Source organism: Crocodylus siamensis, chromosome 10 (genome assembly GCF_052110815.1).
Source record: "Crocodylus siamensis isolate JL-2025a chromosome 10, ASM5211081v1, whole genome shotgun sequence".
NCBI lineage: Eukaryota > Metazoa > Chordata > Crocodylia > Crocodylidae > Crocodylus > Crocodylus siamensis.
In genome coordinates, this window is record NC_143404.1 from 57,391,105 (window position 1) to 57,533,638 (window position 142,534).

General features: G+C 46.5%; 4 protein-coding genes and 1 long non-coding RNA gene across 9 annotated transcripts; 2 read left to right on the plus strand and 3 right to left on the minus strand.

The window, feature by feature from the left end:
* The first annotated feature begins 1,310 nt into the window (after positions 1–1,310).
* On the plus strand, positions 1,311–12,710 carry SERINC3 (serine incorporator 3). Its single transcript, XM_090065213.1, has 10 exons — positions 1,311–1,453; positions 2,095–2,256; positions 4,571–4,764; positions 5,382–5,461; positions 6,244–6,381; positions 7,072–7,241; positions 8,679–8,769; positions 9,122–9,299; positions 9,988–10,212; positions 11,644–12,710. The coding sequence occupies exons 1-10, from the start codon at positions 1,415–1,417 to the stop codon at positions 11,780–11,782; spliced, it is 1,416 nt and encodes a 471-aa protein (XP_089921339.1). The 5' UTR covers positions 1,311–1,414; the 3' UTR covers positions 11,783–12,710.
* A 4,894-nt stretch (positions 12,711–17,604) lies between these two features.
* On the minus strand, positions 17,605–23,933 carry TTPAL (alpha tocopherol transfer protein like). Of its 4 annotated transcripts, none has more exons than XM_090020479.1 (6): positions 23,801–23,933; positions 22,092–22,545; positions 21,173–21,366; positions 20,962–21,072; positions 19,686–19,929; positions 17,605–17,944 (listed from the first exon to the last, which is right to left on the minus strand). In XM_090020479.1, exons 2-6 carry the CDS (start codon positions 22,528–22,530, stop codon positions 17,868–17,870), a joined length of 1,065 nt encoding a protein of 354 aa, XP_089876605.1. In that variant the 5' UTR covers positions 22,531–22,545; positions 23,801–23,933; the 3' UTR covers positions 17,605–17,867. The 4 variants fall into 4 exon arrangements, with proteins under 4 accessions (XP_089876605.1, XP_089876608.1, XP_089876606.1 ...); XM_090020482.1 differs by having other exon boundaries at positions 22,448–22,545; positions 23,801–23,836; XM_090020480.1 differs by lacking the exon at positions 23,801–23,933 and adding an exon at positions 23,416–23,730.
* A 13,188-nt stretch (positions 23,934–37,121) lies between these two features.
* On the minus strand, positions 37,122–65,674 carry HNF4A (hepatocyte nuclear factor 4 alpha). The gene is made up of 10 exons (XM_090065284.1): positions 65,453–65,674; positions 57,969–58,143; positions 56,078–56,172; positions 53,913–54,019; positions 47,863–48,018; positions 43,910–43,997; positions 42,694–42,849; positions 42,118–42,354; positions 41,193–41,318; positions 37,122–39,719 (listed from the first exon to the last, which is right to left on the minus strand). Exons 1-10 carry the CDS (start codon positions 65,571–65,573, stop codon positions 39,577–39,579), a joined length of 1,404 nt encoding a protein of 467 aa, XP_089921410.1. The 5' UTR covers positions 65,574–65,674; the 3' UTR covers positions 37,122–39,576.
* Positions 65,675–72,243: 6,569 nt separating this feature from the next.
* On the plus strand, positions 72,244–94,086 carry LOC149856639 (uncharacterized). Of its 2 annotated transcripts, none has more exons than XR_016444490.1 (4): positions 72,244–72,432; positions 90,737–90,920; positions 92,132–92,244; positions 92,998–94,086. It is a non-coding gene; the product is annotated as an uncharacterized LOC149856639 (long non-coding RNA). The 2 variants fall into 2 exon arrangements; XR_016444489.1 differs by having other exon boundaries at positions 92,168–92,244.
* A 10,784-nt stretch (positions 94,087–104,870) lies between these two features.
* R3HDML (R3H domain containing like) lies at positions 104,871–117,708 on the minus strand. Its single transcript, XM_090064891.1, has 6 exons — positions 117,584–117,708; positions 116,971–117,334; positions 112,353–112,471; positions 110,032–110,164; positions 107,724–107,839; positions 104,871–105,648 (listed from the first exon to the last, which is right to left on the minus strand). Exons 2-6 carry the CDS (start codon positions 117,229–117,231, stop codon positions 105,516–105,518), a joined length of 762 nt encoding a protein of 253 aa, XP_089921017.1. The 5' UTR covers positions 117,232–117,334; positions 117,584–117,708; the 3' UTR covers positions 104,871–105,515.
* Positions 117,709–142,534: the final 24,826 nt, after the last annotated feature.

A 142,534-nucleotide genomic window follows, 5' to 3' on the forward strand; every position in this document is an offset into this window, starting at 1 on the left:
GGCCTTAGACTATTTACTCGCAGAGGAAGGCGGAGTCTGCGGAAAGTTCACCCTTTCTAATTGTTGTCTCCAAATAGATGATAACGGAAAAGCAGTCTTAGAGATTGCCAAAGAGATTAGGAAAATAGCCCATGTACCAATACAAACATGGGAAAACACATGGGACAAAGACTGGTGGTCTAATCTACTTGGAGGACCCTGGTGGAAGAAAGTAGGGTTTGTATTTTTGTGTGCTCTGACTGGTTTGATTTTTATTCCTTGCCTTACTCCCTGTCTCACTAGATTGATAACCACCACAGTTGAAGGGATGCAAGTTGCAGCAGTTCCCCTCAAAGCGCAGACTGTAGCAAAAGTCATGGTACTCAGAAAAATTCCTCGTAATTATCTTGATCTGCCTAAGTGAGAATGGGGAGCAGAAAGCATCTTGAGGGGGGGAATATTGTTAGAAATGGAGTATTGTTAGAAATGCACAGCTTGCATCTTGCACCTGATAAGCAAGAAACACTGCCAAGGACTTTTTTCTTTGCCCAGCCTTGCCACAACTCTTCTCATACTCTCCCCCAGCTTCTCCCTAGCCTTTCTCATGCAGATTACAGAAGCTGGAATTCAACTGACTGTGTCCTTGAAGGGGGGGGGGGGGGCTTAAACTCTTGGTGACCTATAGTATTCTCTGAGCATGCTCAATTAGCTGATGCATATTTACCTCCGCCCTGCATACTTAAGTAGTTAATTATAATATACATGCGATGGATGTAGTGATGTAACCACATATATGTTTGTATGAAACAGAAATGAGCTGTAAGAGTTCCTGTTTCTGCACACGTGCCCAGGAGGAAAAAGATAAATACAGCCTGCAAAAATTCCTTGGGGGGTTCAGAGTAATCTGAGTTTTTGACTCTGCTCTGACCCTATTTGCAAATACACCTCTTGTGCTGCTAAATGACTGTGTCTGAGATTCTTTGCGAGCCTCCAAGAAACAAACCGCAATCTTTTGCATCAACATCATGCCTGGCGACTCCCCCCAGGGCACTACGGCTGAGGACTCGGGGCTTGGGCACCTCCAGAGGCCGCCCCGCTGCCTCCACACCAGCACCCCGGCAGCCGCAGGGTGGATACCACCCACTGAGGGCTCTGAGCCAATGAGAGCCTCCTGCTTTGTGACGTCGCCGCGCAAGATTCTAGCAGACAGAATTCAGTCTCGAAAACAACAGGACCTTCTCCCCGCCCCCGGGCGGCTCCCGGCCTCTTCATTGGCCATCGCCCGCACCGAGCATTCCTCCGGGTGTGCGTCACATCCTGGAGACGGCCAATGAGCGCGGGGCGGAGCGGAGCCGTGATCACGGGCGGGGGCTGAAGCTGGAAGCGGAGGGCGGCGGCGGCTGTTAGGGCTCGGCGGGGCAGTTGCGGCGTTGCCATGGGGGCCGTGCTGGGGGTCTGCTCGCTGGCCAGCTGGGTGAGCGGGGAGCGCGGCGCCGGGGCGCGGGCGGGGCTGGCCCGACGGGCCGCTGCGCCGGGGCGGCGCCTGCCGGGGAATGCCATCGCTCCCGCGCTGCGCTCAGAAGCAGCTCCTAGCGCTCCGTCGTGCCGGCGGTGAGGCCCGCCGCGGCCCTGGTCAGGCCTGGCCTCGGGCACGTGATGAGTTGTGTCTTACAGAGAAAAGGGAAGGCTGCAGGACCGCGTGTCCGAGCTTGTCCACTGTTGTTTCAGTTCCTGTCAGTGGGTTTTGTATTCTGCAAGACCTGTGTCGTAAGGTGCCTGGTGGTTGATGGTGTAAAAGGCCCTGGTGTAACCACAGGTGGTGTGCCACTGCTATATTTCTGTTTCATTTGTAAACAGAGATGTGCTTGGCTGGTACATTTTTATGACCTGTAGTCCCTGTATAAAGCTGGAGGCCTCATGACACATTTAAAAGAAGAGCCCCGTGACTACACTTCCTGCTTTATCCTGGTTCAAAGCAGGAAGGACCCCATGCGCTGGCTGTTTCTGGATATCCAGCTGGATTGTGGGCTGTTTGCTGCTTGGCGTGTTCAGCTCTCTCTCAAGAGGGGTAATGTATGGGGAAATGTCCTCACAGTTCCCCTGCTTCTCCTTCAGATTCCCTGCCTGTGCAGCGGTGCCTCGTGTTTGCTGTGCCGATGCTGTCCGAACAGCAAGAATTCGACAGTGACACGTCTTATCTATGCCTTCCTCCTGTTCCTCAGCACCCTCGTGGCCTGCATTATGCTGGCACCAGGAATGGAATTGCAGCTGAAAAAGGTGTGGAAAAGCCTCTTGTGATCTATGTGTGACAAAGCTACAATTCATTTTGGAGGACGCCAGTTCTGTTTATTAAGCGTGGGTTACGGTGGACATGAAAACTTCCATGTCTCATAGAATCCTAGAAAACTAGGGTTGGAAGGGACCTCAGGAGGTCATCTAGTCCAGTCCCTGGTCAAAGTAGGACTATTGTCAACTAGATCATATCAGCCAAGGCTTTGTCAAGCCGGGCCTTAAAAGTCTCCAAGGATGGAGAGTCTACCACCTCTCTTAAGTAACCTGGTCTAGTGCTTCACCACCTTGCTAGTGAGTTTTCTTCTTACTATCCAACCTAAACCTCCTTTACTGCAACTTGAGACCATTGCTCCTTGTTCTGTCATCTCTCACTGCTGAGAACAGTTTAGTTCAGGGGCAGGCAGAAGTCTTACTCTTGTATGTTGGGGTGCAGGGGGATTTGGGGGTGTGCGTAGATGTGGGTGGGTATGTGGGGAGGGGTGGCTGGGGGTGTGTGCATGTAGCAGTGAGCGGGGCTCCCCTGAGAGGTGGGGGGATGGGTGGTTGTGGGGCTTGTGGAGGAGGGTTTGAGGATATGGTGGGGTGTGCATGAGAGCTGTCTGCATGTTGCCCCCCCCCTCCCCCCCCGAGCCAGTCAGCACCTGCCCTTGCCCTGCACCAATCCGGAGCCTGTACTGCCCGGCCCTGGCATGTCCTGCTGCCCCCTGGGCACAGTGAGGCTGGGGTGGCTCCTTTCAGTTGGTGCTGGTGGGGACCTGTACGCGCAACTCCAGCCTGGTGCTCCACGCCAGCTCCCAAGTCGCCCATCCAAGCTCAGCAGCGGCGGTTACTGAGCAGAAACTGTTGCTTGGCGTGAGGGAGAAAGCAGTCCCTTCCTCTAACCTGCTGGCAGGCAGTTCTCGGTGCAGCCCAGTGTGGTGCGGGCTCTGGGCTGCTGTACCAAGAACTTCCCAGCAGCAGCAAAATGGGGGGTTGCGCTGCTTTTCCCCAACAGTTCTGCCTAGCAGCTGTCGCTGCTGAGCCTGCACAGGAGAGTCTGGAGCAGGTGCAAGGCGGACCAGGTTGGGGCTCTGCATGTAGGTCCCTGCTGGTACTGCAGGGCTGAGGCCAGCAGCAGCCACAGCCAGAATGTCACTGCTGCCTAGAAAGTTAGTCTAGCCATGGAGCCGCCTCAGCTCCACTGCATGCCCAAGGGGTCGTGGAACACACCACAGCCAGGCAGGACCAAGGGACCCACTGCGGGCCGGACAAAGCGCCTCTGCAGGCTGTATCCAGCACACGGTCTGTATTTTGCCCACTCCTGGTCTAGCTCCATCTTTGGAGCTACCCTGCAGGTGGTTAAAGGCTTCTATCAAATCCCCTCTGTTGTTTTTTTTTTTTTTTGTTTTTGTCTTTTTTCCTCCTCCAGTTCCCCCAGCCTTTCCTCATAAATCATGTGTCCCAGCCACCAAACCAATTTCTTTGCTCAGCTTTCTTTCAGATGCATAGGGGGCCCCACCTGAGAGAGAGAATTATCTGATTTATTTATTTTTATATTTATATAATGGTTTATTATGATCTTACACATGTACCTCACTGAAATGTAGGTGGACGCAGTGCTTGCTTTTCTTCTAAGTTTACATTTTCTTTAGTAGTAGAGTCTGAAGCATGTGTTGCTGTGTTGCAGATCCTCTTTCCATAAGCCAGTTCACTTTGATTTTATGCTTCTGAAGAAGTGACTTAAACTAAATAATTAATTCTGTCTTCATCTCTTCCTGCCCTTTTGATTAATTCCTCAAACAGGTAAACACATCTCAACTAGAGGGAGAGTTAGGGTGGTGACCCTCTAGCATGTGGAACAACAAAAGGTATTCATGGAACAGTGTTACTAGGGTCCTGCCTAAAAATCCAGCTATCTGCCTGTGGCCAGAGTTGGGTGCCATGAGGGCTTACAGACAGGAGTAGGCAAAGGTATTTAATAGACTGAAGTGTGCTAAGTGGATTCCCGTTTGGTATTTTCCCTTAAAAAAAAAAAAAAAGGTGCATGTTTTGAAGACTGTCTCTAGTCTGGAGAATTCCATGGTTAATCTGAATGGCACATCTTGCTTGCATAGAGATGTTATGTGGGGGGAAAGATGACATAAGACTCTTTGTTTGGCCAGATGGGAAGTCCTTTCTTATCAGTTGTGGGATAGAAGTTGGCTGAGAACCTTGCATTATTTACATATTCCACGTGTTTGTGACTATGGTCTGTGAAGTGCAACTTATAAGTTTTTTGTTTTTGTTTTGTTTTGTTTTGTTTTTTTGTTTTCTTACTCAGGTGCCTGGATTTTGTGATGAGGAACTTCATACCCGGCTACCACACCTGAATGGCTTTGTTAATTGCGAGGTGCTGGTGGGCTACAGAGCAGTGTATCGCATCAGCTTTGCTATGGCAGTGTTTTTTTTTATCTTCTCTTTGCTTATGATACAAGTGAAGACTAGTAATGATCCAAGAGCCTCGGTGCACAATGGGTATGTGTTCATTCAGCTGACTTGCTGCTTACCTTATTGCCATCTCTCTCTTCCTGCCTTCTTCCCCAAACAAAGTGACCTTTTTAGTTTATATGCATTTATAGCTCTAACTTAGTCATTAGTATCTTGCTGATTTGCCTAAAGAGCAGAGTCTCTAAATTGGTGAGTGCCTTCTCATTGTACCACATTTCTAACTTACAGACAGCTGAAAGTCAGTGGGTAACTTTGGAATTGGCTAAAAATCATGTATTCTCTTATTTTTTAGGGAAAAAAAATGTTTATTTTGAAGTCTGCCTTAGTTTAAAACTGCCATCCTCAGCTTTTAGTAGGAAAGTAAAATAAATAAATAAAAATTAAAAAAAAAAAAAATTCCCTACCAGGAACCCATTTCTATTAATGGATCACCCTTCCTGCCTGTGTAGTTTTCATTGTTTATGAACCAACAACCACCTAGCCTAGGAAGTCTACTCCCTAAAGTATCCCTAAATATGCTACATATGTCTGCTCTATCTTTATTAGGAGACTCTCTCTTCAGCAACCACTTTCATTGTTCACTTGTGACATGTTGTAGACTGTGGGACCAGTGTTTTCCAACAGATCTTTGTCTCTGTCTCAAGGTTCTGGTTCTTCAAAATAGCAGCCATCGTTGGTATCATGGTTGGAGCATTCTATATTCCTGAAGGGCCTTTCACAAGAGGTACGGCTTATGCATACAGTCATGGAATGTTTTCTTGGAAATGCAAACCATTTTTGCAAGTTGGGATGTGGGTGTAGTCAGCATATTCCACGTTATGTTTGCAGCACAGCCCCTTCTTTACAATCTTATATGACTGTCAAATGTTCCAGTAACTTGGCAAGTTAGTGGAGTAAGCAATTTATCCCTTGAGGCGTAGCAGCCATGGCTCAAATGGGACCAAGCTGCATATTTATAATGCAGAACTCTATCCTTTAGTCCCAAGGGTCAAGTTGACTAAGGAATGACTTTATGCCTGTTCTATTACTGTTTATATTAGTGGAAGCTTCAAAACATTCCCCCCCCCCCCATGTTGTAGGGATCTCTTTTGGAGAGCTTTTGTGTGGATGATATCAGTCAGTGATTCTAAGGGAGTGTACATTTACAATTAGTTCTAATATCTATCTGGTTTAGGGGACTGAGGGGGGTGGTTAAGTTTATCACCAAAGACATGTACAATGATGGGGAAATTACATAAAAATTCTTCTGTGTGTATTTGACTAGGTTCATATGGGCATTTCCATTGGAGTAATTGAAACTACTTACATGCTCTAGAATTAAGTGCAAATGTAATATTGCAGGAAGTCATGGTGTCTGAGTTTCCAAGTGGGTAGTTCTAGGCTGTGCTTTCACCATTTGTATATAAGCCATCTCATGTTCAGCATTATTATCCCAGGATAATTTCTCTCCATACTAAATACACAGATTATGAGAGAGAACTTCATACTCTGCATTTTCCTTTCTAGCATGGTTTGGCATTGGCACTGCTGGAGCCTTCTGCTTCATCCTCATCCAGCTGGTGCTGCTTGTGGATTTTGCTCATTCTTGGAATGAGTCCTGGGTGGAGAGAATGGAGGAAGGAAACTCCAGGTGCTGGTATGCCGGTAGGTTCTTCAGCTAGGAAGTGCAAAATATCAACTGGAAGAGACTAACAGAATGCTACCTGCATGACTTACACATGAAAGCAAGATGTAGCCTTGCTAAAACATGGTCTGTGTCACATACTTAAAACTGAATGGGTACATGAGGCGCTCATAGCCGCCATGCTGTCCTGTTATATCTATATCTGTATATTGGTCTTGTCCTTGTACAATAAGAAGCAGGCCCTGTTTGTCACAGACTGGTGTAATGGTCATATAAGCATCACTAAAGGTTCTTGTCTAGTTATGAGAGATCTGATCTGAATGTAGGGGCAAACAGATAGGAACTTCCAAATTCTACTTCTCAGTTTGCCATGAACTCCTTTCAATCCATGGACAAGTCGGCTAAACCCTTTTCCCTGAGGTATACTATAGGCTTGATGATGGTAATGCTGTAGGTTAACGTAATAGGACAGATCTTCAAAAAAACAAACAAACCACATTAACACTGAATTGTTGTACAAGTTTAGGTAAACGTGCATTGTAACTTTTCTTTGAGGTGCTTATATTGGGAGGAAGAGTAGGGTAGAGATTGCCCCAACCAGGCTGGGTGAGGGGAATGGTTTCAGCTGATCAGTCTCCTTCCTGGGGCACTTAAGAAGCATGTGTTTCTACACTGATTGTGAGAGCTAACATTTTGTCTTTTCTCTTTAGCTTTACTATCCTGTACAGGCCTCTTCTACATCGTATCAGTCACTGGCTTTGTGCTTTTCTACATATTCTACACAAAACCTGATGGCTGCACTGAGAACAAGTTCTTCATAAGTATTAATTTGATCCTGTGCATTGCTGTTTCCATCATCTCTATCCTCCCAAAAGTTCAGGTACTAAATATTTTTGTGGGCTTTTAAGTTCAGTTCTTCAGCAGATAGATAATCTGCAAAAAAATCTTGCTTGTAACAGGAAGCAGTGAAAATATACTTATCTGTTCCATCTGATGCATCTGACCAGGTCTTTACTACAGCACTTTGTCAGCGTAGCTGCATGGACAAAATTGCCACCCTTGCTGCATTCTCGCTAGTGTGCTTTTGTTGACTTGGATGCATGGGCAAGGAATATCCATTGTCCAGAAAAACTTATCAGTCTACATTTCTACTCTCCACTAGGTGGCTCTGTCAGCATAGCAATAGCGGAGGCTTTGTAGCCCAGACAAGCTTCCTCTACTCTGTGCTTTCTGCTTATTTCTAAACGGTGTAATGCTGTGGTTACTAAACTGCGGACAATGGACAACTTCCTGGCATCTTTAGAGAGTCAGTTTGTCACAAGATACTGTTCATGTTTCAAGCATTACAGTAAAGACAGCTGAAGTACTGTGCACCCAGTTACTAATTATGCTTTTCTACGCAACTTTTTTTTTTTTATGGTTGTCTTGGCTGTTGTGCTGTCATGCATCTGAAATCTATGACCTCTCCAGTTCATCTGAAATATACATCAGTAAGACTTAGGTTGTCAAATTACTTCGGTGTTTCTAAAATGTTACTCTTTTGTTCCTCACCATGAAAAGAAAACACATGAACCTTTGCCCTAATCGAAAGCAGTTGCCAGACAAACTGATATCAAGTTTTTATTGCATTAATCATTTATGTTGCTGCCACAAATTCTAATTTTGCCTTTTGGTCTTCCTGAGGTTTTTCATGTACAAATTGAGCATAGAAATTAGCTCAGTGCCATTCTAAATAGGCATATTCCTTTGACTTGTTGGCATCTGTAGTAGAACTAATCTTTCTGCCTGTATATCAAATGGAACATCACCACGTTTAGTGCTGCTATTCAGACACCTTTTGCAGACTATTGGATATACACGTAGATCTCACGTTTGGATGTTCCAGTGCTTCCCCCAAGCCTGTTTTGAATCACTTTATTAATCTACAGCAGGGTATTGCTGGATATCACTCATACATTTGTTTGAACCGTAGATTTGTTTGTAGACCTGCTACAGTTAGAGTCTGCATTAGAGACTGACTAAAAACTGATGATCAAGATGCTGTGAACTTCTGCATGCTTGGGTCAGAAGGAATAAACATGTGCCTTCAGCTGCTCTTTCTGTCTAAGTGGAGAACACTGGTCATTACCTACCAGTTTACAGTCCTTGCCCTGTGGCCCGGCCCCTGCATTGTCTGCTGTCATACGTAGTCTTAATTTCAAAGTCTGAAGGATTTTCTGCTGATCATTAAACGTTAGTCAAATCTGTAGGAATTAAGATTTCTATGTGTGAAATTCTTCCTTTTTGACTGTAAGGAGGGCATTTTGTCTTTAAACAGGAAAACCAGCCACGCTCTGGCCTTCTGCAGTCTTCTGTTATCACTCTATACACCGTGTATCTCACTTGGTCAGCCATGTCTAATGAACCAGGTAAGCATCCACTTGTCTTGGTTATTCCATTCTTAAAACAAACAGTCTGTTGGTGGGTTTCACATTTGTAATAAGTGATTGTGTTATTACTAGTCATTTGTCAAGTCCAGAATTCAGGCTGTTTCTGATGGCCTCGGTGTTTCCAAAACTGAGCAGTGGGAAGCCTTGCAAAACTGTAAATGCTTTATGAAATATTTTTGCCCAGTCTCATCAAGTAAAGGGATGAAAGACCTTCCTGGTACTTAGGCTTTTGGGGAATTCCAGAGTAGGTCAGAGGGAACTTGGCTGATGAAAGATGAGACAAATTGATATCAAAGTTTGTCTTTCTGTTGGTGTCTCGAACCTTTTTCAGATCGAAGCTGTAACCCGAGTTTGTTAAACATCATCACACAGATAACTACATCCACAATAGCTCCACCTAACACAACTGTCATACCTGCCACTCCAGCTCCACCAAAGTCCTTGCAGTGGTGGGATGCACAGAGCATTTTGGGCCTTATTATCTTTGTCGTTTGTCTCTTATATTCTAGGTAAGACCTGAATCGCTTTAAATGTCTTGCCTACTTGTTGTCGAGGTTTGGTTTGTGAATGAAATTTACCTGTATTGCAGATTCTGTTGACTTTGTGAGCAAATGAAACAAAAAATGGATTACTACCATTACATTCTATATCCTGGGAAGATACAGGCTGCATCAGCCCCAGTTCCTGTAATTCATTAAAGGGAAAAAGGTGGAAGCTTAAATAGGCTGTAAGATAATGAAGGGTTAGAGGATGAAAAAATGCTGCATAGTCATTTAAACGAATAGTAGAAAAGCTGTGTCTGAACAGACATATCCAAACCACACTAAAAAACCCAGATATATGTAGGGGAAGGTATTTTCCTCACCTGATGGGTTACACAGCACAGCACAGTGTTTCCACCCATGCTAGCTGGGATCTGAATGAATTGCCTGATCCTGTAGCAGCTGGAGCCACTGGTGCTTTTTACTACACTAGATGACCAAGAAGGGTGTCAGGTCCCATGTGTTATGTCTTCAAAGAGTAGGTCATTGTTCTGAAGCATGGATGGAAATAGATTGTTGGCTTTTCCAAAGGAACAAACAATATCACTAGAATTTGCAACATGTCTTGCTTAGGCATTGTGTTCTCTAACAACTTTTAAATGCCATGATCTTTAAATGCAGATTTTTAATAGTTTTCTCTTTGGGTCACTTGCAGCATCCGCTCTTCCAGTAACAGCCAGGTGAGCAAGCTGATTCTGTCTGGAAGTGATAGTGCCATCCTGGAAGATGGTGTGGGGGCAAGTGGTGGAGCTGGAGAAGAAGCAGTCCGTCGTGTTGCAGACAATGAGACGGAAGGCGTTCAGTATAGCTATGCTTTCTTTCACTTCATGCTGTTCCTTGCCGCTCTGTATATCATGATGACTCTTACTAACTGGTACAGGTAAGAACATAGGCTGGAATATGCTCAGTACTAGGTGGCAGGAGACATGCACAGTTGTGGACAGAGACCTCTTGTGGTTGCTTTAGGTGATCACTTACAACAGCGGTTCCCATCCACCAGGCCATGGCCTGGTACCAGGCTGCAAAAGGGTTGGCTGCTAGGCTGTGGCACTAGTCCTGCTCCTGTAGACCCCTGCAGTGAGGGGGGGAGTGGGACTGCTGGGGCCGGAGCAGGCATGGAGCGCAGCTTGTCTGGGAGGTCTGGGCAGCTGCCACCATTGCACACACCCTGGAAGGGCATGGGGGGAGTGCGTGGTCCCAGATTTGTGCGGGTTGGGCTGGGGCCAGGACAGCGCTGGGCTGTTTCTGGGTAGAGCGCAGGACAGAGCTGTGGCTCATTCGGGATGTGCAGGCAGCTTCCACTGCTGCGCACCCCTTGTCCAGCCCATCCCTATGGCAGCCCCCATTGCTTGTGTGGAAGGGCACGGGGGAGGCGTATGCCCCCATATCTGTGTGTGGTGGAGTGAGCTGGGTTTGGGCTGCACTCTGGGCAGGCAGTGACAGCACTGGGAGCAGGGGCTACAGTGAATTTTTGGGTGGCTGCAGCCTCCTGATCGCCCTTGCTCCCAGCACCGCCACTGCCTGCCAGGAGTGCAGCCTGGTGCAGCCCTTACTGTGTCCAGCTTTTAAGTATGGTGTGGTGTGATTGGGAGGGAGGCCACAGTTCATCTGGGGCAGCGTGGATGGCTTCTGCCGCGGCATGCACCCTGAGAGGGCATGGCAGGGAGTGCATGCCCCCAGATCTGCACGAGGCAGGGTGGGCTGGGGCAAGCAGCTTGGCAGCACCTGCTTTGTGCAGGGGCCCAGCAGCAAATACCTGCAGGGCTGTACAGTGCAGCCTGAGAGCGGCTTTGCATGGTGTGGGGTGGGGAATTCAGTGCTGGAGGAAGAAGCTGTCCTGGTGGTGTGCAAGCCTGGGCTGCAGCTGCTGAGGAGGGAGGAAACCCTTGCAAGGAGCCTGGGAACTTTCAGTCTGGTGCCCCGTCACAGCTGGGCAGTCCTTGCCCCAGCCTCACTCCCTCCCCCACCATTGGGACCTGTATCTATGCCCCCTCATGCCCTGTCCCCCACAACAGACTTACCAGGCAGACCCAGCTTCTCTTGCTACCCCCGCAATGTACAAAAAATAATTTAAATATGTAAATGATACTGTTTTTGTACCTGGTCCACCAGAATTCTTTGAGTGAGTTTGCAGCCCTCAGTATAAAAAGGTTGGGAACCCCTGCCTTACAAGAGTAAGAGTGTAAGGTAGAGTGTTTAGAATGTCCTAAATGTGTTGCACCTTAAAAGTCGGAAGCTTAGAGAGGGAGGTGAGAACAGGTGTTTGCCTATATCCATTGGTCACTAATCAACTCTCTTTTTTCCATTGTAGCCCTGATGCAGACTTTAAAACTATGACAAGCAAGTGGCCGGCTGTGTGGGTGAAGATAACTTCAAGCTGGGTCTGCCTCCTCCTTTATGCCTGGACATTAATGGCTCCTCTTGTCCTTACAAATCGAGACTTCAGTTAAATGTTTTGGGTTTGTCCAAGATTGTGGAAGTGTGTGAGCCTCCTTTGAAAGCCAAAAGGTTGCGCAACTGCTTCAGTTATTTTGTGAAACTAAGGCATATAGTACCTTTGTTCTCCCCCACCCCATACTGAAACTACCTGCAGGTGGTTAGAAACCTGATTGATCACATAATGCTTGATGCATGATCTAAGCTATATTAATGTTGATATGTTTTTATTTAACCTGCTGCCTAAGTAAAATTTGCTTACTACCACATTTTTAAAAACGTATAACAGCTGTGCTGTTAAAGCATGGAAGAAAAAAAACTCTACTAACCAATAGCCCCAGAAGAAAATATTGAGGAAGAATAATGTTTGCTAAACCCAAAGTAATATATTTTAAAGAACAAGTTCTATTCACCGCACTGCACTGGTGTACTAATGGTCCACATGGAAGCATGAGCCATACTGCACAGTTGTTTCTACATTCCACTGCAAATGTTTGTCTGTTTTTCTGTTTCTGGGTAGAAGCTTATGCATTCACTGCAAGGAAAACAAAGTGTTGACGCTGGGTAGCTATTTAATTGCAGGTCCTGTTTATTCCAGAAGAAACTTCTAGATTGCTTGTTTGTAAGAGGCAAATTTTATGGACACTGCTTCTTGATTTAGTAAGTTTGCCAAATATTCTCTGTTGCCGATGGGCATATGTGATTGTCTGTAAAAAACAAAAAACAAAACAAAACAAACAAACAAACAAAAAAAAAACCACAACCCCCCCCCCCAAAAACAGAAACCTTAAAATGAAGATCATGCTGTGAAAATAACAAAGCTTGTTTCTTCTGCTTATTTGTATGGCATGCTTATAAGTAGTAGTACACAGCTATCAATTTTGGCATCTAAGACATTTGCACTGTAAACTTATTTGAATAAAATACTGATTTTTAATTGTATAGAGCTTTTCTTGAACTCTGTTCCTGGCAAATGCAAGAAGCAAAGAAAATTTGTGTGATTCAAAATGCCACAGGAGGTAAAAGGATGGTTAATAACAACAGCAGCTGGGGTGGTTCCTCAGATCCAAGAGGATGTGTATGTGCTTAAAAGTATGTTAATTGATAAATCAGTGTGTCATGCAGTTTAAAAGACGGTCTGGTCTGACATGCTAATACATATTCATTCTAATCCTCTTTGAGTCATATTGCAGCATTTCATGAAATTAACTTGTATGTTGAATCAGAGACCAGCAAAGTAAGCTGAGTTACTTCACCTTGTAGATTTTTATACTCCTCCACTAACAATTTCATAGCATGAGGTTTGAGGTAACATAGTGGTGAAATGTGAAATATTTGGACTTTCATCTTAAATTCTTGCTATTCTTATAGCTGTTAGTTTGAATTCTCACTTGAACATGGCTCTAGTCCTGCTATCACGTCCTTAAGGTTTTTCTTAACATTTGCGTTTCTTCTTAAGGTCATGAATTGGCCTTCCTAGTTATGATCTCAAACAGAGAGTTATCTTGCACATGTATGATTCTTTGTTAGTGCTGTTGGTGAGGAAAGAGAGTCAATAGGAAAAGCTGACATCAAGAGACCTTGTTGAGTGGATGGGTACTTAAGTCATGTCTGCAAAGCTTCACATCTGCTCAGGAAAAAGCCATTTGTGGCCTCTGACTGTCAGAGATTGTGTAAGCTGGTTAGTGAGGGTGACACAGGGATCAGACAAGTAATTTCCTTGCTATACCTGCTGCAGAGCCACTTCTAAGAACAACGTGATAGCACTATGCAATCCCTGGTGTGTCACGTCTGCTCTAGAAAATCACCATCTCTGAGGCATCAGGGTGGAGAACTATTAAGAAAGCAATATTACTAAGCCCTTCATGCAAAATTGGAACAGGTTTCTCCTCCTCAGAGACCAAGAAAGCCCAGGGAACAGCAGGTGAAAAAGTGAGAAATAGTGGCTGAAACGGCACCAAAGACTTCCTGTGCTTGAAGAAGGGTGACTGCATGTGAAAGTTTGCTAAGAACTTTTTTCCAACTACTTAGTTGGTCTAATAAATGATATCAGATCTACTCAAAGAACCTTGCCTGGCTGAAATAGCAGCCTTTGAGCACAGTCATCCCCAGGCTGCAGTGCTACAACACAAGGAAGAACCACCCTGCATAGCAGCAAGGGGGAAGAATGTTACTTTGGCACGAGCTAAATGACTTTTGAATGACTTGTGCAGCCCCTTCTAACCAACTAACTGCTGCATTTAGGTTGGGGGTTGGAGAATGACATGAAATTTGCTTTTTTCACTCATTTCTTTCCTTGGTTTCTTTCTAATGAGAGAACACCACCATGTTCTGTGTTCAGAGACTCTTCATAAATCTCCCAGCTGTTCTGACTGGGTTGTGTAGAAATCTCAGGGCATGAAAGTGGAGTAAGTGAGGGGGAGGTATCTGGTTCCTGTGGGGACTTCGGAGTGATTCTGGGTCATCTGTGTATACATTATGGTAGTCCAGTGACTTGCTGGAATGTAGCTTGTGAGGCTGGGTGGCTGGCCTGTTGTTCATCACATGTGCTGAAAGGGACAGTGAACGGCTCTTAATCTGCCCTGGCTCTAGCTGGTGTCCTCCCCTCCAGCTTGGATGGACGACTAGTAGGGCCTTCAGCATAGCTCCCAAGATTACTGAGCACACAGGGCTCCCTTGTTCCCCTCACCCCCTGCCAATGAAAGAGCAAAATGTGGATAAAGCCATTTCAGATATTGACCATAAATACTGATGGACTCTTCACAGCTTCTTCAGGAGGAGGATCAGGGACAGAGGAAGAGCAGGAGCTGTTCAAAGTGGTTTTGGGTACTTTACACTAACATCCATATTTGCATTGTGTGGAGCTGGAAGCTAACATGAGGTAGCAGCATTATAAGTCCTAGTTCCCAATTAACAGACAGGTTAAGAAAGACCCTTTCTCCTGGGCCCAAAAGCTCAGGAGTAAGATAAGCCCCAAGTTGGGGCTGTTTCAGTTGCTGTTGAAAGAACTGTTCCCTCTGCTCTTTCACATAGATATAAAGATGCTTCTAGACTTGTCTTGCCCACTCCAGTGCTGCAACTACCTCATGCCACTGCACTCTTGACTTCATATATAACTGCTAACTCTCCAGAATAGGCACTGGATAAGGTAGCAGAGCCTGTATCTGATCATGCAAGGGAGGTAGAAAACCAGTCCAGTGGTGGGGAATCTGACACACAGCTCCTGAAGTCCCCACCATCACATCTGGATGTCCCAGTTAGAGCCACAATCCTGAATTCAACAAATTAAGAAGTCATACTTTCTGTGATGGTGGAAAGCCACATCCAGATGTGCCACAATACCACTGCGCTTTCAGATAAGGCATCACTCTAGGGCACAGAGGACAATCTCCCACCACTCACTTATCATGCCATCTTTCCCTGAAGAAAAATTACTTGGAAATTTTTCAAAGTGGAGATGAGGGCACAGGCCATGTGGGGCTGGTATCCGCTGATTCAGTTTTTAGTCTGTGAAAAGGAAATTGCGATTTTGAGCATTCCACACTGATTGGGGGTGAAAAAACACAAACCTGATGACTTTTTTCCCTAAAATGGAAATAATTGTTTTTCACCAGTTCCATGTAGCACAAAACTACACAGATTCCAGCAAAACCCGTGCGTCTCTCCAGTGTCTTTTGATACTCTCTCCTGCATTCGAGAGTGTTTGTGTAGGAACTGCACTGATCTCTTCTCCTGTGGATTCCAGGTCCTCTTCCCTAAGCTGTCTCTATCTTAGGTTTCTTTTCCAAATTTCAAAGTCTTCGCACTGTGACAGTGGATTTGGAATTTCAGAACTTCCATTTTCAACATTCCACTGAGGAAGAGTCTAGAAATTAATAGCAGCTCACACTGATTTACACAACTTAAAATGTAAAGCTTACATTAGAAAATTTGAAAAGGATTCTGAAACAAATGAGTTTCTGGTGGCACCTTAAGAAGTATGTCTGTGATATTTATTAAAACTAATCTGAAAAGAGGTGTGGCAAATACACACAAGATATATCAAACTAGAAGTTGTTACAGTAGAATTTTTAATATCCAGCCATGCATAATAAAATTACACATTTAACTACTCCATTTTATAAAATGCAATATAAAAATAAACTTTTTTTTTTCAATTAACAGATGTACACCTAGCCCAACACCTTTAGGCCTGCTTACAACAAAAGGCAAAATAATTATTAGCTTGACCAATCTTGTAGATGACAAACCTGCCAAGAAACTGATGAAAGAATTTAACAGAAGACACATACCCCCAGCCGTTCCCTGAAGACCTCGGGGTTCATAACTCCCATTTGCAAGAGTATAACTTCACGTAGTTTTATTTACAGTATACAATTAACCTTTGTCTTAATGCCACATGAGATAGTTAAGGTTGCCCATGGTAGTTCAAACACCTTTCTCCAAGTTATTTGCCCAAACTGGATTAAAACTGCTTGTGTAATGCAAGGTTTTCATCAACTGGCCTTCCACAGAATTCAAGTTCTAATTAAACAATGTAAGATTAATTTTAATACTGCAAAAGAGGTTCTTCAGTACTCTTGCTCCCTATCTCCATTACAGATGGAGACATGAGAGACGAAGTGCAGATTTGTTGTCAAATAACATCCAGCTTTTTGCTTTTTGGTACCATCACCTCTGGCAAAAGGGCTACTGGCCTGCTAGCTCCATCTTTTGCTTCCTACACGAGAAATAGGTCTCAGGACTATCTCATACAGCTTTGTATACTCTCGCAGATATACTTTCTATAGGAAAGCAGGTAAAGTACCTACCACAGAGAGAGAATTAGGAAAGATGAGAGATGATGGTAATGAAGGAAGTATTATGTCTCATCTGAAGTGATAGCAAACCCATAATTTGAATCTTAAAAGATACATTTAGGGAAAAACCAATTCCTATATCCAGTGCATCTCTCTAGATCAGTCCAAAGCAGCCAGTTCTAGGAACAAAAGTTCCTTAGATAGGAAACAGGCAAGTGAGGTGACCACAAGTATTTTAACTAAGAGGGATAAAGCCAAAACAAAACAGTCTATTTATTTTTCTCCCAGCAGGAAGGCTCTGTTTGATGAAGCCACAACTAAAATACAGTCTTGTTACCATTTACAAGGCATGAAAAAAGAGGGCATAAGCATGGGTTCCTCATGGGTGGTTGGGTTGCCTGGTTTCCTTATAGGTGGCTTTTCACCAAACTAACCCATCGTTTTTAAGAAAGGATTCGAGTTTCTCATGCAGAGCTTCTTTCCTCACTGGCCTGAGGCCTAAGTGGTGCTAAAGACCTCCTCTAGAAAGGGAAATCTGTCAAAAAAACATCATGAACAAGGAACAGAACTTGTCACAGGTCCAATTCAAGGACAAATGCTGTACACCCTGGAATTTTTTTTTGAGTGGTGGATCGGGCGAATGAAAGGCACTCAAATCATGCAAATTCCTCATTCCATTTTCTGGCAGTTTAACAGCTAAGATTTAAAGCACCAATATTTCATTCTGATATTTTGCCGAGTTGGAGAGCTGCACTAACCTCTACAACAAGCCCAAGCAGCTTGTATGTAGGGCAGAATGCAGAAGTCAAATACTACACTGCAGATTTGAGAAGAAAATGCTGCTCAGAAATGGAGGCAGATACTAGCTCACATGGCATTTCTGCCTGTTTTTCAAGAGTTGCAGGCTTGCAAGATTAAGGCTGATGACAGGAATAAACTTTTCCCACCTAACAAGATTATCTGCTTCATGATATTTTCCCAAAAGGAAAGGTATGGGCGGTGATGGAAGGCAGAAGAAAAATCTCATACTTAAAACATGAAAGGAAGAAAGAAGAGCTTTATTTCTTTCACCACAGATTCTAAACAACTCCCAGGCTCCCACATGATGATAGAGGTGGCCTGGTAATGCTTCTGCTGAGGTGGAAGGATGCCAAATTCATGGTCCCACCAAAGCTGCAAGATACCAGCTGGAAAACACCGTCTATTTTGTTCCCTCCAAAATCTAGTTCCTATCTCATATTGCTTTAGAAAGAGAGCTGGCATTTCCTTCAGCTCTATAATAAACTCTGCTTGTGCCAGGTCAGGGTGCCATGACACCCTTCATCCATTCCTTCCCCCAAAACATTCTGGCAACACAAAGCCATGTTGTGCTGCAACCTGGGAAAAAAAGACAGACAATCAAAAAAGCATAGTTTGGCACACTGAGAAAAAGACGTCCCAACGCTATGAGACCTCATACTTCACATTTACAACAAGACAACTGATCCCTTTTTCACCCTTGGCACTAGGTAAAATCCCCCTCCCTTCCTTCCCACTCCCTCCCACCGAAATATTCCAGCCATTAAAAAGTGCAATGAAAATGAGGTGTTCAGTTACAATCAATGCTCTTGTCCACTGAAATACCCTTTAAATGGCTGGGTGTGCTTTCCATATCCTGTGAGGTTTCACTTGTGCACTATTTTGACTGTGCACAACATACCATGTGCAAAAAGAATGTACTCCAAAGTTAATTTACAATTCAATACAATGACAAAGAAGGAGCAAGAGCAGTCAGAAATAGCATACTCAGACAGGACACCTTGACCTCATTCAACAGGCCCAACTTCAGTGTAAGAATCTAAAGCACAGGACCACAAAGCTTATGGTTAAGGATCACAAAATTGATCTCATAAGAACCTGCTAGCCAAAAAGAAATAGGGCTGAAATCAAAATGGCAATGCAATTATTCAAACTAGGACAAACAAAGCCACACAGAGAACAAAACCATACTTTACAATAAAGCTGAGAATGTGCTTTTAAGATATGCTGTCTGCATTTGGTTTGCAAAGATTTGGATTTAAAAATTCTACCCAGAGTAACGTATCTAAAGCAGCACCTTGCTTTCTCATTCTTAATATTGCCTTCTATACATTAATGTTGACTGCTACAAAATCTTCCCACAGGTTTTACTGAAGAACAACTTTGGATGTCCTTTTAGAGGTAAGGCAGGGGATTAACACAATTAGCTGAAGGAAACAGCAACTGTGTGACACATGCTTAATGCAAGTGAGTGATCTCAGTCCCTCTCATTTGGTCCTATATTGCTGTCAATATTCAAAGTTGCATCCTCTTGAAAACAATGCTATTTGATATAAGATCTGAAAGGCTCTTGGTTCTCTGTAAGTGGAATTTGCGTGTGACTATAGTCTACTTCAGAACAAGTTACCACATTTTTCTGAAGTCAGAGTAAAATTCTCCTTTCAAATCCACTGGGCAGAACTTGGTACAGCTAGGAAAACCTGCACATGCAGTATTGAAGAGAAGCACCAACACTGTGGAGTCCACAGTTCTGAGAGAAGAACCTTATTCTAACATCTAAAAAGAAGCACTGATACATCTGCTTGATCCTGATGTGCTAGCACACAGACAGGATCAAGCATTTGACATTTCTGACAACCTCCACTGGCAGAGCTACACTTTGCAGAGAGCAAAGGCAAAGCTATAGTTTTTGGTGCCAAACTGGCAAATATTTTCTGCCCTTTTACCCCCATGAGAGAGAAGTTATTAGGTTCACACAAGCATGAGTTATTTGTGTCTTGTTATTAGGAGGAATGCACCAGATTGTGTCACTCACACTGGGGTTAACAAATCTACAACACTTCAGATAGCTTGGGAATGATGTGCCCTGTTGCTTAGATTCTCAGTAAAGTCTGCCTTGCCCCTATTTACCCATGGCTGCTTGCTTTGGTTCCAGTGTAAAGTGCCTCTGCAGCTTATTCATGAACTACAGGTTTAGGAATCAGGCAGAATTCATAACTACTATTTTTTCTCAGAACATGAGAGGGTATGTAGCTTTTGACAGTTCTAGGAAGCTTCCTTCAGCTGTGTCAGTAACAGTAATAGAGCTGAGGTTTCATACCTCGCAGAGAGTCATCACATTGTTTCTCATCAGCATCCCCGCTCACCAATGTCTCACAGGGTAAGCTGTCACCTGGGAGAACCAGCTGAGAGAAATCATGCAGCAAATCCTCTTCTGAAGCCAGCAGCAACTCATTCCAGGCAGAAATGTCCAATTTCCCTGAAGTGCCGCCATACTCTTCAGGAAGGATCATTTGGGGAATGTTTTGATGTAAAGAGTTCAAGTCAGAGCCATGGAGAAAGAACTGAGGAAGATATTTAAAAACTAGATGTGAATTGCACAATTTTTCAGCTTGTTAATGATGCCCTTTTTAAGCTGCAGTTAGCTCAGTAGGGAAAACAGCAAAAACCCATTCCCCTATTTACCACAAAGAAAATCTTGAAATTAGACCTCTGCTTATAGGATTCCTGCTAATTTCACTGACCATAAATGGGATACAGCACTGTGCAAACAAGGTTAGAAATCAGTTCGATCCCCTTTGCAAGTCTGGCCTTATGGAGGATGAACTCAGCCTGGTCACAATAATTAGGCTTCCAGTTTTGTTATCCTGCTGGGCTGCAAGGTCAGTTTGACCCTACAATCATTCACAAGGCTGGGAGGACAGAATCAACAGCTCTCAACTCACTCTGCAAATAAAGCACAGGAATCAACCAACTCTAGGTGAATTCTTGCTACTTGTCTGGTGAGAAGGTTGCCACCATAACATTTTGAAAAGGAAAGGAAAAATAAGGGGCGAGGGGGGAAAAGGATGACTCAGATGTCCTGTTCCAAAGAAATAGTTAACAAATGGAATGTTGTTAGCTGAATAACGCCAGCTCAGAGGGCACTACCTAACAGAGCCACCTTAAACGGACCCCGAGTCCATGCAAACAAGCACACTCAAAATAGACAGCTTAAGATTAGTGCTGAGCACATGCTCAGAGCTATTCTAGGGCAGCTGCACTGTCGTATTTCTAGGATTTGGTGGACAGGGAATGAGAGCGAGGGGATAGAGTGCACTAATGGGAGCAAGCACTAACACAAAGACATCTCCCTACTGCCTTCAGGACATAGCACGGGTACGTAACAAAGAAAGCCCTTCTCCCACATTCTCTTTCAGTGCTGCAAGGAATCCTACTGAGTAATCTCTCTAATACTGAGCTAGTTTAAAATAAAAAGCATGACACCATTGACAGGCAATGAGTGATGACACCAGTTCAATCTTTTTCAACGTTTTTTTACATTCAGTAGCCACAAAGAGCTTAAGTTCAACAGTGAGAGACACATGTACACTTACCCTGTTTGCTATCTTTTCCTTCAGAAAGGGCTTGATGATAGCAAAAATGCCTTTGAATATGCGAGGTTCATTGATGATATTGACAGCTTTTATTCTAATTGGAAAACCATCCTTAGGGGCAGAGAAGATTTTTTACAACACAGTTTAGAGATATTTGGTTGTACAGTGCACAAGACTTCCTGTCCACCCCAGCCACCAGTTCAGGCCTTACCTGAAGAATTCCAATCACTTTCTTGGCTACAAAAGGACCAAAATGGGATGCTTTAGATAAGCTGACTCCTTTGTAGTCTGCAAGGATTACAATTCCATTCACTTGGGTCTCTTCAGACTGGATGAGTTTTTCTAATGTTAAGTATATGGCACGAATGTTCTCAGTAATTGGATAATGACTGGGTATCCATCTGTCTAAGGTTACAAGACACTGATGGTGAGTTGGAAAGTAAATGTAAACCACAACACATTTAAAAAATAATTTGTATACATTTCCAGGTCTCTTAAAACAGTTTTCCAACAACCACTGTGCTAGTTTAAAACAGCCTCTCTCAAGTCAGCTGACAGACAGGCAATTCAAGTTTACTTCAAGGAGCAAAGCCAATAATCTTAAGAACCCCCTACTTCACCCCTACTTTCTCTTCTGTACTGGAAGAGAAATAGGACAAAAACAAGTTCACAGCAAACCTTGCAACACCAGGAACATATTCATGATGGTTAGACTGGAGTAAAAGTTCCAGGCTCCTCTCTCCACTTACAACTCCCAACTTGTTGTTACAGGTAGTGATACATGTTAAGGTGGAGAAAAGGAGGACTATCACTGTCTCAGCCTGACTGACTATATGTTCATATTCCTTCCTGAGCCACAAAGTATTTGCATTCATCCACCTCACTGTATTATTTGGTTTAACTCAACTGCCGCTGTTGCTAAAACAGGAAAATAAATTATGCAAGCAGGAAATGAAAACAAATGTCCCTTTTCAGAAATTAACATTTCAAATGTTGTAAGGAAACAAAGTTGTGCAATCTGTAAGGAAAACTGCTGTCCACAAGCATGACAGTGATGCTAATGCATTCGAAAACATTTCAAAGACACACAAAATCTTAATTCTAACTAGTTGATTCATGCACTTCAATACCTGGACGAATGCAGACAATATGGCGTCCCTCAGGATCTAAGTGAGGCAGTACAGTGACAAAGCCAGATTCTAGAACAGCCTTTATCGCAGATGGCTTCAAGTTAGTGAAAACCTCAGGCCAACTCCTCCTACAGGTGTGGTAGTTCACCAGAAGCTGAAGAGCTCGATCGTAATCAAATTTCCTGGCTCTAAGGAATCTTAGCAAGAAAGCATCGTCCAGACAGGTGCCCAGTGTTGGATAGTCCTTACACACCATGTCTCGGAGGGCTTGTACATCACGGAGCCTCCATTCAGGTTTCTCTTGGAGCTCTTCCCGAGCCTTGGCAACAAGGTCAGGAGACAGCATGCATACATACCGAGGCCGATCTGGCAGAAACTCATTATCTGATGGAGACCCCACAGATGGGCTTGTTTTGGTACAATCACTGTCCCCTGACATTAGTTAGCAGGAGGTCTGTCAAAAAACAAAATGCCGCATATGACAAGCCATCCCACACACCCGATTATAAATGTAGCATTATTGTAATACAAAACGTGAAGGAACTAGGACACAGAGAAGGTAAATTGCTTAACAACACCCACAGGACTTGGTGGCAAGGGGACAGGAACTCTTGGATCTTAATTCTGGCTCTTTCAGACTTAGACTTATAGATTATTTATTTACGCTAGTTTGGGGTGGAAACCAATCTTCTCAGAAGAATCATAGAGAAGTGGGGCTGGAAGGGACCTCCAGAAGTCATCTAGTCCAGTGGTTCTCAAACTTTTTTGTACTGGGACCCATTTGTAAACATTGAGTGCTCCTCACTCCCAACCCACTCCCCCCTGCAGCCCTTCACAGACTGGAGCTCTGCCAGCCTGCAAGGGAAAAGCCATGGTTTCCCATGTTTGTCTCCTTTAAAGGAGAATCCATTTTTAAAGTTTGTTTGCAACCCTTTCATATATTCTTGTGACCCAATTTTAGGTTGCGAACCATGGGTTGAAAAACACTGCTCAAGTCCAACCCCCTGCCAGAGAGGGAACCATCCCTATCCAAACACTACATAAGACGACTCCTGCCTAACACCATAACCTGCCACAGGTAAAGCAGGGGAACCACGGCAGCTTTTGCTGATAAGGAAGTTTAGGATGGAACAATGTGAGGCGGGCTTTATTAATTTTCTGATTTTTAGTGGGCACGGAAATGAGTTTGCATCAGAACTTGGCGGCTGAAACCCTTAGGGCCTCTCGCAACACAGCTGAAGTCTAAACGAAGAATTGATCACGCTTCAAACACCTCCCTACAAAATTCTAGCGGGGGCTGGCTGCAGGTTTCAATCACTCCCACCCTTCGATCCAGCAACTGTTTCGGGACCCGCCACGCTCCGAAAGTCGCCGCTTCAAGAGGCTGCGAGCTCCCGCGGCGCAGGCTGAAGCCGCGAGGCAGATGCAGGAAAGGAAAATGCTTCCCGCAAGAAGCAGGGACCCAGGTGCTGCCCGTCCCGGGCACCTCCAAAGCGTCCCGCGGGAAGCAGGGCCTGGCAGGCCCCTCGCTGACGGGCAAGGAGAAGACCCGGCGCAGAGCCTGCTCCTTGACTGGGAGCAGAGCCCGGGATGCGGGTCAGGCCAGTCACACGGAGGCCGCGGGGGCTCGGCCGCTTCGCCCGCGGAAGCCCAACTTGCCACCGGCTCTGCGCTACCCCCGGGAGCCCCTCGCCCCGCCCCCCGCTCACCGGAACGCCGGGCGCAGCCGTTTCCAGGGAGCGAACACCTCACCCCGGAAACACACTGCCACTCAACAGGAAGTCACGAAACGGCGTCCAGGCGTCAGAGCCGCCCGGCCTAGAACGGCACGTTCCATAGAAGAGGGGAGAGAAGGAAGGATAGATTCCCCCGCGTCAGTGGTACCTTCCTGCGGGGGAGGGGTGTGGTGCGCCCCGCCCCCCGGCGCTGCCCGCTCGGCGGTTGCTGCGGCGGGGCTGAGTGGGGCGGAGTGTTAGATCCGTGGTATCGATGTGTTTAAATAGTTTGTTCTCAATTGATAATGTTGCCAGTGCCGGATTTGCGCAATATTAACACTTATTTTTGCCATTGTAATTTTTTTTTTATTTTCAGGCCCCCTTTCTGCCTGGGCCCTAAGCAGCCACCCGGTTTGCCCATGCTGCAATGGATATGTTATTCTAGCACCGATCTCACACGTGCTTGCTACAGAGATAAAATCTCCCTGGTTATATCCCTCAGGAGTGTGCTGGCCCCTTGGTGCCGCAGCATCACACTGGGAGTTCATGTTAAGTTGCTTGTCCAAAAGGATCCCTAGATCCTTCCTAAAGGCCACAGATGCATTAATACTGGAGGAGTAGTTTGTATTGGATGTTACGCCTCTGTAAATTATCCTGGTCCCCTGCAGGCAGAAGCGGTTCCAGTGGGGGGACAGGGACGCTCCTCCACCCCCTTTGATTCCTGTTCCACCCAGATTTGAAAACCAACTAACTGCGTGGCGGTGACAGCAGCATTTCAAGTCAGGCAGTGCTGAGGGAGTGCCTTGACTTCATGCCTCATTGTCATCTACCTGATCTCATCTAAACTCCTCATCCTACAGGTGTTAATGACCCTCTCTCCTTTGCAGTGGTCTTGATGTTCTACCAGTCAAGCTAGCCTTTGTTCTGCAGTCTATTAGCTGCCCCTGGTAAGGAAGCTCCTATTTCACAGCCTTACAGATAGTTGTAAAATCATTCCAATGAAAATTTTTTTGCTTCAATCTTAAACTGAATAATCCAGTTCTTGGCCCCTAGCATATTAGTAAAGCTTCTAGTTCATTTTTAACTGGATAAAAATATGTTGTTTTATATATGATGATGCATCTCACCATCTGTACCCTCCTTTCCAAAATTTGGTATCTGCCCATGCATGCAATTTATACTGGTTTAAACCTCTCTTCTCTGAGGTAAATACACTGGTGAAAAATACCAGTATGCATTTGTAAAGACTGAATAGATTGGGAAATGCCATACCATCACCTCGGGCCTGTGAGAGACTTTCTGAAAAAAGCCAACAGCAAAGCGAGCTGAGGCCAGGAGCTGTAGTTGAATTCTCCAATCAGAAGCAAAGGTTTCTGTACAATAAAATGATCTTAAAGGATTATTGCACATTTCAGAGAAGTTTTCATGCCTTATGTGAATGACAGATGGAATCCAAGACACATAGTCAGTTTGTAATCATCTTTTGACCTTTTCTAGGGTCTCTCAATTTCAGGAGCCACATATGTGTTATAGATATTAGCCAAGCATAACTCACAACCTCAGTAAAACAGGAAAGGGAGATAATGCTAGAAGTTGCAGGAAAAAACCAGGCCAGCTCTCTTCAGTAATATAAAATAGATTTTGGCCTGGTGTCTGAATTAATAAACCTTTCATTTTACCAAACAACATCACACAATCATCCATGACCATATTCATGGCTCATCTAAAATGTGGCATGTTTAGTAGCCCAGCACTCCTTTGTACTTTGCTGGACATATTGGTTCAACTTGACTTGGTCAGAAGAGCCCCACTATTGAGTCTACACCCTCAAGCTCTATCTCAGGAAGATATGGTCTCCCTTCTGCGGAATGACTCATCCAGCGAATTATGGACACCATACATGCTGAAAGGCTGTATAGAAATGTCAGGTGTTATAAGAGGAGGTGCGCATAGTGGATATGACTGAACACAGTTTTGAGACCAGATGTAACAATTTGCTTACTGCATAACCCAGGAAGTAGTCAATTACTTACTTAGAAGTAGTTTATGGTTTGGGTCTTTCTTCTGAGGAAGGACAGCCTGTTTTTCCCCTGAAGGTAAAGGAGCCTTCCCTGTATATAAAAGGCTACAGTATTTTCCAACAAGATTCCCACAGCTCCTAACACGGGCACAGCATGGTGTGGGACTTACAGGTGGTTTGATTTATTCCTTTGGATTGTTTTGAATCATCAGAAAGTGTCACTAAAGTTGTCCTTATTCCTATTGGATCATGGCTCATTTCAGTTTTTGAATATTTCTCATTGTCTACATGGGGGGGGGCAACCTGCCATATGAGTGCCACAGTTAGTACACGCAGCCTGTGTGTGTGGCATGTAGCAGATCCTGAAGGGGTTAGGCAGCACAGTGCCAGAGAGGGCAGAAAGAAAGCAGAGCAGTATATCAGGCAGGAGAAGGGGACTGGAGTGGCACTTGGGGAAGATACAGGGCTAATTTGTGGCACACCTGCCAAAAAAGATTGGCCCCACTGACCTAGATGATAAGCTCTTTGGAGCACGGATGGCTTGTTACTTAGCACTTTGTACAGGACCGAGCACAGTGGGGCCCTGATTGCAGGTCAGAGGCTCCGCTACAATACAGTTGCATATATCATTCTAACATTACTCTGTGCTCAGTCTCCAGATTTGCCAGATTTTGAAAGCGATCAGTAGGAACATTTGGGGAGAAAAGAGGCAGATCATACTACTTCACTGCAAGTCATTGCAAAAGAGAGCTCTCAAAAGGGATGAAGTAAAAAATACTGAATGCTCAAAAAACACAATCTTCATCAAAGAGAGCCTCAACTAAGGGGATTTGTGCTACTTTTGCTGTATATCCTTGGTGCAATTCAGCCCTGCAAGCAACAGAGGGAGACAGAGACAGTTTGACAAGCAGAAAAAAGCCAGGCAAACAGACCTATTTGCCTCAAAATCATTTTCTCTGGTTTAGTCCAGATGCACTTCGGTGTCAAGGTTTTATCATCCAAGGGTAACTGGCATGCAAGTAGAACGACCCACATGCCGCAGCCTAACTGCAGCTTTCCTATCTCCTAGATGTTTACCAGAAAAGACTCCTTTTTTAGAAAACTGGGTAATAATCACAGTGCTCAGCAAACAGGTACACTGTTTCTCTCAGCTAATGACCCTCTCTCCCTTTGCAAATGGCTTCCTGCTGTGGACTCTTCTGAAGTGTTGGCATTTTGTGTAGATTTCCATCGTCTCCTCTGTCTTTACAGTACTTGCTATATTGGTTCTTGGCAGACTTTCCCTGAGACACATCAACATTTGGAAATACTGATGGGCTGTTCGGGCCCAATCCATCTCCTGCCAGTGGAAAGGCTCATAGTCTGGAATCGGAGCTGGATCTGGACCTTCTTTTAGTCTTATTAACAACTGAGAAAACCTTTGCTTTAATGGCAATTGGAAAAAAAGAGTCCAAAGAACCATCTGTCTGTGTATCTGCAACTTCATGGAGGGAATTAAGAGGTCTCAGCAAATGCCACCCTCTGTGGCTAACTAGACTCAGTTGTGTTCAGAATATTCCATTAGGCTCTAGAAGAAGGTTTGTAACTAGCAGAACAAGGAGGTGTTGAAACAGCCTCCCAGTAGAAACAAGGGGGCAAAAACATAACTACTTCCAGAGTTATATGAAGTGGTTCCTATGATAGCAGGACTGAGGACATCTCTTCTAGTCCTTTATTTGTATATTCTTAAATGAATATTGGGACAGTTAGCAGAGTACTGGATACCAGCAGTTAGAGGTAGAGACCCCCTGGGAAAGCTTTCAAGATGTTTCCAGAGAGAAATGCAAAGGAGAATGTTTTTCCAGTCATATAATGACTTGTTAATCTTCTGAGTCAGCTATATGTTCATGTCTGGGTGGTACCCTTATATTGCTACAACATGGCTTTGCAAACCAGACAGGAATCCATAGCCTTCCAAAACACAGCAGCAGCTCACTGCAGTTCAGACCCATTTAATGACCACAAAGATAATAAAAAAACACCAGAGAGGATCCAGAGCCTGCTTCCATAACAAACTCCCTTCTTCTAAGTAGCACTAAACTTGCCAGAGACTGTTGCATTTTCACAGGTTTACAGCTGCTCAGATAATTAGGATCTTTGCTGAGTTGTAAGAGAAGATTGTCTCTTGCTCCCTCCTAAAAGGCACATTTTAGGACCAAAGTTAGCTTTTAAAAGTGACTTGAAAGACTTTTCTAAATACCTTTTAGCTGTGAGACCATGGCTCTTTTGTATTTGTACACCATGACCATAAGCTACTCTCTGTCAATAATAACTATAAAACACAGTTCCAAATCAGCAACCAAAAAATCTAGAGTACTGAAAATCTTATGAATAGAAATGTTTTTTAAAGAAGTTAATGTCAGCTCCCCCTCTCATTGGCCAGCACCCCAGTTCAGCATTCAGTCTTCCCTCAGCAAGGGGTGATGGCATCTTAAACAGCTCAAGGAGTTGCTCCATATTTAGGGCCACTATGGAGATGGGTCAATTTATGGCCGCTGGAGATCTGTTCCTACTTATCCAAAATGTGCACCAGAAGCTCCAAACTAGGGACATGACAAATGTGTGAGATGCTCACATTGTTACTGCCTGAGTTGTGGTTGCTGTGAATCTCAGCCTCCAGAGCTGTCAGGCCAGCAGTAAACATACACTTGCTGATTAATTGGGAAAAGCAACTTCGAATTAAGTAAAAATAAGCCTGAAAAGCTTTTTTTTTTTTTGTAGCCATGAGCTGATATGGAAAAACAGTAAGTGTACAGCTGCTGAGCTTGAGCCTACACACAGGGGCATTAATGTGTCTTAGTCACTGGGTCCTTTGGATGGATTTACAGGAGATCTCGTTCCAAGTCCTGCCAGTCTTTCGATACTTTCACTTCTATCGTGAAGTTTTTTGTGGAAAGAATGATGTCAATAGGATGTAAGTGCCTAATTCCTCATTGGTGGTATCATTCTGTCAGTACTAATGCAGCGTTTCAAAGTTAATTGGTTAGTGAAAAAAGATTTGCAGCCCTCTGCAATGCTATCTATGTGGCACTAACCGTTTGGGACCCAGATAGATTTGTTTCAGTCCAGCATCTGAGCTGCTTGAAATGGTTTTGGAAAATGGCATCACAAGAAAACCACGTTATTATTGCAAACCGAATGCACAAGGTATCTTGTACACTGCTGCTTCTGAAAAGCCACTTTAACAACTGTCATTCTAGGAAATCTTCACAAACGAGTGAAATACAATTCCGGGAATTCCAGCATAGGAAAACACATATTTTAGCAACAAACTGCTCTTGCCAGACACATTTCACTGAAAGCAACTATTGCAGGTTGAAGGGATGTGCTGCCATTTGGAAAAGAGGGACAAAGTTAAGCTGACTGCAGTAAAATCTGAGAGAAGGAGCTCAGCTTCCGAACCTTGCGGATTTTCTGAGGAGGCCTTGGGGTGCTCCAGGACAGTGCAATTTTCTGCATTGTCTGTTGTGGGCTGTTTCACTGAATGTACAGTACGTCATGTTCTCATATACCAGAGTAACTGGCCATTAAACTTCAAATAAATAAATAAATGTCTGGATATTTCTTCCTATGTGGTTTGTGGATTAGGTTTGCCTAACAGAACCAGCTAAACTCATAGATTTTTTCAAAGAAATGGTCAGGACTTGGATCCAGTTAAATTCAAAGCACTACATTTTTAGGCATGTATGACTTGTTCTTGAACTGAACAAGCTTCTTCTTGTTCTAGGTCACACCTCAACTTGAAAGGGGGGATTTTCTAGTTCTACTTTAGATAGAGCAGAGAACCATGATGGTATTTGGCTGATGAAGTATCTCAAGGATTAGCTAAACGTGTGAGATTCCTATCATTCAAGACAGCAGGCATCTGGCAAGAACTGCTCCTGAGAGGCAGGTGTTCTTGAATAAGAACTCAAACTCAGTGTCTGGATTAGCCTTTCTCTTGATTCCCATATCCAGGCTAAATCTAATTAGAATCTGAAGACTGTTGTCACCCAACTCTGATTTGGAAATATACCAGTAGTATTTAAATGTATTCTCTTCTGGTTTTGAATATGGAGTATGGGTTGGGGGGATATGCTCAAGTAACTTCTCACTCCTCTTACAGATCCTAGTTACAATGGCACTATATTTGCAAATCAGGATGAGAGGAAAAGCAGTATTGTCAGTTCTAGGCATGCACAAATCACGAGAAAAGCCACACAAGAAAAATAGCCCAACTTTTTTTTTTAATTTCCTGGTCTCTGAGTTTCCACTTGACCTTAGACTGAGTCTCTAGATGTTTTACAATGGGCAAAAATGTTTGAGAAGTGTAACAAGCACATTTCCAGGCACTTTGGCCTTCCTGGTTTCCTCTTGTTGTGTATTATTTATGTCACCATAGCAGGCAGGGAAAGGCCTTAGGCAGGTTGGAGCCCCATTGTGGTCTTGTTTGGAGACCTGAGGAGACCAAGGTGTTTCTTGCCTATGATATTTCCAGAATTAATTTAAAGAGGAAGTAGTGGAAATGTCTCAAGGAGACCTGTTTTCCTGAGGTTTCCAATCTGATATCTAACCTGAAGAGGCACACGTTTTTAGAATAGATTCATGCCAGCTGGGAGATGCAAGCTGCATTCGAATAATGGAGAGGGAATCGCTTCTGTTCTAATCCTCCCGCAGCACCAGCAGAAGTCCTGCAAACCCTCCCTGGAGGACTCCGGGTGGGTCCTGTTTGAAGAAGCTGCTGGGGGAAGTGTACCCTCTTTTCTGCCTATCTTATCCACCCCCAGGCCTGTACAGAGAGAGATTTGGGTCTGTTTTCTTCTGCCCAAACCTGCCCCTGCAGAATATCCAGTGCTAGGTGCCCTGTGTTCTTCTCATAAACCATGCAACATAATGACGAACCAAACTCTGAGAGAAGCTAATCTAGAGGTGGGATCTAGGGCAACCTGTGATTTGCAATCTGCAACTTGCTTGGAGCTTAGATGCCACATCTGATTTGCATATTAATTTGCATTAGCACTTTCTTTGAACGTGCCCAAGTAACATTGCTTCCCTCTAGGTGGGTGAGAACGGTTTGCTGTCCCAGTTCACAACCACTGCAGTCCTGCGGCTAAATAGTTTTGTTCTTGCCCTGACATGCATTGGGAGCTTTGCCATTCTTGTTTTACCCTGACATGCCTGTATCATAGGCATCATGTTCTTCTCAGTCCTTCTGCCCTGAGCTCTTCCCGGGTCTTGTGACTTTAGCTGCCATTAAGCTATGAACAAATGACTGTTGGGATGAGTTGATATTTAATGGGTTTCATGTAAAGCTCTTCACTCATTTACTTATTCAAACAATCGGAATACCCAGCCTGGGAAAGTTATCTTGGCTTCTCTATGCTTTGCCATCATTAGCAATAAACCTTTTACAGTCCTGGTGGGACGTGCAATTTGTACGAAGACGAAAACAGCGCGACTTCAAACAGCATCGTTAGAAGAGAGAGATTTGAACTGATATTTAATCACTAAACTGAGCAAACATAACAGTCTAGTAATAAAGATAATCTTCCTGCAGCGTATAGTACAGGAGAGACTCACATACGTTCTCAAGGTTTGCAGCCTGAAGCCCTAGACCCCTAGAAGTTATACAAGCCCCATGGGCTTGCTTTGCCTCTCAGTGAGCAGTCATTTTGACAGGATTTCCTGGCTGCACCAGTTCGGGCAGGGAGCCCCTGCATCTCAGCATCATGGCCCTGATTCTTAAGTCCTGTTGTATCACTTTGGCAGTGGAAAGGGGTGAAAATAGCCCTTCATAATAGGGGGCAGAAGGCTTCCCAGGTCTGGGTAAATCTGCTCTGGTGAAAGCCCTGGTAAATGGGTTTCATCAAGGCATTACTGAAGTCCTTCTCTCTCTCCACATCTGCCAGAGCACAGAGCATAAGTCAGAGAGCCCTGCAGGTGCTCTGCTTTATGGAGAAGGCCTGGCAGGACCATGTGCAGGAAGCACAAAGGTAGCTGAAAGCTTCAAGGTACGTTTGTTGCAAACACACCTGTGTGTGTTTTTTGGTCAGAAGAAGCAAATACAAAGATGACAACTTTAGCTTTGAGAGGCCTTGTAAACTTAGCCGTTAACCTACACAAACATGCAAACTTATGCAAACTGTGGTATGGTGCACTAATACCGCCACAATTCAACCTTGGAAACATGTACAGTCAAGCAAATACATACAGTACAGTACGAATTCATACTGCTCCATATAAATATGCGAACATCTGTAAATGAACAAATCTGAAAACTTATGCAAGGAGACAGTTGCGTGCACACACGCAGAGCTGCTCTCTCTCTCTCTCTCTCTCTGTCTCACACCCCGCCACATGCAAATAGACAACTATAAATAAGCATGCAGTCAAACGGACAATGCAGCATATGCATACAAACACACAAATGGTGGTTTGTGATAGGACAAGGATCATTTCCTCCTTAACATGAACAGCGCGTGCCCTCGGCGACTGTGGGGGCACAGTGGCGGCAGGAGCCTGGCAGGGGTAGCAAGCGCTGACCATGGGTCGGCAACCACCCGCAGGCGCCGCCAGCAGTGTCAGCGGCAGCCAGGGGCAATCAGGGACCCCCTTTGTGCAGAGGGTGCACCACCATGCGCAGGGGGTGCATGTGCACCTGTGTGCACCTCCAACGTGTTGCCCCTGCCCCTTAATATTACCTTCTATTTCTGATTTTTTTTTTTCTTTTGAGAAATCTGCTGTTGAGGAATCTGCTTCTTGCCAGTACCTTGATGAGCAGTTTAAGTAAAGAGGCCAAGGATGTTACAAAAAGAGTGTCTGCTGTGTTTAGGGTCCCTGGAGGGTTAAGGGAGACTTTCAGGGACAGAGCAAGTTCTCGTGCTGTACCTGTTGCCCTGAGTTGTGAGGGAAAAAGTGACATTTCATACAGGAAATAATAGAACTGAAATGCAAACATCGAGCCTGAAAAACTGCAACCATTTTCTCTCTCCTCATGCCTCTGGGAATGCAGTGGAAGATGTCTCCAAGGAACTGTCCCTGTATATAAATCCTGACTTACCATAAATCAGTCAAAAAATATTTCCTAAATGATGACTTGGGGTGACTTAAGTGGAGAACAGAATTGAACTGGGGATCTCAAGGATTTATTTTGATATCTGTCTATAACCACCCAGCACATAAAAAGCTTTGTCAAATGGTAAGAGCAGGGGGACTCTGCATTAAATATCAAGGATTCTCTTTCTGACTCTTTCCAACTTGTATTGTTCTTGGGACACAGCTGCAGTGCATACATCTCTTACTGATAACCCTCAAAACAAGGACCTCCAGAGCTGAAAGGATACACTGCTACAACTCAGACTAAAAGACTAAGACCATTTGGCTGGGGCTGTAATTTGACTCATGAACTCTGCAGATTAGCACAGAGCAGGACATATAACACACGCTGACCAGTGGCTTATACATGTATATTTTAAATGGGGATACAATATTACTACTGCTACTGCTGCTACTAAAAGGATTTGCACAAAAGTTTCTGAGATGAGTATAAAGCATGACATCACAAAAATGGGAATACGGTGCATGGGGCACTCTGCTAGAAGTGTGAACTAAAAGGTGAAAAGGAGCATGTCCAGACAAAGCTGCAGAGAATTAAGTATATAAAACACATTAAGGGATTTTTCATTCATTCCTCTTCATGAAGTGCATGCTGTGAGACTAGATATGGCAGCTACTGAAAAGGAGGGGAGAGAGCACTTCCTTGTGGCTTTTTCCTTTCCATTTATGAGTCTTCAACTGAAAATACAAGGAAGCACTGATAAACACGATGTGTTATGGTAGGAATTAAAGAAAATCTAGGGCATTAAAAGCATAATCATAATACCAGTTACTGTCCAGCTCATTATGTTCCCTTACTAAGAATGATCTCCAAGCAGACGTGTTGCCTTAACAGCACTAGTAATGTGTACAAGCATCCCAGCTCAATGGACTGCTGGGGGCTAGAAGGATTTTTGACTTTGACTCTCTTGGTTGCAGTTAAGTAGTTTTAGATCCTCCCCTAATTCCTTCATGGCAAGTTCTGCTCCTCAATAGAACAGAAATAGTGAGGCCAATGGCATAACAAATGCCACTTGCAAACTCAGGAAGTTTAGTTCTCACATCACCTTCATTTCCCAAACTAGGTCTTTCCAGGTCTATCCTGGCATAAAACTAGTGTAGCTCTCTTAGTATCAGGAGACCTAGGTTTCTTTATGTCAGCTGAGGATCTGGTCCTGCTGAGTGAAACAAAGTGAATACAAAGCCTGACAAAGCTGCACTCTTCTTTACTCCGTGTGTCAGCTGACAATTTATTGCTGTTTTATTGGCTTGGATGGTAATTTATGGCTCTTGCTGTGCTTACTATTGATAGGATCTTACTTCTGTAAGCAGCTTAATTAGGAACCGTGAGCAGGATTTTAAATGAATGCTCGATCATGCCCTCCCCTCCACTTCTCTGGGGGGAAAGGGACTTCATTGCATGTGGCAGTGTCCCCAAAATGAACTGTGATATGTGGAATCAGCCTTGAAGGACCTGCACAGCCTGGCACTTGGAAATGCCTGCCTCAGCAGTGCCACGTTGCTGAGCTGTCCCTCAGCCTCCTGCTTTTATGGCTATCTGTGCTTTGTGTGTACTTGCGAGTTTAATAGCAGCAATAGTTGCTTTTGTCAGGGATGATATACAGGCTATAAAACTCAGTTACCACTTCTATTTTCCATTGAGATATGAAAGCACTTGGAAGAGGGGAAAAATTCCAGGGCCTATGAGCTATTTCAGAGCAGCGTTACATAAGAAACAAAAGAAGAATGGATTTTACAGTAGCCAGGACACCAAAATACCACTTCCTTACACCTCAGCTTGGAGTGAGGTGTAAGGAAGTGGTATATTGTTTCGACTGTCTAGGGAAAAACCCCAAATCTAGAAAGTAGGGTCAGAAAAGAAGAGTACAAATGAACATGCTCATAAGCAGCATCCAACACCCACCTCACAGTGTGCATTTGCACCACCAAAGACTCTCCTAGGGAGAGCCCTAGAGATGTATGTGCTGCTCACTAAAAAGATATAATGTGGGTGCCTCAGTGGGGTGCTGGGTACATCCCCTAAGCTCTGTCTTTGACATGCTTATTGGTGTGTGCTGAGTACTTTACTAAGCTGTTATACCCACTTTGGTGTGTTGGGTCCCTGGAGCTGGCTTGTCACACTTCATTGTAGCACTCCCGAGGATGGTCTTTTGATGGTGAAAGCAAAGTCAGCCATGGTCCTGGGAGTCATCTCCCCAGGGCTGGGAAGGAGACCCAATAGTATAAAGCACTGTCCTACTGTGGACTCTCCAAAACTTCTGAAGCTATTCCTGAGCAGGGAAAAAGTCAATGAAATATTACAACAGAGGATGAGATTAGGGCTGGAATTGTGTTTGAAACAGTTGTGAGGTTCTTTTCCAACCCAAGTTGAACTAGCAAAGAGAATTCCTGTGTAGGTCGGACACTGATTTAAGATTAACTAGGCAAAGGGTAACCTCGATAGAGCAATTCATGGGAAGGACTCCAGAAGATTTTATTGCTTCAAAGATTTGATACTGTACCTGGAGTTATTAAACACATACCCAGGTAAAACCAACGGCAGAGTTGCACTGTTGCTGGGCCACACTGAGGGAGTCATTGTCTTTGTTGCACATTGTTAGAGGCAAGAAGCTAACCTGTTTCCTTGTACTGAGGCCAGCTGAACAGCAGGTGCTTGTGTGTGCGTGATGGTGGCAGAGGAAGAAGATTGCCTGCTCCTTTCTTTGCTGAATGGCATTTCTAATTACACAGTGTAGTTCAGGTTCCTGGACTGTCAATTTGCCAGCTAGAGATGGGGTTGTAAGCCTTGAAGACATGATGATGTAGACCTAGATCAAGTCTGGGCTCTGGTTTTTTGATGGGGCAAAGTAGAAGCCTGGGGTATGAACAGCCCCAAATTTGGGGGAAGCCCTGCACAGACTTTGTGTCTTGGTCTCACTTTTACTTAAAAGTTTTACCGGCCTTTAATCCTTCTAAAGAGAATCAACTGTACAGCCTTAGGAGTCAAGCAGGTCCAGAGACGAGGTATGTGATCATCTCCCACTAGAAAACAGACACCAACCAGTTTCACATGAGCCCCGGAGCAGCTACCTGACCCTGATAGGCAAAGCTGACCTGAGCAGGGTGCAGGGCCCGGGGCAAATCAGCCCATGCGCAGCCTTGCCCCTGCTCCAATCCCACGGGCCCTGGACCCGAAGAAGCTGCCATCAGCAGCAGCAGCAGCCTGGGGTAATGAGAGGCTGGACTCGGAGATCCCGCTCCACGCAGCCCCACCCTGCTCTGCGGGGCCCCCCAAAGTGCCCCGGTTTGCCCCCTGCCCCCAGGGACGGCCCTGCTGATAGGAGTGCTTTGCTATGACTGACTGTCCCCTGGGGACTAGAACTGAAAAGCTCAGTGTCTCCCCCCCAGTGTTTGCCTTCCTTACCCCAAATCTGTAATCACCACAGAAATCTTGGCCCCACTATCTTGCTGTGCATGTCACAGCAGGCCTGATTGGGTTCTTGTAATCAGGAGAGCAGGTCCTTAACTGCCCTCCTTAATCTTTAGTGCCTTGCTTCACTTTTACAACCGGTAACAAATTAACTTTCACTTTATCACCTTTTTGTGCCTCCCACGCTCAATTCTGTCTTCAGTGATACCCACTGGCGTCCCTGGGTTTGTTCAGTGTCACTGCAGCAGAACCGTCATCTCCACATGCTCCAAAACCATGTGTCTGCCCATGCTCTGACACTGGGAGATTGACTTAAAAGTTATGGTATTAAAATAATATTGATAAACTGGCTTCTTTTACTTTGCTTTCTGGATTGTGAGCTTTTAGATTGGAGCTGCTTTATGTTTTCAAGACTTTCCTCTGGAAGTGTTAGGGCAAGAAGCTGACAATTTATTTAAATAAAGGCTGAGAATCTCATGCAATCTTCTCATTCCAGCACCTGGAGCTTTTAAGACTCATTCCAAATATCTTGAGGCTTGCAATAAAAAGGTGGCATTTGGCCAGGCTGCAGACGGCCCATTTGTTTTTCGGTTGTTTTCTTTTTTGGGGGTGGGGGAGTGCGGGGGAGGCAAATTCAGCTCTGGTGTAACCGGAAACAAAGAAGCATTCCTGCTTTATGCCAGGAATGAGCTGGGTCCCCTGGCTTTAAATTCATCCTCACAGAAGAAAGAAATCCATCTGTCCGGGAAAAGTTAGAAAATATTTTTGCATTTATTTCTGGGGTTTTTTTATTAATACAAACTCTAGTGAAGAAATAGTTCTCTGTTTCCATTGGAAGGCAGTAACCAGCAAAAATTAATGTACCGTATTGGGGATGTCTGGCACAAATGAAATAGACGCCAAAAAAATCTTCCCCACCAACTACCTCTACTGACAGAAAAAGTGGCTGCAATTGGAAAAGACAGTCTCGTTATTAAGTTGTTCACAGTTAATTTCCTGATTATAAAAAATCAACATGATTTACAGAATAATTTATAGAAAATGATTGGCTTCATCATTGCAATAAATTACTCAGCGGAATGACACCAGGCTGGAGGTACAACACAATACTTTGACACCCGCACTGCAGGGGTGAGTTGCTTCTTTTTGCATTGGCAGTCGAGGAACCAGGTCTGCAGCTGGGCTTAACTGGGTGATGGACACCAGCTGGGGATCAGTCCCAAGAGTTTTTGGCAGTTGTGACTCCACCACTTCTTCATGTTCTTGCAAGGCTAAGACTCCAGAGAGATGCAGCAGGGGTGGAGGGGGCGGTCAGCAAGCACTAGGGTTTCCCCGGAAGATGATTGCAGTTCTGATGTAGAGAGCAATGGCTAGCATATCTTCAGGAGTTTCTGGGGAACAGATGCAGTACATGTACTATCCAGTCTTTTCTCATGGAAGTTCTCCATTCCAAGTGTCCCTTTCCCCTCAGTCATAGTGCTGCCAAACAGGAGGGTGCAGGCTTCAGAGCAGAGCTCTACCCAGAAGCCAGAGCTCTGGCAGACCTCTGTCAGTCACAGCCCTGCAGCCAACTCCCAGAAGAGGGAAATGCTCTGAAGATGAAGTCCTTTTCCACTTTCTGCCTTAAAACCAGCACATGGCTTTCCCTCCCATGGGGGATAGGAATCAGTGTGGTATCAGCACCAACAGGCTTCAGTGAGCAAAAAGATAATGTAGGAATAGGTAAAGTGGGGGAGCTTCCATAGGAAGGTGCAGGCTCAGAGCTAGGAGGAGCATTTGCAAGATAAAACATCTCTCTCTGGCCACTTGAGAACTTTGCTGAAAAATTTGAGGTTCCATGGTTTCATTTCTGCCCTCATGTGTCTGTGGTCTGTATCTTTGGGCTGTCGTGAAAAATCTGTCACCTTGGCCCTTAGCATATGAATTCTGCTGGACATTTAATCATTTAGGATTGAAGACAAGCTTGAACTAAAGCCCTGGATTTCAAACACTGGGGAAACAGCTCTGATCGTCTTCCTGGCTGGGGCCCTTCTCTCCTTACTCTTCCCCACTTCTCTTCATGCCTCTTTGCTCCATATCCGCCCAAGTACAGGTTCTACTTCACCCCTGTGAAGAAGTTTCTGTTTAATGCTAACCACGTAAGTGGCAGTAGAGGCCTAGCAATGCCGGGGATTGGCACTGCTCCCTGCCAGTCATCTCACTGAGGTCTGTGCAGGCCTTTCAGGGTGATGAGTAAATACTGTCCTTCATCTCCGTCTTCCCTGAGACATTTCCTAATATCTGCTGAGCCCCCATGTCCCCACCATCATTCCAGTCCATTTAGCAACAATACTGGCATAACATAATGGCAGACTTGGTGACATTTGTCCCCTTCAGTCAGTATTGTGGGAAGGAAATCATAGTGCTGGGATCATGAACTACAGCATCCCTCCAAGAGATGAAACATCTAAACTGGCAGTGACTCCTAATGGGCCAATGATGTCCCAGCCCACATCAGTCACTATGTGGACCAGGCTTTGTGTAATCATTAGTCATGGGGGTTCATTTTACCAACATTTAAGGCAGAACGTTATACCACAGGATTTTGTCATCCCTGAAAATAGCTTCTAATGACCCCTTAGCCCTGACCCAAGTCAGTAGATGTGGACAAGGCAGTAAGGCGCTGGTTATTTCAGTAGTGACTGATGCAAAGCGCAGTCCTCTTCTCCTGGGACTGTGCTTTCCAGGGAATTTTTAGCTCCATTAACTTTGGCTGTGGCTTGGAACTATTTTGGGCAGCTTTAAAGACAGCAGGCATCTCCTTTCATGCAGACGCAATGGGTTTATCTGGAGACTCATTTTTAATGTAGTCGGGTTTGCTTTGAAACAACTCCAAGGCAGTAGAGAAATGGCCAGGTGCAACTTCATAGCCAGTCAATGCAGATCTTGAGACAACCGTCAGCAGGCTTGAGGTTGGAATCCAGGCTGTCTTATTAGCAATAAGAATTTCACTGAGGCTTTAACTTGCAGTTATGTAACTCTCAGCTGGCTCCTGGCACAGGCTTCGTGTAGCCCCATGAAGACAGCTTTTTGCTGTTCCAATAAACAAGTCTGTGTGCTTGTGCCCAGGAATCTATGGGTGGTTCCTTTTTTCATAGTGACAGAGTCATTTGGGGGCTCTCTCCAACACAGTCTCTCTAAAACAGACTGATTTCCTTTTGCTTGATGCTAGATGACTTCTTGTTTCGTGATGGTGGGTTGAGGGATTGAGGTCGGCTGTTTTGCCACGGTAGCGATGGCCCCAGGAAGTAGCTTGTACTGCTCAGACCCTGAGCCTGCAGGTGGGGAAGGCTGGGGAGTTTCTGGTGTTGCTGAAAAAAGAAAAACTGTGTTAGAAAGAAAAAGGGAGCAGGACTCTGCCAACTCAAGGCACAACATTCAGATCCAGTGGACCAGGTTCCATACCCTCCAAGTCCTGAGTGTGGTGTTGGGTCTGGGGTTTTATATTAGGTCTCTCTATCATTGACACAAGAAACATGCTCTGCAGTGGGAAATGGCTTTTCAAGGCTTTGGGTGCTTGCCATGGCTTGACCTGCACAGCAGGTTAGCACTGGCAGCCACAAGTAAATGCTGTCAGACTCATGGGGGAATCTGCAATAAAAAACTCAGGACCAGGGGGGCTGTCTGGTTTTTGCGGTGCTCTGAACATTCACATTGTTGAGTTTAGATGTTATTTGCACATGTAAGTGTTATGCTTCATAGGTCAAAACCAATGGTCCTAACCCAGCAATATGACATTTTGGGGGCATTTGGGGATAAGAAGAGGAGAGGGAGGTCAAGGCAGAGACAACATTCAAAGAAAGTCTGCTGGTTTTTCACAGAAGCTGTGAGGCCAAATCTATTGGGGCAAAATGTGACACTGGTCAGGCCGCAGCTAGAGTACTGTGTCCAGTTCTGGGTGCCGCACTTCAAGAGGGATGTGGACGTGGACAACATGGAGAGGGTCCAGAGGAGGCCACTCGCATGATCAGGGGGCAGCACGGCAGGCCCTACAAGGACAGGCTACGGGACCTGAACCTGTTCAGCCTCCACAAGAGAAGGCTGAGGCGGGGGGGTCTAGTGGCCTGTTATAAACTAGTCAGGGGGGACCAGCAGGCACTGGGAGAGTCCCTGTTCCCCCGAGCACTACCAGGAGTGACTAGAAATAACCGTCACAAGCTGGCAGAGGGTAGATTCAGAGTAGATATCAGGAGGCGCTACTTCACTGTCAGGGCAGCTAGGATCTGGAACCAACTTCCAAGCAAGTGGTGCTGGCTCCTACCTTGGGGTCTTTAAGACAAGGCTAGACAATCACCTTGCTGGGGTCGTTTGACGCCAATACAATTTCCTGACACGGCAGGGGGTCGGACTTGATGATCTGCTCAGGTCCCTTTCGACCCTACTAACTAACTTATGCCACCATCACTCAAGTTCTTGGGAGTCTTTCTACTGATTGCAGTCATTACTGACTTGGAACCTCAGTTCCCAAATTAAATTAGAGCTGTTGTAAAACAGTTGCAGTCTGCTTGGGGAAGTCTTTATTGAAACAGTTACTCAACCTATTGTAATCAAGCCTATCCATCCTTTACATGCCTGTCTGCCATTTCTACGCAGAAAGATCTAGCACACCCATTGACAGTGTGCCTATCTTGGACTAATGTCTCTTCACAAGCTGAGAACACCATCATGATGGGTGAACTGTTTAAATCCACAAAGTCCCTAGAATGTCTGTATACTTTTTTACTGTTCCCAATCATCCCATTTCAATTTATTCCGAACAAGTGAGGTCTCCTGGGGATACTCACACATCTGCCCATTATGCATCTGGTGAGCAGGCATCGTGTTGGCTACTATGACGTTCGTCCCCAGATTCTCCTGGATCAGGTGAGGGTGCAAAGGGTGATGAGGATGAGGTGCTTCATTTGTTGAGCCTGAAACCATTTCCATGTCAGTGACTGCCACCAGGACAGAGAAGGAAAGCACTTGCCCATCCCAAAGGGGAAAGACCCCCTAGCGTCAGATTTTCCCAGCCTGGCCAGTTCTTCCACGGACACCATGCTGCTCTGCATTCTGCTCTGCCTTTTATCATGCTCAATGTCCTCCCAGGCCACAGGGGAAGAATTACATGCAGGAGCAGCTGTGGGGCAACTGTCTGCTCCAATATGTCCCAATAAATCATTACGTTATTTCTCAACATCTAGTAGTAAATCTGGACCATGTTCTTAACCAACCATGCTGGTTTCCCTTGCTCCCATGACTCTCAGAAGAAGGAGAAGAGGCACAAGTTAAAAAGCTGGCCTGCATCTCTAATACTTTGAATGTGCAGAGGTCAGAGAGGTAGCTTGTTATTCCTTTAGCAACTGTTTCCTCTGGAAAGCAACACCTTTGCTGTGGAGTTGTTTCCATGGGGGACAGATTGCAGGGAAAAGGAGTGCGGAGGTGGCAGGAGGAAGTCAGTCTGGGTGCACAGGACTAAGTTCAGGGGTGGCTCTGTAAACAGCTGCATAAATAAAAAGCCAATTTGGTTTCAGAAGAATGGAGCACTCGCCTATTATTATCAAGCATATGGCATGTTAAAAAGCTGTAAATGCTCAGCTCACTCCAGCTCAGGGCTCTGAATGAGGACAGATGACCCGGTGGATCTGAGCACAGGTCTGGGAGCCAGTCTGGAGGCTGACTGACAGTGACCATTTGCAAACTACCTAGTAGAAGCTGAGGGCTGATACTCACCCCCCAGCAGCATCTCCTGCAGCAGGTTGTCGATTTTGGCCATGCCGAAGAGCTTGACAAACTGGATCTGCTCTATCATCTGCCAGGTGATGCTCTGAAGGGTGGGAAGTAGGAGAAGCAGCTCGCCGAAGCGGCCCCGCGAGTCGTACTGCCGGTCATTGATGTAATCCTCCAAGCTGACCTGCACCTGATACCGCATCCTCTTGATCTTAGCTGGGTCGCTCAGCCCTTTGGCATCTACAACAAACCATGAAACAAGAAGCTGCATGCTGTTTTGTAGGAATTCTGGGAAATGGTCCCTGGGCTCAACTTGGCCTCTGACTCCATGCACCCTGACATGGTAGACCTATGGTTCTTCTCCAGGGCTCATCTCTCCCAGCATCTATGCTTCACATAGCTTGGGGGAGGAAAGCACTTATATTTCTATTATTCCATATCCCTGCATCAAGTAGAGCAGCCTTGGAGCTGCTGGCTTATGTGAGTGAGGACAGAAACTGGCTGCCCTTGCCTGGTTGTTGCAAGATTTGGAAAGAGCAGGCTGTTTCTGATGGCTAATCCTTGAAGGCTTGTTCATACCTGGGTCAAAGAAGATGATGGCTTTCAAGCAGGCGTATTCATTGTCATCAATCTGCAGCTCCTGGAATGGCAGAACCAGTTCATCAAGGATGCGGATGGCCACACGACTCACCTCCACCAGCTCTGGGCAATTCCTTGGGATGATATGGTCATTTCCTTTAGAAAAACAGAATATGTCAATGGCCTTCTCTGCTCATATGCAAACTAGCAGTAAAAGGGATATGTGCTCCTCAGATGCTACATTCATCAAGATTTATAAAGTTTACCATGGCTTCACATATTGATATCCAAACACCAGTACTAAGCTTGGGGTTAAATGTGTGTAAGTGGAGATGCATCATTATGGCCTCTGGAATTAAGAGGCCAATTAAGACCTCAAGAACCCTGAGTCTGCTGCTAGCATGTCAAAGTTGATAACATTTTCCCACCCAGCTTTTATTTGTATGCTTTCTGCTGGCATTGAGACATCAGAAAACTTCTAATAAACTTTCCAGGAATATCCTCTGATTGCTAGCATTGCTGAAGCCCACATCTGCACTGATCTTCTCATTCTGGCTACCTAGACTGAAGGTACAACATGCCACAGTTGTATCTCTGTTTAAACAAGAAGATAGACTCTAAGGCATTTTTGTACCATTCTGGAAGTGTCAAGGGGCCTTAATTTGTTCCTTAATGATGTGGGCCTTTTAACACTGCAAGGTGGTATCACAAATATGAATGTGAACCAGGACCCTGGACTCTAAGGGTATATCCACAATCCAGTCTGTCCGAGCTCTCACTCCCATGCACGGACACCAACTGGAACATACAGCAGTGAGGTCACTCTGGGAATGTCCATCCCAGCTCTCCTGAGACTGTCATCTCTGATGTATTTGAGAGTGGCCATTGGGGATTCTTTCAGAGTGGCTTTTCCACTGCATTCCCAGATCTGGTGCCTCTAAGCAGGAGTGGTAGGCAGGGAATGCTCAGATGCATCCCCCCTAGGACCCACTGGGTATGCAGTTTACACACATTGTCAAGAACTGACTGAACACCTGGACTGTGTTGGGCTCTCTGAAATGTAAGATAATTCCGATCCAATAGGCCATTCACCGAAAATATGACAGGGCAAAATAAAGCACCCTCCCTCTTCTAAACCAGAAGCAGAAAACTCATGGATCAGTGAATGTGCTTCATTGTGGGAATCATCAGTGTTACAGCAGAGAGGAGCATTTACCTAATAACAAGACATCTTTAAAGACCATCGACCTCTTGGCGGCTCCCAGGAGTAGGTGTTCTCCTGCATGTGCCCGCAGCAATGCCACCTGGAAGGACATTTGGGTATTAGTGGGAGAACATGGATGGAGCAAATACTTTCATTCATAAGCAGAGTATAAAGAAAGCAGCCCCACTTCTGTACCGCATGGTTATATCTGGGGTGGGAGTTGGATTCTTTCTCCTGCTAGTGCTGGGGTTTAAAAGAGGGAGGTCTAAAATGTATCTCGGCAATTCCAACTCTGTGCAAGTGTCCAAAGCATAAAATCTGAAAGGCATTTGACCTGAAAGCACCAGAAATCCCAATACACAAAGCACTGGGAAGTACTAGAAATGTCAAAACAGCAACAAGCCAGACTGTCCCCTATCCCAGTCCAGAACATTGCAGCAGCCAACCAGTAATCTCAATGCACTGACAGTGGCCAAAGTAAAGCAGACTCTTACCAAGTGCAGAAACAGTGTCCAGTGCTTACAGGTGGAAAATGGGAGAGGTACAATGCCCTGTTTAAACCCAGAGGAGCAACTGTGCATCTAGTGTAACCAAGCAAAGGCAGAGACAGAGGCACTGCCTATTCCACTGTCCCAAGGGCAAGATGATGGTCAGGACTTATCACAATGTTTCATTAGAATGTGATCAGGAGAAACTGTGACTGACTTGGGTGACAGGAGAAAGACTGGGGCTTCCTCAGTCAGTTGGGCTCCAAGGGAAAGTGCTGACAAACAAGGACACCAGGGTCGAGTGCCCAAAGAGCAAGTAACCCAGCCTGGGTAGGTCAACCCTGTTTCTTAAGAGTTTCTCAAGGGCTCTCTTTCTTTCTTACACTCAGCAACCCTTATTCAGGTGTCTTGCCACCACAATCACGTTGAACGGAATGGAATCAAAAACGTATGTAGAAGCAGCAGCCAGCGTATTCATGCAAGGGGAAAGGGCCATTTCCATTGCCCATGCTTCCTCACAAAAAAGGAGGATAATTTCTGTGTCAGGTCCTAAGTCCCACCACCAGGTGGGGATCAGACTTCTATCACTTGCTCCCCTTGTTGCAATGGACATTTGGGACCAATGAAGGCAAAGGGATGTTTTTCTGCCCTGCCGTTAATGATTGAAGTATTTCATTTTAACCCTTCAGTGATTCTGGGGAATGTTCTGAATCTTTTGCTCTACTTCTGTTAAAAATTTCAAAGATTTTTGTGGAAACAAAGGTTAAAGATTGGACAATGTGACATGGCTGCTTCTTAATGGGCAGCCAGGAACCTCCACCGAAGAAAACAACCATTAAACATTAACGGAGATATTTGGAAGAGTGTGTCCTGATGGGGATGATCCAACCACTATGTGCAGAACAAACAGATGGAGAAAAAGGGGCTGTAGAGATTGAACCCAAGCAGGAGGGACATATCACCATTTTTCAACATGCTATCTCTCTCAGCATCAGGCAAATCCAAGACAAGTCTTGCCCTACCATAAATGTCAAGAGGATGCAAGCTGGGTAGAACAAAGCTCTGATTAGCAAAGATGCTGACACTTGAGGGATGGATTTGCAAAGCAGAGCTGGTAGAAGGGCCTTGTGCAAATACATGGAACAGAGGCTCCTGTTAAAAGGCTGTGCGTGCTCATGGTACCGAGCAGCCTTTGGTTCGACAGCAGAGAGCAACTGAGGGCAAAAGCACCTAGTTGGTGTGTGAAATTGCAGCTCTCAGCAGCTGCTAGTGCTGCTTGGAAACTGGAATTTCTGGTCTGCTGCAAATTCCAAAATTAAAAAAGAAACATTATTCCCTAATTGGAACCAAATGTCAGAATTTTGAAATGTCCTGCTCACCACAAATTTAACATTATTCACTTCAGAATTCTTGATATGTTTCATTTGTATAATATCCAAGTGTGTCATTAATGGAAAAACATGTTGTTTTAATATCACAAAAATATTTTCGTTTGGGCTTTTGTATTTTAAAAATACGCAATAGATACCAATGGGAATTAAGATTAATATTACAAATGCATCTTCATATACTACAAAAGTTGACACGGACAGAATGAATCAGTGTGATGATGGCAAAACACAATGCCTTTGCCTTACAAAAATAAAGGTACTTTAACATGATCAAGATAAAAAAATCAAAGTATTTGTGGATTTTTCTTGCTGTGAAAAGTGTCAGTGAAATGGACACCTTCCCAGAAAGGGTTTTGATTTCCACAAAACTGCTTTTCCCAATAAGGAACTGTTCCAATGCAAATTGTTTCACCAGCTCTTGAGAATCCTCTGTAATTGGCTCGCATGCATTTTTGCCCATTCATGCTCCTGGCCTCACTGGCATGTCTGCACACAGGCTCACACACACTCTTCAGCTTGTGGACTCTGACACAGTAGCCTGACTTCTTTTTTCCTTGTGACAAGGTATTTAGGAGAATCCATAGATTTATTGGGATCTGAAAGGCTGCGCCATAATGCGCTGCTGCTGTTGCCTCAAACTTGCAACCTCTGGGCTGTCAACCATGCACCTTAGCACCCGCACCACCCCAGAAGGGATGACTGGGGTAGGGAGCATGACAGAGGAGCCAGGGAGCAGTTACTAACATGAGGGGTCTTGTCAGCAACGATCCAGGGATCATGACCCTTGCTGTGAATACAGTAGACAGACAAGCTGGCTCTTGCTTGCTTCTTCTCCAAAGAATTCCCACTGGCAAGCTTGTAATAAGGACACACTGCTATAGATTCTGCAGCACACAGAGTGGGCCCTGCAGTAGGCTTTCCAAGTGACAAGGAAAGACTTGATGAATTCAGTAGTGCATCCAGCCCTCTCTATGGTGCAGCCTGTTTGCTGCATAAATCTAATCTGCCACGGGAGTCCGTTTTGTTTACTGTAATTTCTAAATGTATTTGTTTTAGGAGCTTAGCAAACTGCTTATTACTGTCAGCAGTTCAAAGCTTCTATGCAAATGGCCAGAGGTGGGTAAATTCCTAAAGGCTATAAAACATGTTGACTTCCCAGTGAGCTGCAGCTTGGGTGGGGTTTTTTTTGAGTAGCTGGACACTCTGACCTTCCATGTATCCTATTCTCTCAATACGATACAAGCTCTCTCCAGACCTGGAAGTCACTAGACTGGACACCAATCTTGGCTGAAAATCGTCCTTTATAGACTTGTGAACAAAAAGTAATTGAATGTGAAACCATGTCCCCCACAGTGCAGGCACCCTGCAAAACCTAACCTTCATGGGCATGTAGTTTGAGAGTATACATACATAATGGGGTATGTGTGCACACAGCTTTGCCATGTTTGCAATGGTTTCTTGCATCACTGAGGCTGCTTTAGATTTCAGAGCTAACAGAGGAAATTAAAAGTACTCTGTAAGTAAGGGCAGAGGCAAATGCCACTCTAAAATTCTCTTTATAATGCAAATATGGTATATTTGTAATTTTTAACCCTACACAGAGATAATGTTATTAGTCTGGGAACTTAAGTCCTTTTGTATTATGATTAATTTCCTATCAATAAAATGAGCATAGATGCCAAGAAACCATTGGGGTGAGATCCCGAGAGAGGTTTTTTAACTTAAGCAATAATAAGTCTAATTATCCTAAGCGTGTGTGTGTGTATAAGATTTCAAGTGTTTGAAATACTGCAGTAATATTAACTAATTAATAAATAATTGATTCATGCCAATGCAAAATGTATACATTAATGTGTCTCATTTGATTTCACTGTTATCACTTCTGTGCACTCAGGCTGATTAACTGTCTCAGCAAGTAGTCAGCCCTAGTATTGTATGTATGCAGCCCCTCAATCTGCTTCTGCAGTCATGATAACTGAGTGAACAATGTGCACTCTCTCTGAAGACCTGGGTTATTCTTCTCTCCTTCTGGCTTTAGACTGACCGTGACAAAAAGATCTAGGAGAGGTCAAAAGGCAGCACCAACCTGGTCATCCAGGGGCAGCTCACAGAAAGCTGGGATGTATTTGGCCCACTCCACCAGCACCAACAGCTGCTGCTTCATCGATTCGCAGACATCTGCGATGTTAGCAACCTTCTTCCCTCGGATATCTCCGCTGATCACAGAAACTGGTGATGATATCTGCAAGGATGAGAGAGGACTTACAGAGGACCTTCATATTTCAGAGCTGAAGGGGCCAGAGATAAGGAAGTCCAAGAACCTAGGAAGGCTCATGAAAGGTGGGATCAGGAGATATAATGTTGATGAGATGGGCATCTTTCACCTACAACACCCAAAAGCCAAAAGCACTGATTCATTATATATATCAACTCTGTTTGCTTACAGACCTGCAAAAATTAGTGCTGGTTAAACCTGAAAAGTTTCAGAGCTTTTCTTCAGAGAAGCCCCCACATACTCATCTGTTGATCTCCATGTTGGAGGGAATTGAATGTGCACTTGAAACTGGACTGAATGTCACTAAGCTTCTAGGCTAGGGACAGAAATTACACATACACCAGTATAAGTGATCAGAAACCAGTTCAAACCCGTAACACAACAGAAGTTCAGTGTGTATGTATAACCCACTTTCAAAATGGCCAAAACTAGTTTAAAATAAATCTGGATGGGATGTAGTATCAGATTTAACTGATTTAGGTTCAATCAGTTTATTGAACTTCTGTCCCAGATCTCCTCCAGGTTCAAGTTAACTCATAGTCCCCCAGCATCCCAGGATGCTTTGCACCACCCCTGCAAACCCCGCACCCCCTTGCAGGGTTGGGTGAGCTAGCCTTGGCCCAAACTGTCTGTTCCAGATGAGCGGGGAGCAATGCTCTAACACTCCACAGCTTCCGGCCTGGGGCACTGCAGGCATGTGGCTACATTTCTGGAATCAAAAGTGAATATCTGTTCATTTGCTTATCAGCTCAATCTACACAGCTCAGACTAACCTGGGAAGATTGAATCAACTCAGCCTTGGGCTTTTTGTACTTAGGCCTAATGCCTGCATGTTTTACTTTTCATGATCCTGCCTGTAGAAAAAGCCACAGAAGATATATGGGGTAGAGTAGGATGGGTAGTAGAATAGGGAGAAACATTAATGAACTAAAGGGAAAAATAAAACTGAAAGTTATTTCAATTTTTCCAACTTTTAAACTAACTTGGTCACTAGGTTTTGGGGGTGGTGAGGGGAGAGGAGGCTATTTGTAATGTGTCACAAATGTTTTGGTCAGTTTTTTTAATTGAAAACAGTATTGGATCACTTTTTAACATTGTTCTCGATTTTTTAGTGTCTGTCTACTGAAGAACTGAGCTTTTACTAGATCAAGGTTTTAGGTGCTGGTTTGAATAGTAAGTGTAAGTAAAATGGGACTGGAGAACTACCCTGCCACACCTATGTTCCCAGTAACCGTGGCTGTCACTCTTCTGCCTCTGCCTGGCTTTTGTCTCTGATGTGTGTAATACTGAAGAGACTCACTGTTTCTTCCTCATGCTGGCATAAGTCAGGGGTCTCTTCACTGGAGTCTGCTCCCCCCAGTTTCAAGTCAGAAGCATTTTAGGCCCTGTTTTGTAAGACTAAATGGGCGCCAGTGTGCCCACAAGAGTGGTCTGTTGCCTAACTTGCATGTGCAACCATTGTGACTGCCAAGGCAAACCAGACCATTTCACTTGCAAAATGGCAGGCCGGTCCAGCCTGCGTGTGTAGTGACTGGATTGTCGCCCAAAGCCTCAATCCATATCCATATAACTGAGGTGTAGGCCTGCATGCATATTTTATATACAGAGCTGCACGCCCAGCTAATTTGAAAATCTGCCCTTAATCACCAGTTTATCCTTATGCTTCTGTGAGCGATTAACCAACCTTATCACTCCCCTCCTTCTGCCCTCTCTCGCCCCATTCAGCATTGGTGATTTCCATCCCGTTCTTCCCAGCACTTTCACCTCAGGCCCTGTCTCCCTCGTTCACAGAGTTGCCGCACTGAGGAAATGTAGTTCAAAAGCCACCAGCAGGGGTTTTTTTGTTTTTTTTTAAAAAACTATTCCCCCCCAGCCCATTTTCTGGAACCTCTCCAGATCTGGAACTGTTATTGAATAAATAAGATTGTAAAAATCTCCCTGTGTATTACCCTAATCAGGGAGGCCGGAAGGCTTAGCAAATAAATACAGACCTCTGGTGAGTGACCTGAGATCTCAGAGAAAAGGGCTCCTCAGCAGTACCTTAGTCTAATTAGCCAGGAACATAGAAATTACCAATTAGTAGGCTGGATCATTTAACAAGCCTACATGTACTCTGCCAGAGTGGATTTCTTGGCAGCCGCTGGTGGCTGACTCAACAGTTGTATATCATGCTCTTGCAGAACACACAGTCTTACATAAAAACTAGCCAGCTGCCTATCAGGAATGACAGCGGGGTGGGGAGAGCATGCAGGGATGGAGCCCTGTGCCCCCGCCCCCTCCCCCCCCAATCTGGGCCCACTCCCCTTTACCTCCTGCTGCTTGGGGTCTGGGCCTGCTTCTCACTGCAGTGGTGGGAGGAGGAGAGGACTGGGCCCAGGCCTGATATGGGGGAGGACTGGGCCTGAGGGTGGGGAGAAGCTGGCCCGCCACAGCAGGGGAATGGGAGGAGTGGGCTCAGAGCTGACAGGGGGAGGAGGCCTGAGCTCAAGCTGGGGGAGAAGCTGGCCCATTTCGGTGGTGGAGAGCAGTCGGCCCAGCCCGATGAGGCAGCAGCTGGGGCAGGGGAGGAGCGAGCCTCCTCCCCGCTCGGGCTCGGGGCCAGGCCTTCTCCTCCCCCACCCCGCCTCCTCCCCCAGGCCACTCCGAGCCCTCTCCTCCCGTTCCCCTGCTGCCACCGGGTTGGTCCAGGCCTGCTGTTCCCCCTGCCACAGTGGGCTGGATTCTCCCCTGGCTCTGGCTCGGTTCTCCTCCTGCCCCCCCGCATGGGACCTGGGCCCACTCCTCCCCTCCCCCCCACTGCCACGGCATGCCCACTATTCCCCCAACCCATGTTGGGCCCACTCCTCCCCCACCCGCACTGCGTCCTGTGGTGACGATGGCAGTTGGGCCAGCTGAGGCCAGAGCTGTGGCCTCGTCCCCTCCCCATGGCATCCCAACCCCACTTGCCCCCCTGCCACAGCCGCCATCACCTGCAAGGAGTAAGGGGGGGGGGGCGGGAGGCCAGTGTTGCTGGCCTCGCCCCCCCGTTCCATCTTCTCCGTTGCCCCCGCCTCCAAGGAGGAGGGTGGGGGACATGCAGGCCTCGCCCTCCCCCCCATGCCCTGTGTCCCCACCATCATGGCGGTGCTCCACCATGCTTCAAATGCTTGTTTGCACTCTGATTGGCTGACAAGCAGCCAATCAGAGCATGAATAAAATGTTACGGACAAACAGACAACCAGTCAGACTTAGGCTTTTATAATACTAGAATGCTGCTCCCTTGCAAGCCTGGTGACCAGAGGACCCACTGTCTTGCTTTGTAGTAAGGAGCACAATCATTAGTTTTATAGAGGCCATAAATGTGCTACGAGCCTTGCAGAAAAAGACATGGGCCAAGATTTTTCAACAGTCATTCCTTGGTAGAGATTCCCCTCTGGATACTGCCCAGGCTGCTATCTTTTGGTCTCACCATAGGGAGTTTGTCTGATCTTAAACTTCCCTTGAACTAAACAGGCTGCTGCACAGGCTCTTTCCTGGGCTTGTTTTACACAGACTCTCTGGGCGTGTCTACACCTGCCCCTGACCGCACAGTCGGTACTATGCGGCCATTTAGTACTTGCCTTACCCACCGGTACTGCACGGTCCCAGCGGCTCACAGGTGGTTTTTGATTCTACTGTTCATTAGCAACGAGCTACTGTGCAGTAGTGGCAGCATCATAGTTAGTGCCTGCTAATGCTATGTCACCATAGCGATGCGCTATGACGCTGTAGCACATTGCTACAGCGATGTGTCATCTCATGTAGATGCACCTTTATCCCTTCATGGCATTTCCCCATAAGATGTCTCTTATCCCTTCATGGCATTTAAGTCTCATGGTCCAGACACCCAAAAATTGAAGAACACATTTCCCCAGCACTCCAGCCTCAGGCACTCTGGGTTTTCAATTTGCTCGTCCAGGGACGTGTGATGGTTGGAGCAAAATGAAACACAGACCTAGCGAGGAGTCCAAAAGCCAAACCCTCTTCACTTTAGCAAGGACTGTACAGGCATACAGGCCCAGGGGCAAGATAATAACCACTGGCACACATTTCCCTGCCTTGGTTCCCTCAAGTCAGATTCTCTGAGGATTCTCCCTCCTTGAGTCTCTCCTGTGAAGCATTTTTCCGTGTTCCTTAGCCAGTCACATAATTAAAACAGGCCACACAGCTGGGAATGAATGACCCCTTTTCTTTTCTCCAGTCCAAACTTCCCATATCCTAATGAGTGTCTCTGAGTTTCCCATCCCTCAGACGTTGGGGTTTTGAAGACCTGGAGTTAACATTTGCTTTTTTTCTTCTGTTTCTGGGGAAATTCCAGTGCTTCCACTCCTTTCCCTGCAGAGGAGCTTGGTTGGATTGATTTCTCTGGGCTTCAGCCATCCCACTGTCCTAACTTGCTCCCACCTGGAATAGGAGCCATCAAAGTTTAATGACCTTCCATTGCTCCTGGCCTGAGAGACACATGACACAGGCCCAACAGGATGTGGCTCGCTGAGGCATGCAGCGATGCAGCAATTTCAGAGCCTCAGCCAGAATTTTTAAGCTTTATATATCAAGTCCCCAAATTTTCACACCCAGGATTTGGGGAGTCACATTTTTTGTCTGAGCACCCAAGCCTTGGAAATCAGCTGTCTCCGAAAACAGAGACCCCCCAAATTGCTAGCCACAACATGAACTCAGGCCTGCAATATTCTGAGTGCCCTGGCCTCAGTAGAGTGCCTTCCACTCCATCTGATGTCAGCAAAGCCCAGTAGTCAGCACCTACAGCTTGGACAGGCCTTAATGACCTCATTAGGTTTTTTCTTTTTCTCACCTTTACTCCTTTGCAAGGGTTTTGACAGTTGTCACCTTCCAGGAGGGCTTTGAATGACGTGAGGAAGGTGGTTTGATATGCAGTTTTAGAAAGAGCATTCCTTGAATAAGAAGCACCAAGGAATGAGATGCCATGATGCCTATCAGAGGAAAGAGGCGGGGGGGAACAGGCTGGCACCGTTGGTAGAGCAGAGAGAGGAAAGTTGGTGGTGAGGTCTGAGATGGGCTTCATGATGCATGGTCTTGAACAAAGACTTCCCTTGTATTCCACTACTGGTGAATTGAAGGACTATCTTAGATTATACCATTGGATGTAGGGCCATGTGGATAGATATTGCCAATGCTTTAGGCCCAGGCTGCCTCGGTTAGAGATGAGACTGGATGGGAAACTCTCTGAGCTGAAAGCCTGATAGAGCCACCCCAAGTGTTTGCCTGTCTTGGAAGCCTTGGTTTCAGTTCTTCCCAAACAATGTCAGTTTTTAAGCTGTGCATATTTGTTCAAATTCTTAAACAAATTTGCTTCCTTTTTTTTTTGGGTCCCTTTCTGCAAATATTTCTGTATATCACTTTCCTGGCAGGATGTTTGTGGAAGCAGAGGAATTTTAAAACCCTGGAAAGAATATTTGCATAAAGCAAAACCTTTAAATTCATAGTTATCCCAGGTAGAACCAGCATCAGAAACCTGAATCTGAGAGTTATTCTTGTCCAGTCAGGAAGTGGAAATACCACATGTGACCTGAGGACCAGCTCCTCATCTGTCATAAATTGACACAGCTCATTTGACTTCAGTGAAGCTCTACCAGTTCGCTTCAACAAAGGTCCTGCCTTTATGTGTCCGATGAAAGCAGCTGAAATTTCAAGCACTGCAAGGGAAGATTTAAAATAAAAAATGCTTTTGAAAAAATGGTGTTTAGTTTGCAAATCTGTCATCAAAAGAGGAAAAAAAAGGGAAAAAACCACAGAATCAATGAATCTACTGAGCACTTTGCCGCAGAAGCATTCTCCGTAGTCAGATGGGAAAGAGGTATTACCTGTTGTGCAAGGACTTCTGCCTGCAGTAGGACATTGATGGAAGGCAGGCTGCTGTCTTCATAACTGGACCTCCGGGTGCTGATTCGATCACGTTCATTTTGCACAGCTGCAAGAAAGTATTTTGGCTCAACCGCTACTCATGAATGGACATATGCACCAAATACACTCACACCCATTTGGTATTCCCTCTACACAATAAATGATCAACTTTCATATGCCACGGTTTTGCTGCTATACAGTGCAGTGTGGGAAGAAAGCTAGGATGCAGTTGTATCTGGTTTTAGACATTAAACGTAAGGAGCTTGACTTGCCTAAATTTGGTGCCTGATTCAACATTTGGGATCTTCTGAGTGCCCTAATACAGCAAAGGCTGCAGTTGGAGCAATAATGCTGATGAGGTGAATTCAAGTGCCTGCTAAGCAGCACTTGTGCTGTTTATAACCCACAGTAGTCAACCCAGGGTGGGCAACGTACAGTCATCCAAACTATCTGCTCTACGAGGTTATCGATCCACTCCAGAGCCAATTGCAACAATCTCCCCATGAAACTGGTGGCTCCTTGGATTTGTATTTTCTGAAGATATAATACAGCTTGATAAAAAGCAATAACTAGCCAGCGCTAAAAAAAAAGCTCTGCAGTCAGCGGCTGTAAATAGGAGTTCTCAAGGTTACGCTGTTCGTTATCAGTGGCAGGGGCCCCAGGTTCAGTCACGCCATGATGTTTTCCAAATGTTTGTTCAGTATTAGCTGGTCATGGACCTAATGTAACTTCTATTGAATATTAACAGACACCAGCAGAGCTTTAAATACAAGATGAGTAGGTCTGAAAGAGAGAGGATTCCTCTGATCTTCAGGAAAACTTAAGCCAAGTTTTTCAGGAAAAAAAACTAAAGTTTTTAGTCATGCCTGGTTCCCGTTGTATGGGGAGAAATATTCACCAGGTAAGGGAGGCTAGAGGTCTTCTAGAAGGGCTGACTTCCTACTGCAATGGTGTGAGATGTTGTGTGTCATTTACTTTCAAATGTATGGAAGGTTTTTTATCCTAAGGGCTTGGCATCGAGAGGAACATATCCCGGGATCAGGAAAATTTGGGGCTTAAGGTATGTACTCAAGAACAACAGGGTCAAACCCACCCCCCATGCCAGTCCACTCACTGACTCAGTGGGAGAAAGATTTGTTGCATAGACATTATCTGAACTATAACAGATGAATCCAGGCTCACTGTGGCTACTGTATGATATGGGAAACACTGCAAAGGCCTTGAAGGCAGATGTACAAGGAGGCTTGTGGAATGACTTGCAAGGCCTTGGTCATGGTGGATGATGGTGGTGCATAACGGTGGGTATTTTAATGACTGTTCAAACATTTTACCTGTGGTGAAATATCACCAGTTTCCACCACAAACTTGGAGAGATTTCACCATTGCCAGTGCATGGGACAGACCTCTGCAACTCTCAAGAGTGAAATGGGATGCTTATGCTTTTTGCTGACCTCCTCTAGACAGGGGTGCATTTTACCCCATACCGAGTTTTCTCCTCTGGGTGTCAAAGAAAATTTTGAGCAAAATGAATAAAATTGTGCTGCTTTCTAGTCAGCTTCTGCAGTGCAATTCTGCTTGTGTACAAATTACCTGATTATATGCTTTTAATGTAAAAGCCACCAGCACTTCCTTAGGATAAAAAGTATAATAGGCAATTCACTCAAGTGACCTTTATCTAAAATAGGTCTTTGCGGCAGTTTCCTTGGTGAAGAAGGAGTAAAGAATATTGTAACTTCGCTGCTACGGAAAAACAATCGTCAGTCAAAGCTTTGAAGCATCTAAATGTGTTCTCCTCTAAACTGAGCCCTCACATTGCAGCAGACCAGGTTCACTGTAAGGCCAAAGGGCATAGTGACTCACCTCAGAAAGAAGCAGCCACAAAAAGCTATGGAGGCCTTCTCTACCTGGGGAAAGTTGTACTATTTATACCAGCGTAGTATGTAGGGTGTGTGTGTATCTGTGGGTCCAGGTGACGTGTCTGGAGGTGGGGCAAAGCTGTAGTCAAAGCAGTAGCATAACTGACTTTACGGGATGTCAGTGGGTGGCATGAGACTGGAGGGGTTTCCTAGTGACTAAGCCATCCCAAGTTGACGGTAAGTCATAAAATAACTGAGTAATGGCGCACCTTCCTTCTTCATTCCCGCTCGAAAGCACTTCTTAAGCCTGCAGTAGCGACACTGGTTTCTTTTATCTTTGTCTACAACACACTGTCTGTTAAACCTGGAAAGGAGAGAGAGATGTCAGTGGCAATAAAGAAAAACAACAGAGCAGATCCACAGATGCCCTGGCCTGAGAAGGGAATATTAAAATCTGGCACTTCCATGGTCACTTTGCATCTGTTAGTTTCTCAACAAATTAAACAAGAATTATTCCATGTGGGGTGGCACAGGGCAGCTAAGGGATTTGGACACATAATCCCTATTATTTTCATGTCTCCCTAGCAGTGTCAAAAATAGATGTCACTGGGTCAGAGTCTGTCACTGTCACTCCTATGCTCCTATGCTGCTAAGTGGGATGGGGGTCCCAGGTAGGACCAGCTAGATAGGAGCTAGATCCCGGTGACTGGAGTGGTCCTTAGTTATTTTGTACCCAGAACTCTGAGCAATAATAAATGGACTCCATTTGGACTGTCACACCTTGACCTTAAATAAAAGCAGTACTTGCAGCCTTGTTGTGTACTTGTGCTTAGAGGTATTGTGCAATCCTCAAGCACATGCAGCTTCCTGGAAGCTTACTGGTGTTACTCTCCGAGCTGTCCTTCCTACAACTCCTGTTCTAACCTGTGGATTATTATGAAAAATGTTATTATGGAAAAGGAATCATTGCACTACACCGTATGCCCTTACATTGTGCTTTACCACAGTTAGGCATCCTGACTCCTAATCCTTTTCTGACCTCTAGATAACACAGAACAAAACTATAGAGCCGCCTTCCAGTATCACCATCAGTGTTCACTGGGTAAAATCATTGCAGCTTCTGCCACACTGCTATACCCACATCCATGACTCCCAAAGGCAAACACTCCCGTCTCTTTTTTTTATGGTAATGTCAATAGCAGTTTGTGTAGAGTTTATTCGGAATTTGACATGCTCTCTATTTAATTTTAAGCTGGCTGGTCAAGTCTGGTTAAATATGGGGCATGTGAGCTGCCACAAGGGGATAGTATCCTTACCACATAGATTACTTCAGCTTTTGAAAAGCCTGGTTTTATAGTGCTTTTTTAAAACCCTAGGACAAGATATTCCAAGATGGGTACCTAACAGCAGTTTAGGTCTATGGCTAGGCATCTATCTAAGCTGCCTCATTTCCAAGACAGTCTCACTAAAATCAGGAGGAGCGTCTGTGTGTTTAGCACATTGGAAAATCAGGACACTAAATATGGATTTAGGAGCCAACATTAGGTACCTATTTTTAAAAAAAAAATCTAGATGGAGGCTTCAAGTTACACTGCAAATTCCACTTCCATCTTAGCTTTCTTTCTGTCTCCCAGATTTCAGATCTGTGTTGTTAAATCCATCCCCCTGTAACGAGATCTGGGGTAAAACTTACAAAAGCAATGAAGCAGATCACTTTCAAAAGTGACATAAACTCTTAGGAGCTGAAGAACCATTGATTTTTAATGAGACTTAAGTTCCCAAGGCCAAGCTGCACAAAGGTGTTTCAGTGATATGGATTTCATGCTTGGGAGGTTTGGGGGTCAGTGCCAAAGTTGCTTTTGAAAATGGGTTTGGCATGAAACCTGCATCTCAGGCTAGAGATCTTGAGTATGCTCCTGGGTGTAGGCATCTTCCTACACACCTTGCTTGACAGTGACTGGGGCAGGGCTACCTGACACTATTCTTAAGTGACTGCTTGAAGACCAGAGTAGTGAGTGTCTCCAGCCCTCTTCTGCTGGAGGGAGAAATGGAGTAGAAAGAGAGAGCAGGAGAAAGTGAACCTAAGGTCCGGGGACTTTTCAGTTATAGCCTTATTAGCCCCAGTAAGGCCTCTGACAGTAGGGCATACTCCATCCATACCTGCAGGAGTACATGTGGTTCTTCCTGACGCTTCTCCTGAAGAAGCCTTTGCAGCCATCACAGCTAGAGGCGCCGTAATGCTTCCCTGTGGCACGGTCCCCACAGATGGCACACAGTGCACTCACCCCAAGGCTGTTGGATGCATTAAGGTTGGATGTTTCTGATGGCGATGTGTCTGTTTTGGGGAAGGAAAAAAGGGAGGAAGTCAGTGAAAAGTCACAGCAGCTGCTTTTTACTTAAGAGGAGTGGTGGCAAGGGGTCATAGTGTGGACCTCATAGTGTGTGCATTCTCTTTCTCTTGTACACACACACAGCAGATTCCAAACACCAAGGCCTTGCCACAGATATGCACAGTTGGTGCCACTGGGTTCTTTGAAAATCAGGCCTGTAGCTCATTATTTTCTCATTTCTCATTAAGCTAGACACTCAAGCTGATTCTCTTAAGTCAGGGGCGGGCAATTATTTTGGGCAGAGGGAAGCTTACTGAGTTTTGGCAAGCTATTGAGGGCCTCATGACAGGCAGCCAGGGGCAGATAAATATTTTCTAAATTTTTTTGAGAAAAAAAATTGGGCCGTGGGCCAGATAGAATGGCCTGGCAGGCCGCACCTGGCCCCTGGGCTGCATTTTGCCCACCCCTGTCTTAAGTGCTACACACCTGCATCTCTCATTGACTTCTACTTGCAATGATGGGTGCTTAGTACTTCTTAAAATCAGATGGTTTATTTGGATGCCTAGCATAAGTGCCTGACTTCAGGCATTCAGATGTAGAAACAATGCCCTAAGTGTCCATAAAAGCTAAGGATCAAAAAACAGAACCCAGGCCCAGAAGCCATGCTTCAAAAATTCATTCATATCGATCGCTGTGCTTCTGTTTAATGGGGGCAGCATACAAAGAGCATTGAGACCTGCTTGTGAGAGGGGTGGGCTTGCAGAGCATGATGATCATTCAAACAGTCTGAACTCCAGAGACAGCCTCAAACAGGGGAAACCAAATTCACAGCTGGCAGTGACCAGAGCCAATAATTATTTGGGATTTTCAGATTTGGGGTTTCTGTTTTGATGCACTGCCAGGACTGGCTTGAGAGACCTGTGGAAGCAAACAGGGAACCAGTGCAAACTTGGAGCATATGTATTATGTGCTCAGTGCAGGACTCCAAATTTAATACGGAAGCAGCTGTATTCTGCAGAAGCTGTGGTCTTCAAAGAGCCCCAGGTGGCCCTTGTCAGAGTATGTTAGAGAATTGAGATGAGGTTTGCATCTGAGAAATTAGTAGCTACCAGAGATAGGAAAGCACCTTATGGGCTACTTGGTAACCCAAGGGCAGCAATTAACCCAAAAGGATCCTGAGATCCTCACTTATCTTGGAAAATGTAGACAACCCTCCTCAAATACAGTCTCAGCCAGCAGTCTAAGTGCTTTCCCCTGTTTATGAGCCTCACACCCAAGTCCTGGCACTGGTTTCACTTTCATGCAGATCCTGCTTTCAGTCAGCTAGATTGTGCCATGTTATATTCCCAGAAGCAAGGCCTCACCCACTCAGTGAGCCCTGCTGACTTCAGGCAGACTCCTCATGTGAATGAGTGCTCTCCCTTCAGATGCCTCAGACCAGAAAGGCTAGGGACAGAGGTTACACATAAATCAGTTTAAGCCATCCGAAACTTGTTTAAACCTGTAACAGAATAGAAGCTCAAAGTGGCTGAAACTGGTTTAAGATAAACCTGATTGAATATAGTATCAGACTTAACTGATTTGTATCAAACCAGTTTATGAAACTTCTGTCCCAGACCTCTTCCTGATTCAAGTTAAATAACAGTCCCCCAGCATGTTTTCCAGCCCTGGATTGGGCTGTGCTATCTGCTCCAGAGAGCAGGGCTGGTCCCACCCCTCTGCTCCCTAGCTGGAGCAGTGAAGGCTGGCTGACAAGAGGGGGGAGGTTGAGGGCAAGTCCCGCTGGGGATGCAGCCCAGTTCATTGGGGGAGGGAGGGACTGCCCCCAGGCAAACTCCAGCTGTGATCTGGGGCCAGGGGGCGTTAAACATCATTTCCCACACTCAAACTTATTGCTGGCTGCAACTGTAAAATACAAACCCCAGAGCCACCTGGAAGCAGGAAGAGGAAGTGATGAGCAACCCTGCAGAATCCTGCTGCTGTGATTGTGGACTGCAAATCCCAGAGACCTTGAGGGGAGCAGGAAGAGGAAGCGAACACACAGCCAGAAAGTTGCGCTCTATTGTTCTCTGGCTTCTGGCCTGAGCCACTGTAGGCATGTGACTGCATTTCCTGAATCAAAGGTAAATGTCTGTTCCATGGGTGGCTGATGCCACCTTAGTCAGGGGGTGGGGGGTATGTGCTCCCCCAGCGACCAGTCAGCGACCGGGGGGTCCCCCCACAGCCAATCTCACTGATGAGCGGTGTTCCCCACGGCGAATCACTAAGGCCACTTACAGAATTGGCTATGGCCACTCTCGGGAGTGCCATAGCGCTCCCACCCAACTGGCGCTTGCAGGGGTGGCATTCCTGCCTGCCCTCCTGCCCATTGCCTAAGCGGTGAGTGTAGCCACTCAGGGGGTACATGTGCACCCCTGTGCATCCCCTACGTGTCGCGACTGGTCTGTTTACTTCTGTTTTAATTTGATCTGTGCAGTTTAGATTAACCTGCAAAGACTGAATTGATTCAGCCTCGGGCTTTTTAACTGTTTGTACCTAGCCAAAGAGAAGAACGAGACTTTAAGACATAGGAGGCTTAGAGCTGGACATCCTCAGGAATCTGATAATGTTACAGCACAAGCTACCATGAAATCTATCCTTCAGTGGCTATCCACAAACATTGGCAAGAAATGGTGGCAGGATTTTGCAGAGAAAGCCACCAGCCAGATTACTTGAGGTGGATGGGAAATATCACCCTCTGCGGTCAGGGAGAAGAAGCACCAAATCAGTAGAAGGCTCATTCTGCTGCACTAAAACCCCCTCAGGGGAGTTAGTCAAACCACAAGGCAGATGGCATCAAAACTTGGTAACCTTGTAGGTCTAACCTCTACAAAGACCACCTTCAGGTACCGTGTATCTGCACAGCTACCTGCATCTCCACCCCTAGAAATTCCAGTTTTAAATTATTTTTCTGATTTTAAATGCCCATAGAAACAGATCACATAGGTCTACTGAATTACTGGTTCCTGGGTCTTCAGATCCCGCCAGCTTCCTGCAACTAACATTAATGGAGCCCAGTAGAAATTAATGGGGACTACTGGAAAGCACAAGACTACCTGCAGGATTCCACTGGGGGGGGGGTACTGGGATTTCTACCCGGGCAAAAGGAGATCACTGATCATCACAAGTGACACAGAACCTATGCTAAGGTCTGAAACGCCTAGTGAAACTTAGGGGGCATGAACTAAACATGAACTGAAAGCACAATAAAGGCATGTGCAAGCCTCTGCCTTGCAAATCACAGGCACTGTATTTCATGAGTCCCAGGATCAAGCCCATGATTGGGGTAACTTAATTGGAGTTACACTGGAAAAGACCCTGTGCCGCCATCTGTCTGATCTAAGACACAATGTCCCACTCTCCTTGCTGTCCTGGTTTCCCTTCTGTTATGAAAAAATGCACAGATCTCATTCATACTTTGGCAGGGAGAGGGCTACCACTCCCCGCAGTAAGGGCCACAGGTGCCTGTAGTTGGTGCAAGGGATCATCTGGGAGAGGCCACAGCTGTGCTGAGTCAGGCATTGCCCCAGCACTCTATAAAGGGCTGTTCCTTGAGGTGATGGGGCTGATACTAGGAGCTCGAATTTGGGGGTGGGGGAAAAGAGGATAGGACAATGCTATCTCAAAAAGCTCTCCTGCCACAAAGTTCATTGAGAGGCCAGGCTGACCCCTTTGTTTAAAGCCCAGCCTCTAGGAAGTTCTTTTGCTGTTTGCTTGACCAGGTTCTGGATATGCCAGAGACATGGAGTTCTGCAGCCTGGGAATCTGGTCCCTGATTGACCTGTCCCACGACACAGAGATGTGCCACTGAAATACCTAACAAAATGTGCCCTCTGACTAAGGGCTGATCTAAGTATGGAAGTGGTATGGCATGGGTCTGGGTGTAAATCTAGAGCACTACACTTGCAGTGGTAGGACTCCTTGTGTGGAGGGCCTAACAAGTGGACATAAAAGGCTTTCCATATAGACATCTTACTGTTGCATACATACTAGGTTCCCCTGGTTGGGATCGTTTTCTGTAGTGGATACTGGAAAGGCTTTAAGTATAATATAATCTAGTCCAGGCATGTTGTTAAGAAGAGGTGTTTTTATCTCTGCAAGCCAGTTGAATCTACACAGTTCAAATGTTGGAGTGTGAAGGCAGTCACATCTTTGTGAATCCTACAGTTGACCACCTTTTCTGGGACCCCCAGCCCCTGAATTCCCCATGCCAACTTGCTTCCCTGGCATATATAAGATGCCTATATGGAAAGCCTATATGTCTACTTGTTAACCTAATGTTGCAGAGAGTGACCAATGCCTGACTATGTATATTGCTATGGGGGTACAAGCTGTACAAATTATAGCCTCCAGCATATGCATTTCTTAAGGCCATATTACATGCTAGGAATGATCATTTGTCCTTACTGATGAAGCTGCAACATGCTCCATTTTTTTCACTCTGGCTTTTCCTCACTCCTAGCAAGCTGCAAAGACAATTTGTCCAGCCAAATGCAATGAGGTGTCCTAGATGCCCACTGTCACCTAGAAAGGTAACCTCCAAACAGCATCGCCCTTACCCAGCCCTGCACTGCTCCTGCTACCGCTGCAGAGAATGGCTCTAACTGACCCTAAGCTTGCCTATAGAAGACAATTTTCTTATCATCACAAACTCCCCCATGTGGGCACTTATTCTGAAGTAAAAGTTAGTTTTTCATTTAACTTCAACAGATTCCAAGGAGATCAAACCTGACCAGGAAAAGGCCCTCCATACAAGGAATCCTACCTCTGTGAGTGTAGTGCTCTGGATATATGTAATGGTAGACCCAAGAAGCCACATACAGGGGCAGGGGCCCTTTTGTGTTCAGCTTGCATCCAAACATAACGAAAAAGACCATTCCTACCTCAAAAAACCTTCCAATCCACCCAGCCTCCGTTCTTCTAAACTGGAAACCAGCACTGAATGATTTGCTGGTAGATGATTCTCAAACATTATTTGTACAGTGCCAACAGTGTGAATGACTGGCTGTCCTCAAGCCTTTGCTGTCCCAGCAATGCCTGAGTAATGGGGATTAGTTTGAATCTAGGATAACTGAGAACAAAAACAATCCCCTTAAAGGTTGAGGGATCTAATAAGACTGAAAATGATCTTATAGCAACTTTTATCCTGGAGAGTCCTGTACCATTTTCCAAAGCAGGAAGCATCAAAAGAGTAACAAGATTTAAAATTTGCCGCCATTTCATCACAGAAAGATGGTGGCTATTTCATAATGCGCAGCACTTTACAGCAGTTTGGGACAGGAAGTGTGGAAGACTGTGTCCGTTTTGTGGGATAAACAGAAGCAAGTGGATTTATGTTTTAGTTGGGCAGAACGTAATTGTCTGAGCTGGACTGTTGCCAGGATGCTGAGTTAACCTTCACCCTCATCTTTTCTAAAGACATAGCCTATGACTATAACTTTCTCCATTGGATCATATTAGACACAAAGCTATTCAGCTGAATCAGCTGGGTTACTAGCCGGCTAATTCTGGGCTTTTTTCTGTATTGTGTTCAAATATAACAACCTCCTTGGCAAGTCACACACAATGAAACTGTTCGTTCCCACTCTCCCCACAGGGCCTGCTGCAGGTCATTCTCTGGATGATCAATCACCTTTACTACCCTTTATAAAATCAGAGTAACACTGTGGAAGTCACCATCCCTCTCTGCTAAATCACAGGCAAACTCTACAGATAGTGCCTCCACCCCTATTGCATGAGTGTAACTCTTCTCCAGGCTTTCTGGACCTTAAAGGGCCTGATGACTGATGACCTCAGTGCGGGATTTCTATTTGCTGGACATTGAAGGACTTCAAGCTTAGCTGTCAAGTTCAGACATGTCCTTAAGAATAGATACCGGTATCTCAGCAAGCTAGCTGTTGCAGTGTGAAGGCAGCCGCGTCTTTGTGAATCCCATCACTGACCCCACTTTCTGGGACTCACACCTCCCTGAACTCCCCGTGACAGTTCACTAGCCAAGAGGCAGGGATTAGAGCAGAACCCAAAACGAGGTATGTCAGAGTTATAAGACAGCAGGGGCACTTCAGTGCCATGGACTTACACTCAGAGCAAAATGGCTATCTTGGGCAACCCTGTGTCATTGGTTTGCAGTAAAAAGGTTCTGTCTTGCAACCTAGTCAGTATATGCTGATGACAAGATTCCCTAATCAAACACCAGAACGGGATTTCTTATGCAGCTTTGGAGCAGCCTGAAGAGAGAGCTAACCAGAGAGAAAGCACAAACCTGGGATCCCAGAGAGCAGACGGTTGTTTTTCTGCAGCATATTTAGCTGAGTGATTAACCCAATATTTAGAGAGGATTTGGGGTAACTGGGAGAGGAATCTGAGAGGAATCCTTACAGACTCCAGACTCAAACCCATGGGATAATGCTGTGTATCCTAATAAAACGCATGTGATCTCCTGGAGGGAGAGGACTGTGTTCGTGTATCCCAGTGGGAAGATAAACTGAGACTAGTCCCAGTTAAACGGGCAGAGCCTTCCTTTCCTGCCTCACATACATTTAAACTCACACCAGTTTTCGCCACGTAAATGGTTCAGTCTAGCTCTGGGCTGTAAAGAGAAGGGCTACCTGTACCTGGTCTGGGGGCTGCCACTGGAAATATGCAAAGTGAAGCCTTTTTTAATAAGATACCTGCCCCCACCATGCACGGCACACCTTCATCCTACATGTGGGTTATCACTAAAAATCCAACTGCAGTCCGAGTGTCTGACTGGCACAATGCACTGAAACTCTTCCGGACGCCTTTTCTACTTCACAATTAGGGGAGATTCTGTCTATCGCCATGCATCTGTGAAGCCAGGGAAAGCAGCCCACTTAGAAGCCTTCACAAGTAAAGAAACAGCTGATCTCTGCACTTTCCCTCCTGTTTGGGTTTTGAGACCGGTAAAACCCATTTGCTCTCAGCTCTGGGTCCTTGTTCCTTTGCTGCAGCCAAAGGATTAGCAGGGAAATTCTGTTCTCTCTAGGGTTATTATGCTGTGCCCCTCAACGAGGTACCTGCGCTGAGCAGGTTCAGTCAGTGCCCAGAGGAGCATTAATCAGACAGCAGTACTCGAGAGAAGGAGGAAAAGCCACTTACATACTGGTCTTTCTCTCCTGGCCCCTTCAACTCCCCATGCTCTGTAGGTGAGTAAATCCCAATGAAAAGCCTGTTGCCTATAGACTGGATCTCCAGAAAGCTCTGGCTAACCCAATTAACTTCAACAGAGGAAAGCAAACCCCAAAGCAGACTTACCATTGCCCATTGCCAGCACCTGCATGTTCTCAAACTCCAGAGTGGTGTAAGCTGGGTCTAACGCTGCGCTATAATCTGCCATCTCCATGTCTATCAGGGCTTTGGAAAGACGCATTATCATCAGCAAACACGGACCAGATTGCAGCGATCCCCTCGTTGGAGGTTATTGGCCCCTCAGCCTCTTGCTGTCTTCGCTGCTGCCCCTATCTGTTGTCTTTTATTTCAAATATTTCTCTGGAGGGATTTGCTGAGCTTCAAGGCCTATACTCCCCAGAGGGGTGGAGGCAGGAGGCAGGGGGGTTAATCTTTAATCATCTCACCCAGTGCTGAATGCTGGAAGCTGGGATTTTTTTTTGTTGGTGGGGCAGACATGATTGTCATTGCCCGTTTGTTTATTATTGCATCTCTTTTGCTGATTCCAGCTCCTGGGCACACGCCGCAGTGACAGCGGTTAGGGAGAAGCACATTCTCAGTGAGTGGAGTATATTTCCTGAGCTATTGACCTTGATACTTGGGCGTTTTCATTGGTCTTAATTGTACCCAGTGTGAAACCTTGGAAAAACCCTGTCTGCTCCCCAGTTCCCTAATTTCCCCGTTTCCCCAATATCCTTTCCCTCCCCCCACCATTGGCCTCTGATTCTTGTCTTCTTTCTTTCCCCACACCCTTTCCTCTCTCTCCCTCTTTTCAGAGGTCAATATAATCAGAATTGCCGTTTACACCTTGTCGTGTCTGGTAACAATACAAATTTTTCATTTTACTTCCCTATCAAGTGAGTTTTACAGGGCCTGAGCTTGCTGTAAACACCTCCCACTCTACAGTGTGCACCAACAACCTTCAGGGGAAGGCTTGTGAAAGAGCCAGGCATGCAAATGCACAAGGCAAATGTGAGTACAAGTGTGTCTGCCCAGGCTGCCCGGTGAATGGTGGATCAGGTACATGACTACACTGCCATTACTTGCGGGCCTCAACTTTGCGAAAATCTTACCCTGAAAACAAGCTCGATACCCACTGGATTTGATCTCCATGGGTCACTCTGAGAAACCTCACTCTCAAGTTCTGATTTTGGGAAAAGAAAACTCCAGGCATGTTGTAGTGCAACACAGTGCTATTGTACAGACTGTCTTGCCTACAAACTGAACCACCCAAGACATTCTGTAGAGCAGAGGTGTTAACCAGGTGTCAACCATATGGCCCACAGGCTGGATCCAACCCATGGAGCTATTTTATCTGGTCTGCTGGAAATAGTGGGGCATGGCCTGCCACAGAATTAGGGGTTCCTGGATGCAGCAGGGGGGCGAGCTAAGGCTGTGTAGATGTAGCCCTTGCTCACCCTGTGCCCACAGGATTCATGTCACCACCTGGCCCCAGACCTGCTGTAGCCACTGCTGCCACTGTGGAGTCTGGGAGGAGCCCCCATGATCTAGCTCCACCCTGGGACCCAGGGTAAGTCTGATACCCCTGCTCTGGAATTAAATTCTAATCCAAAACCCACTGAAAATCATGGGGGTCCTTCTGTTGACTTTGATGGACTTAGGATCAGGTAATATAGGACAGTGGGCGCGTCTACACAAGATGCTTATTGTGCATTAGCCTAACAAGATTGTACAGTAGTGTGGTGGTCAAAAACAGCGCTAATAGCCTACTGTGCAGTGTTATTAGGCTAATGCGCAGCAAGGGTCACAAATTAACCATGCGCTGGTGCTACTGTGCAGTAACTCTAATTACTGTGTATTCAGTTAGTACTTTATTAAACAAATACTAACTAAATGTGCAGTATCTAAGGCACATTAATGAACATGTAGTCGTGCCCAGTAAGAACATATTTTACCAATGACAGAAAATAGTGCACTGCTGTGGTTTAGACTGGGACGGCTTTGGATGATTCACTATAATTTCCATTGCATAGCAGTGCAAGATCAACAAGTGGAAATTACTTTATCACTTAACAGCATCAGCTGAATTGCATAGAACAGCTAGTAATTAAGGATTAGTATCAGCTTCTTCTGTAATGAACACATCCCAATTTATTTCACAATCAATGCAGGCCAATTTAGTTGACACTGCATAGTTAATAGGCTCAAATTAGTTTTAACTATGCTTCACAAGCAAGCAGAGCAGAGCGGACTGGGCCTTGCCAAATCAAAAGGCCATTACAGGTTTAAGGATCCCTGCTCTCAGAGCTCAGCACTGAAATTCTAGATCCACAGACCCCCAAAAAGCACATGCCATTGGGGCTGTGGCATTTGGTATATTAACAGAAGATCATCAGTATGTCTACAGGATAGTGAATGTTTCACAAGTAAAGCAAGAAGATTACAGCATGTCCAAAAGATGCACATGCTGCCTATCTGCTAGGAGGTTGGGTCTGTGCATTCTGTTGGCTATGCTGCTTCAACTTTGTTCCTGGAGATACAGAAAAGCCCCGCGTTTCTTTTTTGGGACTAGTGTGGCAGCAAGACCTGACCCATGATCCCTAATGACAGGAAGGAACCCCTTTGAACCCAGATGTTTGGTTGTTCTTTCCCTCTGGCAAGGAGGGTTCTGAGCTGAGAATACATTTGTTTGAAACAATGTGCATGAGAGGGAGGAGGGGAGTACAGCCCCTTAATGGCCTCATTCTTGAGACCTCCGTTCCAAATCTGGTTTGGCCAGAATGATCCCTTTGATTAGATAAACGCTACAGACACAAAGTCAAATATGTGCGGGATTTGCCATAATGTCTAGTAAAATATCATAAAAACCTGGACCATTTCGCTCGGTTCAGCAAAACAAGCCTTTGCTCAGATAGGCTGCTCTCTAAATAAGGCTGAAATACCTGCTCACTCCAATGAGGTCTGGAAGCTCTAGGTCAGGGGGGATTAAGGATACTAGGAATAGAAAATGAAGAGATATGTGTGGAAGGGGAGTGGGGAAGTTTGAGGAGAAGTAGGTGGCTCAGGAGGTAAGGAATATCAATGGGACACAAGGCCTTTTACCTCTAGGTTGATGTGACTGCAGTTCCCCTACGTGGTGTCCTCAGTCCAGTGCCTGGTGCATAAGTGTCCCCATCAAAAATCCTGTTTCAGCAGGGAGGTCAAGGGCTGAATGAGGAAAGGAGAACAAAGACTATTCTCCTCCTTTGCCCCGGAGATTATCTTGCCAGACAATATTGGAATGAAAAGCTTAATTTCCACACCAAAAAACAATGAAGCAGTTCCAACTATCCTATTTGTTAGCGAAGACACTTGTTGCTTCACCCCCAACTCTAGTATGAGAGGACCCTTCTCTCACTGGGAGGCTAATAAATCTACCAGAAATTTAAAAGAGGCTCCAGTGAAGAACCAAGGTAAAGTGGTCCCTATAACGTAACATATTTAAGTGACAAATCCTGGGCTAGGCACACTGACCAATGCTGGTAAATGAGGGGCCCGAGGCAGCATAAATTAAAACATTTCTGAAGGGAGAGAATGGTTGAGAGACAACAGCTAGCCTTGATTTTAGATCATCTTGGCTCACTTAAAGATGCTTCCCTTTCTGCACCAGCCAGAGGGACAAATTCTGAACAGCTCTTTGCTAAAAAGCCAGAGTCAATCCACTGATGTTAGGAGAGGTGCCCCACACTTGAGCTGATCCAATGCCCTCTGAAACCAAAGGAAGTATTCTTACTGACTTCAGGGGGTTTAAGATTTGGCCTAGTGACACTAATGCTGCTGAGAGGGGAATTTGGCACAAGATTAGCAAGTCGTAGTCATAAGCCACAGATGGGTTTTGGCCATGGAGTCTGGGGAGCAGATGCTTTCACGTTCTGTCTTGGTGCATGGCAGCTCCCTGCCTAGGGCCTTTCACTAAATCCAGTTGCTTCGGGAAACCCCATCCAACCACCTCACCAGTCTTACTCCCTCCCCAACCCTGCCACTACATCACTTCATCCCAACACTTCACATTACAGGAGCCAGCTGTAATAGGAAAATATTAGAACTCCAGGAACCAATGTACTTTTGGAACAATAATTTGATTTTATCAGATGAGCAGTAAATTCTCCTGTGTCCTTCCTCACATAAATACGACAAGACTAATTCTGCCTCATATACAGACCAAAAGTAAAAGGGATTCCCAGGGAATAAGATACGTACCTCCTTAAATGAGGAACAGAATATAGGCTATTTAATAAACACGTACTGGGAAGTATATCATCAACCAGAACTCCTGACAGCTACTGATAGTGGAAGAAGGGGAGACACACCTATGGACACATAATGGTTCTGCCTGCACTACCTACACAGACCCAGCTGAACCAGGGACTCAGTTATACTACAATTGCCTCCTGACCTTGTTCAAACTTGCAGTGTGAATAGGGCAAGATCAGAACGTAGGTGGTTCCTATCCATGCTGCAGACTTCAATCAGGTTTTTACCCGGGTTGTATTCACAGTGTGCATGAGCCCAAAAGCTTGAAAAAAGCTTATATAAGCAATCTTAGGTCACGACTTCTGTTTAAAAAAAATAAAAAACCTCTAAAAGGCAAGGAAGAAGATCTAGAAAGAAAGGCACCTTAGTACTAGCCTCGTGTCTTCACAATTATGTCTACACAACAATGAAAGGATTACTACAGCTGAGGTAGCCATACCTGAGCTCAGGTGCAGCTAGCAGTGTAGCAACGCAGGGCTGAGAAGGTGCTATAAAATGCACCCAAAAAGATGAATAAAAACTCAGGTGAGCTCCAGGCTGCCACAGCAACACTCCCACTTGCCAAGCAAGCTAGTTCAAAGCTAGCTTGGGTATGCTAATACAATCTGCAGTCACATCTTGGCTGGCCCATATCTTTGTGGAAGGGAAAATACAGCAAGCTATGCTATCAGAGAATTTGTCATAGGTTGTCTCATCACCTCTGCCCCATTATGGTGTGAAACACCCTTCTATATACAACTGATCAGCATTTCAGTACCTCTTCTGGCCAACAGCAATGTTAAAAGTGAGTTGAAAAATCTTGTACCCAAATTGTGGTGTTTTCTTAATGCTGTTTATCATCATTAATGCAGACCTGGAAGAGCAGCAGTGGGACCCAGGAAACAAATCAGCAAAGGTGGAAATTAGGAGTTTGGCTACTGGCATACCTGGTGACTTTGTGCGGGTGACGTTGCCTCTGCTTAGATTTATCATCTGGAGAATGGATAAGGATGAAGTAATTGATGTTCATGAAGACTTTGAGATCATTAGCTGATTAAGGCGTTTGCGTATTGAATTGCAGTGCATTTTTCTGATACAGTAATCACTGTCTAAACAGCTAAGAGACCAGTGGAAGCTGCTCTCTAGCCCTCTCTCACTCAGCACAGAAGTCATCTCTTTCCTTATCCAGGAAGCATGTATCTTGGAACAAATACAAATGATCAGAGGCAGAGAATGACATGGCAGAATCCTGTACGTTGCAAAAACACTACTTTAATGGTCCATTGTTTCTGAAAATCAGGATCCCAGAAGATCAGCTGTGATTCCTCAGGGATCAGAGAGAAATGCTCTGTCCAACAATCCTTGAAATAGATGTTCCATGTTTGCTTGTTGAGTTCCAGAGTCTCCATGCAGAGTAGGATTAGCAGAGCAGGGAAAGCAAGAGTCGGAGTGGAGATAGTGAAGAGGAACTACAAGTGTGAGAGAGATGATGAATGGCAATCAGAAAAGGACTCAAGTGAGGGTTAGGGCCTGGGGTATTAGAGGGCATCACGCTGAGTGATGGGAAGGGTAGTTCTACAGCTGGAAGAGGAGAGACGTAAATGTGTGCCCATGAAGTCATTCTGACTAGGACCAGGAGGCCTCCAGACCTGTCTGTTCAGAAGTCATTTACCCTGCTTGTACCTAAGGTACAAGACCCATGTTAAATATTCCCAAGATCTTTGGCAAAGTCGTGCTAAAGCAGCACATGAGGCTGTAGTCTGAAGTTGTCATGTGGTGTGGTGCGAGTACCATGAAGGGCATGGCACCAAAAACACGTTTGCAGTGACTACCCTTCCTTTACCTTAGAGGCCCATTTTTCATTGGAGCTCCTGGTTTTGTACCCACAACAGATTTCAAGCACTAATAGTAATGGCTGGACAGGTGAGCACCTAGCTGGCACCTGCTGACATGCAGCATCCTGTCCTCTTATTACCATTTGTTGCCATAATCATTGAGGCCACAGACATTTTGGCCTACATTTTCTAGGCCGGGGCGGGCAATTATTTCAGGCGGAGGGCTACTTACTGAGTTTTGGCAAGCCATCGAGGACCATATGACAGGAAGCCACAGTCAGATAAATATTAATTTTCTAAATTTTTTAGGGGATCCACGGACTGGATACAATGGCCTGGCAGGCCACATCCAGCCCACAGGCCACATTTTTGCCCACCCCTGTGCTAGGCTCTGTCCTGTGAATGGAGTGGCTTTACTGAGGGTGGTTGTAAAGCAAAGATGGGCTCAGGCCCTAAACTCTGCATATGAAACCCCTCCAGACTTTGGAAAAGTTCTGAACAGGGTCCTGATTTCACAGCCAGGCTGTGTTTACTGTTCACTGAATGCATTGGCAAGCCTCTCTCTCGCTCTAATCTTTCCCTCTAGTTCATTAAATCAGCTGAAGGGGAAGCATGAGCTGCTGAGTTACAAGACAAAGAACAAAAGTCCTGGGGGAATCACGCCAACATAGTCATCTCCATACACAGAAAGGTCCCTTCTGCTTTTTTTTTCCCTTTGAAATTTCAAATTCCAGTTTGTGGACAAAGTCCTGCCTATCTGAGAATATAGATCTCCGACCACTGACCAAACTCCATTCCAAGCAACTCCCTAGCTATGCTTTCTCCCTAGCTCAGTCTCCTCCATTTACTCCCTGGATTTGCTGAGATGACACCGAAGTGCTTTCACCACCGCTGCTGCTCACGCCCAAAGTGGATTTTTGCATTTTCTGTCTTAATCTAACAGCTTCCTTTCCAGGTCAGGGATGGGGAAGAAGATTCTGATCGTCTGTAATAAACCAGGTAGGATCCTTATCACCTGCATTTCCTGTGTGTAGCCCTTGTGGTCTGAAAACAAGAAAGGGAAACAAGGGCTTCCATTGTGCTTATACTAGCGATTTTAGGTCATCACTTTAATTAAGAAAAACAAGGACAATTTTATAGGGCACAAAAAGCAATTTGGGAGAATTAGCTCTTGGAAGAAGAGACACTCTGTATGGTTAACTGATAACTCCAACTAGCCTCTTCACTCTCATCCTTCCTGATTCCCCCGATTAAGCTGAACATGCTTGCATGCTAATCATTTCTTGGCCTGTTTATTTTGCATTAAAAAATTAACAGAGAATAGTTTACTGCATGACTTGCTCACACAAACCCTGCAAACTATCAGGCTTGAAACCCTTATGCAAGACTTGGGTGTCCAGCTTTGAATCTGGGCATCTAGAGAGATTTTCTTTTTTTTTAAAGAATGTTTTTTTGCTAAAGTCAATATAAATTCTGCCCCCCTCCCCCACCTTCTGTCCTGAGTATATTTGCTTTGTGGCTGTTTCCAAATGGGAAAGATAAAGCCAAGGGCTGATGTTCTGTCAGACTTTTTGTAAACAGGGATATTTAGGCCACATTGTCAAATCCCACTTGCCTTTTGCCTGCATTTGTCCCATAAACAATTACAGAGCAGTCTTCCACGTGTTAATAAGCAGCTCCAAGGAATTTGGCTGGAGACAGTGAGAGCTGGACAGGGGTTCAGTTCTCTCCACCTGAAACCAGCACCAGGTTAAAATGGTGGGTTTGGTTCCTCGGTTCTTGTTTGACGGACACCAGGTGAGGAACTGCTCGAGGAATATCTCCAGGGAATACTCTCGGTGGGTGGGTAAAGCCTCCTGGCTGCTGTAGGGTTCAGTAGATGAGACTGCAATGTGATTGTGATAACTGCAGCACAGGGATGCATTTTTATGCATGCAATTGCATGTGTGCAGCTGGGAAGATATGGGACAAAATCATGCACTAAAATCACAGGGTGAGTCACTGGCAGAAGTGGGGAGAACACCCGTGAGTTCCATGTTGTTACCATTACTCAAACTCCTTCGATTTGCCCCAAACTTGCAGTGTCCATTTCAGATTTCATTTTAATCTGGGAAAATGTGCCCATTTTTGCTCCCCAAAGCGCCCTATTTTGTGGATGTGCCGATTAGAAAAAACATTTTGTTTTCCAGAGAAAAGTAGTCTGTTTTGGAGAAGAACAAAGGTGCACTGCATGTGGCTGAGAAATGAACTGTTTATGGGTTGATGTATATTTTCAGCAGGTTTTCTGTTTGAAAATGATAGTTTCAGCCCATTCAGGAAAAAAGCAAAACCTGAAGGACAACAAAAGTTTGGTAATGAAATCATGAAAGTTCAGGCCCACAGTTTCCAAAACAAAATCCCCACATCCACAATATCCACATCCTCTCCTCTTCTCCTCACCCCTACCAGGCCCACCTGCACAGCTCTGGTTTGAGGAATTTTATTTACTGGGGCAGTAACACCCTGTATCTCAGCAGTAAATGTATGGGGCTAAGGGTCTCTTGCTGGGAGACTAATACAATCCCTTCTCACTTGGAATCCATAACAGAAAAATCCTTAACCAATATATAGGTTGCCAGATACAGTGAGCACCCTGCCACTAGCACCTGCAGGCTGTTTGCTGTTCATTTAGACTAAGTACAGACAGTCAAAAAGTCTGAGCCTGAATTGATTCAAATTTTTCAGGTTAGTCTAACCTGCATAGATTGAACCAATCTGCAAGTGAATAGACATTCACTTTTGATTCAGTAAATGCAGGCACATGCCTGCAGTGGCTCAGACCCGAAAGGGCGGGGGGGGCGGCTACAGTGAGCCCTCCCTCCCCTTCCGCAGTGATTGAGGCAAGCTGAGCTGAGAGGGGTGTGTAGCCAGGCCCTGGTAGGCCTGAGTATGACTGGGGAGAGGTTTAAATCCTACCCTGGCTTGCAGGGACGCCAGCCCAGGTATGCCTAGAGGGGGAAGGGGGAAGCAGCCCTTGGCAGACTTTTCAGGGCGGGGTGGGGCATATGCAGACTCCAAGCTGGCTGGCAGCAAAGGGTCAAGCAGTGAAAGTAGGGGCATGGCCAGACCCCCCACCAGCCCTGTGGCAGGGGAGGAGGAAAGGGAGGGCCCTGCCTGCTGCAGCAACTCCCTTACAGCCTTGCTTCGGTGTGGGGAGCCAGGAGTCCCCCCGTCCCAGCGCTCTGCCCCTCCAGCCCTGAGCCCCACGGCAGCGCCGCCCAGAACTCCCTCCCTCAGCCCCACAGCAGGGAAGGAGAAGGGGGAGAGCCCTCCATGACAGCCCAGCCTGGCCTGGGCACAGGGAGCCTGGAGCAATCTGGGCATGCAGCTCCCACGGCCCCAGCCCGAGCCCCACCTCCAGCTGAGAAGGACCCTGCTTCCGTGGCCAGGCTTGGCCCAGCTCTGCCATCAGCCCACCTCGCCTGGGGCTTGGGCTGAGCTGGGTGGGCCCGATGGTGCTGCTGAGGGCAGGCGCAGAGGGGCCAGGCCTTTCTAAGCTGGCTGCAGCTCGGCCTGAGGCCGTGGGAGCTGCGCACCCAGATTTCTTCTGGATCCCTGTGCTCAGGCCGGGTCGGGCTTCCAGGGAATCGCTGTGGGGGTCAGGGCTCTCCCTTTCCTCTTCCTCTCCTGCCATGGAGCAGGGGGTGGTATGGAGAAGGGGCTTTGTGCAGTGCTGCCTCAGCAGCTCCCTAACAACCCGGCCTGGCCTGGGTGCAGGGAGGTGGGAGCAAACTGGGCGCACAGCTCCCGCGGCCCCAGCCTGAGCTGCAGCTGGCTGGGAAGGGACCTTGCCCCCACGGCCTGGCCCAGCCCCGCCATCCACTTGCCTTGCCCAGGGCTGGGGCTGCGGGGCTGAACCAGGGCAAGTGGCAGCAGTGGCAGGGCTGGGAGAAGTGGCTATGGGGGGTAATCGATGGCAGCGCTAGGGGGGGCTTGGGGAGCTATGGCCACCCCAAAATTTGCCTTAGCTCCATAGCCACCCCTCCCAGCCCCATGGTTGCTGCTGCCCACCCTGTGCAGGCTGTGGCAGCGCTGCCCACCCTGCTTCCGCCCATAGTGCAGCTCCCTCTGAGCCCCCTCGCTGAGAAAAGGATTGTGGTCCCCAGGCACATGAGGCTGCGGCCCCTGTCAGGATCCCTGTCAGGCATGGCCAGATGCTGGCCTGGCATGGCCCTCTGAGGTGAAAGGGTCAGGGAGGGGATCTTCTCCCCCCTCCTTTCCTTCTCCCCTCAGGGGACCCCAGCCAGGGTCTGCCTGGTCAGAGCACAGTAGCCCCTGTCAGGGGGTCAAGCGACAGAGGCTGCAGCCGGGGTCAGCAGACCCTGGATGGGGTCCCCTGGTAGGGGAAGGCAGGGAGCATTGGCACGTGCACCCCCTGAGATTGGCCATGCACCCCTGGAAGCACCAGTCACAAAACCAGAAGTACTGGCGGAAGTGCACTGCCAGTTTTGCTGCTGGTGGTTCCAGGCTTGGCGATCAGCCACTGGAGGACCCCTGCTGGTGATCTGGTGCCCCCCCAGACTCAGGAGGCACCAGTCACCCATGGGAGGGAGGGGGAATAAACCCCCTTCCTGCCCCCTTCACCTCAGAGGGCCAGGCCTAGCTGGCATCTGGCCATGCCCCCACCCCTGCTCTGGCTGGAGAGCAGAGTGGTGGGGCCAGCCCTGCCCTCTGGAGCAGACAGCCCAGCCCAGCAGAGCATGCTGGGATGCTGGGAGACTCTGATTTAACTTGAACCAGGAAGGGGTCTGGGACAGAAGTTTCATAAACCGATTTGACCCAAATCAGTTAAGTTTGACACTACATTCAACTACAAGTTTATCTTAAACCATACTACAGGTTTATTTTAAACCAGTTTTGACCATTTTTAAACTAGTTTATGCACACTGAACTTCTGTTCTGAGTTTAAACCAGCTTCTGATCACTTAAACTGGTTTATGTGTAACTTCTATCCCTAGCCTTAGGCTTCATTTACTTGTGCTTGGTGTTCATTATATACAAATGAAAATGCTCCCCTGGTAGCTCCACCCAGCACAGCGATAGGAAGAACCGCTGCTGTGAGAGGAGGAGAATGGCCAAAATCAACAAAGGTTACACAGAAATTTTTTTTGTTGTGAAGTAGGAATGGGTTAGCATGGTGGGCTTGCTGGCTAAGGGATGAGTCACTGTTGGTGCCACTGGCACTAGCCACTGCCAGCACTGGGTAAGGAATTACAGGGGCCAAAAATACAGACTGAAATAAATGCTCCTAATGGGCTGAAACAGGGGTGCTCAACCTTCACCCATAGGCAAATGAGACCTGTGTAGTTGTGGCATCCAGACCACTGGGTACCATGGGTTGGGAAGTTGGGTGGCAGGAGAGCAGTGGCAATTAATGTGGCCACTCTTCCCTACTTCCAAATTCCCAAACCCTAAGCCCTGTGAACAGGCCATGCCCTCTTCTCTCTGTGTAGCTGGACTGGGACTGAGCCATGCCCCCTCCCCCAGTGCAGCTGGATCAGGGGCAGGCCACGCTCCATTTCCCCAAGGTGCCCCCTACAAGTGCCTGGATAGGACTCCAGGTGCCAGCTTGGGACCACCAGCCAGATTCAGCCCATGGACAGATGGGGCACTGTCCATCTGGCCTGCTGGGAAAAAATGTTGAGCACCACTGGGCTAGAATATGGGGTTGAATGAGGGGATTGAGCACTGTGTCCTGATGAGAATCTCAGTCCTAGCAGGGATAAGAAAAGAGGAGAGAAAATGACTCACATTCTGCAAAGGACAAAAAAGCACCTTCCTGACACACAAACCTTCCAACTGGATGGCCAGTATAAGAGAGGCTGTGGCAGAACAAATCTGGTCAAGTGTTCAGCCTTGCACTTGAAGGCATTTCAGATCAGACCCAGCAGATGGAGTTCCTTCATTAGGAACTCTATCTTGCTGGAAGCAGGAGTAGAAATCTATGCATTTACACAATCAGGACAAAAAATGAGGCCTTGGCAGTTCGTAGGCAGTAGCAACTCTACCAGCTGAACTAAGCAATAATCCTATTAATAATAATAATAATAAAGTAGTGGGTTCAATTCCCTGCTCTGCCACTGGTTCCTTAGGCAACCCTGGGCAAGTCACTTAATCATGCCATATCTCAGTCTCCATCTGTAAAATGGGAATAATAGTATGTCATTGAAATCTGTGAGGCACTTGGAGATGGGGAACCATTTCTTCCTCTTTCATATGACTTATGTAGATACAGAACAGCAACTATCAATTTACATTTAAATTGGCTCCTACCCTGGGGGTCTTTAAGGGGAGGCTTGATGCCTACCTAGCTGGGATCATTTGAGCCCAGTTTTTTTCTCCTGCCCTGGCAGGGGGTTGGACTTGAAGATCTACAAGGTTCCTTCCGACCCGACTTCTATGAATCTATGATTTAGGTGGTTGAGCCAGACAACTGTCAGGATCTGCAGGGTGTATCACTGTGATACCTTCTTCGTATTTGTGGATTGGGCATTGAGTTGTTATATGTTCCGTAGTATGTTCTGGGTGACCCCAGTTGTACTCTGCAGCGTTTTTAATTTTCCAGTTGCGCATCAAGTATCTGCATCTCCTACGGTTTGTACAGATATGATTTAGAGTTGTCCATGAGCATTGCTGGAGATAGGAGAGATCTATCACAAGATGTTTATTTGGGACTTCCTGTGAACTCCATTTGGTTTTTCAAGCTTTGTCAGGGTTGATGTTACATTGTTGAAGGTTAAGCGCATAGATCCAGGTGACTTGCATGACTTCAGGCAATGGTGAGGGGCACTGTTGAGGTCCTGGTGGGTGGAGAGATTGTTTTTCTTAATTCGCTGGACTTTCTGTAGTTGCTGCCTTGTGACAGATGGGTGGTGGAGTGATGCAACAGCATGGGCAGCCAAGGTGTTGGGGCCAGTTTGAGGGTTCCAGTAATGCGCTGCACTGCAGAGTTCATTTGGATGTCAGCAAGTCGAGTGTGACTGCTTCTGGTCTATACCAGTGTACAGTTCTCGGCTATGAAGTATGCAAAGGCCAGCGTTGATGATCCTGTAATACTGATGCTGATGCTCCCCAGTTGGGGAACCACTGAGAAGGGTAATTAGACCCAACACATTCTACCATATGAGTCCATGGGGCCAGATCCACAAATCTGTAGTGTGAATCTACACACTTCTCTGCTTCTGTAACACCCAGCCCTCAGGTAGGTCACTGGCAGTGGGGATCAAACCCAGGATCTCAAGGCATAAGCATGTACTACCTGTGCTAGAAGGCATGTCTGTTTTCTACTGGTGCTTTCACTGCACTCAGTGTTGTGATAGCTGAGCATCTTCCATTCCATCTCCCAAGTCAAAGAAATGTGCCCTGCCCTTAGCAAAGTTTGCGGTGCCCCTTCCTGGGGCAGTTCATTCTACCATCTTCCACCAGCCCCCAGCCAAGCTTTGTCTTCCACACAGAGCAGATCTACTTATTCTTTAGAAAGTTCCCTTGTGCAAGAGACGCAAAGTTGTAGACTACATTCTTCATCTCCAGAGCATTAAATAATCCTCTTCCCAGGCCACTGAGTATGTTCATAGTAAGGACACAGTCCCCAATTCAGTATTCAGTAGGAAGATGGATAGGAGCAGAGAACAGGGTTGATGTGTTTGAGGTAGCCTGGGTAGCTGAGGAGACATGCTACAGCCTTTGTTCACCAGGAGAGCAACAAGCTCATCACTTGCTATTTATGACTGTTCTCTTGCTACAGGGGGATGAGCCACCAGACTGACTAGCTGTGGGTTATCCTAGCAGCACAAAACTGAGTAGCACTTCAGCTCTAAATCTGCATGTATCTTTCCAGCTATTTCCAACAGACCTAACGTTAGGTTATTTGCTGGGCAAAACTCGTAGTATCTGTTTGACAGCAAAAATCTCTGAGGATTCCTTGTGTAGTCCTAGGCTTTCCAAGGCCAGATATGGAAATGGGCAAATTCAGGGACTCTAGGGCAAGAAAGAATCTACTGTGATTGAGGCCAAGGAAGTTGTGAACTGAAAACAGTAGAGACATTTGGGTATTAGTATTAAGACTGGAGAGGCATTGTGTAGGTAGAATCATAAGGAAAAGGAAAACTTCAGCTGGCCTGTAAAGGAGGTCCAAACTATGAGTTAAAATTCAGGATACGGGGATGATTCTGATTTCTGGAATTAGACAAAAACAGACAAGTTCCCTGGGACCTCCCTACACAGGCAGAGGTAGTGACTAATCAAATTGTCTTTTCTGCCCATAACATTCCTGATTTCTTGATTAAGGAAAGTGGAACTTTTAGTTCCTCTTCGAATATTCAGTCCAGATCTCAAAGAATAACATTATTATTTATCCCCTTTGGTTCCTCCAATAGCACTCTGGGCTATTGGCCTCTTCAGCCATAAAAGAATTAAAATATATTATGACCATAAACCACATAATTCAGGCGATTAAACATTTCAAACAAACATATCATGATTCGCCAAAGCCATGAACCTTTCTAAATCAATCATCAACTGATAAAGAATGCAATGATTAACTGGAAATAACTTCCAGTACAAATGCCCCCAAATCACTTTTCAGCAAGTCATGCCAGCAGAGGGTGAGTCCACCCCGGGGGGACAACTGATGGGGCATGGAAGCCAGGACATGTGGTAAAAGGTGGAAAACCAGAAAATGATAATTTGTTTTTGCTCCATTATTGGAATCAAATTGAAGCCTTGTAGGGATCTTCCTCCATTGAATATCCAGTCCTCCAGTAGTTGCAGCACTCCTCTGGGAAGTAGAAGACCCAGGTTCAAGACTGCCTGATTTGGGTCACCCACATCCCCGGGGAAGCCAATAACAGATTTAAGATACATCTATACAGTATCTTCCTCTGCCCTCCAGCAGCACCCCCAAGCATGCCTTTGAAACTAGAAGCAATTAGCATTGCTAATCAGCACGGGGGCAGGCTTACTGGCACTATCATGCTGTAGTGCTAATTAGCTTCCTTATAGCTCCATGTGAAATGGCTACCCTGCTTCTGGGTTAGAAGGCAGTGTGGCGTGTTTGATGGCACTGGTCCTTACCATTTTGATGTGGCCTCAGTGTCTCAATCCCTGGTGAAGCTGTTCCCCTTTATATAAATTCAGTGGGCCAGAGGACTAAAGAAACTCAGTCAGGATTCTGGTAGTTAGGGCATTTGCCTAGGATTGGAAACCTGAGCCACTTGCTTGACAAAAGCTTTGCTGAAATCCCTACATTTCTGCAAAAATAAATCAGTTTTGATGAACTGTTTTTTTTCTGGTGGTTTTGTCAACAAATTCGCAGCCCGCTGTAGTCAGAAAAAGAAACAAGTTGGGAATAGTTTTCATCAAGACCATCTCCCTCCAGAATCTGTTTCTCTTTTGTTTGACCGACATGGATTTTGGCACGGGTTAAAGGGGTTAGGCAGCTCAGCACGCTGGAGCCTGTTAACTAAAGCGCAAGCACAGAAGTGAACAGGAGCTGCAGTGCAAGGATTACCTTAGGTGGCCCTGACCTGAAAGACTATTTCCACAGGCACACAGGGTGTTCAGGATCCACTGCCCCTTCCGTTCCCTTGTGATTGCCAGCAAGGGACTCGGTTAATGCCAGTTATCACGGTCAATACCAGGAGGCTGACTGAGGCCTCCCGACTCATGCCCCAAAAGGCACCGAGAGCTGTCGGGAGGCAACAGCTATAGAACAGAGCTGCGCTATTTCTAACCAAAGAATGTGCACGGCACGCCACCCTCCTCCTCCTCAGCTTCATTTTGAAGTCTAGAAAATGTCAGAATGAAGTTCTGTGCTACTGAAGTCAGCATAATACACAAGGTTGGCCAAGTATTAGCCAAACAGTTCACCCCCACAATGCAAAATGCATCTCAAAGTAACCAGGAATCATTTGTAGCAGTGAGGTGGGGATCAGTATTGTGCATATGACTCCTTCCAGAGCCCAAGTCTTACATGTATTTTTCAGTCACAAAATGCAGGGCTGGTCCTGACCATTAGCAGTGTGGACTTCAGGGACATAGAAAATTCAATGTTGGTTCCAGGGAGCACATTCCTGACTGGGATAACCAGTTCCAGGCAGCTGTCCCAGGGACCGCAGGGGAAGAGAGCATGCCATACTGGATGCTGGCAGTGCTGACCACCCAGAAACCACTGGCGACAAAATATGAGGGACAGACAAGAGGAAGGCAAACAAACATGTCTGCCCAGCCCTGAAGGATTCCTCAGTGCATTGAAGTGACTGTCCGCACATTTCCCAGTGTCCCTGTCCTGGGGGGGACGATTTCAAAGCAGCCCTGTCTGGGTGCAGCGGGGGAGAGAGCAGGTGGTAGAAGAATGCTAATTCATCCGCACGGATTTTTGTATTTGTGAAAATACCCTTTTTCTTTCCCCAGAAGAATGATTCCAAAGTTAAAGACCTAGCACTGGTACCTGGTGTTTCCTGAAGCAAGGCATAGCTGCCGCCATTCATTTTCCAGATGATCAGCTGGTCCCCAGGAAGGAATTAGAGTTGTCTCACCCTCAGACAGGGACTTCCATCCATTGGGCACCACCAGGGTTGTGAGCACAGAGCCATGTTCAGTGCGAGTCCCCCAGGGCTATCCAGAGTGTGGGCTGCAGGGATAAGCTAATCCCTTAATGCTGGTCACAATGAGATTTGATTGGAAGCAGGCGCTCATGCAGCAGAGTTGCAGGTTTAAAAGGGTTCTGACCAATACTTGAAGAGGAATTATAAGGTAGCCCCAGAATTGCACCCCGTTGTCACACCCCTGGGGCTGCGCTGCATTTTCTGGGCCACCTTTTCAAGTTGTCCTCCCCTGACCTGGCACCTGCCTTTCCATACTCCAAAGGGCTGCCTTTGGAGGTGCAAAATTCATGAGCAGATTCGAAGGCTACTCTTGAAAACATGCCCTGGTGTGTTTAACAAAGGGACTCAATTTAGCTCCCCCTCTGTGACGTCAGAGAGGAACTTGAACATTTTAAAATGTTTCTGTATAACTATCCATAATACAACATCCTGGTACAACAACCTTTGTCTAACCTCTGTGGCATTCCTCAGAGACGCCGACTTACACGGTCTCCATTAGAAAACACAGGGCAGTGAGGTAATACCCCAGTGTTTCCAGAAGCCGAGCGCTCTAGGAAGGCTCAGTATTATTGTCATTATGGGGGTAACTCCATTACAGCATGCTTGATATTTGGCTTCACATCTTCCTGGGTATGCTGGGGAATAAACCCACCTCTGGGACCTTAACTGATTTACACAGTCCTGGTGTGGTTGTAACTGCAATGCCCTCTGTATGGAGCTCCTGCTTTGGCTGCTGCCAGTGCAGAGGGTGGCTGGCTGCCCACCTGCTCAGTGTAGTTCTCCTGAAGGAGAATACTTCACCTCTTCTCCAAAGTCTGCACTGGGGGCACCTATACACATGCTCCAGAGTGGGGCGTGGGGCACTTTAATTAGAGTCTCTCTCAGAGCTGCTCTAATTAAAGTGCCCACAGCATCATGTGTATTCAGTGCCCTGTGCTTCAAAATGGCAGTGGGGTGCTTTAACTAAAGCTTGTTTGACTTTTAGTTAAAGTGCCCCTGCTGCTATTTTGAAACATGGGGATACTAAATACATGTGATGCGGAGGCGGCTGGAGCATGCTAATTAGCATGCTCCAGCAGATTCACAGCAGACTCTATTGACTGAGTCTGCTCCGATGCATGCTAATTAGCACATGTTGGAGCAGAGGTCCATCATGTGTATAAGTGCCCTGGTTTCCTCTTACCCCCTTCCAAGTGCCAGATGAGGTGCTGATGATGACTTATAAAGCCATATATTCCCAAGCAGCCTACTGTCTTCCTGCACTAATGCCATGAGTGAAATAATTTGTGGCACCTTGGCTAGCTCTGAGTATCCAGGGGGAAACACCTAGAATCATAGAAAACTAGGGTTGGAAGGGATCTCAGGAGGTCATCTGGTCCAACCCCCTGCTCAAAGCAGGACCATCTCCAACTAGATCATTCCAGCCACAGAGCTTGGTTGGGCCGGGTCTTAAAAACCTCCAAGGATGGAGATTCCCCCCCATCTCTAGGTAACCCATTCCAGTGCTTCACCCTGGTAGAATGGCGATGCCTTAACAGGAAGTGACTGCTTAGCAATCTGAAGGTGCCTGATTTACCCAGGCTGTTGCCTGAAGAGGGTGAGGGTGTGGGGTGGCCTTCTCATGGACTGCAAATCTATTGGGGCTGAAATTCCTCAGCAAGTTTAGTATATTGATTCAATCAATTCCCCCACCCCTTTGCCCAACACACTCCAGGGAGCCCCTTGGAGATGACGGTGTCTCTCCTCCCTCACCCCTTCCTCACAACACACATTATCAGGGCTTTGGGCCGGCATGGGCTAGGGACAGAAGTTACACATAAACCAGTTTAAGTGATCAGAAACTGGTTTAAACCTGTAACAGAACATAAGTTCAAAATGGCTGAAACCGGTTTGAGATAAACCTGGTTGAATGTATCAGGCTTAACTGATTGAGCTCAAACTGGTTTATGCAACTTCTGTCCCAGATGCTTTCCTGGTTTAAGGTAAACCGGAGTCCTCCAGCATCCCAGCATGCCCTCTGGGCTGGGCTGTGCTCTTAGCTCCAGCAGAGCAGGGCTGGCCCCATTTCTCTACTCTCTAGCCGAAGCAGGGTCAAACAGGGTTGGGGGCATAGCCAGATGCTGCCCCCGCTAAGGCAAAGGGGGTAGGGAAGAGGTTTATTTCCCCCCTCCCTTGTCCCACCAGCACAGACCTACCAGACATTTCTCCACTTGCTGCTCCAGCAGTAGGGACATGGCCAGCCCCAGCAGTAGCCTCAAGTGAACTGACCAGGGAGGAGGGTTCATTTCCCCCTCCCTGTCCCACTGGCATGGACCTGAGCCAGGGTCCACCTGGTGTTCCCCCCTCACTGCTGCAGCAGTAGGGGCAGACACTGGCTGGCATGCCCCCCTGAGGCAAAGGGGGGCAGAGAGCAGGTTTATTCCCTCCTCTGTCAGCAGGGGACTGAGGTTTGCCAGCCCCAACCGCCACCACGGATCACTCCCTGTCCCCTCTGCTTCACAGGGCCATGCCCCCGCCACTGCAGCAGCGAGGGGGGAGTGCCAGGCAGACCCCAGCTCAGATCCGTGCCAGTGGGATAAGGTGGCCAGTTCACTTGAGGCTACTGGTGGGGGTGGTCATGCCCCCACAGCACAGCTTCCTTGCAGCCAAGGGTGTGCTGTAGCACCCTCCGGCTTCTGGCCTGTGCAACTGCAGGCATGTGCCTGCATTCCCTTAATGTCTGTTCACTTGCAAGTTTGTTCAATCTGGGCAGATTAGACTAACCTGCAAAGATTTAATCAACTCAGGCTCTGGCGTTTTGAATGTCTGTCCCTAGCCCCTAGGCTGCTCTTCACACCAGGGCTCTTGGCTGTGCAGCATGCAGGCAGTATGAGCACATTAGTCCCCAGTAGCAAAGAATGGGATTGTCTGCCTAGCAAAGCACAGGAAAACCCAGCACAGGCTATTATAAATGCTAATATCCTTGATTGCTGATAGATGTGAAAAAAAAACCCAGCACTTTCCTGAAAGAGCAAAAGCATTCATTTCACCCAGCTCCCCACTGTCTTGGGCACTTCAGTGGAGCTTTTTGGCACTTTTATGTAAAGGTGATTCAATCAGCTATTGCATAAAAGTGCCAAAAAGCCTCACTGAAGCACGCAATCTATACAGGTGTTGGGTAAGCTGGCTCAGACTAATGCAATGCCTTTTCTGGGTATGTGCTGCACTCGGTGCAGGGGCGGCACCAAGCTTAAAGTGCTGCATGTGGTTTTTTTTCACATCTGTAAACAGCCCTTATGTCCAACATTGCTGTTTCTAGAGCACAGCCCTTTGCTGGAATATAGCCAGTTTTCCCCAAGGCTTTTCAACAACCCCTTGCAGTCTTGTACATGCCTCAGAGAAGAGCCCTGCTCCCTCACACAGAGCAAATGTGGGAGGGTTATGGAAGAGAGACAGCGGTTACTCTCCTGGTGAGTGACACATTGTACTAGTCTTGGTACACAGTGATAACATTCCCTTTCCCAAAGGTCTGACATATAGAGAGAGAATTATGATATGGAGGAGGAAGGCTATGTCAGGTGACTGCCATAGGTGCTAATTTGCCTGGGGACAGGTTTAAATAAAGTGTTTATAACATGTATAACCTGGGTTGGATCCCCAGGCTCTCACAGCTGCGGGGGAAACAAAGGTGGCTGTGAGAGCAAGCTAGAAGATGCATTAGGCTTCTCTAATGTATATGAGCTGGACTAGTGCCCAGGACCACTAGGACCCCTGGAGCACAGCCTCTCAGCTTCGCTGTCCTCCGTGTCCCAGAGCACAGCCTCTGCCAAGATGCACAGGGCTGTACAGGGGGAGGGAGCCTGGGGATCCAGCTTCTGGCCTTGTATTTGGAACGCCCTCATCTTGGTTAGACAAAAGGGCTCTTCAGGGCAGGGTCCCTGTTTTTTTTTCCACCTGCCCCAGCAACATCTAGCAGGGCTTTGGGGACAAAGAATGAGGAATTCAAAGAGTAACCACAGCCACCTCGGCCCTATGCTCAGTTCCAGAGCTGTTCTCCTGCTCGTCAGGCCCAGAAACCCATCCTTCATCCAGCATACTCTGTAATGACACACAGTCTTGGGGATGAATCTTGCTGCTTCCCTGTCCTGGTGGGGAATGTGCATGCAGCTGCATTTCAGCATGGCAAGGAGGGAGGGGCCCAGCTATGAACTCAATTTAACCCCGTGAAACCTCCTTCACCCTTTGGTTCCTGCCCTGATATTTAGTGCCTTTAATAGAGAAACACACCTAGATCAACAGAGAACTCTCCCAGACAGGGTCAAACCCTGCACACGCCCGGAACCACTCCCATACGCACAGTAAAGAGCAGGCAGCTATGAGTTATGGGGCTGTATCTGCCCCCCAGAGGCTACAGGGATAGAGGGAATGCTCTGCAACCTCCATCCCGGGAAGAAAGAGCCAGTGGGTGAGGCAGTGTCTTCAGTGACTTAGACCTGATCTGGCTGGTGCCATTACCTCTCCCCCTGCATTAACGACTTCTGCCTCTGTCTTCATCCCACACTTTGCTGTCACCGTGATGCCATGTCCACCACCTTGCTATCTGCTCACCAGGTATAGCTTCAACAGCTCCCTGATCCCTAGTTCCTACGTTTGGTGAAGGGACTGTTCATGCCTTAGACATGGCCTTCCTTTCCAGTGCATCAAGCAGCTCGGCTTTCCCAGAACCCAGTGCCCTGCTGGTGGGTTTGCTCTTCTCCTCTGTCAGCACTGGGAGCCTATTGCCAAGTGGGGGATTTTACTCCAGGTGACTTAGGGATTATTAATTGAAGCTTGCACAGTGTGCGTGGACATGACATGGGGGCTGCTGGTAATGAGCACTAGTAAACAGAACTCCATGAGCAATGTGCTGCCCGTGACAGCAAACAAGGCTGATTATCAGGGCACAACGGGAAATGTGGGACAAACATCCTCTTACAAACCTTTTAAGAGCGCATGGCTGAGAGGTAGCAGGCTGCAGATATGAGAGCAACAGTAAAAGGCAATTTGGAGGTAGCTGCCTGGGCTCCTTCCTGGACTCCATTAGATGAGCCTAGGCCTTGAGTCATAAACGTGGTGCAGTGGATGTCGTTTATGTGTCAGCAAACACTCTGAGTGGGCTCGACTATTGATTCTGACCATATAAAAGGGTGTTGTGCCACTTGTACAGGTTTGTGGAGGTTTTACAGCTCTTGTTCTGAGAAGGGCCCGTGTGTTTGGTTTTGCCTTCTTCCTCCAGGCCTTCTATTGACATTGGCTCTGCTAGGTAGTGTGTAGGTCCCTGGCAAGAAGCTGAATGCAGCTCCCTCCACGCCTCCCGTTTCCCTGGAGGTTATCAGCTATAAAATCACCGACACACCCGTGGCCAGATGTAGGAGGGTTTCCTGTGTGGGAGGCAGGTGAAAGGTACCAGTCACCTCTATGCTTGCTGTGTGGAGATGCCTGGTACTGCGCTAATAGGAGCTGGGGCTGCCAAACAGGAGGGGCTGGATTTTCAGCAGGCCAGTGTATTTCAGACCTCATGGGCCAAGCCCTGCATGGCTAGGGACCATCCTACTCTGGGCAGACCCAAAAGATTGAGCTGAATGAGAATGGGGAGAGCTTTTCCATAATGACAATGATATAAGCAATTCCCTCAGTTTTCCATGCACAGCTCTCAGCAGCTTTGCAGATAAGGAAACAGAAGCAAAGAAAGGGGAAGTGACTTGCCTAAGGCCACCCTGAGAGTCAGTAGCAGAGCACATGTCTACACGAGATGCCTTAATGTGCAGTGGACTGTTCTACTGTACATTAGTGTGTCACGCCAATGTTACAGCATCTGGCAGAGGGGCAGAAAGGGAGCTTATCCCGCCACTCGCTCCACGCAGGGAGTGATCCGCAGTGGTGGCAGCGGTCAGGGCTGGTAGACCTCGGCTGCAGTCCCCCAGTGGCAGAGCAGGGAATGTGTTAATGCACAGTAGAATTAATCTACCGTGCATTAAGCATCACAAAAAACAATGTTTGCCTTTGCTACTGTGCATGGATGTAGCTACTGCACCTTTATGTAGTAGCTCGTATTATAGATACTAAACTTAATGCACAGTAGCAAAGGTAAATTAATGAACATGTAGACATGCCCAACGTCGGCAAAACACTATGTGTCTACTGAAACTACCTCTGTCCGCTGTGTCCATGGGCTGGGGTGGAATGACCTTAGCTGCTTGGCTGGCACGAAGGCACAAGCATCCATGTTATGGCCTTGAGGGTTAGAGGAAAGGGCAGGGGAGTGAGCGTTCTGTAGGTTCGGCACCAAGGGTTGCCCGAATCTGGAATGGGCTTCCAAGAGAGGCGGTGCTCTCCCCTACCTTGGGGGTCTCTAAGAGAAGGCTAGACAAGCACTTAGCTGAAGTGGTCTGACCCCAGCGCTCTTTCCTGCCCAGGCAGGGGGTCGGACTCGATGACCTACTAAGGTCCTTTCCGACCCTAACATCTGTGAATCTGTGAGTCTGTGTTTGCAGGATCTGGGGTGTTCAGCTCTTTTATAAGGAAGACAGAAAAGAGCTGGCAGCTGTTATTAAAAAAGACTCTTTTTTCTTGTCTTTGGCCCATGATGGGGAGCTGCCTATGTGTGTTTGCATGCCTAATTAACAGAGGCCTCTTGGAAGGCTGTATATCCCTGTGGACATTTAGCTGGTTCCTGGTGCTCATGTCCGTTTGTGTGATCACTTCATGCAAATGCTCACACAGCTCAGGGGCTGTACAGACACTCTGGGTAAGCAAGTGGACATGCATGGCTGCCAGTGTTTGGTCCTGGATCACTCAGTCTGTTTTCCTTGCTGGCAGGGACTCACCTCTTGTCCCTTTGCACTGCTGTAGTCACTAGATTATCAAGTGCTGTTAAGCGTAAGTCCTTCCTGTACCATTTGTTTCTGTATTAATGGATTAGTCTGAAGCAGGCACTATGGCCTTATTTACAACTGCTGCAGGAAAACACTGGTTGCCCAATGCTCAAGTGAGGGAAGAGAAGGCCATCTTTAATCCCTGTCACTTAAGTGGCACTGGGAGAAGTCACTGTTCGGTTCCCCAGAAGGAGTCAGTCCTGCTCGGAAGAGGAGGCTGAACACAAGATGGACTGTCTCAGAACGGTGCCTATTTGTCTTTCCCTTCGGGATTGTTTTGTTTGCTAAATACCATATTTACTTGAGGTTTTTTTCCCCAATCAGCACGGGATAAAAAGCCTCTCATCTTACATTTACATACAAGGAAACCTTAGTAAATACAGAGGTTTTAGTCCTGTTATAAGGAAACTAGAAAAAAATTGTCTATCATTAAATGATTTTCTATCACAAAACTGTTGCCAAAAGTAACATGTGCTTAGTAACGGAAACCAACGATACAGCCAACACGCAGCATGATACAAAACACATGGCCCATACTGGCCAAACATGCTGACAGGAACTTTTTGGGGGGGCCCTTAAAAAAAAAAATGGGCAGGTAACTCCTGCCCAGAGACCTGGCATTAGGCCTGGAGGTACTACAGTACCAGACTAGTACCAGAAGGGCCAAGGCAAGTCCCAACACCTTTCCCTTGGTGCCAAAAATGCTTGATCTTTGCCAAAAAAAATTATTAAAAATATATTTCTCTCTATATAGTTATATATATATATATATATCCTTTATCATCAACTTTTCATCAGAAACTTAAACCTCATAAAGAAACCCCACACACCCATTACAATAAATGCACCCAGTCCCTTGTGCCTCTAGCCAAAAGACCAAAATGTTAGTGTAACCCATCTGAATGAAATATATACAGTAAAAGCTCTGTTATCCAGCATCCCCCAGGAATGGGCGATGCTGGATAACAAAATATGCCTGTTAATTGTGCAGCACTGGCCACCGCTTTTCACGCCACTTCCAGGGCGTCCCTCCGCCCCTCCTGTGGCAGGACAAGGAGGCAGGTCCTGCACAGCCCCAGACAGCCTGCTATGCCCCCAGGCCATGGGGGCTTGGCAGCACAGGCTGCTTTGCCCCAAGCAATGGGGGCTCAGAGGAACCAGAAGTGCACTTCCAGTTTCACTTTATCTTACAAGCCAAGGTAGTGGAACATACCTGCTTATAAAACATTGTATAACCAAACTTTTACTATAGTAGTGCTCGTTGACTGCAATCCCCTTCAGTGCTGATGCTTTTACAAGTCATGGTAAGCCACTACACTGAACACCTTTCCACTTCTTCACTCCCATAGCTGACCTGTACCTTTCTTTCCCATTCCTAAGGAATCCTGTTTCTTCACCAGCCTTAAATGTCTGGCAAACATCACCAAGTGGGGCCCCAAACAGTTCACCCAGAATCTCTCTCTTAGCCTAGCACATACGATTAGTGTGGCCCAACCCTCCATGAGGTGACCTGACCAGGTTACCCTGCACCTTATCTGTATATAAATTATTGGAGGATCCCAGGACTTGTGACAAGAACACCCAGGCCATTACTGGGGGGCTAATTAACACGTGGACCCTTTGCGGGGGGTGTCTGTAATACACACACACATACTGAGCAGTCCTGAGCTGTAGGGTCACCATGGTGTGAAATGCTGTTGACTCTGCTGGGGCCCAGCCCAATACAGTAAATTATGATCCTTTTGTCTTTGGACTAATATCATGTAGGTTTCTGGCCATTTGGCTCAGATCAAGTGGACCGCCTGACCCCTCCCTCAGCGCCTGATGGACTCTGAGAGCTATTCTCAACCATGGGCTACTCCATTCCACCTGGAAAGGACCCCCGCAATAGGACTCCACGGACTGACTGACTCTTTCACTCAACTCACCCCCTCCTCCATTGTGGACCTTTGTACGGGTTTGTTTGTATCTGCTTTTCCCTCTCAGTGTCATGACCCCCTCCTTCCCCTTCCCCACCTTCCCTCCCACCCTTGGGCCTAGATGGCTAACGATGTATTTATGTAACCTAGTTGCATTCCCCCCCTCACCCTCATCCCTCTTATGTTAGTCCCCCACTTGAGCACTCCATATTTCCCTTATGGCCTTGTCATTTTTGTTCTAAGATTCTTAACATTTTCTGTTCTTATCTCAGCCTTTTGGCTCAGATCAAGTGTCTGGTCTGTCACCTGAACCAAGATGGATTTAAATGGTATTGTGTAATGGAGTGTGTACTCCTGTCCAATTCACTGCACACAGGATGTCCTACAAGTCTTATAATTAGCTTCCTACTGGCCAGCATCCAGTGGGAGGATCTTGGCTACACACCTACGTTATGGAAATCAGGGACTCCTTCCTAGCTTGTACCTGTGGACTTTGGTTAAGGGCAAGTGAGACTTGGAGGCATCTGAACCCCAAGCCTCCAGGCTTGGGCCTGCACATAGGATCCCCGCCAATGGATTTGGGAGTATCTGAAGTCCCAGGCTGCAAATGGAAGATATTTGCTGGCTGTAGCGTCACATATGGTGTTTGAACAATTGAGTGTTGCTCAGTTGAGAGGATTTGGAACTGATTTGGCTATTTTGACCTGGAATATGAAAAATGTTTAAAAAAATTAAAAAATCAAGTGTAGGGAGTATAAGAAGTCCCGTACTAAGGAGTCTGGGATGGAGGATGTTTGCTTGTAGTATCTGGGGGCATCCGGATCCTGAGACCTCTGGGCTTGGGCCTGTGCATAGGATGCCAATGGATCTGGGAGTATCTGAAGTCCCAGGGTGAGAGTCTGGGATGGAGGATGCTTGCCAGTAGTAGCGCCATACATGGTGTTTAGAATGATTGAGTTCTCTCTGCTCAATCAATATGGTTTTTGGAACCATATTTGGAATATGATTTAGAACTGTTTGATATGATTTGGAACTGATTTGGCTGATTTGACATGGAACATGAAATATATTAATAAAAAAAAAGTAAAAGTATTCTTTAAAAGCATGTTTATGAAGTACCTGTGTTAGAACTTGCAGCAGTTTCATAAAAAGGCAAAATGCATTAATTCTGGATGAATTATGTCTTTGAGTATCTGTAGAAATTTTATGCAAGTTACTACAGGTATGTTTATTTCATGGTCAGTGTTTTCAGATTTGTTCCTCATGTTCATGTGCTCAGGGGGAATGGAGTTTGACAGTACGAAGTGGGAGAAAGGACTGCCAGGAGAAGTTGTGAGGCTGCGCAGAGGGTAAAGGGTAAGAGAACCATCTGACCCCACCCCCAGATTTATTTTCCCTGCTGTAGCAGTAGGAGGGGGAAAAATTCACAGCAAACCTCCAATAATTAGAGTCTATACCTGGAAAAGTATAACATTTATAAATTTTGCGTATATAGAAACTAATTATTTGGGGGTTGTCTTATATTCAGGATCATCTTATATTTGAGTAAATATGGGAATTGAGCTCTCTAGAACAGTGTGACTCTGTGTCTACCTCTACTGGCTATACCTGAATTAGAGGTTTACAAATCAAGCAGTTGAACCTCATGGGTTCAAACCTAAAGAACTTGGGTTCATTCCCAGCAGATGACCCAACAAACCATGTCCCTCCATAAGGGCTAGGACTAAACCAGTAACCCTGAGCACAGTCATTTCTCTTAAATTTGGGGAACAATTAGTATTGTCTTAAATCTATTGCTGCTTCAGATTGTTTGCTGAATATTTTCCGTGACTGATTCTGCAGCTTTTACATAAGCAGTTCCTACTGAAACTGAATCTGAGCAGGTTTGAAAGGGCATGTAGCTAACAGGATGTTGTTTCTGTACACTGAATGGGTGAGAATAACTCCTTGAATCAGATTTTTGGTCCAGCTGAAAGCTTGAAATTTGCCTGTCTTGCATATTCTGCAACATTTGCTGTTTCCTGCCAAGAAACTTGTTTGCTAGAATATCTGAGGAAAGAGAATACAAAAGGGAGCCTGAATACAAATATTCCCTGGTGTTTTTTGCAGCATTTGCCCAGGTCTGACTGTGACCTCAGAGGATGGAGAGAGGCACTTTCAGACATGGCAGCCACGGTACCCAGAGCACCACCAGCAAGACAGCGTAAAAGAGCAAAGCACCAGTCTGCACAAGGAGTTCCAGTTGGTGAGCTTATTTAGAGACCTGAGACCACTTCTGGATGCCAGCAAAGGAGACCGAAGTCCTCTGCTTGGTCAAAAACAGATGCTGCTGTTGCACTGCTATATAAGCTTCCCTGTACCGCCCTGCTCCCACCTGTGAACTAGTGGAACCAGGACAGAAGATTTGGGTGCCTCTGTTTACTCCCTGGCTGTATAGCACAGCGGCTGTCAGGAAGTATGCCAGAGTGCTACCAGTGTCAACCTCAGTGGCATTTTTGGTGTGTTCTCAGACACTCGCCCACTACAGGCAGGGCTTGTGTTCCCAGCTGAATCCGTTTCAGTCACAACAGCTTTGACTGGATGCAAAGAGTGATACTAGTGATCCAGCCTCTGAACCTCCCAGATTTCTTATAACAGAAGGGTAACCAGTGCTTACTGGGTATGGCTTTCTTCCCTCCCTCTACTGGCTGGACACATTGAGGTTGCAGGAATCTTCCGTGATGGTTTCCTGTAGGCTGGAGTTGGGTGGAGACTGAAGACTCATTGTGCAAAGGCTAAGGGAAATGGAACAGGCTCTGTACACTTGGTTCAGGTTCAGCCCATCACTGGTAGTGATGGTCGGAGCCCCAGAGAAGAGAAGGTGGCTACCGCCATGTTGACTAGCACTGCTCTGAGCAAGTCATCTGACACAGGCTCCCCTGTGTAGCTCACACAATTTAAGTTTAATTAGTGTCATCGGTGGTGGGAGACAAGGTTCTTTGAGTAGGTGTGATATCTTTTATTACATCAACTAAGCTATCTCCTTAGTCTAACACAGCTACAACCAATAACCCTAAATCAGTGGTGGGAAACGTTACAAGAATGTGTCTAGTTTGCGTGAGGCACTACAGTGTAAGCATGGGAGCTGGGTAGTCACCAAGAAAGTGTGCCGGTGTCAAGATGCTGAAATATTTCCAATACAAATCTCCACCTCCTGTCTGTTGTGCCTGGTAATATCCTTTGTCCTAAAGATGGGGAGCTTATCAGTGGGGCTTCTCTTAGAACTTGTAAACCTGAACTGAGGAGTCATCCTGCTTATCATCATCAAAAGCAACAACAACAATGTAAAGAGCTATTTACCTAGGGCTTTCCAAAAGCATAACTACATTTTTCTATCAGCTTTGTGTTATTGCTTTTAAATGGTAAAATAATTATCTTCCTACAGAGAAGAGGCCCATACCCTACTTACAGACCTTAAACTTGGCCTGACCTGGGGCTTTTAATACTGCACAGGCCTTATGGTGGCTCAGAATACAAGGGCAAATTTCACAGACCAAGAATGACATTTTTTTTCTCACCCCCTTATAAAAATGCTGTGTGCTGTGGCTTAGAACACGGGGGTCTCACCATTAGAGGGTGCATGAGGTTGGGTCATTGCTATAAAATGGCATACACCGCACCTTTCATTTCAATATCTCAAACCACCTTACAAAGATTGGTCAATTAATTATCCCCATATCCCTCAACGAGAGGTAGAAAGCACCCCTGATTCCATCCTCCTGGCAGTTTGTTGCAGAGTAGGGATGTTTTCATGGGTGCTTGAAACAGGCGGGTGAGAAGGTTGAAGATAACTAAAGGAAGGATTAGCCCTCTTTCCTATTTAAATACCTTTTGTTTATTCCTGGATGTAGCAAGAAACCCAGCTCAGCTGTTTTCTAGCAAGTAAATGCTGACCCAGACAAACACAGACTAGCATCCAGGGCTGCTCATTCCCTGTGTAACAGCTGACTATTTGGAATGGACAAAGAAACAGGTTGTAAATGCCCTGGGTCAGAAAGTGTGTCTTCCTTTGTGTTTGTATAACACCTAATGGCCCAGATACCTAGGGCAACCCTAGGATATTACCATAACATCAAACTATCAATCATAACAACAGCAGCTGGATTTTCGGCACGTTGGGTGCACAACTGATGGTGCACTTGTGCACCCAGTCTATGTGCATAGTCGTGGAGACCCATGTGAAGGTGGGTGCACACACTGTGAGCATCATTAGCTCTCTGGTCCAACCCTCTCTCCATCTCTTGTGCAAGGAAAAAAAACCTCTCTGCATAAGTAATGATCCTAATTCCACTAAGCACTTCTATAGCATCTCTTGGTAACACCTATCACACAAGGATCTCCACCTTCTTCAAATTGTTTTCCAACAAAGAAATGACAGCGCAGGGAAACACAGTGACATAGTTAAGTTCAGCAGAGGAACCACTGACAAATATTAGCAGTGGAAGCAAGACCTCTAAGTGGAACTGGTGGAAGAATAGATTTTGCCATCCTGCTCAGAAAGAACTAAATGGGATTTCTGGGTATATAAAAAAAAATCACCTCTGATTGAACCAAAATGGGTTTTGGTTTGGGTTTTTTTAGTGTGATGATCTTAGAGCCCCCCAAAATTCCTCCTGGGTTGATGTGAACTGTTTCAGCTAACCTGGGATGAACTGTTTCATTGCATTTTCAGGTGAATGAATCCTTTCTTTCTTTCCCTTTCCTTTAGGGCAATACTGAAATTAAAAGTGCTGTTTTTTTTCCATGAAAAATCCAAGTGCTTCAAAGCTTTAAAAAATTTTACCCATTTTTTTCAGATGAAACTTTTTTGTGAATTCAGTCCCAACTGAAGGATAATGGCAGTTCCTCTGAAGTTTTCTTTTCTGTCAAATTCACTGAAAAAGTTTTCTCCGCCGTCTCTTGCTCAGCTCTCTGCTCTGGCTACCACACCAGGCTGACTCCTAGTATAGGAAATGGTGGTAACAACAGCTCTGGTAGAAAGAAATGGTCTTGTCTGATCTGGGATTATGGGAAATAACTCCTTCCTTGTCTCACAGCAATGGACACAGGGCACCTCACTCCTCCTCATTGTCCAAGATCAAAGTGACTTGTCCTTTTCTTGACCCTATGTATCATCTGTTATGACAGCCAGCCCTCCTTCCTATGCTTCTCACCATCCTTCTTACTATTCACCATAAATACTTACCAGAACCAACAGGGTGATGCCCTGCTGAAAAGGTCTTTTCAACCCAGAGCCTCTTCTGGAAGTTGCATTTATCAAAATGATGGACAATTTTCTTCCAATTTCTCCGAACCTTTGAAGAACTATGATTCCCATATATCCTTTCTTTGACAAATGGCCCATAATGGGTAGCTGCCTTTGAGACATGGAAAACCTGGAGTGTCCTGCTCCCTGAGAAGCTGGGAGAGGCCTTGCCAAGCTCCCCACCCTGGGAGGCAGGGGCACAAAGGTTCTTAAAAAAGGTGACCAGGGGAGGAAAAAGGGAACTCTTCAGTTTGTTTATTTCCAAATACAGTATCTCACCTCTCCCCCTATTCTCCCTCCAGGAGATAGAGAAGCCCTCTAGTAATATAAAACCCTGGGGTCTGCCTTTATCTTCCACATTTAACTGAGAACCAAAGCAGCATCAAGAATATGCTGAGCCAGGCGGTGATGTAATGGAGTTTCTGGGGCTTTGTGGTCTATACGCTGCACTGCTAAAAATCGAGAAGACACAGCCATTTTGTATGCATTTCAGATGCAGCCAGTGGCAGAGGTGAAAGGCACACTGTACCCCCACTGTTTCTGGGAGGCCTGCCTTTCCTCACTGGTGGTTTTCGCTCGCTGCCCAGGCTGGACGCACCGGGCTGTTCTTTGTGTGCAGCAAGAACCCAGCAGAGGGGACAGACGATACCGCATGCCGGCAAGATCCTGCTCGGAGACTCCGTCTGGATTTCCCTGCAGAGGTCAAAAGTCTGCACCTCTTTCCCTGGTCTGTCCTAAACACCATCCAAAGTCATCATTCAGCTACAGCCACCCTAGTGTTACCTCACCGCACAATACGCAGCTACAGACAGACCACCCACTGGAGACCTGGAGGGAAACCAAAGCTATTTCTTCAACATTTATCTAAGAGCCCAAAGCAAATGGACCCTGCAGCTGTAACTCTAAAACCTGACGGTTAGATGGATAGAAGGAAAACATTCAACCTGATCTTGAATTAATCAAGGGAAACACTGAAAATAAACACCGGCCTGGGTAGCAGGCCAGATCCTCAGCTGGTGAACGCTGGCATGGCTCCACTGAACTGGCTTGGCTCCATGGGAGTCCAATGGAATTACACCATTCAACCCCACCTGCAGATCTGGCCTCTGATACATAAAACAGCATACAGGTACTAACTGGGCTCCTTGCTGGTGGACTCAGAAAGGACAAGGACTGGGGACTAGGAGAGTCACGGTGGCTGATTTCTCTTACATTGGAGTTGGGTGCTCTTAGAAGCAGGTGAAGCCTGTTAAAGTACACTGCCATTGTGGGTGCTACTCCTCCTCTGGAGATGAAGGAAGGACTGAGGCACTGCTTATCAGCACAAAGTTTCTCCAGAGAAATATCCCAGTCTCCATTGCATGAGAACTGTGCGAGGCCACAGGGAAGCTGGATCTACAGTTCCTTGATCCTTAGCTACCTGGCCCTGGCCTGCCAAGAAGAAGATACGACTTAGGCCACTGGCTAGCAGGGTACCAGCATGGTTTTGTGGTGCCACCTTCAATATACCCCACCTTCAGTATATCCCAGTCTTGCTGGGCCTCCCACTTAAGATGCTGCCACCACCAAGCCACCAGTGTGCATATGCTCCTGTGAACTGTGTTACTAAAGCATGAAGTACGCCCTGGGAAGGCACCAGCTGCTGGAGGGTCTATGCAGCCAGTGGGTGGCATGGGGGTACCTCCATACACCTGCCAGCTGCCAAGCCAGGGAAGATGCCTTACCTTGTGTGGTAGAGATAGAGGAACCATAAGCAGAAAGGAGGGTTTGGTCACCACACAAGGGCTTTGAGTGTGAACTTCAGGAAATCTCTGCACACTTAATCACCCAATACCCCTTAGACCTGAGGCAAAGAGGTAGTGCTCAGGAAGCAGCTTTCCCTCATTATGGATGTGAACAGGGGAATTTTGCCCAGTGTCTGTTCACACTGCGCCTCTTGAACAATTCTCTGTCTTCTGCCTGTCTGTCCATCTGTCTAAATAAACAGCATCCCAGATGTCCATCCAAAATGTTTCTGGGCAGCACTCAGGCTCCATTTTGACCAACCTTTTTCCCAAACTCCATTTCACTCTAGACTCCAGGAAAAGCCAGACACTCCCCAGGTCCCTTCTCCAGCCAAACCTTCCCCCGCTCATATTTGGATAACTTTTTCACCTAATTGTTTATGAGGACTCCCCTCCTCCTGCCAAGATCCAGAGGTTCCTTTCCCTTTGGTCTCAAAGGCCCCTCTTTCATTTTTCCTTATTTTTTTCTGCAAGGCCTCCAACTCTGCTAGACTTGGCAGGCCACTCCCATGACAGGCTCTCGCACAGCGAGCGTCTGTCGAGAGCGCTCTTTTGTTTATCTACTGAAACAGATGGGGAGACCAGCCCCGCAGGTGGGACACGGCACAATTCTTCCCAAGTCTAGCTGATAACCACAGTGCTTTCCGACTGCATGTGTCCCTGCCTCAACCTGTCAACCCTGCTCAGCCTCTGGTTTGTCTTTGATCGGGGCTGGACTCAGAGTATTAGCTGCAGAGATATTTGACTAAATCTGTTTAAAAGCCCTCAGTAAATCATCTATATGCTGAGGTGGGCAAGTCATTCCTTCTGTTAAAGCCAGACACGAGTGGACACTGACTTTATCATGAGTGATTTAACAGGCTGCTCAGCCATTTGCAGCAGTATCAGCCAAATGGGGGAAGGCAAAGACTGCTGCTTCCAACAGAGGGAAGCTCTGCTTTCCAACTTACATGCATGTCACAGAGATTTTAGAGGTGGGGAGACCCAACTCGGGGATGTATAGAACCTGCACCGTTCCCAGCGTGAGCCGGGAGAATCACCTGACTCTGCAGCACGCCGAGGATCTTGCTGCAGAGAGACCTGAACAAACTGATCCCTGCTAGTTAAAATGGATGGAGGCGGAGAAGGGCGAGGGCAAGGGGTGGTGATGAGGAGCTGGAAGAGACCACTCAGGTCCTTGCAAGATGGACAGACCAGCACTGGCAGGTATGGCAGGAAGATCAACTGGGCATTGACCAGGGTACTGAGATAAGCAGCCGTTTTCTGCAGCAAATACAAACTTCCTGCCTGGGCCGTCCTTGCCCCACTCAGCCCTGCCCCTCCATCCTCAGCCCTTTCTACCTACGTTATTATAATGGCTGTTACTCCAGTAGGGCCCCAAGGCCTTGGCTATGGTTGAGGCCTCACTGTGCTGGGAATTGAATGCAGTGGGTGACTGCTTTGGCCTGAAGGGCTCATGTTCCAAATGGACATGACAGACCACGAGTGGGTGGAAGTAAGTCCCAGCACCTTGTTGCCTCTGTACCACCCAAGCCTAGCAGGACATTCAGTCCCCTGCTCTCATGTGGAGGACAAATAATAGGAGTGCTGAGTACCTTGCAGGATTGCACCTCCTGTGCCTGTGGGGTTTGGAGGTGCAAGGCATGGAGCCACCTAAGTAGAGCAAGAGGAGCCAACACACAAAACACAGGCATGTGAGATTGTTTGCGTAGAAGGTGATCCATGTGCTCAAGGGCTTTCTCTGAGGACTGATACAGCAAACGCCAACCCTGGGACACTGCTTGGTGGAGCTGTGTGAGAGAGAGTAGTACTGAAGAACACTATATGAATTTAGAAATAAGGCGCAAGCCAAAGGCGCAGCTATAGTAGCACTAATAGTGTGACCCTGAGCAAAAAACTAAGAGAGTGCTTTGGGGCTAAATGCTGGCTGAAGGAGATAGAAACCTGTGAGCAAAGCAGCTGTCCCTGCTCTTTGATTCCTAATGTATTCAGTGAAATGGGACTTTGGCCATTCTTTGTAAATGAACAAGATTGCTTCAAAGGAGCCCGACACCATCTTCAGTTTGCCTTTCTGGCAGAAACAAGTCACAGGATGCTGTATTTCAGCAAATGGCACAAATTAAAATGGGGAAACAATAATAATGATAACAGCATCTGGGGGAAAGTGACCTATCACTTGGTCATTAATGTGGAGGCCTTAGCACTGGGCACCTGGCAATACAATGAAACAGGGACAGAGTGAAATAGCCTTGTGTCACCAGCACACATCCCACTGCTTTGGGGAGACATTTAAGGGCCTTAAGAGCCCTTGCAGTTGAACCCAGTGTTTCCTAAACGATAATACACTAGCTGCTGTACTCTCCTCTTTCAGGTGATGGAAATACCAAGACACTTCCTAGCTGTGGGGATGCCAGGTCATAGCCTGGCATCCTCTCATTAGCAATACCAACAAACCTGCCTCTTTCAATCACCCCTGCTCATCATGGGGGCAACCAGGCCCTCGCATGAATGCAAATCCACATTGTTACCTGCCACGCATGGCCTGGGCCCTCCACCAACCACGTCTTCAGTTTCAGTTCACTTTCTTCTACAGGTGGCAAAACAAACAGATGGGAACTGAGCTTTAAAGGGTTGCTACTTGTGCCGAAAAGGCAGTCCTTGTTCCAAGCACAACAATGCTCTGTGAGGCCAGGGGCCCCTCAGGCTGAGCTCGGGGTTTGTCACTTGAACGGGCTCCTTCTGCCGCACGTAAAACCGAGCGAAGAGAAGAGTCTGAAAAACTACTCCTTTTTTCTCTTTTCTATATCAGTTTCCAGACTCTTCAATCCTCCCCAGTCCCCTGAAATCCATGCCCATAAAGGACCCAATCCTGCAGATCCTCAGTTTCGCCATGGGCAATACTCCTTTCGAAGTGAATGGGAGTTTGCCTTAGCAAGGACCCAGGACTGGGTCCAAAGAGTGAGACATGGAGTAGTGTGCACACTCACAGCCTGGAGCCTCTACCTTCCCTAGCTTTCACACCCATTAGCACCCTCTGCAGAACAACAAGGAAGATGTTAATCCCCTACTCACCATATGGAGCCTCCATCTTAGCGCTTAGCTCTGCAGTTACATTGACCATTTCTCGTCGGCTAGTGTATTAGAAACTTGGGGTGGAAAAGAGAAAGAGTGTAAAATAAAAAAAAAATCTATGTGTACAAGGAGCCAGGTAAAGGCAGGAGGGACTGTGGAGAAGGAGGGTGAGGAAACCTGCCTCTCCTGTTATCTTATTGATTCGCTTAATCAGGGCTAATGTGGGTGGAGATGTTAAATAGTAACCAAGCTCTTATGGAAACCAATCTGCAAGGTGCTATGGCTGTAGCTATAGCAACTGCTGTCAAGCTGGGAACTCAAACCTGGCCATTACTGCATACTTTGGGGCTCCCTTTTGCACCTGGGCTCAACACCAGGCTGACCCCAGCACCCAGGGAGATGTTATCTTGTTGCTCTCCCCAGCTGCACTGGAAGGGCTGGATACTAGTGACAGAGCCCTGCAAGGGGAAGAAGACAAGGGAGGGGAAGGCCTGCCAGCTGCACAGCTGCTGAGGCACAGGGCTTTTTATTGCCATCGCCAAACAAAGAAAACAAAGGCTCTGTGTCTGTGGATGTCAGGGAGGCTGTGGAGGCCACACGTGTGTGTCCAGGGACACGTGTTTAGGTGTGTGCACACCTGTGCACATGAGGGGACGGGGTGAATCTGTGTATGTGGAATGTGTGCAAACAGGCGCTTGCATTTATGCAGCAGGGAGGGTGTCTATGAGCATATGTGTATTTACAGGAGTGAGCGTGTGGGTGCATTGTGCCTGGGCATGTTTCCGGCGGGGGGGGGGGGGAGGGGGGGGTGAATGCAGATACAACAGAGCCTATCCTGTGGGCTCCTTCAGTGGAGCAATATGTGTAAAGCTAAGGTAAACTCTCACTCAGTGCAGAATTGGGGACCACTATACAGTGCAGAAAATGAAAGGGTCAAAAGCACCCTTCAAACCGAAAGAGAGAGAGCACATTCTCTGTGTCAGTGCCAGACTTTCAGGAGGACATGACAGAGCTTTCCTCAGGTTGCCAGGAAATGTCTCAGAAGCCTTAGAGACCCTGGCAGGAAAAAGAGAGATGGGAAGTTGTATCTTAGCATGGCACAGGCTTATACCACTTAGATATACCCAGTATATCTTACCTCCTTCTGACTGCCACCCAAATGAGGCCTGCCTCATTTATACTCCTGGCATGACTTGTCTAACTTGCACTGCCAACAAAGGATCACTGAAGTGTATTGAACTGAGTGCATACATGTGTGGCCTTGGTACATGTGAGTACACGTATTCTTCCAGACTTGGATGGAGGCGTGTAAGCACATGTGCAGCTGGGGGGTGATGTAGGGGCAGAGCCACAGGCACCAAAGAAAGGTTCTGAAAGTCTCCATGGCCTCTCACCCTCATCTTGTTCTCCCCAGTGTCTGTACTGAGTTGAATCCCCTTGTGCCCCACATTGGCCACACGCAACATTCATTACTCCCTTCAGATCCTGCAGTGTATCTTCTCGCAACATGCTCTTCTGCTGTCCCACTGAGAAAGGTGATGTATCATCCTCCCCCTTGTCTGTCTTGAAGGACCTGGGCAGAGGTTGCCACCAGAGCAAGTGGAGAGAGTCATTGACACCAGCAAGCTATGATATTGCTGTAATAGCCAGAGGATGGTTGTCCAGCTGTTGACTGCAGGGTCCCAGGTTTGCGTATGGATGAATGCTATCTGGAATAGGCCTTGTGTGGAAGTTTTAACTCACGGATGGCAGCATCAGCTATGCGAAAGAGGTGTCAGCTGAAGTGAGATATGGTGTCCATGACTTAGCTTAAACTTCACCTTCTGGTAGGTCCCAAATAAATAAACAATAATAACAATAATCCCTATGACTGGTTTTCCCTGTGGAGGGGGTTACTTTACTGTAATGGGTGGCCAGAAACCTTTTTTTCAGGGACACGTACTATTCCACATGGCAGTGATTCATCTGACACTGCTGAGGTGTTAGTTGGATGTTCTCCACCCAGGTTATCATCCTGCTGTTGGTCCGTCAGCAGCGCAAGCACACCCAGACCTGGGACTGCTCATGGCCCTTTTGCATGTGCTTGAGGTAGTAGATACTGGTGTTATTGCTGAGAGGATGCTGGAGATGTGGGAAGGCCAGGCTTGGGCTAAGAAAGCAGTCAGTTTGAAATGAAGGGTTGATTCCATGCCTACCCGGATCTACAAGTGTGAAGTTGGAGGCCAGAGTAGCAAGTGCTCTCTTTGCAGAGAAGAGTAGGGTGTTGTTTAATCTGTGCCCCTAGAGTGCTAGGTCATGGTAGCCTTCTCAAGAAAAGGATCAATCATTGTGGGTCACTATATCAGTCATTCTCTGCTTCTGAGTTTTGGTAGCCACAACCAGGCCTGTATTTCACTACCCTGGGCAAATTAAATGTTGCAGCACCATCCTGCAGATTCATGTAGCAGTGATCTGATGCCTCCGATCATCAGTCTATTCTAGAATGCCAAGAGGTTTCCATGCACCTCCAGACCCAAGCAGACACTAGTCAGTCCTGAGCCCAGTGTGGACAGCAGTCTGGCCAGTGGCACTCTCCCATCCTCAGTGCAGATAGCAGGGATGTTCACCTGTGTCTGCTGCTCAGCAGGGCAGTGGGTGTTATCTGCTATTCATGCAATGTCTTCACAGCATGATGCAGGGTTGGGAAGAGATACCCAGCTACCTCTGAATGAACAAGACCATATAGCTATATTAGTGTGGCATCATACCCAGACTAATGCACCCTGCTTGTCAGCAGGGAAAGCAGAGCTAGCCTGGGCATCTCTGAAGTGGCCATTAAACAGACCCTTTTCCTTAGGCCTGAAGTCTTTGTGCAGCAACTTGGAACAGATACACTCAAAGGAGAGACCCTGGTCTCATTGCACTGGGGTGCTGACTGAGACCTAATAGGCTCATTTTGCTGATGACCTCTGTGGAGATTTGCACTGATGTCCCCAGGCAGAAAGCTGAGGGGATCATCAGCCTCCCTGGTTTCCCTCCCACCATTATTACACTGCTGAGTTCACCTGCCTCAGAGGACCCCTCCCGGTGTCCAACTCCAAGATGGCTAAGCCCACCCTTGCTGACTCATTGAGGAAACTGCCAGTGCATACAAGGCTGATGCACTTATCCCACGCCTACACACACATTCCTGTGCTCTGTCTCTCCTGAAGCACAAATTCATTAGGGCTGTTGGGCCCAACATGCATTTGCAAAACAAAAAAAGACACAGCCTGAAAGACACAGACAGTGTATAGCTGATCCCATTATTGTACCAGCTCCATGTGGATGCAAGGAGGACTCCAAGTCTCCAGGGCTGTCAGCTCCTTCCCCAGCAGAACAATTCCCTGCACACTTCAACACCCAGCTGCAGGCAAGCGGGAAGGATAGTGACATCGGGGAAGACTGATCTATGAAGCATGTAGTAGACATGACTGCAATACCTCCCTTCCCCCACAAGGGGGTGGTCATTACACAGGCATGCTCACACAGGAGCTGTGCTGCAACAACTGGTTCCCAGAGCCTGCCTTGGGCAATAAAATGAGGGTAGTTTGCAAAATATGGTCCACTCCTGCCCCCCCCCCCCCATTGCAGGCTGGTGGTTGGGCTCCTTCAGGTGTGTGATTGGAGATACTCAACCCCACATATCTTCTGTGCATCCATTCATGCAGGCAAGAGCTGGGTGGCCAGCATCACCTTGGCTTTGTTAATGTAATTTCCCTACACACAGAATGAGGACCAAGTGTGGATGTGCTGCTCTGCACTGCGAGAGCTGCATGCTCCATGGATAAAACAAGCATGAAGACAGGCACAAGTACCCTGGTCTCAAGACTTTTATTATGACAGTCTGAAAAAGAGCCCTGCTAGTTGTGCAGGATGAATGTAGAGTCACTTGCAAGGGACCGTTGGAGCAGACTGCTGCCCACGGAGCCCGTGCTGCTCCAATCAGTCACTCAGTTATGGGGGATGCTCAGAGGAAAGTCTTATCATTATTTACATTGCTCATCTGGCTTATATGTGAGAAGAAGGGGCCCTTCTGTCTCTGCCTCTGTGTAGAGTTGGGAACTGGGCAGTGCACGGGCTCCCTGGATACATCTATACCCTGCGAATCTAAGCTTTTGCCTACTTCCCTCAGAGTTAAAAAAAAAAATACAAGCATTCCCTAAAGAGCTGTATGAAAAAATATAGAGACACAGTGACAGCTCAGCCATTCCCTACACAGCACTACGGGGAAAGCAGGGACTGCTGGTATATAACAGTCATAGGGAAGTGTTCAGCTCTTACTGCTTAAAGCTTCCTAAATGCAGCTGAGGCAAATGTGGGGGGACGGAAGAGAAAGCAGCCTGGGATTTCACTGCCATAAATAACCCTTGGTGCCCATGGTAATTCCCATTCTGTCCTGTCAACCAGCCATGGCTCCTGTCCCGGGTTCTCCCACTGCTGTGAAGCCTGGCACAGTGGTCTGGGGCCTAGAACCAGCTGACTTTGTTGGATTTCAGTCCTGTGAAACACATGTTGTTGCTGCAGATGCCCCCATAGCTGGGTGGGCAGGCTGAGCATGGTCTCCCCACCTTGTACGGAGCTTCTCCTATCCAGTTGCCCCTGGAAAGAGAGGAAGCAGTGGTGGGTGAGTCACATCACTCGCTGCTTGGGAGTTTGTTGGCTGCCACATCTGGGTTCATTGTACTCCAGACAGGGAGGCATGTGGGTAGGTGGCCTTGGATGGACCGTACTGTCCTAGACAGGTTGAAATCAGGTTGAAATCCACATGCACTTGCTCAAAGTGCATCTGGATGCAGACAGACTCCTGGTGCTAGGCTACAAACCCTAGAACTAGTCCAGGGAGCTTGCCTGGAGTTCCAATGAGAGAGGTTCGTATTCTTAGAGCACTGACCAAGGTGCTGCTAATGGCGTACCTACCAAAGCAGTAACTTCAAATGGCACTGCCAGAGCCTCCCAAGAGGGCCTGCTATCATATAATAGCCCTCTTGTGCACAGCTTCCTATCCTGGTCTTCACAACTCCTTGCATGAAGCACAGGTTGACAGAGAACCGACTATGTCAGGGGAAGAATAAAGCCTGGAAGCCGCTTTGTCTTGGCTCTTGATCCTTTGATGCTTGCACAGTGAACAACTCTCTGCAAACAAACACTGCAGTGGCCTGGGGCACAGGTGGTCTCACAGGGGTGTCTGTGGGCCTCATCCACTCACAACTCAGTGTGTTACAGGTCTTCTCTCAGAGCCAGAGCACAAAGGACAGGACTGGTTGCAGGCCCAACTATGGAAGCTATATAGCCACAGCAATATGTGCTTGTAGGCCTGGAAGCCCTGGGTCTGTGTTCAAAGGGTGCTCACTCGTTCTGGATGCACTGTGAGGCTATACTCAGCCACCACTGCTGGGTCAGCTCCACTCCTAGTGGTGTGCCCAGACAGGTATGAAGAAGCAGTTACATGAGGCTTGTTAACAAAAAGACTTGAGTCAAGGTCAGGATAGCAGAACTGTCTGTGGCAACATTGGCTGTATACGCTTATCTTGGAGCCCAAAGGAAAACACTCTGTAGGGCTAATAGTGGTCATAGGAGAGGCCAGACTGAGCAAAGGCAATGTAGGTATGGGTCATCAGATTCACAGGCAGGGCTGTGACTGTAAGGTTAAGGGCTGAGACAGAAGTCACAGCTTCTACTTTGTGCCTCTCCTGTCAGAGGTCCCTCAGTCAAAGATCAGTGAGAGATGATGCCCAGGGCACAATACTTATTTAAAAAGGAAAATCTCCTGAAAGGGGAGCAAGTGCTAGGGCTGTGCAAAACAGCACCATTTCATTTCAACTTCCATTTTGCCATTTCAAAGGGACAGGGTTTGGTTTCGCTATTTCGAAGCACTGTTCTGTTTCATTTCGTCAAAGCTGTTTCACTGTTTTGACACGTTTTGACGTTTTGCCCATAGGCTATAATGGGGAATCATGAACATGGCTATAACTTTGTCGTTTCTTTCCTGATTTGAATGAAAACAGCAGGCATGGTAGCCTCTGCTGAGGCCACAAAGCCTGCCAGGTTTCAATGAGATAGGTGCAGGGGGTTCTGGGAAACTGTACCTCAAGGTGCTGACAAGCAAAACTCATGTCACGTGTCTGTGTTAAGGCAGAGGTGGGTGAAAACAGCAGCCCCTGCAGAGGCCATGAAGCCTGTCAGGTTTCAAGGAGATAGATGCATAGGTGCTGATGGTGCGGAGCTGCTGGATGACAGCTCAGTAACCTGACCCCAAGGCACAAAGAAATCTCAGTTCAAACAATGCTTTTATGCTGTTTTTCCATCCCGCCCCCAGAGCACCAGAATTGGAAGGGACCTCAGGGAAGGATCACAGTCACTGGCCAGCTACACATGTCAATATCTGAGCAGTCCTTCCCCCGTCTTCCCCCTCCCTCTCCTTAGTTTCTGTTCAGCTGCAAGCAAGCCTGGCTTCAAAACTTGAAATATTTCAAACCTTTCAAAACATTTCGAGTGCCCTTATTTTGTTTCAAAGCTGTTTTGTTTCATTTTGATTTCGCTGTTTCAAGCTCGAAACACGTCAAAACAGCTTCGAAATGAAACACCTGTCAAAATTTCGCACAGCCCTACTAAGTAATCCCCAGCTCCTCACCCCCTTTCCCATCTGCAACGGAGACTTTCCTTGGCTCACTTACTTGATGGCATAGTTGCACACTAGAAACACAGCCTGTCGCCACGTGCTGCCCCACACCTTCATGTTGGTGCAGGTGTTGATGGCACAGCCAATTCTGTTGGAGGAAGCCCACACCATCTGCATGGGAGACAGGAGAGCAGCACTGATGAGCACCAGGCAGCTGGCACCAAAGCAGGAGCTTCCTACAGGGACAGCCAGGGAGCCCAATACACAAGAGCAAAGGGACCTGGGAATCTCCCGTTCCAAGTTGGAGATGAAAATCTCACCAGCTTGATTCTCTTTATGCCTGTCTAAATGCTGCCTCTCCTTTGTGCTTCATTGCTTGTATTTATCACTCCTGGCCAGTGATTTCCAATTGGTGGCCACAATCTATGTCTCCAGAACTGACACCTGCCTGTACACAGCTTGAGCTGAAACGAGCAGCACAGATCTGAGCCATTTTGTTTTTAATGACCTGGTTCCAACCTCAATCAGACAAGGGATCAGGTGCACATAGCTATGCTTGCACTGCAGAATTACCCACCCAGCCTTAGCCCAGATGAAAGTGTCTCCAATGGAGAAGTCCTCATGAGAGAAGATAGGAAGCTCTTCCACCTTGCTCACGGGGCATTTAGCTCTTCGTAAAAAGCAGCCGTTATTTTTCTAGTTGCCTCCCAGACTCCCGCATGCTGCTGCTCCAGACAGTCCGGAAGTCACAACAATAACAGCCGCCCCAGGACTGAGACACATTCAAGCCCTCAGACATGTTTGGAGGAAAGGGGATGAAACATGTACGTAAGTGGCAGACACTCATGTAAATATTGGAGCAGGGATCATCAGGGCAAGCAGGCTGAGCAGAAAGAGACCCACAGTGGAGCTGAGCAGCACACTGGTAATTAACGGTTAGAAATGCTTTGCCACGAACCATGGAAGTCAGAGAACATTTTCCACGTTGTGCTGGCTGCTCTCTGCCTGGATCTGCTCTGGGGGATGAAGGGGCCGTATTCACTGGGAAGCCAGACACTGCTGCACAATAAATAGCTGCCCTGTCATGGAGGTGCTGATTCATGATCAGCAAGGCAAGAAGGCTGTTTTTTTTTCTTTGAGGTGCTACTAGTGCAATGAGGGGAAACTGAAGCCAAATCCTAGAGAAAAAAGGAAGCCTTGCAGCCAATTGGCTGGAGCCTTCCATGTGTGCTCCAGAAGCTGGGGAGAAACCTCCCTGCGCACACGGCCCTGGCATTTGGATGCAAACCACCCAATTCATATGAAAGTGATGTGTGTACTACAAGGCAGCAGCTCTGGGTTTCTGTCTCTCTGAACAGTTCTCTGAGGCCAAGTGTGCTGCCAGGTATCCCCGGAGAAGGAGTGGCATTGAATGCCAGCTGCCTCTAATAATCAGGAATGCTGGCCTCTGCCTGCCTTTGTGATTTAAACCAGACAGCTTCCCAAAGCCATTCCCTCCCTCCAGCTACCCCAGCTGCGATAGACGGCAGCTCCCCTGGTGCACAGAGCAATGGAAAATGCAGCTACTGATTCCAGGAAAGGAGCTGCTGTTTGGACCGTGCTTTTCTAATGTGTGTGTTTGCATTGGTTGGAGAAGGAAAGTGGGGAACATTGCATCTGTGGCCAGTGACGGATGCTGGGGCAGAGCAGAGTGCCCATTGCTTGTCTCTGGGTGTTACTGCTTGTGGCCCCCAAAAGCTGCTGTAGCAGGATGAGGTCTGAACTAGTGTTTATCCTGTCCTGCCTTGGATGCGCTCCAGAGGGCTCAGCAGTGCCTGCACCTGCTTTTTGCCAGGCCTCCCATTGTCTATTCCAGTGGTCTCCAAACTTTTTTGATTGCGCACCCCTATCAGTAAAACATTTTTGAGGACGCACCCCCAAAATATGTATATTTATATAAATATACATCTAAATAGAAGTTCTAATATTTCCTTCCTGCACCCCAATGGATTGTCCTGCGCACCCCACTTTGGAGACCACTGGTCTATTCAACCAGGCATGAACCTGGGTGAGCCAAAGGATTGATTTCTCAGAGAGTTTGCTGGGATTTTTTGCTGTGTCACTTTATTTGGGCTTTTGCTTCTAGATCAGAACATGTGAAGCCTCACATCCTCCTCTGCTACGCTGAGAAACACATTTTACCTCCTTTGTTTGCTCCTTAGGGCTGCAGGTTATTCTGTCCTGCAAAGAAGGACTGCCCAGATCTCCTGCAATGACACAACAACAGCTCTGATCCTGACAAGCTCCTGTTGCACCGGGGGCTCTGGGAATCTGTCATAGTTGGTAATGCCATTGCCCTGCCCCAGGAAATGCTTGCTTCCTACCTGGGTGTAATGGCTACACACAGAACCGCTGCACCTGGAAGGGCAGCTGGGGTTGCACTCCTGAGGGTAGGGGAAGGAGTAGTGCTGCTTCTCGTAATACCAGGATTTCACAAGGTCCACAACTGAGCGGTACCTGCAGAAAACCACACAAGTTAGCCATGCCTGTTATCTTTCTTCTTCAGAGGTCTGGGATGTACAGCAAGAAAAAAAGTGAGCCCTGAGAGGTCTTGCCCAGGCTGCTCACCTGGACACTTGTCCTGAGCATGTGTTTTCTAGGGCAGTGATTTAGGATAATGCATGTTGGATGCACCAAGCTTTCCCCACTCAGTGCCCATTGCCTCCCTTTTTCTTGCTACATTTGCTGATTTACCCCATGCTCTTTGGGTTTTTTGCCCAGGGGTTTTCAACAGCCACTTTTATCCTGCAGTGAGAGCTCAACACAAACTTTTTCAATCACAATATTAGGAACACATGTTGCCAATGCATTTCTCTGTATAGTAATGGCCTCTTAAGGCCACTGGCAGCTGAGTGGCTCTGGCTCTGCTGAGCAAGCTGAGACATGCCCTCCAACTTTTGTTTCGTGAGAAGTCCAAATCAACTCTGAGACTTTCCACTGCTACTGTAATTCAGAATCGCTGCCAGTGCCAAGGGCTTCAGTGGGTTCAGCTGCACATGTTCATGGCAACAGTTATTCTTAACTAAAATCATTTTGTCTGCAGTGGGCTTGTCTTTGTCAGTGATGTGGTGACCAGTGCTCCTCACAATAGATAGACAGCCTTTCTCTCTCTCTCCCTCCTAGAACCAAATATTTTCCTGCCATAGCTTGCATCAAATGACCAATACCACCCTATAGCCTTAAACATGGCAATATTTTCCTTTCATGCTACCTGAATCCCTTCCTTCCATGAGGCTGTACAGGGAAAACATAATGGCAGAGAGAAAGCACACATGCCAGGCTTCAAGGATGCCTGGGAGAGAGTTGTGCAGAGAAACCCCCTAAACCCACTCTGAGCCCAGAAACCCCCAGTGAGCCTCTCTAAAATAAAGATGCTCATTGCAGGCCAGACTTTTTAGTGCTCATCTTACAGTACCTCCCAACTTTTGAATTCATCCGTATGTCAGAAAGATCCCAGAACAGGGACTTTGGTGAGAATTTAGTCACAATGCAAAGATCTGGTATCTAAGAGTAAACCTTCTTATGGGAAACTACATATAAGCAGGGATCACAAGGTGGCCTGGCTATGGCTGAACGGTGCCTATTTAAAGTGTTGGACTGAGAAACTTATCAAACTAGAAAAACAAAGAACTCTTCCAGTTTAATGAATATGTTGTGGGTATGGGCATGTGAACAAATTAAAGCAAAGCTAAGTTCAGGCATGAACCTATGTGTCTGCTCTACAGTGACTGGTCACATATATACTTACAATCTGTAATACATGAAAGGCAGACTACCCCACTTCCCCTGTGAGTCTGTCCTCTAGCACCTTGCGGTAATTGGTTCATGTGCCCATACTCAATGCATCTAGTCCCATTTAGGTGAGTCTGTTTAGGCACCACCATCTGATCTAAAAGTTATGGGACAACTTCAGTTCTGTGTCTGAAATGAATGAGTTGCATCAGAAATGAATTTGAACGTGGCTGGGCAGATCCTTAATCGGACAGAACCAGAATGGGACGATGGATGTGAAGCTCCCCAGTAAGACTCTAGTTTTACCATGGTGAATTTTTGTTCTTGTACCCTTTATGTCTTTAAATAACCAACCTTTGAGACAACCATCATCATTCATTCAGAATAGTATGAAGGACCATACATTGGCCCTATGTAAGAGAGAGATCCTGTCGACGTGGCTCATATTCATGAGGTCCTTACTCCACCATTCAACCACAGTGTTGTCTTTTATTTTGTTCTCAATTTCTGCATGAGTAACTGGTCCTAAATAATAGGAACACAGGATTGGATGGGACCACGTGTGTCTTCAATGCCTGCCCTCTGTTACAACAGCCAACCACACGGCAAATGCTTAGTCTAAATGGGTCCACAAGAATACCCATTCTGACCTCTCTTACATGCCACGGCCAGAGATCTCCTTCCCCCTCTAGAACAAAACTGAAGGCTCCTATTAATAGAATCAATGGAAGAAGGTCCACTTTTGTTCTCTGCAGAGTTCCTCCCATTTATTCCTTATATTTGACATTTGTTCTTACAGGGTAAGGCTCTGAAGTTCTCCTCTCCTCCGGTCTGCAGAGGAAAAGGAGTTTAACCCCAGTTGGTACAAATGAAGCACACCTGCATGGTCCCATCACACCTGTGGGTTGCTTACCTGCCAGAGTGAATGGAGAGGTTCTGACCAATGTACTTCATCAGCTGTGGTGGCCCATGGTCCCATATACACTGTGCTGCCCAAGCTTCTGCGGACTTGGCCAGTCTCTCATCCCACACCTAGGCAAGGAAAAAGACATGGGGCAACAGCTTTGGTCACTAGGCCAGGAGGAAAGATGGGTGTATGTTCAGAAGAACCGATTTAGAACTCTAGAAGGTTTGTTTGAAAAAATCCGTCAGGTCCTTCATCATGCAGAGCATTTCCCTACATCATTCCTGCTAGAGTTGGTACTCACACAGGGAAGAGCAAGGGGCTATCTTAGGTGAAGGCACAGAAATAATTAACAGGCTAGGGCTCTGTCCTGATCTGCCACTGGCACACTGTGTGATGGGATGTATGATGTTGAATGAGTTCTTCCTTCTCTCTAGGCCTCAATTTCCCCACCCAGGGCATAGGAGCTAAATTACTGGTTTGTAAGTTGTTTCAAGGTCTTTGAACAGATGTTACTGTAGAAAGGCGGTGTGTCATCCTCCCCCTTGTCTGTCTTGAAGGATCTGGGCAGAGGTTGCTACCAAAGCAACTGGACAGAGAGTCATTGATGCCAGCCAGATATTGCATAGTGCAGCCAGTCCTTCTCAGGGGGTTCTGCTCAGAGGTACCTCCTCCAATCAGTTTTAAAAGTCCCAGGAAGACTGTGCCATAACCCAATACATCTCACATCTCTGATCTACATCTTACACCTCTACCTTGGACCCAGGGAAACTCACCTGGTTTCTGATACCATCAAAAGCACATCATTAATACAAGGGTAGTAAGACCCCTACTTCTGTGGCAAGATTGCAGTTTCCTGGCTGTGCTCTTAACAGTGATGAAGAAAATTTAATATCTGAGCTCCTGGTCTTCCTTCTGGGCTAAGAAATTCTCTGCAAAACAGGCCGTGCCAACGTTCCCCAATTCATGAAAGGTCATTATTTGTATAACCCTTAAAGGCAACTAAAACCTTGCAGCCTAGCATAGATTTCCAGGACACAGAGAAGCCATCCCTAAAGAAAGGAAAAATGAAACTGGCAAGAAATGCTGAACTTGAAGGATGTGACAGACACTCTCATGAGTATACACAGACTGCTCAGGATCATTTACAGTGCCTAGAGCAGGGGACACAGAATGAGTCAGCTTTGTCTGCCACTGCCCAAGATACACCTGGTATGCCAATCCTGGATTCTACTGGGAAGGTGAGATGATGGAGTGGTTCTTGGCACCAGTGAGTAAGGACCATAAGCTGGTCCTAGGCTTCACCAGAAAAGGTGCACGCTGGGTGGTCTCTCAGGGTGGATACATGAGGGATGTACAGCTTGGCTGATGGATCAGTTCAAACTTGGGTGAGGGGATTTTGTGCTTCACACACGCTCGGTCTAAATTCACAGGTTCCAAAGCAGGTCCAAGGCTGCTCAGGCTCTCCCTGGGACTGAGACTCATCTCCACAGAAATTCAGGATGAGCAAGGAGTTCTTAACGAATGCATGAGGAAACCAGCTATTCTGACCGATTAAAATAAGAAATGATACTTGTTCTTAGATACTGGGTACTGAGAAACACAACAGGAAGCTCCAACACTAGAATCTATATCCCTGTGGCTCTTATTCCACTTCCACTCTCAGCTGATGTCAACAGGAGCTGGAGGTGCTTTAGCACTTAGAAGAATCAGGGTCATTTTTATTTCCTGACATGACTTGGTGCCTCTGAGCTGTATGGATTGTGCATTAGACTGTTAACCCCTGGGACTGGAAACTTGTCTTCTAAATATGTACAGCTCTAATCAGACTGCCAGTCCTCGACAAATACTGCAGTAATAACCATTACAAAGAGCAGAAGGAATGGAAACAACCAAGAATCCCTTTCCCAGGGCTCCATGGGAAAATGGTTTATTTCCATGTGGGGGAGAGCCCCAGGGGACAGACTGCTATAATTTTGGCAGCACTGGTAAAAAATGTTTCCCCAGGGTTCACATGAAGATGTCCGCTCCCTGCATTTCACAAAGATGTGCCCTTTCCTGGCTTTCAGAAGCCGCCTTTCAGTTTCACCAGAAGTTCTTGATTGGAAATGAGCACCAGGCCAATCAGGCAAGATGCTCAGTCCCACCAGCGGCTCTTAGAGTTTTGCAGGCCCACTCCCCACTGGGTCTCACTCTCCTTTCATTTTTATTTTCTATTGTGGCAATTTTTCAGGTAGCAAGAATTTCCCAGTGCCCATCTCTAGGGCTTGGCCTGGAACTGGGAGCTTTCCAGACAGAGTGGAAGTCAATAGCCAGAGTGTCCTACGCTAACACAGCCAGATTTTGCTTCTCTAGGGACAGAAATTACACGTAAACCTGTATAAGTGATTGGAAGCGAGTTCAAAGCTGTACCACAACAAAAATTCAGTGCACATAAACCACTTTCAAAATGGCTGAAACTGGTTTAAGATAAACCTGGATGGATGTAGTATCAGACTTCATTGATTTAGGTTAAATTGGTTTATTGAACTTCTGTCCCAGATGCCCTCCAGACTCAAGCTGTCTTCTCCAGCAGGGCAGGGAGGCATGTCCTAGCGCCCCCTGGCTTCTGCTGTGGGCTACTGCAGGCAGGCAGCTGCACTTCTGGAATCAAAAGTGAATGTCTGTTCACTTATGGTTCAATCTATGCAGCTTAAACTAACCTGCAAAGACTGAATCAATTCAGCCTCAGGCTTTTTGACTGTCTGTGCTTAGGGGCTGACCGAAGCCTTCTGAACTTAGCGGAAACCTCCCTTAGGCTTTGGATCAAGACTTGAGAGAGTTTTATTTATTAAAATACAGAAATAAGTAAATTAACACACCCACCATTCTCCTACTCTGACAGTTCTTTGACACATGAAATAAAAGCAGCAAAAATAGCCTCAGCTCAGACTCATTTGTTACTGAGTTTACAGTCAGTGCCTCAGGGATTTTATACATATGGCAAGACAGGGATGCAGGGAAGATGATGTGAACCCCATTCCTTCACTGTGTAACAACTCCCCCACCTCAACCACTGCAATCAGAGCTGCTGGCTGGGAAGTAGCAGCCTCTCTCTTTCCTCTGTCATCACTTCAAACAGCAAACAGTAGCCACTGCAATTAACAGGAACAAAACCCTCCCACTGGGCTCAGTGAGCTGTTTCCACAGGGGCCCTGCATGCTACATTGTGCCTGCTGACACAGTGCTCACCCACTGGTGTGAAAATCCCTTCCATTTCTCTTCACTTTTTCCTTTGCACGTGAGCTATAGACAATGTGGTCCCCTCCTTGCCTGCAGGCTGAAAGTCTCTCTCAAGCCCCAGTTAACAGGTGTCCACAGTCTGAAGCACAGTGGAAACATCTGATTAATCTACAGGCTTCTCTACAGACATGCTGCCTAGTGTAACTCAAGGTGTGTCACAGCAAAGGGGGTGGGGGGTGGGGGAGGGAGGCTGTGATTTCCTATATGGGTTGCATACCTAAGCTAATGTAACTAGCTCACATGCCAACAGCTGTACAGCACAAGCTTCTGTGTGGGCCACTCAATCCTGCCTAGGAACACTGGCAGTTACCTGGGCAGCTAACCATTCTGATGCAGCTTCCCTAATATTGACCCCTGAACTAGGCAGAGTAAAGGTAGCTCAGGTGTGCTGACATGAGCTGAAATGGGGGTTGGACTCAATGATCTACTGAGGTCCCTTCCGGCCCTAAAAAAAAAATCTATGAAATCCCCCACCTTCCCACTGCAGTGCAGACATACCCTAAAGGTGTGATGCTGAACAGGTGTAAACTCCCCATGCGCACACTATATATGGAACCGACTCTGCCTTCAGTTGGTTTAATCTGCATCCGTTAAAGTACAAATATGAGCCAGGTTCAAAGTGTTCACACAGACCTGCACTGTGGTGGTGAACTTTGTACTGTGAGTTAAATGAGTGCAACTTCGTGTGTAGATCAGAGAGAAAACTGTACCACAGGTTGGAAGGGCTATTAGCAAACTGTCCCAGAGGACACTGCCAGCAGCTGGGTGTAATAGTAGCGTACACTGTAATGACCCTGGCAGTGTGTAGCCTAAGGCACAACAACGGTTAATAAGCTCTTGTTAAAGGGCACTAGATCCTCTCTCCCACTTCTCATTCAGGTCCTTTTAAGAAACTCTGCTCTCTTGGCTTCACCATGTAAGGTTCAAAAGTATAATAAACCCCAGCTAAACTCCGATGAGGAACCTGGGGGCTAATGTTTACTTCCATGCCCCCTCTCCCCTCCTCATACTGGCACAATCTCCATAGGACGCTCCCTCAGGTCATGTTGGATTTTGAGTTGAAAACCCATCAGGACAGGGGCTTTGATGCTGCCTGGAACACATCTGAGTGCTCACAAGTATAAGCTCACAATGACAACACTGCAGGTGCCTGAGTGTGCCACCCTTGGGTCATCTTGCACACTGCTCTTGAAAGCACTGCCAGCCCCGTGTCTGCCACACCAGATTCTGGCTATGCTGGAGTCCTTTCATGCCCATTTTCTCAGCATATAATGCTAAGGCATTAAAGCTGCTAGTAGCCCCAGGACTATCCCATGTCCCTCTCATATCCAAGACAAGAACTCACCATATACTCCATGTTGGCAGCTGGTGGAGAGACCTGAGCCCGCACCTGGTTGTGATAGTCCAAAACTGCACTCATGTCCCTTGGAGATATGTATCGCTTTCTGCGGCTCCTTGGCACCCCGATGCCAGACAGAAGGCCAGTCTCAGTGCTGCTGGTTGGGTACAGCAGGTCAGTGGCATTAGGCAGCACAAAGGAGCTAGATTTCTGTATAATCCAGAGGACCAAGCCACTGAAGTACAGGTGCATATGCAGTAAAGTCATTGTAGGCTTTTCTCCTCCTTCAGTGGGCTGTTTTCAATTGAAACAAAACACAAATGAAATAGAAATAATGCAAATCTTCTCTCTTTCCTCTTGGGTTATTTGTCTAAGAAAGAAAACAACAGATACCTGGTTTAGTTTTGCATTTCACAGGAAAAAATCTGTCTCCCACAAAACAATGAAATAGGTTTTCCTCAAACAAAAAACCAAAATAGTAAGTTAGAGAGGCTGTAATTCCTTTTCATTTATCAGAGCAATTTCTCTGGCACCAGCTGGGAAATCTGCAGAGAAGGGATTTTTTTAAAAAATTTGAATACAAAATTTTCCCCTCAATTTTTTCAGTTTTCACACTTACCTGCCAAACCTAGGCTAATTAATAACATGCTGCTACATTAGGCTTTGGCTCCTGCCCTGTTATTTCACAGGTTTTTGGTAGGGAGAACATATCTCCTGGACAAACTGAAATATTAAAGAGATGAGGAAACAAACAGCAAATTCTAAAAGAATCAGCAAGAGAATCTGAAGAGTCTTTTTCATGGGAGGAGAAAAATAAATGAGTACAAAACCTGGGATTAAAAAAAAAACCCAGTCAAATCTATCCTTTTCTTTTTGAATAGATGCATCTCCTAACATCAGGGAAAGACATTCCCCAAAGAAGCTGAGAGGACGTTTCCCAGACTACATACCTTGAGGACTGAGCCAAGAACAGCTGAGAAATGTTAGCTGCTGCAACAGCAGGCTAGAGATTGACCTTTGCAAACAACCTGCTCAGGCACATGTGGCAGAGGGATTTAACCTAGCCAAGTCCTATGAGCTTTTGATAGCATCTGACGCAAAATCTGCATCTTAACTCTTCCCTGGGGAATGTCCTGAAGTTTGAAAAGTGCTCTGTTAGGCAATTTATGGTCTCTTCTGTATGTACACAATGCATGGCACAGCTCAGTCCCCAGTTTGTTGTGCACATATTATGAGCTGGATAAAATTGTAAAGTGTATCAAATAATTGCAATTTCATCCTGTGTACAGCCACTTCTTTTCTGCTGCAGTCTGTAAGTGGGAACCTTCCCTCGGGCTGTAACACCTAGTGATGGACATTTCTGATGACCACTTCATAGTGCTCTCAAAGTGCTTTGATAATCAATTAGTTTTAAATTAGTTTTAAAGCTGAAATGGTCACATACTTTGCACTGCAGAATACTTCCCTCACCTTAACTGGTGTAAATTGGATCAGTGTGCAGTGTTCTCACTGCATAAGTTCAAGGCAGTGCTCCATCTTGAATTGTCCCATGGGTGTCCCATGGCTGAAACAATCCACCAAAGCCCCACTCCCTATTGAAACCAAAGCCATGTTGGCATGCTCCATGACTGGACAGACTTCTAGCCATGGTTGTGTTTAGAGCAGCCACTTTCCGCATATCAGGGTGCATTTAGTATTTGGAGTAAAAATTACTCCACTCTGCTGACATTGGACTAATCATGATATTGGGGATGGGATATCTGTTTAAAGCGGAAAGAGTCTTTCTCTGTAGAGCACTGATGCTCCCCCAGGGCAGCTCTACAGACATTCAGGTCTCCAGCTCACAGGTGGGAGATCACAGCATAAATCTAAAAGCCACAGACAGGTCTGGGAGCATCAAATGTGTTTTCCTGTACCATAGCAAACAGTTCAGCTTCCCTGGGACTGAATAAATTACTACAGGTCAGGGAAATCCAGCACTGGAAAACTGCAGGGACTGTTTGAAATGCTCATCACATCCTCTCTTCCTCTGCTGTTTATAGAGAATCTGAGCAAGCCATAGCTTCTGAACAGTACAGGGGCTGGGTACTGCTATTGCACACAGGAGCAGTGCCAGTGTGAAATACACCCCTTCCTCTTGCCCTTGCTCCACACATACCAAAGTCCAGAAATGAGGCAATGTAGCTGCCTTACAGCAGTGCTGAGTATGTTTCAATAAGCATCTCTAAAACTGAGCTTCTAAGAGCAGTGCTGAGCACATGCTGCTCAGCACCCCTGTTAGACGATTGCCTGGCCTCTGGCATGCACACAGTGGAATTGGGGGGGAAGGGTGCACTTTATAACAGTGCCCCCAGCGGGTGCACAGAGATTGTTTAGAGATGCCCAAGATCCACAATACTGCACAATGTACATACTGTATGGAGATGGTTCTTAGCCAGCTGGTCTCATTTGACTGGGTGTGCCTACTGAACTAGACATGCACCCATTTTATTCCCCCCAACTTCATGTGCACAAGTCTGGGGGTTCATGCATATACAGCAGAACAAGGGGGAGAACCTACATTTGCAAATCTCAGTCTGCCAAATCAGAGACTGAGTCTAGAACTTCGGCCAGCCTGACGCACTAGCAGGAGAAATGGCCCAGCTGAGAGATCTGTGGAAGCTCTGCTGATTGAGACACTGATGTTAGGACTAGATCACACACTTGAGAAAATACTGTCCCCTGGGACAGATTAGCTTGGACTTCATGGTGCTTCCTCAGCTGTAAACTAAATGGTTCTACGACCCCACTATATATCTACAGCCATATTTTTGCCAACAATTCATCATAACTGCTGAATGGGCCTTACTTAAATTAACAATGTTTTAAAATCTAATAAAAGGAGCTGCAGGGTCTCCCTTCCTGTCATCTGCCAGCAACATAGTTACTTCTGTATCCAAGGGGGTCAGGTTGCCAAATTTTCAGAAACCCATTTAAAAAAGGATAATGATACAATAAACAAAGGACCAAACTTATGTGTGCCTCAGAGCGATGGGTGATAATACGGGCCTGTCTGTATGGTGGCCTTATGGCTAAATGTGCTTCACAGAGCCTTACAATACACCTCACAGCCAGTCACATGTTGTAAATGGAAGGTATGGTCCATGTAGCCTACATTTCCCTGCATGCATTTCCATCTTGGTCCCATCCAAGCAGTCCCATGAGGTGATACCCTTTATGGTGATAAGTCTTTATGGGCTTGGTTTGAGAATGGAAGACAAGGGACAACTTCAATCTGCTCTATGAGTCAGGTGCATCCATTCAGCTCCTGGTGAAATGCTAATATGTGCAACCATACACTGGGCAAAATCTGAGGACCCCAGCACAAGGGGATAAACCAAGCCCTACCAGAAGCTATTCTGGCAACTCTGCCTGGACCATAGTCAGCTATAACAGGGAAAGATGATGGCAAAAGGCCAAGATTTGTCTGGAATAAAAGCAACAGAGGCAACAAAAGGGGAGTGTGGGAGGGAGAAAAGGGGCCCTACGGACTCCCTGAGATTAAATTGTAGCACCAGGAGGAAGTGGCAGGGGATAAAGAACCTGAATAATGTCCAGGAAGAAGGTTTGAGCCCAGCAGGAAATGTGGTCCTCCTTTCCAGCCTCCAAATCCCCTGATGTGATTTTGTCTAATGAAATATTCCCCTGTGCATATTTTTGCAGATGCTGGAGTTTTCCTGGAATCTGCTCTTGTACAAAGTGAATCAAGCTGCCCACTGCTCCTGGCAACTGGATGGACAGAGAGCAGCAGCGACATGTGGTGGACGGGCTGCGGCCAGGAAACATTTTCATTCATCCCATGCGCAGCAGATTGAATCATGATTTGGTCAGAGAGGAGGCAGGAAAACCTTCCCCCACAAGCTTCTCCTCAGGGCTCATATCACATTTAGGATGAGTCTCTCTCCCTCGTGGTTGAAGCTGGTTAGATGGCTCTGGAAACCTTGCCACTATTGAGTTTGGTACACAGATTGGGAGGGCTCGGCTTGGGGTTGGAGAGACAAACTGAGCTCATGAGGACCTTGTAATGAGTCTGTAGCAAACCCAATCAGCTATAGGCTTTTCTTTATGGTGAACTCAAGCAGCAGGCAATTTCTGTGTGAGAAAGCTGCAAACCGCAGCAAGTGCTGTTCTGGGCATATTTAATTTTATGTACATAAACTCAAACAGCCAGTTAAGCCTAACTGTGGCCCTCCCTCCCTGTCTCAGAGTTAAGGCAAGACCCCTGCTCTCCACTAAAATCACACATAGATGCAACCTGTGAATGCAGAAGCAGTGTAGCAATGTCTGCCCAGTGAGAAGCATCTTGGTAAGGTGACAAGAAGGAGGTGGCAATCACAGAAGAAAGGCAATGGCTGCTTCATTCCAGTGCCTCTCTCTGTGTTTGAGCTGCATGTTTGGGAGTGGGAGAGAGCATGCTTTTTGGACATTAGTGGGGGTCTTAATTGCCGGTGCTGCTTCATACCAGGTTCTTCTAAATACATCCCAGGGGCCATAATCCCCACAGTCCTCACCCATGATGGTACCAAGGAGGTTCAGCAAACCGAGTCTTCTGGGGTCATAGTTCTTTATGGACAAAGGTTTTGAGACGGGTCAGTTAAAACTGGAATCTCCTGGAGCCAGGGGCCTCAATTTCTCCTCTGTCTGCTCCCACCACTGGTACTAACTACCTAAAGCAGCCAACAAATACTAATAACAATAAGAGTTTTGCAGAAGTAAGAAGATCCAGGATAGGGAAATTATGTGGCTCTTGAGAGCTGAGTAGAAGTAGTCACAGAACTGGACTTTCTAACCAGGTCACTGCTATGGGCAGTTTTCTTTTCTAGGTTCCCAGGTTCCTTTCCCATGCTAAGGAGGTCTTCTTCTTCTTCCATCCACAAACAGGATGTTTCACCAGCATGAATAGATGAAAATATCCCTAGGCTGAAGGATGGTGAGGGTAAAAACTCAGTTTGGCACCACTGTCAAGTCTGCAAAAAGGTCAGTTCAGTACTTACTGGGTGCATCTACACATGCATTTACTCTAGCCTAAGTTTACTCTAGTGTAAGCTACTCTGGTATAAGCATTTTAGGACAGGCATCTACACATGCAGGGATTAAGAAGCAGATTTACACCGATTTTCATGCAGCCCTGCAATGGGCCCTTGCCACCACCATGGGGAGCTCCAGGCGCCGGCTGCAGCTGCCAGCACCTGGCAGCCATTTTTAAAAGCCAGGCCTGTTGGCTGGTCTCTGGCCAGCCCCTTTCTTGACCAGAAGCAGCGTACCCAGTGCAGGGGCAGTGTGCGGCAGCTCTCCCATTGCCCACTCTGCCTCCCTGCACTATGGCTACTTCAGCCCCAGCCCCTAGCAGTGACAACCAGAACCCCATGCTCCTCTTCTGGCCCCAGCAGGCACCTCTGGCCCAGGCCCTAGGAGAGCTGCATACCCACCAGTGGGGGCCAGGGCACTGGGTGTGGGAGGCCCCAGCTGATTATCTCCTCTAGCACTCTTGCTCACCTGCACCACCGCCCATGGACCCCCCACCCTCCCTGCCCACCCCCAGCACCACACTTACTACAGGCACGTCAGAAGACCAAATCTTTATTTCCCTCACATCAAGCAGACCCCCTACCTCCCTCCTCAACACACAGAGAAACCCTCCCCCCATCCCTCCTCAACAGAGAGCCCCTCTACCACCCACCCCACCTAACAATAAAAACCCCTTTTCCCTGTGCAAATTACATACAAAGTGAATTTTGTGGTGTCCCAGAGTGGGAGGCCATGGAGTGGGGATGCATGGAGGACAGAGCCCAGGGGCAGGCTCCCCCTCTGCCAGATACTGTCTATGGCCAGCAGGACTGGCATGTGGTCTTGACCCCACTGCTGGCAGGATGGGTTTGCATCCTCTGGGATGCAAATGTGCTTATTTAACTGAGTGGATGCAAATGTGCTTATTTAACTGAGTGATGGGCCTGGGCCCAGGTGGGGGGCTGGATGGCAGCAGACCCTGGATGGGGGCCAGGCCAGGGGCTCCTGGCAGCTGGAGGCACCTTAGGACCTCCTCCCAGGCCAGGTGGGAGCCTACTGCTGGGTGCCAGGGGGCTGCCAGGGGGCAGGCAGGGCTAGGGTTGGGAGCCAGGCAGCAGGTGACACAAATGCGACCACCAGGGCCTGAACGATGTCCAGCACCCAGTGGTCATTGGCGTGGCCTGCACTGCCCAGCCCAGCCCAGCCCAGCCCAGCTCAGGATAGCATTCTGCTCCTGCAGCACGTGGAGCTGCTTGCACTCCAGGGCCAGGAGCTTGGCTCAGAACTCCCAGTCTCCTCAGATCTGTGCCTCCTCAAACTGGTCCCATGCCTCTCCCACCATTCCCATGCATCCTTGCAGGTAATGTCCTCCATCTACCAGGCCCGTGCATCTTTTGCACGCTCCTCTGGAACCACCACCAGTCACAGGAGGAAAAGGGTGTGCCTCTGGTGAAGCCAGTGTATCTGCAGGGCCCCAGCAGTGGGTGGTGGTGACCCTGAGCTGGCATCCCTGCTGCCAAGGCCTTTCCCCCACGTCCAGATGCAGGACCTTTAGAGCCATGAGACAGAAGCTTTTTGTGAGAGTTTGCAACATTTCAGAGATAAGATGCACTGTACCAGGGACCATGCACTGCCCAGCCTCAGATGAGGGGTCAGCCATGCATGGCTACCCAGGAACCATGGTAAGTGAGTTGGGCTGGCAGGCCCAACCCAAGACAGGTGCTGAGACCCCATCCCTGCTTATTCCCCTGGGGCCAGTGGGCTGCTGTGTGCTGGCTGCAGGAAGCCTGTATCCCCAGCCCATTCTCAGGGCAAGACAGACCAAATAAGAAAACCCAGAAAATGTCTGGGTTTTCTGCTCTCCTGGGCTGGCTGCTTGGGGCTGGGAGCAGCAGGCAACATGATTGGCTGTTGGGGTTCATGTGCTCCCCATGCAGGTTCCAGTAACAAAGGTAGAGACAGAGAGTGAGTGTGTGTGAGAGACAGTGAGTGTGAGAGAGAGAGCGTGCATGCATGTAATGCAGGAGCTGCTTAGTAGGGCTGGGGGGCCAGCAGGGTCTGCGGGTCCAGAGTGGGGGACACCAGCAGTGCTGGGGGGCAGGGGCTGCGAGTTGGGAGTGAGGGGAACTGGCAGGGTGGGGGGAAGCGGGGTAACAGGTTAGGAGTGGCACTGGCTGGGCTGGGGGAAGGGGGATGTGCATTGGGAGTGAAGGGCACTGGCAGGGCTGGGAAGTGGGCAGGGGCTTCAGATCAGGAGTGAAGGGCATGGGAACAGGAGGGATGACTGTGTGTTGGGTGTGCAGGGCACTGGGAGTGCCGGGGGCTGTGGGTCAGGAGTGAGGGGCAGCAGCAGGGCTGGGGGAAGGTGTGGCTTGTCAAGGTGAAGTAACAGAATGGGCAGGGGCAGGGCACTGGCATGTTACTCTCCCACCCCCCTATCATATTCCCCGTGCCTACCCGCCACCCCTAAACCCTCCCCCATTCCCACCCCTGCAACAGATGTCCTCTTTTTTGCACCTGGAAATACGGTAACCCTAACAGTGTTCAACCCAGTTTATCTTTTGTTGTGACTCTCAACATGCCTTCAAAATGAGTATTCAGCATATATGGCATATACTGCATAAAGAAGCATATAAATCCTGACAGGATTGTGCAGTAGACAACCAAGACTCTGTTTAGCATAGATTGTATAATTTATGGGAATAAGCTTGGAAATGAGGAAATGTGGCACTGATTGTCCCACTGCACTGCCTTAAAAGGGACAATACCATCTACTGTAAAGAGATAAAGCAACTGGTACCATCAAACCTCTCTGGAGAGTCTATACATATGTTTTATCAAGGGCAAAGTTAGGGCATGGACTGGGCTGGTGCATTATGGGCAGGGCAAATTGGCTGAAGCAGTCACCAGAGTATTTGTAAGGAATTTCAGCATAAAAGAAAAACACAGATGATTTTATACAATTGATTATTATTTTCATTAGAGCATGAGCCCCAGGGAGCCAAGGCCTGCCTGACACCATACACTGCAAACTTGTGCATTTGAGAAAATAGTTTTTGTTTCCCAGTCTGATGTTTGACGGATTGAATGGTTTGAAGACAGTGAACCAGCTGCAGTTCCCACTGCCATAAAGTGTACTGAGAGTGAAAAAATCCTAGGCTCAGAGACAGTTACAGCGTTTTGTCTTGGGTGCAGATTGAAAGCGCTGCTTAATCAGCACTCTCCTAGACAATCTAAATTCCAGGAACTGGTAGGGTGTTGTGTCCCTGCCAGGCGTAATATCCTGAAGCCTAGACTGTCCTGCCTGCCAAAGCACACGGTATCTGCAGAGAAGGCCTTGCCGAGAGCCAAGAAGCACAGGCATTCAACTGGATTCAGCAGCAGCTCTGACAAATTCTCATTTTAATGACCATTGAAAGAAAGAAAGAGAGAGATAAATCACAGGGCTAACAGCTTTCTCTCAGAGGAGATGTGCACCAGTGGCTTAAAGGCTGACACACAATTTGCTACATAATACTGCACAATGGAGTCTGTGGATTTTATCAGTCTCCTCTGTCTCTCTCTCTCTCTCCAGTTGTCCATTTATGGATTTTAGAAAACAGCCAGGAGCCAGATTGTGACAGGACCTTAGGCAGACAATATAGTGCTCATCAATCCTCTAGAGGATTGCCAGGGGTATTCAATCTGTGGTGATACCCAAATCCATGTGGGAGCATTCCCTTATGTCACAAATGGACTGGGTGTAACAAGATGCGGTCACTGGAACTGGCCTGCTGACACCTAGGCTGGATTTGGTTCCTTTTCTCTCAGTGAATATAGCAGCAAGTGAAAGGTGCTGGCCTGACAGTTGTGTACGTGTATAAGTATTAGGGCTCTGTGAAATGGCACCATCCCGTTTCAACTTGCGTTTTGATGGAACAGCATTTTGTTTCAACTTTCATTTAGATTCAAAACCTCTGTTCTGTTTTGTTTTGTCAAGACAGTTTTGCTGTTTCGACGTTTTGCCTGTAGGCTATAATGGAGAAGCTCGAAACAGCCTACAACTTTGTCATTTCTGGCCTGATTTGGATGACACTTGGTAGCCCCTTCTGAGGGCATGAAGCCTGCCAAGTTTCAAGGAGATAGGTACAGGGGTCTGGAGGGAACTGTACCTCAAGCTGCAGACAAACAAAACTCGTGACATGGGTGACACTGTGTGTGTTAAGGCGCAGCAAGGTGAAAGCTGCAGGCCTGCTAGGCCCTGCTGTGGCCATGAAGCCTGCCAGCTGTCAAGGGGATAGGTCTATGTTCGGGGGCTCTGCACCTCTGGCTGCTGACAGGCAAAACTCGTGACATGGGTGGGTGACACTGTGTGTGTGTTAAGGTGCACCCTCACTCAGCTGACACCAAGGCAGAAAGCAAGGCAGTTCAAACAACGCAGTCTTTTATGCAGTTTTTCCATCCCTCCCCCAGAGCCCTGGGATTGGAAGGGACCTCAAGGAAGGGTGACAGTCACCGGCCAGATACACAGTGAATAACGAGAGCACTCCTTCCCCCGCTCCCCTTCCCCCTCCATCTCCTTACTTTAGTTTCCGTTTCCCTGCGGGCAAGCCCAGCCTGAGCTTTGAAACATGAAACATTTTGAAAATTTTGAAATGTTTTAACTTGCCTCACTTGCCTCGTTTCATTTCGAGGCTGTTTCAAAGCTCTCTGTTTCATTTTGATTTTGCTGTTTTGAGCTCAAAATGAGTCGAAACAGCCTTGAAACAAAACTGCCGGCAAAATTTTGCACAGCCCTAATATGGAAGTGTATGTGTATGTATGAACTTTCACAATGAATCTCTCACCAAAATATGTAAAACATGAGCAACAGTGGTGCAAACGTTCTGGAGTTATACCCCTGGGACCTAAGTAGCTTGCTTGGACTCCATGGCATCCCTCCGCTCTATTTGGTCAGTGCCAGGACCAGCTGAAGCAGCAATTATGACATTCTGTTTTCTGTCTGACTACTAGCAACTAGATGACGAGGCTCACCAACTTCACATAACTCACGATATAACCACCAGGTAGGTGCAGCTTGCAGCATCTACCAACCTGCTAGGTTTGCTCCTCCAGAATTTGTGAAAGATGTCTTCCAGGAGGACGGTTCCATGCACATTTGTTTCAGGGCGGCCCTGTGAGAGCTTGAGAGAACCTTTCCTAGGAGACCGATGTGCTGATCAACTGAGTTAATGGGAATTATTGATACTTATTTTCATTATGGTACCACATAGGAACACAAATTGAGGAACTGGGCCCTACTGTGGTCAATGCTACAAAGGCAACAATTCCTGACCCACAGAGCTTATGCTTCACATGTTAGACTGATGGATAAAACAGACTACAACTGAACTCAGTGAGCTTTGGGTCAGCCCCTGGCAGCCTTAACTCCAGCCTGTTTCCTTTTCAGGCTTTCCGTTGTTGTTTTCACACCCTGGCTCCTAATTCTGATTTCAGACTCTGATATCAAAGAAACCCTAAAGGCATGAAAGGAGATTTCGATAATCAACAGGTGTTTTCTGTTTACTGTCAGATAAAGAGGAGATGGGAGGGAGAAGGAATATTTCCTTCTGATTTAGTAGAACAAAAAAACTCTTATTTAGTCAAAATGTTTTCTCCGCTGGGGTTAAAATTCTGCCTCTACAAAAATTCTCTCCACTGGAAAAATTATTAGTTTTCCAGCTTTATAGAAGACTGTTCATTTTTTTCCAGTCCTGATGTGAACATTGATAATAACTCTAGCTTCACAGGTGCCAGAATCTGGGAAATGAAGGAAAGAAAGTGTTTCTCTGTTTCTGACGGGATATTTTTTTTATTTCTAGTATCCACTAGAGCTCAAAAACTTCAAGAGTAATGTATCAAAGCAAAATTCCTTTGCTCAGGGCATTTGACAGTTTTTCCTTCTGAAAAAACCTCTTTGAAGATCAGCGATTGGCTATAAGCAGGTTATCAACTCTGCTTTGTTTAGACAGGACAGTTAGCTCTGCTTGTAGGTTCTCAGCCGTTTTATTTCTTCCAGAAGCTGCTTTTCAACCCCAGCCAAAGGGCTAACCAAAACACAATGCACAGAGCAAACACATAAAACAAAACCCATCTTTTGCCAGACATTGAAAGAGGGGATGGTCTTCCTCTGTGCTTCTCCCCAACACCCAAGCCTTCCTCTCTCCCTTCTCTGCGTTCCCACCTGGAGTTCTTAAGCTTCTTGTCCCTATTCATTAGTGGGTTATCATCACCTGTGGCCCCCAGCCTCCCAACCAGGCACACTATGATTGGCTGACTACCTGCAGCTGGATGCCAGGCCCTTGAACACTTCCTTAAAACACCCTAGGTTAATCATATGAGAAAATACAAATTAATCTCAACTTTAATAATTTCTAATAACAGGAATAATACCTGCAGTTCCAATGAAATCCAGCCACCTTCAGCTCATAATCACCGAAATTAGATGTCTTGTTAAGTTTTCCCAAGGTTTGTTCAATTAAAATCCCAGCTTCTTGAGACAACCTTTGAGCAACAGCAGGCCAAATTAACACAGTAAGCAGAGCTGATGTTTGCAATCCAGCCACTTCTGCTGCCAATTGCCACCAATTTCCACCCCTTGCTAAGCGCTACATCCAAAACAGCATTATTGTTTTCTGCGGGCACATCTACACATGCAAGTAATACTATAAAGGCTTACTGTACAGTAAAATACTGAGCAGTAAGCCTTCTCAGAGACATGTGTACACATCTACACGTGCTCCCTATTAGAAGCAAATCTGCAACCAACAGAACCAGTCCAGTCCTGCTCTGGCCCCTTGCAGCAGCCAGAAGGAGCCCTAGGATCCCCTTTTCTGCTAGCCTGAGGGGTGGCAGGGAGAACTGGGATGGTCCCCGTGCAACCAGGGCCAGGAGAGTTCTGCTGGCTGCAGTAACAGCTGTCTCCTTGCCCTGTACACATTCAGAAGCATCCTGAGGTGCAGGGGGCTGGGAAACAGCCGCCAATTCAGAGTTCTCCTGGGCCCCTGCACATGGGAACAAGCCCCATGCCCAGTAGGGCTTCCCTGCACAGCTAGGGGCTGGCCCAGAGCTGTCCCACTTCTGAGGCAGCTCCTAGCCAGCTCCATACTCTTCACAGATTTTCCCAGAAGTGGGACAGTTCCTGGCCAGCCCCAGGCTGGGTAGGGAAATCCTTGTGGAGCCTGGAGCTGGCTAAGAGCTGCCCCAGAAGCAGAACAGTTCCCTGCCAGCCCCTGGCTGCTCAAGGAAATCCTTGTGAAGCCTGAACCTGGCTGGGAGCTGCCCCAGAAGCAGGACAGTTCCTGGCCAGCCCTGGATCGGGTGGGGAAATCCTCGCGCAGCCCACAGCTGGCTGGGAGCTGCCCTAGAATTGGGATAGTACCTGACCAGCTCTAGGCTGGGCAGGGAAGCAGAGAGTTCCCAAGTCCCAGTGCTGCTCAGCTCCCAGCTCCTGTGGGGATCTGGGAGCTGAGCAGCACTGGGACAGGGTGGGGCAGAGAGCTACCCCATCCCGGTGCTGCTCAACTCTCAGCTCCTGGGGGAAGCAGGAGCTGAACAGTGCCAGGACTAGGGTGGCCATCATAGAGGACAGTCCAGTTGTCCTCTGTCCTCTATTGATATGAAATTGGACACCTTGATGTCCTCTATTTTTGAAGGACTTGAAGAGAAGTCTGCTACTCTGTCCTCTATTGATATGAAACCAGATGCCTTGAAGAGAAAAATAGAGGACATAAAGGTGTCCGGTTTCGTATCAATAGAGGACAGAGGACAGAGTAGCAGAAAACCAGAATGTCCTCTATGATGGCCACCCTAGCCAGGACTGGGGGAGTTTCCTTCTGTTGTAAGCCCCTAGTGTAGGGGCTGACCAGAAGCAAATTTGCTCCTGGTCAGTGTCTACACACATGCTACTGCACAGTATCTGCGCAGTTAATTTACTACCTATATTTACAGGTAGGTAGTAGCTAACTGCTGAATAGACTAATTTACTGTACAGTAAATATGCGCATGTGTAGACTTTGATGCTTTACTGTACAGCAGATTAGTCTACTGTGCAGCAATGCATCTCATGCAGACACACCCAGTGTGTATGAAAATTTTAAAAAATGGATAAATGTCACTGAAATTGTGAATTTTGAAGCACAAGACAAAGGGCACCCCAGACAGACATGATCAGAGAGACAGGGTTGGAAGCACAAAATAAAATCCACCATCACTGAGAGTTAGGTGACCACATACACTAACCTCTAGTTTATTGAATATGTGATAATTCAATATTAAGGTTTCACTTACTGTTGCTCTGATTCCCTGACATCATTCCTTCTTGTAGTTACAACTGCTGATAATTGGTCACTACTGGATAATTCGCAATTATTTGCACTCCCCTGGAAGCAGCAGATTAGCCAGAGTTAAGAGTGTCTTTAACATTTGACCTCAGATTTCTATTAATTTCTATTAATTTATAAGGGCCCTCAGTCCACGAGGTGGCTTTTCAAATCCTGATTTTAAATTTTATACCTAAATTTTATAGATAACATTGCAAAAAATTGCCTGTGAAATCGAGTGTATCCATTTCACAGATACAAAAATACACCTTGGCACCTGTAAACAAAGGCATTTATATACATAATATTTTACATTGCTGTTTTCAAATAAGTCAATACTCTAATTTCAGATGCACATTTGAAAATTGGATCCCAAATGTTAAAAACAAATAATGTTAAAAACAAACAATTATTAATCTTCTAAACCTACCATTTAAAAATTTCACTAGCCAATATAGCTTACAATAATAATTGTTATAATTACAATTTCACTGTTTTACACAGCACAGGACAATAAGTGAAATATGCCACGTAATCACCTAAGTTTCTGCTGTGAAATCCTCGAGATATACAGAATAAACTGTTTCAGACTGATGAGTAACCTACATTGTACCTTGTACTCCCTCAAAGCCTCTTTTGGGTCATTGTTTCTCAGTTTGACGCATGTCAGTTCCATTTGTGTGCAAATTGTTTCAAATTCATTTCCTCCTCAGTTCCCAACTCCATTTAGTGAAATAGCCGAGTAAACACAAAGGTTTTTTATATTTACATATGTAAATAAATATAGCAGGGAACTGACTGCTGCAGAGGTCAGATAACACAGTGGTCAAACTGTTAAACTACAGATGAAGCCCTCACACAATGAGGTCTGTATGGCCTGTAACAAGCAGTGACTGCCATAAATTGCAACACTCCAACTTTTACAGGAGTCTGCGTAGTGAGTCTGAGCCAACATGTCCCAGGTTTGTTTGCCAGAGCTTGCAAGATTATTTATCAAGGATTTCTTTATTGATTTCGACTGATTTCCCTGCCCCTGTCCCATTTTGAATCTTGTTAGCGATGACTGACTCCTAACCCATTAGAGCGGAATGATGTCTCCTGGCTAAGACTTCTGCTCCTTGTAGCCAGCTGGCAGTGAACAGTATAGCATAGGTTGTATGCTCCCAGGCCCTTGGGGAGTGAACATTTCACCTCTGCTATGTCTGAAATTACTGGAGGTTGGGGAGTAAAGAATGTCAGAGGCGGGCCAGGCTAGAGAGGAAGGTGTATGGGACACAAACTGTGCTGCCAGCAAGACTCAAGTCTGGGGCACTGCAGTCCAGACAAAAGGGCTACCACACAAAACCTACTCATACATTAGGCGAGCCACAGTGTGGTGTCTGATGCCAATGACGTAGAGAGGGTTTTGAGATGACTCTTTGAAGACTCACTGTCTGGCCTGAAGAAGAGAAGGCAGGGCTATTCCAGGTTCTTATCACGTTTTGAGCCAGTCGCTAGAAAGTGGAAGGCTTGCAGTGGACAGGACAACAGAGTCCCCTCCCTCAACTCTCACTCCCCTTCATTGCCCTGGCCTCCAAGTGCTACAGGACACCAACACGGCTGATGGGGTACGAGTGTGTGAAGTTCTATTGCTCCTGAAAGAAAAGGACTGGAGGGGGTGTTTGGCAGCTCTAAAAAAATCACTCTGCATCTGCTTCTGCTTGAGAAATAAACTGTATTTTAATTCAGTTGGGTACAGAGAGACCCAGTTGTTTTTTTCCAGGCTCACAAACCCCCATACCACCTAGCCCCTGGAAGTGGAATCTGAAACAAAGCAAAGCAAAACTCACAGTTTTGCTGCAAGCTCAGGTCAGGGGAAAATTTCCCGCCAATAAATATGACCCTGATTTTGACTGCGCTGTTGAGCTTTGCTTTAGGGCCAGCATGCTCTCAAAGATTTCTTAAGAATCCAGTTGAGAAGCAGATTTGACAGCAAGGTTTCAGCTGTTTCACTCCAGGACTTTGCTTCAGAATCAAAAAGTGGGTGGCACACGAGTCTTTGTGAATTGCAACAAAAGAAAATGGAAAATGTTGAGTAATAAAGGAAGGTAACTGATACTGTTTCTCAAATGGATAAATGTCATTCTTAAAATGAGGTTTTAGTTTTAAAAAATGTAGAACTTGCTTTCCTGGAATATTCTGTGGTCTCTCCTTAAAATCTGCTGATTCTGCTAGTCAACTCACTTCCTGAAATATTTGGGGAAAGCAAGTATGAAAGAGGTGCAGATACAGGAGAATTCACTTTTCTTAAAAAAATGTGAAATGCCATTGGAAAAATGAAAGGTCTGAGTTATGCACTCATCACCTCCTAGCAAGAGAGTCATTCCCTTCCATATATAATTGTGTGAGAATCTCAGTGCTAATTCTTCTTTCCCATCACTCTGATTCTACTCCATTGGGTTATTTCCCTCAAACTTTTAATAACACTTGGTCTAACATGGCTCCTTTTTATTAGTGCACCATCCTTTGAAGTATCAGCAGCAATAGACTCAGCTCTTGAAGCAGCACTGTTGACCCAAACTCAAGAGCTAATAGGAGCATGTTTATGTCTGGGGCAACTCTTTAGCGCACTAGAGGATTCTTGGCATCATCAAAATGGCTAGTTCAATAGAGAAAATCTTGGGGCATTTTTTTAAAAGAAACATTTCACTCAATTTTTAAAAAAATCTAGGAGCTCTGTCTACCATATGAGCCTAAACTGACTGAAGCACAGAGGGTAAAGACTGACTAGAAGTTCCCTCCTTTAATGGTCATGCTAATGCTTCCTAGAGCCATTTTATGTGCTGAGGCAGTCCATAACTCACACTTACCAAAGGTATGGTGTTGACCTCACTGTGAAGTGCAGTAGTTCACAATTACACTACTGAACTCCAGGTGTCCTGGCACAGAAGGAGTGCATCTGTCCTGAAAGTCCTTATTATCCTTTATTTGCTCCTCAAGCCAATTCCAGGGAGTGCGTTTATTTTGCTCCATAGAGTTTACTTATTTCCCTGAATGCTTCTCATTGGACCAAATAGGAGTTGAAAAATGTGCATGTTATAGTGAGTGGTGTATACTATATGGGCAGGCACCTTCGGAGCCAAGACTTCACCCAGCTCTAGGACACATGCAGTAGGAAGCTGAAGCAGAGCAGGAGTTAGAAGGAACACTTTTATTTAACTAGTGACACAAAACTTCAGAACCAAGAAAAACTACCCAGAGACTTTCTGCCTGACTGGGAGCATTACGACCTGTTTCTTTTTTGCTACCAGCAGGCTGTAAACTTTGGCCAAGTCTAGATTTGTCTAAGTAGTGTTGAGGCTTTAACTCAACCAGTTTAAAAAGCACACCACTTCAGCTCTATTAACCAATGTATGTCAACTAGCATCTTCCTAGTTTAGAGAAGGTCTGGGCAAATATGGCCTTCAAACCTCCAGGGGATTGGTCAAATGCTCATACTCATTTGTGACTAGTGTCTCATAATATTTACATAAATAACACATAATACTTTGCACCTTTTTCCATGAAAACTTCAAAAGCATTTATAAGACTCTCTGCACCTGCAAAATTATTTATGAAAATTATGTTACCAAATGCAAAGCAAAGGGCACTGATGGTACTCTGACATATATATAGGAGCAGTAAGGTACTCCTGCCAATGTCAGAGGCAGGAAATGGTATGATGCTGTGTGGCAAACTCCTAAAGCCATTCATATGAACACTCAAGTCCTGCACGGCAAACTGGGTCAGTGTACTCAACAAGGGCTGCAGTATAGGACCCTGCCTGAGCCTTTCAGAGCTGACCCAGGCCGCAATGTAGGAGCCTTACAGAAATGACCTTCTGTAACCCTGTCACTTCTGCTCACATATTTGCTAGACTATAAGAAAAGCTGAAAATAGATGTGAAAAGTCCTGTTCCTCATTCATATTTTAGTGTTGTCACTGACAATTTTGCAGTGAGCCCAAGTGCAGGGTGAGTGTGCATGCACATGTGTATGGCTGTGACTACCAAAGGTGGTGGTGCTGGGAACTTCACCAAGGAGTCTACCACCCAGCCCAGAGTCCAAGCACACCCAGATACTGAACCCAGTGATTCCATCCCTTGGCTCCTGTGAATTAGACTAGTCCCTTGCCTGGGATCTCATCCTGTGAGCAGGAAAGACAAGTTCTACCATGCAGTGTTCTGGCTCAGCAGTTCAGTTCAGATCAAGGTGCAGAATGGTATTCTGGGAATTGTGGTCACTGGAAGCCATACTTTTGTATTAGAAAGGCTACAAAGCCTGTTGTACCCACCCAATACTAAGTATAATTGGAAGCCTTGAAAGGTGAGAAATTTTTCTGCAGCCTCTAGAAATAAATGTCCCTGATGATTGAATGCATGGACTGTAGTTTCTTGCAAAGATACTTTTTACAGTAACACGTCTAAAATTAGACATCTATTTAACAAACAACACAGGAGCTACTCATGACGCAAATCATAAAATCCAATCACTGATTTACTGTTTGCTAACAATTTACTTTTTTAGCCCAGCAATTGGGGCATGTGATGATCTCAGTACATTCTACCGACATGAGAAGAATCTAACAGGTACGCGAAACCAAGCCCCAACCAGACCATGAATCATTCCAGAAAATAAACAGATTAAAAAAGGAGAAAGAAGTAAATCAGTTGATGGTTGCTCGCCACACACACATGTGCAGCACCCATAAACCACTCCATATAAACCTGTGATCTACACACCCTACTTTGTACCCGAATACCTACCACGAACACCCAGAAAACACAGACACATTGAGTGTATAACAGGGATGGCATATAGGTGTGCAAAGTGCACACAACCATAAACTACACATCCTCCACACATACAGCACACAGCACTTTACAGAAACGGTCAGCTCCAGAAACAGAGCTTGTCAATCTTTCTATATCTTAACATTTTTTGCTTGACCATCCTCAGTAGATGAGCACTTAAATTTCAGGGTCAACAGTATGAAAATAGCTAAACTAAGATGGGGACATTAGTTTCTTACTCAGTTCATGTATTAAAACTTCTGGCCCAAAGGGATCACCCAGATGAAACTCCTAGCATCCCCCTTCAGTTCCCAGTGTCCGGCTATTGCCAGCCTGCTGCAGTTACTGGCCATTTTCTGGTGGAAGTCCCATCTCTGTTAGCTAAAAGCATTGCTCCCAATCCTATGGTGGCATCATTGTGTTGGAAGGGAATGACAATAAGGAGCTGGTCAGCATGAAGTCTGTTTATTGCATTACTAGGGGCATTTAGAGTTTTAATATGACTATACAGAAAGCAACCCACAATGCCCACCAACTCCTCAAAATATTTTCCTGTGCATAGAGCCCTGTTGCCACCAGCCGATTACCACCAGTTCTGCAGGGTGTAAAAACACAAAGCTAACTCGTACCCAAAGTATATCTCAGTTCACATCTTAAGACAAATGGGATCATCCTTTTCTGGGGTTCAGACACTGAAACAGAGCTGCTGTGCAGCAGTCAGGAAATGGGGCTGAAGTCTGTAGCTTGGATAACGTGTCTGAGAGCTATCTGATCAAAGGATATCTGGAAGGTAAAACCTAGACCCAGTGAAGTGAAATCAGGACACTTGGCAGCAGCAACATGTAATTTTCTCACTTGAAAGGGCGTGTGCCTCGGCTTGACTGCAGCCCCTGTGTGTTTAATTTGCTCACTGTTTTTCCAAGTCCAAAATTAAGATAGAAATCAAGCCCCTGGCATCAGTTCACAGGCAGATTTTTCACTGCTCCACAGTATGTTCTTGTTATCCTTGTTTCCCTTTTGGTTTCCCTCCACACCCACACAAGCGCTCCTCTCGGCTGAGAGTCATTGCGCCTGACTGTTCATGTGGCCAGGATTCAGCCAATGACAAGAGGTCAGATACAGTAGGATTTGTCCTTTGACCTCCGCTGCAAGGTGCAGGTTTCACTTTCTCTAGCTGGAAATGGGTTTGCTGTGATAAAGGGTCTTTATTTGTTCAGATGGTAATAGAATAGCTATGGGGATAAAAGAGAGGTTTCCTTTTCTTACCACCTGTGAGGGATAGGGAGTGGGTCTCTAATAAATCATTATCAATATGCAAGTTGGCCTGCATTTTGGGATGGCGTTTTCTTTACGTGTATTTTAGTATTTCTCACTAGGGAACTGTCTAGGGGCATGGCAGTTACACACGGCTGAAGATGGTCATTATAGGGGATGACTCTAAGGACTCCAAATCAGTCCCCTGCTGAGCCAACAGAGCTGGTTTGAAGAGAAGGAGAAAAGCAAACCTCTTACAACTCGGGTTGCCAACTCTGTTTGAATCTAAGTCTATTCCATCTCAGAGGAAAGGCAGCAAGAGGGCACAGCAGCCCTCCTGGCTCTTCAGGGATCTAGCAGACCTCCTGAGGCTAAAAAGAAAGGCCTACAAAGGATGGAGGATGGGATTCACTTCCAAGAGAATTATTCTGCACTGGCCCAGTCCTGCAGGGAGCAAACCAGGAAAGCCAAGGCTGCAACTGAAATCCAACTAGCTTCGAGCATCAAGGACAATAAAAAGTCATTTTTCAGATATGTGAGGAGCCAGAGGAAAAACAAGGGCAACATTGGACCCCTGCTAAACCAGATGGGACAACTGATGCCCAGGAAAAAGCCAATATATTAAATGGGTACTTTGCGTCAGTCTTTCATCAGTCCCATGGGACGCCCATACTCGCTATGGGACAGGGAGGTCCTGGTGAGGGAGATCCCCTGCCCTCCATCAATGCTGACTTCGTGAAGGAACACCTTGAGAGGCTGGATACCTTCAAGTCAGCCGGCCCTGACAATCTACACCCCAGGGTACTCAAGGAGCTGGCGAGCGTCATAGCCCAGCCCCTGGCACGGATCTTCGAGAGCTCCTGGCACTCTAGTGTAGTGCCCAAAGACTGGAAGAAGGCCAATATGGTGCCTATCTTCAAGAAAGGGAGGAAAGTGGATCTGGCTAACTATAGGCCCATCAGCCTGACTTCTATCCCTGGGAAGGTCTTAGAAAAGTGTATTAAATTTATTAAAAGTTTATCCACCCTTAATGGACTGGCTGATGCCAACATCCTAAGGGATAGCCAGCACATGTTTATTGTGGGTAGGTCTTGCTTGACCTATCTCATTTCCTTCTACGACCAGGTGACCTATCACCTGGACAAGGGAAAAGAGATTGAAGTCATATACCTTGACTTAAAAAAAGCCTTCGATATGGTATCCCATGACCACCTCTTGGCAAAACTGGTGAATTGTGGCATTGGGTCCACCATGATCCGCTGGCTGGGAAATTGGCTCCATGGTTCGCCAATGACACCAAACTTTGGGGCAAAGCATCCACACCAGAAGACAGGCAGGTGATCCAGGCTGACCTGGACAGGCTCAGCAAATGGGCAGACAAGAACCTGATGGTGTTTAACACTGAAAAATGCAAGGTTCTCCACCTTGGGAAGAAAAACCTGCAGCATCCTTATAGCCTCGGCAGTGCTACGCTGGCTAGCACTACGGATGAAAGGGACTTGGGGGTCATCATTGACCACAAGATGAACATGAGCCTGCAATGAGCTGCAGCTACTAAAGCGACCAAAACACTGGCTTGCATCCATAGATGTTTCTCAGGCAAATCTCAGGATGTCATTCTCCCCTTGTACTCGGCCTTGGTGAGGCTGCAGCTGGAGTACTGCATCCAGTTTTGGGCTCCACAATTCAAAAAGGATGTGGAGAAGCTTGAGAGAGTCCAGAGAAGAGCCACACGCATGATCAGAGGTCAGGAAAACAGACCTTACGACGACAGGCTGAGAGCTATGGGGCTCTTCAGCCTGGAAAAGCGCAGGCTCAGGGGAGATCTGATGGCCACCTATAAGTTTTTATCAGGGGAACCACCAATACCTGGGGGACCGTTTGTTCACCAGAGCGCCCCAAGGGATGACAAGGTTGAACGGTCATAAACTACTACAAAATCGTTTCAGGCTGGACATAAGGAAGAACTCCTTTACTGTCCGAGCCCCCAAGCTGTGGAACAGCCTGCCATCGGAGGTGGTTCAAGCACCTACACTGAACACCTTCAAGAGTAAATTGGATGTTTATCTTGCTGGGATCCTATGATACCAGCTGACTTTCTGCCCTTTGGGTGGGGGGCTGGACTCGATGATCTTCCAAGGTCCCTTCCAGCCCTAATGTCTATGAAATCTAAGAAATCTTCCAGGAGGCTTCCCGAATGTGAGTGTACCTGCAACACACAATGCAAACGTGCCTGCATACTTGCATATGTCAGTTATGGATTACAGTGCATAGACTTTACATCAGGAAGGCAAATGCACAGTACTATGACATTTTAAAAATCCACTGGACTGCTGTATAAGTCAGATTCAACATTTAATATTTATTTTAATGAATGCCCTATCATTTCTCTCCTGGGTGACTCTCAGCAGTCTCCTGGAGATTTATACCTAATTCCTGGAGACTCCAGGGGAATCCTGGAGGGCTGACAACCCTACTTACAATTAATTTAACAAGATCACTGGCAAGGAGTTAAGAAGACAACACTTGTCAGTGCTGCGGGGAACCAAACAGGAACCAGACTCAGACACACAAACTGTCTGGGGGTGCCTGCCTATGTCAGCCTTAGGTAAGAAAGAGAGGCATGTAGGATGCTACTGTGTGCTATTTTTTCCTCAAATGCTTTGTTCCAACTGATAAATTTATACTGTATTTTTTAAGAAGGCTGTTGCTCCTCCACATTGCTGGGTTTAGGCTCCGGAAGGGAAGAAGAAAAGGTGCCCAAGTCCAGTCTAATCTGTAGAGCAGCAAGCATTTGACATACACATAGTGGTGTCATGAGGCTCACTCAAAAGGGAAGTGCTACTACTTGGACTGGACTGTGCGGCCTGGAGTAGGAGCGCTACAGCCAAAGATCTGCATGCCTCAGAACATGGCTTAGCAAAGCCCAGTGACTCAGTGCCCCAGGAACAGGGCGGCAATGTGGACTCATGGATGGATTGCTGGCCTAAACTACAGGAGGTGAGGGCTCTGTGCCTGGCTTTGCCTCTGGACCACTGAGCAGCATCTGGACAAATCGTTTCCCCTCTTTCTGCCCCATGTCCTCTATTTGTACAATGGGAATAAGGATACTGACTACAGCTATATTAGAGCCAGGTGTTATTACTAATTACACACAGGTACCATTGCCCTGGGAGATAAGTGGAGATGGGCAAACAATTTTGGAACAAACTGAGTTCTGGAACATTTGTTTCTAGCTCTCAGCCTGAAATGAGCCTCAGACTTGTCCAGTCACCACTGAAATCTCTCTTTGTACTTACCTGTCTCTGTACTTCCAGGGCTAGAACAGCTCAAGGCACTTCCAACCCCATCAAAAGCAAGAAGGACTGAGAATCTCCCCAAGGGATTTCCAGCTCATTTTCTCAGACCTCATGATCTCAACACAAACCTAGACCCACATGCTGAATCTTCTGAGGTTCAGCCATTGTTGCTTTGATGTAGCTTGAATCACTGCACAAGCCAATGCCCCTGGGGAGTAGATGAAAGAGGAGGAAAGGAAATGGGGAGACCACAGTACAGCACATTCTTTTTTCATTGAAACATTGTGTCCTTCATCTGCTGCACTCCCCATTGATTTATAGTTACTGTATTACCGTTGTATGGGATCAAACAGTGTACTTCCCTGGCTAGATCCTGTAGACATGTCATCATTGCTGCCTTGTGCCAGCATGACAGGCATCCTCTGCTCCTCCTCTGCTTTCATCTTCACTCTTTCCCAAATAAAGTGTATATGTTCAGGGTGACTGTCCAAAACCCAACTGCCTGGTTTTTAGCCTACTGTGTAATCACCTGAGGCCAAGCCAACCACGTATGTGAGGTATAGAGAATGGAAATCATGATCCCTAGCTCCAGAAGGATTTGCCTGATGACATAAAGCAGACGTTCTCTTAATTTAGCTGGGGAGGAGAGGCTGGCAAATACTTCAAGAAATATCTACAACCCCCTAATTTACTTCGGGAATGTCTGCCACCCTTTTAAATCATTTTCCACAAAGAGTCAAGCAAGTGACATTTTTGTTCTCAAGAATATTCCCGGGGTGCAATAACTCTGTGAGTACTCACTCATGGGAAGGTTCAAACCAGACTTGTTCATGCTGCCAGAGTGGGAATTTCTTTGATTTCTGTCACTTCATTTGTAAAAGTTAGTCATCTGATGTGGGAACAGAAACGCCACTGTGCGATTTGAGGGATTAGTCTCATGAGATAGCCAATAGTTTAAGCAAACAGGAGGTCTCCTGTCTTGGTGCAAGAGTATGGACCACATGACTTCTGAGGTCATTTCCAACCCTACTATATCATAATATATTGCTGTCCTCCAGCAAGGTGGTGAGAGAAGCACGTATGAATGAGGTTAGGTGCCCATCAGTATGGGATGGAGTCTTTTCAATTATTCCTCATCTCCCCACAGCTGTGACACTCAATAATGCTGTATATCTTCATCTATATCAGCACGTGTTTTGCCTGTGATCTAGAACTGGTTTCTGTACCAGAGCTGGCTTACAGAAAACCTGATGTTATCTATTCCCTTCAGAAGGCCAAAGCTGTGATGTGCTTGAGGAGGTTAGCAGGCCTCCTAAAAACTCCACATGAAGCCTTAATAGTCTCTAAGCCTCAGAGTCACTGATCAGTAAGACTCCATCTTTCACAGCCTTAACTTCCAGCAAGGGGAACAGTAGTAGTGAAGCTGCCGTGACATGGGGTTTTACATGTGACGTGGGGTTTTACAACCAGACCACAAACTCTCAAGGGACCCTGATTACATGTTTATGTAGTTGCGGTGTTCACTGTTAGCATGATCTGTATTAGCTGGGTTGAGCTAACACAGGTGTGCTAGCACATGCTGCAACTGCACCTTCATTTTGCTATGTAGATGCACCATTATGAGTGCCTAAAGACATACCTGGAGCTGTTTGGTGAATTAAAGCAGTGAAGGGAAACAGTCCATCTGCACAAGGTCTGAGGTCACTATAGAGATGTCTGTTGCCTTTGGCAGATCACTCTCTGCTCCAGTCCATGTCTCTGCTTTTCTACAAGTGGCAGCCACAGGGAGTGGTTTTACCTTGGCATCTGTCTGCTGTCCATGTGTTGCTACAGGGCCAGATATTGTGTCATTGTCACATCATGTAGCTGAGATCACTACAGCTGTGCATCTCCCCTTGGTCAGGTTCCAGGATGCTTGAAATGATGGGAAAGCCCTGTAAATGCTCCCTACCAAAGTCTCACAGAAGCATATTCAAGGATTTCCTGACCAGCGATTGTCATATCTTCTACACTACGTCTTTTAGGCTGTTCCTATTTCCCAGCATGGTCCAATGTCTACGATATGTTCTTGGGCCATACAGGTGCAGCAGTGGTGGCCAGTTGCTGTCCTCTTGGAAGGAGACCAAGGGAAAAGATGCCCTCCCTGAGCTGCTGTGTGCATTCCAGCTCAACTCACCAGCTTTCTTCTGTTCTTGTCAAGAGCCTTCTGCAATGTTGCTGCTGCTAACAGAAAAGAGGAATGGCACTGTCCTGGGGAGTCTCTGCCTGGGCAGCCGGGATGTTTGAGTCACTCAGTCGCACCAAGGCAGAGCTCAGACTGGGTGGGCCGTACTGGCAACAGCCTATCAGCATCTCTCTGCAACTGTGGTCATGCTCTTTAGAACCGGGGCTGGGGCGGGTGGGCTCATTTTCCTTTATGTGATTCTCTAGTGGTCACATTTGCAAAGAAAATCTCAAGTGGGAACCTAGTGTAACCCCTGCAGAGAGCCTAGAACAATGGCTCTGAATGGTGTGAACTGCCTCATCACAGTCAGGGATTTTTAGCCACCCAGTGAGGATAAAGATGTTGACATTGATAGCTTTTTCTTTCCTTGTGCAAGAAGGGAGAGAGAGGATCACTGATCTTCACAGACTGCTGTAGGAATTGTCTCATCTCTGCCACTGTAGGTGGTTCTTGGGAGACGTTACCCTTGATTACCTCCCTAATAAAAAGGAGATAACCCCAAACTGCCAACCAGAGCTTGGAGGCACATTCAAGCCCAGCTGAGGGAAAACCAGATCCTAGTGCTTGGGGGAGGTGAGGTACAGGACTCGTAGAATAT

Coding starts and splice junctions, on each gene's coding strand:
- SERINC3 (XM_090065213.1), top strand. CDS start 1,415: ATGGGGGCCGTGCTGGGGGTCTGCTCGCTGGCCAGCTGG. Junction 6,382..7,071: donor CTCCAGGTGCTGGTATGCCG/GTAGGTTCTTCA, acceptor TTTTCTCTTTAG/CTTTACTATCCTGTACAGGC. Junction 8,770..9,121: donor AGCCATGTCTAATGAACCAG/GTAAGCATCCAC, acceptor AACCTTTTTCAG/ATCGAAGCTGTAACCCGAGT.
- TTPAL (XM_090020479.1), bottom strand. CDS start 22,530: ATGTCAGGGGACAGTGATTGTACCAAAACAAGCCCATCTGTGGGGTCT. Junction 21,073..21,172: donor AAGTGATTGGAATTCTTCAG/GTAAGGCCTGAA, acceptor TCTGCCCCTAAG/GATGGTTTTCCAATTAGAAT. Junction 19,930..20,961: donor AGGAAAAGATAGCAAACAGG/GTAAGTGTACAT, acceptor TATCTTCCTCAG/TTCTTTCTCCATGGCTCTGA.
- HNF4A (XM_090065284.1), bottom strand. CDS start 65,573: ATGATAATGCGTCTTTCCAAAGCCCTGATAGACATGGAGATGGCAGAT. Junction 56,173..57,968: donor AACCACATGTACTCCTGCAG/GTATGGATGGAG, acceptor TCTCCTTTCCAG/GTTTAACAGACAGTGTGTTG. Junction 39,720..41,192: donor GATGCATAATGGGCAGATGT/GTGAGTATCCCC, acceptor TTCTTTTTTCAG/CAACACCAGAAACTCCCCAG.
- R3HDML (XM_090064891.1), bottom strand. CDS start 117,231: ATGACTTTACTGCATATGCACCTGTACTTCAGTGGCTTGGTCCTCTGG. Junction 107,840..110,031: donor TGTGTAGCCATTACACCCAG/GTAGGAAGCAAG, acceptor TCTCCCATGCAG/ATGGTGTGGGCTTCCTCCAA. Junction 105,649..107,723: donor GTGTGCAACTATGCCATCAA/GTAAGTGAGCCA, acceptor CTCTCTTTCCAG/GGGCAACTGGATAGGAGAAG.